The following is a 144179-nucleotide window of genomic DNA, read 5'->3' as shown; positions in this document are numbered from 1 at the left end:
TTCAAAAGCTGATGGTAAATTTCTTCAGACTCCAACTTCACTCTCCTTCAGGGAAGTCTATGGCCTGCTCTAGGGGAAGATAGTCTGTGTATCAGATATGTTCATATGTAGGCTTATGTGTTTGTATTGTTATGCAGATAACATTACAGGACATCAGCTAACAGTAATAGGAAAACTCTGGAGTATATACAAACAACCGTAGTATAGCCTAAGGACATAGACTCATAGCATATCAAATATAAGGCTTTATTGGGCTGAATTTACCAATTTGGAAATGGTTTTTCAAGATTAGGGATTTTTAAAAAATTGTTTGTGTAATTTGTGTGTGTGTGTGTGTATAAAATTTATTTATTTCAGGCTCCCATTTTTTATAAAAACAAATGTCACCAACAAGCAAACCCCTATATACATGTCTGCATCTGAATAAAAATGTAGCTGGATACCCACTATGATGTTAACATAGGATTAGGGATTTCATATTTTGGTTTGAGCACCTAAGAGTGTTGTTAATTTTCTAGGTTGTCTAATAAAAAACAGCTCATGGGGGCCTATAGTTACTGAAGTTGAAATTTCGGAAATACCTTGGTGTGGAAGATGGACTCTGAAATTGGCCTTGTGATCACTGACTTCTCTGGTTCATGCCCTTCTGTGATCTCCCACTCCTTGAATATAGGTGAAACCTGTGATGTATTAATCAATACAATGTGGCAAAAGGGACAGGATGTGCAAGATTATACGCATATGGTTTCATTATATTACATGGGAATTTAGTGTCGATATTGCTGGAGAGAGTCTCTCTCTCTCTCTCTCTCTGTCTTTCTCTCTCTTGCTGGTTTTGAATAAGCAAATGTCTATTGGGGGGAACCCCATGTGACAAAGAAATGTGGGCAACCTCTAGGAGCTGAGGGTAGCCTCTGACCAGCAGGAAGTAAGGAATTGAATCTCTGTCCTACAACTGCAAGGAGCTGAATTCTGCCAACCTCAGTGATCTTGGAAGTGGTTTCTTTTTCAGTGGAGCCTCAGTTTATGTTGCAGCCCTGACTGGAAGCTTGTGGAACCCTCAGCAGAGGAACAAATTAATCCATGGCAGGATTCCTGCCCCACAGAAACTGTGAAATAATGAATTTTATTGTATTAAGCCGCTAAGTTTGTAGCAATGTTGTTACACAGAATAGAATACTAATAACTTGACATTCTGTGTAAAAAATAAGTCTGAATGTTCAGGGAGATAGAAGTTTTGAAATAAATCTATTATAAGCAAATAATAGATTGCTCAGCCACCCTCTTACCGCAATGGCTGGGCCCCTAGGACATTCCTTTGACCAAGACATTGAGAGTTAATTAGTCGTAGGAACACTGTGATCCTTCAAAAGCTATGAAGGGGCTATACTTTTATAGTAGAGAAGATGGTGAGGATGCTGCAATGGAATTACTCTCTGATTTCATTGGGAAGAATTGGATTTTTAAGTTGTAATGGAAACTTAATTGTTAGAGATAAGATAGTCATTCCTATCATCTTTATTATCTCTATCAGTTGTTGATACAACCATTCACCCAGTCACTTGAACAAAAAGCACACTGGCAACTGCTTTCCTTACCACCACTCTCAATTTATTCACATTTTTCAAGTGTCTTCCATCTTCCCATCCATAATATTGCCCTATGTGACTGCTTTCTGCTCAATTTGCTAATAAGTAAGCTAAACTTTATTTCACAAAATTACGTTCACTGAATGTTTACAAGTAAGTTTTGCCTACAAGAGAAATTTCTGTGATATTTGGAAAGCAGAAATGGAAAACATCCTTTTCTTATGCTCTGAAGGTCAGCGTTATGCCAAATGCTTTTGACTTACGCATTATTACTGATCTGCTAGCTCTCCTTGTTGGCGGCAGAGCAGCAGCTGGTCTGCAGCTTCTCCAGAATGGCCAGACCTTCTACGTCAGCTCCTCTGAGTCCTGGGCCAGGCATGTGTGAAGCTCCATAATGAAGGGCACCAGCTTGTCCCTGCCAACAGACTCAGGGAATGCCTCTGGTTGTTCACTTGCCTGAAAGGCGAGATGGCCAGAGGTATAGATCTAGTGGTCTGGCCAGGACTTGGAGGAAACTTGGTAACAAAGAGGTCTGGCGAGAAGTATGTGCGTAGGCCATTTGGAAGGAGCAGAGAATATAAAGATATTTGCATTCCATATAAATGCTGAAGAAGGTTTAATAATTAAACAAGGTAAATCATCCTGTAGATAAAAGTCAGATTTTTTTCCAGCTATCCCTTTCTTGCCTTTAGGGCTCATATACAAAATGGCCCTGGTGGCAGGGATGTATATTATATGTGGACTAAGCAAAATGACTTCTAATCACCCAAGGCCTGCCCAGCTACAACCACTGCTCTGTGTTCAACCTACCAATATTAGAACACAATGATAAGTTTCCACATCCCACTATTCCCTAGTAGAATCAGCCCGCTTCCTAATGGCAGCTTAATAATTGTCGATGAGTTTTATCATGGAAGGGCCATTACTTTGTTCTTCCTGGAATAGACACTTACTCTGGTTATAGATTTGCCTTCTCTGACCTAATCCTTCTGCTGAAACCAAAATCAGTGGACTTACAAAACACCATCAAAGTATAACACACAGTATAACTTCTGACCAAAATACCAACCTCCGAGCAAGTGAAACATGACAATGAGATTGATAATTATGGAGTTCACTGGTCTTATTATGTTCCCATGACCATGCAGTAGTTGTCCTGATAAAACAGTAGGACAGCTTTTCTAGTATTATACATCAGCTGGGTGGCAAAATCTGGCTGGCATGAGGTAATGTCCTCTCGGGTGTACCACTGTATGTGATGTCTTCCTTAGAGCCAGGATTCAATGTCCATGAGTCAAAGAGTAGAAACTGGAGTGCATCTTTTCACCACTATCTTTATTGATGACGTCATCTGAAGTCTGTTGGTCTAAAGATCTTAGTTCCCAAAAGGAAAATGATTTCATCAGGGGATCCAGCAAGAGTTCCGTTAAACTTGAAGACAAGATACCATCTGGCCAATTTGGCCTTCTCTTGACAGGGAATCAGCAGGCAAAATGTTGACTACTGTACTGGGCAGAGTGACTTATCCCAACTAAATGGAAATGGTTGCTATTACACATCAGAGATGAGAAGAAGTATGTCTGGAATTCAGAAGATCCATAGAATGTCGCTAAAAGAATACCATGCCCTGTGATTAGAGAAAATGGAAAACTACAACAAACCAATACCAGGAGTACAGATAATGGCCCAGACTCTTCAGGAATGAAGCTTTGGGTCAGCCCACCAAGCAAGTATTCATGACCACTGAGTTCCTTGCTGTGAACAGAAGGAATATATAGAGTAGTAAAAGAAGAATGTCATAAATATCAGATATGATCATATGTCCAGTTGCAGAAATCAGGACAGTAATTGTTATGAATATTTCCTTTCATTGTGATTTGAATATATTTATATATATTCTAACCACCCCCCTTTTTTCTTTTCTTTCCATTGACCAGTTAATTTAAAACTGTAAATGTTAGGTAATTTTATATCAAGCATTGAAGTTATAGGCTATTAAAAGGGAAAATGTAACTCAGCAGAGAAATGAACATCTGAGTATCACCTAAAGAAAAGAATAGGAATTTGTATTTTTTGTGAGGAGTGGGTTACTACGTTTTGGTTATGTGTAGCCAAACTGTGTAATATTAAGCAGAAGCATAATTCTCCTATTTTCTTTATTTGAACATTAAGTTATATTTAAAACTGGTGGGTATTGGTGCCAGGTTGACAGGTATGGACTTTGCTGGCTTTGTACTTTGTCAAGTTAGCCAAGCTGGAAACACACTTTCCAGAATTTTCCCCTCACAAGGTTCAATATTAGACTGGCCAAAAAGAAGCTTGCATGAGATTTAGAATGTATACCTGAAGTAGCAGCATGTTTGCATTCTAAAAATTGGTGAAGGCCAGATCCTACATTGGTTCCCATGCATTGTCATACATCTGCTGGCTAAACTTTTGTTATGGGGTACCTGCCATACTCACAAATCCATAGATCCCACCAGATCTCTTTCTTTGGCTTCTCCAAAATCCTGGCCAACCACATGGGCAACGCAGTGGTGAAGGTTACCAATTTAGTTTATGGGTCACCTGTACCACTTCAGTTGAAGATGATGAGTGACAGATGCATATTTCAGCCTATTCTTTTTGTTTCCAGATTGTCATTGTGAGTTCTGGTGTGTCTTTACTCTTCTGGTTTTTACTTCCATCTTCCCTTTTCACCTGCTGGCTCTGTTTGGTTCAAGCCCAACACCAGATACAGAAGCAACATCCTTGCATAGATTACTTAATCAACTCCTATAATTATATAAAGCATATTATGTGAAATACATTCTTTATTCCCTATCACTCTAAGTGGTTCTAATTCTCTGATCAAACACCAACCAATACCCCCAAATTCAACTTCTCTGTCACCAGTTTTCTGTGGCATCTCATCTCTGAATTTCATAGTCATGTGTCTTTGCAGTGGGTAGAAAAGAGGAGGATGTATACAGATTAATTCTGCTCTACCTTTTATGAAAAAGAATAAGTTTCCAGGATGAGTCTACTTCATGCTGTAATCATGAATATTATGATACTACTATTAAAATGATATTGCAGCACTATTTACAATAGGCAGGACATGGAAGCAACCTAAGTGTCCATTGACAGATGAATGGATAAAGAAGATGTGGCACATATATACAATGGAATATTACTCAGCCATAAAAAGAAATGAAATTGAGTTATTTATAGTGAGGTGCATGGACCTAGAGTCTGTCATAAAGAGTGAAGTAAGTCAGAAAGAGAAAAACAAATACTGTATGCTAACACCTATATATGGAATCAAAAAAAAAAAGGAAAAAATGGCTCTGATGAACGTAGGAACAGGACAGGAATAAAGATGCAGACGTAGAGAATGGACGTGAGAACATGGGGAGGGGGAAGGGTAAGCTGGGACAAAGTGAGAGAGTAGCATTGACATATATACTACCAAATGTAAAATAGATAGCTAGTGGGAAGCAGCTGCATCGCACGGGGAGATCAGCTCAGTGTTTGTGACCACCTAGAGGGGTGGGATAGGGAGGGTAGGTGGGAGGGAGATGCAAGAGGGAAGAGATATGGGGATATATGTATACATATAGCTGATTCACTTTGTTATACAGCAGAAACTAACACAACATTGTAAAGCAATTATACTCCCATAAAGATATTAAAAAAATATATATATTAAATGTCCCTCTGGCTCCTGCATGCCAGGATTTTACTGCTTAATCATTCTGTATCCCTGTTATTTAGACAATCCTTAAAATTTTACCTTCAAATATGATTTGGTATACCAGTGGCTATATTTCAAACAAGAAATAAGCATAATAAAATCTGGGGAATTGTAACTTTTTTAGTTAGTTTAGTATGTTGAAATCTGTTTTCAGTGAAAATATTTTTGAATTGCTTAATCTTGAAATCACAAAACTTACTTCAATATGTTTTTCCACTAAAAACGTGTTTGATTAGAATAAACTACAGTTTATTAAAATCTGGGCTTGTACCAAATGCTTACTATTCTCATACTATCCAATACTAACTTTCCCTAGCACAAAAGGTGTCAAACTTAGTATTAAAAAAATCATCTTGGGACCTTAAGAAACATTTATTTCTTGGCCCTATCTCCTGAGAATTTGATTCAGTAGATCTTCTGGGGGCCCAGGATTCTATATTATAGCGAACACCCAGGTGATAACAATGCACACTTTCTGTGGAGACTGCTAAATCAAATCAATCGAAATGAGTAAAATTTCTATTCCCTTTTCTCTACTGCAATATGCAAAACTTCTGTAAATACCTCTGAAACTGGAAATAAAGGAGCCCATTGATTGTGTCTGTTTTTCTAGAACTTGCTCTCAATCCAGTGTACATTTTCAAAGATGAATTGAAATCAGAGGTTGTGAGAATACAATTTGGAGTAATAACTTTTCAAGGATGAAGGGAAAAATAATGCCTTATATTTTCACAGTGCTTTCTAGTTTTCAAAGCACTTTCAAATATCATTTCATTTGATTCTCACAATTGAATAAGGTTACAAATGGGATTTGTATTGCTCTTCTAAGCCGCATGGGTGAAAAACTGAAGTAACAACACAAATGTACTTCATGTCACCTTTTGGTTAGGTACCAAGTTGATCAGATGCTGCAGAGAACCTCTAGGGACATATGTACAGAAACAGAGAGATGTAACATTTTTTTGTGGCAGATAAAAAACTTTGAAAGTCACTGGCAGTCAGTTAGAATGTTACCTCCTTTAGAGAAAGGTTCTGAAAACAGTAAAATAATCCATCAATTTATAGAGAACAGAGCAGGAAAATTTATTTTAAACTCTAGGTTTTTTTAAAATTAATTAATTTACTTATTTATTTTTGGCTGCGTTGGGTCTTCACTGCTGCAGGCGGGCCCTGTCCAGTTGCGGCAAGCGGGGGTCACACCCTGCCGTGGTGCACGGGCCTCCCATCGCAGTGGCCTTTCCCGTTGCGGAGCACAGGCTCCAGGCGCGGCAGGCCTCAGCAGTTGTGGCACGTGGGCTCAGCAGCTGTGGCTCGCGGGCTCCAAAGTGCAGGCTCAGCAGCTGTGGTGCACAGCCCAGCTGCTCTGCAGCATGTGGGATCCTCCTGGACCAGGGCTCGAACCCATGCCCCCTGCATTGGCAGGAGGATTCTTAACCACTGCACCACAAGGGAAGCCCGAAAATTTATGTTTTAACAATAAAGAAGATAACTAGAAAAGAAATCCATTTTGATACCAGTTTTATAATTAATAATTATGTTACTAAATAAACATTAGATTGAAAATAGATTACATTTTGCATAAGTTGGTGATTTATGATATAGTTCTAATTATGACTTTTTGCGTGTCTACATATTCTGAGACTATATAGGTCACTTTGTTCTTCTGCTTTTTTTTTTTTTATTAAATGGTTTTTTTTTTTAACATCTTTATTGGAGTATAATTGCTTTACAATGGTGTGTTAGTTTCTGCTTTATAACAAAGTGAATCAGTTATACATACACACATGTTCCCATATCTCTCCCCTCTTGCGTCTCCCTCCCTCCCATCCTCCCTATCCCACCCCTCTAGGTGGTCACAAAGCACCCAGAGATCTCCCTGTTCTATGCGGCTGCTTTCCACTAGCTATCTATTCTACGTTTGGTAGTGTTTATAGGTCCATGCCACTCTCTCACTTTGCCACAGCCTACCCTTCCCCTCCCCACATCCTTCTTTCTTTCTTTATTTTTTTTAACATCTTTATTGGGATATAATTGCTTTACAATGGTGTGTTAGTTTCTGCTTTATAACAAAGTGAATCAGTTATACATATACATATGTTCCCATATGTCTTCCCTCTTGCGTCTCCCTCCCTCCCACCCTCCCTATCCCACCCTTCCAGGCTGTCACAAAGCACCGAGCCAATATCCCTGTGCCATGCGGCTGCTTCCCACTAGCTATCTACCTTGCTATGTTTGTTAGTGTGTATATGTCCATGCCTCTCTCTCGCCCTGTCACATCTCACCCTTCCCCCTCCCCATAACCTCAAGTCCGTTCTCCAGTAGGTCTGCGTCTTTATTCCTGCCTTACCCCTAGGTTCTTCATGACATTTTTTTTTCTTAAATTCCATATATATGTGTTAGCATACGGTATTTATCTTTTTCTTTCTGACTTACTTCACTCTGTATGACAGACTCTAGGTCTATCCACCTCATTACAAATAGCTCAATTTCGTTTCTTTTTATGGCTGAGTAATATTCCATTGTATATATGTGCCACATCTTCTTTATCCATTCATCCGATGATGGGCACTTAGGTTGTTTCCATCTCCAGGCTATTGTAAATAGAGCTGCAATGAACATTTTGGTACATGACTCTTTGTGAATTTTGGTTTTCTCAGGGTATATGCCCAGTAGTGGGATTGCTTGGTCATATGGTAGTTGTATTTGTAGTTTTTTAAGGAACCTCCATACTGTTCTCCATAGTGGCTGAACCAATTCACATTCCCACCAGCAGTGCAAGAGTGTTCCCTTTTCTCAACACCCTCTCCAGCATTTATTGTTTCTAGATTTTTTCATTATGGCCATTCTGACTGGTGTGAGATGATATCTCATTGTACTTTTGATTTGCATTTCTCTAATGATTAATGATGTTGAGCATTCTTTCATGTGTTTGTTGGCAGTCTGTATATCTTCTTTGGAGAAATATCTATTTAGGTCTTCTGCCCATTTTGGGATTGGGTTGTTTGTTTTTTTGTTATTGAGCTGCATGAGCTGCTTGTAAATTTTGGAGATTAATCCTTTGTCGGTTGCTTCATTTGCAAATATTTTCTCCCATTCTGAGGGTTGTCTTTTGGTCTTGTTTATGGTTTCCTTTGCTGTGCAAAAGCTTTGAAGTTTCATTAGGTCCCATTTGTTTATTTTTGTTTTTATTTCCATTACTCTAGGAGGTGGGTCAGAAAGGATCTTGCTGTGATTTATGTCATAGAGTGTTCTGCCTATGTTTTCCTCTAAGAGTTTGATAGTTTCTGGCCTTACATTTAGGTCTTTAATCCATTTTGAGCTTACTTTTGTGTATGGTGTTAGGGAGTGATCTAATCTCATACTTTTACATGTACCTGTCCAGTTTTCCCAGCACCACTTATTGAAGAGGCTGTCCTTTCTCCACTGTACATTCCTGCCACCTTTATCAAAGATAAGGTGTCCATATGTGCGTGGGTTTATCTCTGGGCTTTCTATCCTGTTCCATTGATCTGTCTTTCTGTTTTTGTGCCAGTACCATACTGTCTTGATTACTGTAGCTTTGTAGTATAGTCTGAAGTCAGGGAGCCTGATTCCTCCAGCTCCTTTTTTTGTTCTCAAGATTGCTTTGGCTATTCGGGGTCTTTTGTGTTTCCATACAAATTGCGAAATTTTTTGTTCTAGTTCTGTGAAAAATGCCAGTGGTAGTTTGATAGGGATTGCATTGAATCTATAGATTGCTTTGGGTAGTAGAGTCATTTTCACAATGTTGATTCTTCCAATCCAAGAACATGGTATATCTCTCCATCTATTTGTATCATCTTTAATTTCTTTCATCAGTGTCTTATAATTTTCTGCATACAGGTCTTTTGTCTCCTTAGGTAGGTTTATTCCTAGATATTTTATTCTTTTTGTTGCAGTGGTAAATGGGAGTGTTTTCTTGATTTCACTTTCAGGTTATTCATCATTAGTATATAGGAATGCCAGAGATTTCTGTGCATTAATTTTGTATCCTGCCACTTTACCAAATTCGTTGATTAGCTCTAGTAGTTTTCTGGTAGCATCTTTAGGATTCTCTATGTATAGGATCATGTCATCTGCAAACAGTGACAGCTTTACTTCTTCTTTTCCGATTTGGATTCCTTTTATTTCCTTTTCTTCTCTGATTGCTGTGGCTAAAACTTCCAAAACTATGTTGAATAAGAGTGGTGAGAGTGGGCAACCTTGTCTTGTTCCTGATCTTACTGGAAATGCTTTCAGTTTTTCACCATTGAGGATGATGTTTGCTGTGGGCTTGTCATATATGGCCTTTATTATGTTGAGGAAAGTTCCCTCTATGTCTACTTTCTGCAGGGTTTTTATCATAAATGGGTGCTGAATTTTATCAAAAGCTTTCTCTGCATCTATTGAGATGATCATATGGTTTTTCTCCTTCAATTTGTTAATATGGTTTATCACATTGATTGATTTGTGTACATTGAAGAATCCTTGCATTCCTGGAATAAACCCCACTTGATCATGGTGTATGATCCTTTTAATGTGCTGTTGGATTCTGTTTGCTAGTATTTTATTGAGGATTTTTGCATCTATGTTCATCAGTGATATTGGCCTGTAGTTTTCTTTCTTTGTGACATCCTTGTCTGGTTTTGGTATCAAGGTGATGGTGGCCTCATAGAAGGAATTTGGGAGTGTTCCTCCCTCTGCTATATCTTGGAAGAGTTTGAGAAGGATAGGTGTTAGCTCTTCTCTAAATGTTTGATAGAATCCTGTGAAGCCATCTGGTCCTGGGCTTTTGTTTGTTGGAAGATTTTTAATCTCAGTTTCAATTTCAGTGCTTGTGATTGGTCTGTTCATATTTTCTATTTCTTCCTAATTCAGTCTTGGCACGTTGTGCATTTCTAAGAATTTGTCCATTTCTTCCAGATTGTCCATTTTATTGGCATAGAGTTGCTTGTAGTAATCTATCATGATCTTTTTTATTTCTGCAGTGTCAGTTGTTACCTCTCCTTTTTCATTTCTAATTCTATTGATTTGGGTCTTCTCCCTTTTTTTCTTGATGAGTCTGGCTAGTGGTTTATCTATTTTGTTTATTTTCTCAAAGAACCAGGTTTTATTTTTATTGATCTTTGCTATTGTTTCCTTCATTTCTTTTTCATTTATTTCTGATCTGATTTTTATGATTTCTTTCCTTCTGCTAGCTTTGGGGTTTTTTTGTTCTTCTTTCTCTAATTGCTTGAGGTGCAAGGTTAGGTTGTTTATTCGAGATGTTTCCTGCTTCTTAAGGTGGACTTGTATTGCTATAAACTTCCCCCTTAGAACTGCTTTTGCTGCATCCCATAGGTTTTGGGTCGTTGTGTCTCCATTGTCATTTGTTTCTAGGTATTTTTTTATTTCCTCTTTGATTTCTTCAGTGATCACTTCATTATTAAGCAGTGTATTGTTTAGCCTCCATGTGTTTGTATTTTTTACAGATCTTTTCCTGTAATTGATATCTAGTCTCATGGCATTGTGGTCAGAAAAGATACTTGATACAATTTCAATTTTCTTAAATTTACCAAGGCTTGATTTGTGACCCAAGATATGATCTATCCTGGAGAATGTTCCATGAGCACTTGAGAAAAATGTGTATTCTGTTGTTTTTGGATGGAGTGTCCTATAAATATCAATTAAGTCCATCTTGTTTAATGTATCATTTAAAGCTTGTGTTTCCTTATTTATTTTCATTTTGGATGATCTGTCCATTGGTGAAAGTGGGGTGTTTAAGTCCCCTACTATGAATGTGTTACTATTTCCCCTTTTATGGCTGTTAGTATTTGCCTTATGTATTGAGGTGCTCCTATGTTTGATGCATCAATATTTACCATTGTTATATCCTCTTCTTGGATCTATCCCTTGATCATTATGTAGTGTCCTTCTTTGTCTCTTTAATAGTCCCTATTTTAAAGTCTATTTTGTCTGTAATGAGAATTGCTACTCCAGCTTTCTTTTGGTTTCCATTTGCATGGAATATCTTTTTCCATCCCCTTACTTTCAGTCTGTATGTGTCTCTAGGTCTGAAGTGGGTCTCTTGTAGACAGCATATATAAGGGTCTTGTTTTTGTATCCATTCAGCCAATCTGTGTCTTTTGGTGGGAGCATTTAGTCCATTTACATTTAAGGTAATTATCGATATGTATGTTCCTATTCCCATTTTCTAAATTGTTTTGGGTTCGTTATTATAGGTCTTTTCCTTCTCTTGTGTTTCTTGTCTACAGAAGTTCCTTTAGCATTTGTTGTAAAGCTGGTTTGATGGTGCTGAACTCTCTCAACTTTTGCTTGTCTGTAAAGGTTTTAATTTCTCCATCAAATCTGAATGATATCCTTGCTGGGTAGAGTAGTCTTGGCTGCAGGTTTTTCTCCTTCATCACTTTCAGTATGTCCTGCCACTCCCTTCTGGCTTGTAGGGTTTCTGCTGAGAGATCAGCTGTTAACCTTATGGGGATTCCCTTATGTGTTATTTGTTGTTTTTCCCTTGCTGCTTTTAATATGCTTTCTTTGTATTTAATTTTTGATAGTTTGATTAATATGTGTCTTGGCGTATTTCTCCTTGTATTTATCCTGTATGGGACTCTCTGTGCTTCCTGGACTTGATTAACTATTTCCTTTCCCATATTAGGGAAGTTTTCAACTATAATCTCTTCAAATATTTTCTCAGTCCCTTTCTTTTTCTCCTCTTCTTCTGGAACCCCTATAATTCGAATGTTGGTTCGTTTAATGTTGTCCCAGAGGTCTCTGAGACTGTCCTCAGTTCTTTTCATTCTTTTTTCTTTATTCTGCTCTGCAGTAGTTATTTCCACTATTTTATCTTCCAGGTCACTTCTCCGTTCTTCTGCCTCAGTTATTCTGCTATTGATCCCATCTAGAGTACTTTTAATTTCATTTATTGTGATTTTCATCGTTGCTTGTTTCATCTTTATTTCTTCTAGGTCCTTGTTAACTGTTTCTTGCATTTTGTCCATTCTGTTTCCAAGATTTCGGATCATCCTTACTATCATTATTCTGAATTCTTTTTCAGGTAGACTGCCTATTTCCTCTTCATTTGTTAGGTCTGGTGCATTTTTATCTTGCTCCTTTATCTGCTGTGTGTTTTTCTGTCTTCTCATTTTGCTTATCTTACTGTGTTTGGGGTCTCCTTTTTGCAGACTGCAGGTTCGTAGTTCCCGCTATTTTTGATGTCTGTCTCCAGTGGCTAAGGTTGGTTCAGTGGGTTGTGTAGGCTTCCTGTTGGAGGGGACTAGTGCCTGTGTTGTGGTGGATGAGGCTGGATCTTGTCTCTCTAGTGGGCAGGTTCACATCTGGTGGTGTGTTTTGGGGTGTCTGTGGCCTTATTATGATTTTAGGCAGCCTCTCTGCTAATGGGTGGGCTTGTGTTCCTGTTTTGCTAGTTGTTTGGCATAGGTTGTCCAGCACTGTGGCTTGCTGGTCGTTGAGTGAAGCTGGGTGCTTGTGTTAAGATGGAGGTCTCTGGGAGATTTTAGCCATTTGATATTATGTGGAGCTGTGAGGTCTCTTGTTGACCAGTGTCCTGAAGTTGGCTCTCCTACCTCAGAGGCAGAGCCCTGACTCCTGGCTGGAGCACCAAGAGCCTTTCATCCACACGGCTCAGAATAAAAGGGAGAAAAAGTAGAGAGAATTAGTAGAAGTATGAGGAAAGAAAGAAGGAAAGGAGGGAAGGAAGGAAGGAACGAAGAAAGAAAGAACGAAGCAAAGAAGGAAAGAAGGCAAGAAGGAAAGAAAGGAGGGAGGCAGGAAGGAAGGAAGGAGGGAAAGAAGGAAAAAAGAAAGAAAGAAGATACAGTAAAAATAAAATAAAGTGTAATAAAGTTATTGAATTAAAAAATTCTTATTTAGAAAAAAGAAATGGACGGATAGAACCTTAGGACAAATGTTGGAAGCAAAGCTATACAGACAAAATCTTACACAGAAGCATACACATACACCCTCACTAAAAGAGGTAAAGGGGGAAAAATCATAAATCTTGCTCTCAGAGACCACCTCCTCAATTTGGGATGATTCGTTGTCTAAAGGAGGGAAGGAAGGAAGGAAAGAAAGAACGAACAAAGGTAAAGTATAATAACATTATTAAAATTAAAATTAATTATTAAGAAAATTTTTTAAAAAACCATGGACGGATAGAACCCTAGGACAAATGGTGGAAGCAAGACTATACAGACAAGATCTCACACAGAAGCATACACATACATTCACAAAAAGAGGAAAAGGAAAAAAAAAATCATAGATCTTGCTCCTAAAGTCCACTTCCTTAATTTGGGATGATTGGTTGTCTATTCAGGTATTCCACAGATGCAGGGTATATCAAGTTAATTGTGGAGCTTTAATCCGCTGCTTCTGAGGCTGCTGGGAGAGATTTCCCTTTCTCTTCTTTGTTCTCACAGCTCACCGGGGCTCAGCTTTGGGTTTGGTCCTGCCTCTGCGTGTAGGTCGCTGGAGGGCGTCTGTTTTTTGCTCAGACAGTACGGGCTTAAAGGAGCCGCTGATTCGGGGGCTCTGGCGCACTCAGGCCGGCGGGGAGGGAGGGGCACAGAGTGCGGGGCGGGCCTGCGGCGGCAAAGTCCGCTGTGACTTTGCACCAACCTGAGGCCCGCCGTGCATTCTCCCAGGGAAGTTGTCCCTGGATCCCGGGAACCTGGCAGTGGCGGGCTGCACAGGCTCTGCGGAAGAGGGGTGTGGAGAGTGAGCTGTGCTCGCACACAGGCCCCTTGGTGGCGGCAGCAGCAGCCTTAGCGTCTCCCGCCCGTCTCTGGGGTCCGCGCTTTTAGCCGCGGCTCGTGCCCGTCTCTGGGGTCCGAGCTTTTAACCGCGGCTCGCGCCCGTCTCTGTGGTTCGCGCTTTTAGCCGCGGCTCGCGCCAGTCTCTGGAGTTCCTTTAAGCAGCGTTCTTAAACCCCTCTTCTCACGCACCAGGAAACAAAGAGGGAAGAAAAAGTCTCTTGCCTCTTCGGCAGGTGCAGACTTTTCCCCGGACTCCCTCCCGGCTAGCCGTGGTGCACTAACCCCTTCAGGCTATGTTGAAGCCGCCAACCCCAGTCCTCTCCCTGCGCTCCATCCGAAACCGAAACCCGAGCCTCAGAGCCTCAGCTCGCAGCCCCGCCCGCCCCGGCGGGTGAACAGACAAGCCTCTCGGGCTGGTGAGTGCCGGTCGGCACCGATCCTCTGTGCGGGAATCTTCCCGCTTTGCCCTCCGCACCCGTTGCTGTCCTCTCCTCCGCGGCTTCGGAGTTCCCCCCTCCGCCTCCCGCACTCTCCGCCCGCGAAGGGGCTTCCTAATGTGTGGAAACTTTTCCTCCTTCACAGCTCCCTCCCACCGGTGCAGGTGCCGTCCCTATTCTTTTGTCTCTGTTTTTTCTTTTTTTTTTTCTTTTGCCCTACCCAGGTACGTGGGGAGTTTCTTGCCTTTTGGGAGGTCTGAGGTCTTCTGCCAGCCTTCAGTAGGTGTTCTGTAGGAGTTGTTCCACGTGTAGATGTATTTCTGGTGTATCTGTGGGGAGGAAGGTGATCTCCGCGTCTTACTCTTCCGCCATCTTCAAGGTCCCCCTGCTTATTTATTTTATAGTCAGTGTTAATGACTTGTTCTAAAGTGTAGTGGGAAAATAACTAGCACAAATTGGAATGATGAGGATTAAAATCTAAAATATAAATATAAAATATAATATAATTTAATATAATATAATAAAAGTGATGGCAAAAAAATCATTTTTACTCTATAGGTTTTTAAACATAAAAATATATAATTTTTAATATAACCACTTGTTCTTAAATAAAATATATATTTCATAGGCTCATAATAGATCTAAAGGTGGAAAGAATTTTAACACAAAATGACTCCATACAATAGTATTTCTAGGACATACTTTTGAAATACAAAATTAACTGAGGAATATTAGACTTCAATTATTTTATAGAATATTATTCAATAGTTTTTAAAATTTTGTTTGTATTAATATTTGAACTCTTAGATAAAAAAATAAAAATATAATGGCATTGGACATGAAAATAAAAGTGCTTTTTTAAAACTATTAATCAATATTAAAAGATTTCTGAAATAGCCCTAAAATTCAATGTCTGCAAAATTTGAACTGTCATAAAAATAACTCTGTTGATTTTCTCACACAATTTAAAACTATACAGATTAAAATTAAGACTCTGTAAAATATTTGAAACCATAAATGTCACATGTGATATAATTAAAGATAGCACACATATCTGGATGATATTTGCTATGCCATCAGGATTTCTGCGAATGCGTTAAATATGCCTAGGTTGCCATATTAACAAAATATGGCTTTGTTAACCACAGGGCCCTAATACTCCAATTGCTGATTTATTAAAACAGAAATTGTTCTTGGATCTGTTCACGTCTCAGTCAATTCAGTAGGCTGAATTGATTTAACTAATGAATAAACAAGCTAGTATCTGAACTCTAGATTTATAAATTCCAGTTCAGTGTCCTTTCCAGTATACTCCTGTGGTTCAACTTCAGAACCAAAAATCAGGATGTGTTTTCCAATGCCACCCTCCCTATTCTTTTAATCCAGATACCATTTTAACTTGCAATACTGTTATTGCATGGGAATTATCACAGATCAATAAATTGTTAATGAGTCATTTTTTCCTACTAATTTCTGTTTCTTTGTGATAAATTATATCTTCTTTACCTTTTTCATCTCAGACTGTACTGCCCTTTCTGGAATATAATAAATCAATAAATGCTTGTGGAATTAGTGAGTGAATAGAATTATGGAAATGAAACAGTATATTTGCGAGAGGAATTAAAACTTGACAGTTCACATGATTCAATTAGTGGCAGAATTGGACTCTCTGCTCCCTGAGGACCCTTGCTTGACCTCTCCCCTGTGACATCAATCACATGACTCCACATACCAGTCTGATTGCCTCTCCTCTCTCATCCACTCGTTTCTTGTTTATCAAAATCAAATCAACAGGATCAATCTCAAATTATTTTTCTTTTATGAAGCTTCTTCTAAATTTCTCTACCACCTGCTGTAATCTTTTCCTCCATGAAGACCCAAAGTGATTATCACCATAAGAACTTGTTTATAGTCTTGCTTAGAAGAATTAACAAATATAATATATACCTTTGTGCGCTCACCGTGTGTGTGCTCACACACACACACACACACACACCTTATGGTTTATTAAGTCTCCTTTATAGCAATTGTCTCATTCATTTCCACATTCTTCACACATCTAGCATTCTAATCGGACCTGTATTATTGGGTACTGAACAAAAAATGATAAAAAATTATAATAGTTTTGCATGAGACTAAACGGTTAAACATTTACTTTTATTTAAACAAGATAAATGCAATAGATTTTATTTTAAAATAGGTTTTAGAAATCTCTGAGTAAAACTGTATGGCTATTACATACAAGGAAAAATAATTGTTATCAATTACATATGATTATGTGGTTAAATATGATGATTTAATATGCTTTGTAAACAGCTACACAAACAACTATGGAGTTTTTATTTTAAATTACTGGTGCTGTGTTTTAATTTTTTTTCTGTATTTATACATATTTGCCAAATACCACTGTCCTTTTCCTATGCAGTACCTACAGTCTTTTAGGAGATATTTAATCCTTCTTTAATCCAGCTTTTTTCTTGGAATATCTACACACTTTCCAATGACTAAAGTTTTGTATATTTAAGGTGTCACAAAATCAATTTGGGGTTCTTTTATGTCTCTACTTACACTATGAATGATCTAGTTAAAATGAATTTAATTGTAAAATACTCACTTTGAGGGAATATAAAGGCATTCCCTTGTGAGTTACATTCATCTTCCCTTAGTTATTTACCTTCTCCTACACTCATTCTTCAAAATTTAGGCTAATCATCACTTAGATGTCTACTTTCATCTTATTTAGTGTAGTATATACATAAATCTGCCCTGGGATCCCTTAGAATTCTGTATGTGCCCCCATGACAGCCCCCAAAACATTCCACGGTAGAACTAATTGGACTGTAAGCCCTATGGCAGTAGTGACTGGGGAGGCTTTGACAGTTAAGTTCACTCAAATGTATAGTTACTAAGCATAGTATCTATAAATAGGAGGTTTATTTTAGAAAATAATAAAATGGTTCTTCAATAATGAAACATTTTGAAAGCTACTCTTACTTTGCTGCTTGACATGATAAAGCTATTCATTAGAATTCTAGCTCATCATGTTATTTAATCATGCTGCTTCCATTTATTTAAAAAGTATATTCCTGCCTAATTTAACTTATTAAAAATAAAATATATACACACAGGAGATTTTTAAAAGTAAAAGGAGAACATGGTATTAGGAGAAGAATATATAGTTGCCTATAAAAATTTCTCTTTTTGAGAATAAGAATTTACAAGGAAAAGGGGAACAAATTTTTCAAAGGAAACATTTCTTCTACAATAAATCCTGAGATAAGTATCTTATTTGCAGTTGCATATAGAAAAGATTGAAACACAGCATAATCAATGACCTCAGCAGAAACAGAAATTTGTTTTTATGTTTATTTTATTTTATTATTTATTTTGGCTGTGTCAGGTCTTAGTTGCCACATGCGGGATCTTCGTTGCGGCGCACGGGCTTCTCTCTAGTTGTGGCATGCGGGTTTTCTCTCTCTAGTTGTGACGCACAGGCTCCAGGGCACATGGGCTCTGTAGTTTGCGGCATGCAGGCTCTCCTATTGAGGCTGGCGAGCTCAGTAATTGTGGTGTGCGGGCTTAGTTGCCATGTGGCACGTGGGATATTTGTTCCTGACCCAGGATCGAACCCCTGTCCCCTGCATTGGAAGGCGGATTCTTCACCACTGGACCACGAGGAAGTCCCAGAAATAGAAATTATAGAGATATGTTTGTGGTCCCTTTTGGTTGAATTTAGCGTAGAATATCAAACATAGCTCAGTTAATACAGAATTTAGGGATGAGTTGAATACTATGTCAACTTGACATTTTAATAACCCCATTTCCATCTACTCTTCAGCACTCAGGGACATCAAACCAACAATTGCCCCCCTTCTGTCACTAATCTTACAATTTTCCCTCCATACTGACTCATTGATATACAAATACAGATATGTAAAGTAAAGCGAATCACAACAAAGCTTTTATTATTTTCAGATCTTCCTTCAGATATATCATCGTTTATCTCCTTATCTTTACAGCAAAGCTCCTCAAAGGATTTCTTTACTAATTACTTCAGTTTCTCCATTTCAAACATCTCAACTGAAATCTAATTATATTTTCTGTTCTATTTCCCATAACTAGACTTCAACAATTTTCTTCAAAATTACTGCTGACCAGGATGCTCCCAGTTCCTAGGTCAATTCAGACCTCATCTACATGAGCCTTTCAGCAGCACCTGGCAATTTCTTTCCTTGACTTTGAGGTCTCCATCCTCCTTTGGGTTTTCCCTATCATACTGGCAATTCTTTTTATAGTTCCTCCTCCTTTCATTGAACTTTACATGTCATCTTATTAAGGATGTGTCCTTAAATTTCTTCTTTCCTTTAATAGTGGTGTGTGAATGGAGTGTCCTGCCTTTAAATACCATAAATGCCTACAAATCCCAAATAGTCCCAATTTCAAATACTGATGCTCACACCAAGTCTGAACTTGAGACTTATATATCCAATTTCCTACTTGCCACCTCCCCTTGGATGAGTAATAAGAGTACTTGACCTAACAAGCCCCCAAACAGACTTCTCACCTACTCCTACCCTAAAATATATGTTTTAAACATATTCATTTTCACACTCTTCACTGTTATAAGAAATGGCAATTATATGCTCCAAGTGGGTCAGGCAAGTACAGTATAAGAAAGAATAATTATAGGCTGATCTCATAAACTCACATGCAAATATCTTAAAACAGTTAACAAATTAAATCAAGCATTAAGGACGATATCTCATGAACAAATGATGTTTTCTTTTAATTTGTTTTAGCATTTTATAACCATAAAGTACAATTCACCCCATTAGAAGAATGAGGTAGAAATATCATGTGATCTTATCACTGTAATAAGTATCTGAAAAACTCAACGCTCATTTAGAAGAGAATGGAACTTAATTAAGATTTTCTGCCAATCTCTACAGAATTGTGAAATATTGATATTAGAAACAAGAAAGGTCACTATCACTGTTTCCATTCATCATTGTACTTGAGGATCTAGCTCACAAAATTAGTCTAGAAAAAGAAAGAAAATGAATAATGATTAGAAAGAAAAAAATAAGTGCCCTTATTTTAGTTTGAGATGATTGTGTATATAGAAAATACAGAGAAACCTGCAGGAAAATTATTAACATAAATAGGTGAATTTGGTAAGTTTATGGCTACATGTTCAATATTAAAAAACTGTATTTTAGTATCGAACAATTAGAAAATGTCTTAAAAGGACAAATGACATTTACAATAGCATCAAAAATATACATTATTTATGACTAAATATTTGAAAAGATGTGCAAGAATCTAACAGAGATTGTATAGTCATTGTTTAGAGAAGTCAATGGTGGTGAAAAGTCCATAGCCTATTATCATTGATTAAAAAAACTAAATAACTTAAATACGATAATTTCTCACAAATTTATCCTAATTTTCTTGCAATCTCAAATAAAAATCCTATAAGAGTTCTTCATCAAACTGATTTAAAATGTTTCATAGAAAATAATCAACCAACAAGAGCAGAAAAAAATCAGGAAAATAAAGCAGGGGAGATTATATCTCCATATAGTAGGACTTATTTTATAAACTTTCCTTAATAAGTACATTGTCACATTGCCAAAAGAGCAAGAAGAGAAAAATAACAACATGTAAGAGCTAAAACTGTATGACTTCAGAGAATACAGGCAGAACTCAGAGACATTGCAGGTTTGGTTTCAGACCACCACAACAAAGCAGATACTGCAATAAAGTATATCACACACAATTTTTGGTTTCCCAGTGCATATAATAGTTATGTTTACACTATAGTCTATTAAGTGTACAATAGGGTTATGTCTGAAAAAACAATGTACTTACCTTTATTAAAAATAAGCTGTTGGAAAAATGGTGCCTGTAGACTTGCTTGACACAGGGTAGCCACAAACCTGCAATTTGTAGAAAACACTGTGTCTGCAAAAGGCAATAAAATGAAGTATGCCTGTATATCAGAGTATCTCTTCCTGGACTTCACTAGAAAAAGGCCTTTTATGTGTGACGCCAACAACAGATGAATGGATAAAGAAGATGTGGTATATATATACAATGGAATATTAGCCATAAAAAGGAAAGAAATCGGGTCATTTGTAGTGATGTGGATGGACCTAGAGTCTGTCATACAGAGTGAACTAAGTCAGAAAGAGAAAAACAAATATCATATATTAACACATATATGTGGAATCTAGAAAAATGGTACAGACGAACCTATTTCCAGGGCAGGAATAGAGACACAGATGTAGAGAACAGACATGTGGACACAGTGCAGGGGGGCAGGAAGGGGAGGGTAGGTTGAGTTTGGAGATTAGGATAGACATATACACTACCATGGATAAGATAGATAGCTAGTGGGAACCTGCTATAAAGCACAGGAAGCTCAGCTCGGTGCTCTGTGATGACCTAGGTGGGGGGGCATGGGGGGCATGGGAAGGAGGTCCAAGAGGGAGGGAATATATGTATACATATAGATGATTCACTTCATTGTACAGCAGAAACTAACACAACTTTGTAAAGTGATTATACTTAAAAAAAAAAACAAACGCACAAGCTGCAAAAAACAAAAAGTGATATATTGGACTTCACCAAAAAAAACAAAACAACTTTGTTCTTCAAATGACATCACCAAGACATTGAAAAGCAGCTCAGAGCATGGGTGAAACAATTTTCAAGTCATGTATCTAAAGAGGAACCTGTGTCCAAATTGCATAAAAACTCTTACAACTCAATAATAAAAGACAACCCAAATAAAACATCAGCAAAATATCTTAGTAAAGATTTCTATAAGATGTGGAAATGACCAATAGAAACATGAAAAGATATTCAATTAAACATCACTATCCCATAGGGAAATGCAGATCAAAACCATACCAAAATACCACTTTACAGTCAGTAGGATGGTCAACCAAGTGGAGAAACGTGAACCTTCATACAATGCTGATGGATTGTAAAATGAGGCAACAGCTTTGACAGTCTGACAGTTTCTCCAAAGGTTAAACATAGAGTTGCCACATGATCCAGCAGTTCCATTCCCAGGTATATACCTAAGAGAAATAAAAACATATGCCCACACAAAATCTTGTATAGACTAATATTTATAGCAGCATTATTTTTAATAGAAAAAATGTTCAAAGAACTCAAATGTCCATCAACTATTGAAAGGACCAACAAACAATGGAATACTATTGGGCAGTAATGAAACATGATACATGCAATAACATGGATGGACTTGTAACCTAACCTCAGAACCAGCTCCAAACTGGCCCTCTCCTCTTTCTAACAAGATAATGAGTCGTTTTCCAGAGACAACAGAACAAAACCTCAAGTCCTGCAGCTGAAGCATGAGCAAAGGAGGCAATTTTACATTTAAGGACACCTGGAACCAAAGTTTCTCTCCGCGCCACCCCACCCCCACCCGCCGCAGAACCAAAGGCTTGGGGCATGACCAGAACCTAAACAACAGGGTTGTAAGCCATAGCCACAATAATACTTCATAATAAGACTCTGTAGCCAAAAACAAACAAAAAAATCCACTTTTGTCTGTCTTGCTCACGTATCTCGTTTGGCTTGTGTTTGGGAGATGTAGGTTAGTTTTGGATTCAAGTTTGGTTCTTATGATTCTTGTTCTTCTTGAAGTGACCTTTATATTCTTATAGAAAGAACAGAAACCTAAAAGAGAAAGTCTACCGAACAAACATGCTTGTGTTACGTGTGCTAATATCCTGGTGGATAAAGCAAGTCAGAGGAGTGAGTTGAAAGTCAAGAAGTGGGAAGTAAACCCAATCTCTAGTGGAAGGTATAGGACATCTCGTGCTATAGGACATGGAAACAGAAAGAGGTGAATTAGGACAATACTACCAATGCTATTTACTGTAATCTCTCTCTTTCTCTTTCACACACACACACACACACACACACATTTCCTGTTTAAAAAAGTAATGCATATAACAACCTTCAAAGGAGTAACAATATTTAAATGATTTAAAGAGAGTTTGGGGCTTTTAACAATGTGTCTTCATATATTCATCTGTATTGGTGATCAACATAGGACTTAATTTACACAGCGATCAGCAGACACAAACAAAAATGACATTCAGTTGCCATAAAATACTACACCTCTGGATGGTGTTTTTGTCAATTAATTACTTATTATCAGAAAGACAAAATTTTTTCCTCCTCATTTTTTTTGAAAGGCTGTGAGAATTGCTAATCTCAGCTGTGTTTCCTTTTCTTTCTCTCAATTACAAAATATGTCCCCATTATGTCTGTTCAGATTTTATATGAGTAATATTTGACAAAAAGGTTTATTCTTAAAAATCTGTTAATGAATTAAATTGTTATGCCTGTTTAAATGCCAATTCCAGGAATATATGTAAATGTACTGCCTAGCAAACCTTTAAGATAATTCTAAACATTAATATATAATTGTAATTAATTTTAACTACCTAGTAATGAAATAGCCATTTGAAATATTACATGTATGTTATGAATCAAATTTCATTAAATATTGGCTTGTTTATACTTAACCCCCATTGAATCTACCAGTTTATTACAGCAGGTTGTATAAAAAAGATTATTACCTGCTAGGTATAAGTCTATAAACTGTGTTCCCAAAACCTTAACAACTATTGCTGGGTAGTTTGTTTTATTATCACAAACAAAACCATATTTTATTGTAAGTTAAGATTGAAGAAATGTACTATTTCACATTCTAGAGCCAAAATCCCGGTCACAGAAATAGATTACGTTATGCCATTTTCCTCTGTTTCCGAAGAGGTTCTTGTCATTGGAATATAATAATTTAAATGCCACCTGTAAGAGAAAATGGTAGTTGCACCACATGACCTGTTAGGGGTTACGTTCTTTGACCCTCTGGTCATTTTGAAGGCTCTTAGTTTGCAAAGGCTCTTGTTTATTGGGATTTTTTTTTTTTTAAAAAAGCCTCCAGACAAAATGACATATATATATTACTTGAAGTAGAAAAGAATGCTCATGAGTTTCACAGGTGATTAATGGTACCTAGTAATGGTACATAAGCACAGAAACACACATCAACTAAATGCACTAATCTCTCTCTTTTCATTTGTGTTTACCAGCATTAATAGGATACAGGAATTTATTTACATGGTTAAAGTCACTAAATGTCATGGGCAAAATTTAACAGATATAAATTTTTTTTTTTCTTTTTTGTGGTACGCGGGCCTCTCACTGTTGTGGCCTCTCCCATTGCGGAGCACAGGCTCCGGACACGCAGGCCCAGCGGCCATGGCTCACAGGTCCAGCCGCTGCACAGCATGTGGGATCTTCCCGGACCGGGGCACGAACCCGCGTCCCCTGCATTGGCAGGCGTACTCTCAACCACTGTGCCACCAGGGAAGCCCCAGATATAAATATTTTTGAAGCAAGAGTATTTTGTTTGTTTTTCTGTGGATTTGTAATATAAATCACATTGATGTATGTATATTATGAAATGTAGGATTTTATAAGTCCATAAAGGACATTATGTTGAATACGTCTAGAACTATCATATTGTCCCTGGTCATATTAAAAAGTTTAGTTGTTACCATTCCAAACCAAATATGATTTGCTCATCTTTTAAGATCTGGTTAAATGCTCAGATTCTAGGACCCAATTCATCTAATCTCTTCTTCATGATCTCTTAGTCATTTGCTTATTTCTATATTTCAATCTCTCTAATTATATTACTCTATCATAATGAGTTAGAATACTATCTTAATAATGATAAATTTTACGTATGAATGAAAACAAACAAAAACAGGTTTTTAAATGTCATGACTCCATTTTTCTCGAAATTGTAACATAAATTCCTCTCATCAATTGAGCATCTACAGTGCACTATCAATATCGCATTAATATGACACCACATTAATACCCTGTTCAGGAGACATCAATAACCCTATTTTACAAATTAGTAGGGTAGTCTCAAAAATTTACTGCAGTCGACTAGGAACACAAATTGTCAAGTGAAGATGCTGAAGTTTGCTACCAGATCTGTCAGGAATCTAAGGCCCTGTATTTTCACTGATAAGGTAATGGTGCCTTTTAGAATATGTAGATCTTCACTGATATATACATATCAACTTAGGGGAGTGAAAACTTATTCTTTATTGCAACATACAAATCCTTTTCATGTTTACCTGAACCGATTTTCTGTTTCACTGCTTATCTTCACCAATGCTTATACAACTTTCTAAAGATACATACGGGTTAAAACACTTTAGGCATAGAAGTAAGTTACGTAGTCCCCTCTACAACTTGTAAACGGACAGCAGCTACACAAAAGAACTCGTCATGAAACTGGAAGGAAAAGAATCCATTCCTGACTGAATTTCCATCTACCATGAATCACTGACACATTTAAGAATGTTTTAAAACTTCCTTAATTATGTTTATGAAAATAGAAGAAAGATAATTTTAAATTTAAACTGTTCTGGAAAATGAGGTTGTATGAACCTCAAACTCAAATAGCCTCCTTCTTTGTCACCCAGGGTGAGAAAGCTCAAGAAAGAGAGACACAAGGTTGAATTAACATAATCAGAAGTTTATAGGCATCAAATTTTAAAGAACATCTCAGCTAACAATAAAGTTCTGTTATTTTTTTTTAAATTTTATTTAGTTTTGGCTGTGTTGGGTCTTCGTTTCTGTGCGAGGGCTTTCTCTAGTTGTGGTGAGCGGGGGCCACTCTTCATCCCAGTAAAGTTCTGTTATTAAATTAAACAATAATTTCCATTAAACTTCAATCAAAGATATCTACATTTTACGACCCTGCAATAATCTCACTTATTCTGAGGGGACCACCTTTGTCCTCTCAATCTTCATTAACCTTCACTGAGGCTTGCTCTTTTTTTTTTTTTTTTAAACATCTTTATTGGAGTATAATTGCTTTACAATGGTGTGTTAGTTTCTGCTTTATAACAAAGTGAATCAGTTATACATACACATATGTCCCCATATCTCTTCCCTCTTGCGTCTCCGTCCCTCCCACTCTCCCTATCCCACCCCTCTAGGTGGTCACAAAGCACCGAGCTGATCTCCCTGTGCTATGCGACTGCTTCCCACTAGCTAGCTATTTTACGTTTGGTAAAACGTATATGTGTATACGTTTGTGTATACGTATATTTGTATATATGTCCATGCCACTCTCTCACTTTAGCCCAGCTTACCCTTCCGCCTGCCCATATCCTCAAATCCATTCTCTAGTAGGTCTGTGTCTTTATTCCCATCGTGCCCCTAGGTTCTTCATGACCAATTTTTTTTTTCAATTCCATGTATATGTGTTAGCATACAGTATTTTTTTTCTCTTTCTGACTTACTTCACTCTGTATGACAGACTCTAGGTCCATCCACCTCACTACAAATAACTCAATTTCATTTCTTTTTAGGGCTGAGTAATATTCCATTGTATATATGTGCCGTATCTTCTTTATCCATTCATCTGACCTAAATAGACATTTCTCCAAAGAAGTTATACAGATTGCCAACAAACAGAAATGCTCAACATCATTAATCATTAGAGAAATGCAAATCAAAACTACAATGAGATATCATCACACCAGTCAGAATGGCCATCGTCAAAAAATCTGCAAACAATAAATGCTGAAGAGGGTGTGGAGAAAAGGTAACCCTCTTGCACTGTTGGTGGGAATGTAAATTGATATAGCCACTATGGAGAACAGTGTGGATTTTCCTTAAAAAACTAAAAATAGAACAACCATACGATCCAGCAATCCCACTACTGGGCATATACCCTGAGAAAACCATAATTCAAAAAGAGTCATGTACCGCAATGTTCATTGCAGCTCTATTTACAATAGCCAGGGCATGGAAGCAACCTAAGTGTCCATCAACAGAGCCTTGCTCTTTTAAAAGGAGTTCTTTGATCTTTGCTGAAATATGTCCTCATTTATACTTTCCTTCTTTTGATTTACCAATTACAGCTACCATTTCCTCTAATCCTGGTCTCTGCTGACAGATGATCTCACTGTGTTAACTTGCATCAAGGTGACAATAAACAAGAAATTAATGCAGAGATTTTTTTGTTTTGTTCTTTTCTTCTTTCTTTGGAAATACATCTTCATTTTGAGAGAGTTTTAAGAAGAAAATGTAAAGTTTCAGTCTTCTAATTCTTGCCACAGGTATACTCACATACACAGGTTAGATAAAGAACATAGTGGAGGATGAATCATAATCTGGTTACTACTTAGATTCTCTTATATAATACTAGAGGCCAGAGGTTGTTTGTGATAGTTTCTAGAGTTAGACTGATAAAGAGACAGGTAATACCAAGTAGATTAAAAGGGAATAACTGTATGTGAGTGTATAACAGGTCAGTTGTAGTTTAAAGGTTACTCTTGTTTGAGAAAAATGCCGATCAAGTAATTGTGACATTCACAAAGTAACTCACCTTATATTGTGATTATAATTTAACATAGGCTTTTCAAAGTCTTTAGAGATTATTTTCATTCTCAATCTCCATAAAAACCCCTTTAAATGAGAGATGATATTTTTATCATCAACATGTTTGAGAACTTATTTGAGCATAAGCTATTAAACATAAAGATATAAGTAATTGACTTAAGTGTGTTTCATGCTCATGATTTTTTATATACAGATAAAGGAATAATGCATAACAATACAATATTCTAAAAGTCAGTCATTTAGGGAAATAAATCAACAAAGTTATTGAATTAAAATCCTCGAGGCAATATTAAATTTGTATATATATATATATATATATATATATATATATATCTGTGATGGCATACTGAAAAGCTGCCATTTCAGTTAGATAGCAAACACATTTAAAATTAAGACTTCATAAGGAAATTAATGGCACATAAGTGATGCATAAGACAAATCTAGGCAGGGGAATGAAATCGAGAATTATTGTCAAAAAGAACTCAGTGATCAGATATGAAATAATAAAGTTGAAGAGGAGGACAAATTACTAAGAATACTCAAAACTGCAGGACATTTGCTCAAATAACTTTAGTGATTATGTCCTGAACCCATTTTCTGATCATTATGGCATCGTATTTTAGTGATAAATATCAAAGTCAAAAATGAAATTAGTGTTATTTGGTAAAAACTCATGTATCACCACAAAATGCTGCTATGAAGTCTGCTTAGCAACTGTAAGAAAGAAAATCCCTAATCTTCTACCTTATTTCAGACTTCCAGAGAAATTAAATATAGACAACAACCAATTGTGATAACAGAAAGAAAACTCAGTCAGGGAAACCCAGTTACCTAAGAGAGCTCTGAAGATGAAAGTTGTTTCTGTTTTTCTAAATGATGGAAAAAACTGTAAAGGAGATGACTAATGACAAGAAATTCTAAAATTAAAATGCTGTATAATTTAAAATTACCCTCTCCTTTTCTTTCTTTCTTTCTTTCTTTTTTTTTTTTTTTGCGGTACACAGGCCTCTAACTGTTGTGGCCTCTCCCGTTGCGGAGCACAGGCTCCGGACATGCAGGCTCAGCGGCCATTGCTCATGGGCCCAGCCACTCCGCGGCATGTGGGATCTTCCCAGACCGGGGCACAAACCCATGTCCCCTGCATCGGCAGGCAGACTGTCAACCACTGCACCACCAGGGAAGCCCGCCCTCTCCTTTTCTTAAGAGAAATATTTTTTTCAGATATATAAAAGTGTTAGTGTCCTTAAAATACCACGATTTTAATTAAAATATTTTAAAATTGAAAACAATATTTATCTAAAAATAAAAAGGGTTTATCATAATTCAAAATTAGAATTATATGTAAGAAAATACACATAACAAAAAAGTTCAAGCTTTCTATTAAAAACTACATACTAAAATACGTACTGTTTCAATATTTTCTAGTAGTAGTAAAATCACTGTACTGAATATAGTTGAGGATATTTTGAAATAAAATTTATACCTTGTCAGTAACTTAGTTACTGTAAATTGGACAGCTCTTTTGAAGATCAACATGATGAATCATTTCAGTAACTGAAGTTTTCTTGAATTTTTGAATTTTTGACCTAGTAATTTTTTTCTAAGAAACTCTCATTATTGATAAGATTGTTTCAAGGTGGTGGAGTACAAGGATGTGTGCTCACTCCCTCTTGTGAGAGCACTAGAATCACAACTAACTGCTGAACAATCATCGACAGGAAAACATTGGAACTGGCCAAAAAAGGTACCCCACATCCAAAGACAAAGGGAAAGCCACAATGAGATGGTAGGAGGGGCACAATCACAATAAAATCAAATACCATAACCACTGGGTGTGTGGCTGGCAAACTGGAGAACAATTGTATCACACAAGTCCATCCACTGGAGTGAAGGTTCTGAGCCCCATGTCAGGCTTCCCAACCTGGGGGTCCAGCAATGGGAGGAGGAATTCCCAGAGAATCACACATTGAAGGCTAGCCAGATTTGATTGCAGGACTTTGACAGGACTGGGGGAAACAGAGACTCCACTCTTGGAGGGCACACACAAAGTAGTTTGCACATCAGGACCCAGGGTGAAGGAGCAGTGACCCCATAGGAGACTGAACCAGACCTACCTCCTAGTGTTGGAGGGTCTCCTGTAGAGGCAGGGGGTGGCTGTGGCTCACAGCGGGGACAAGGACACTGGCAGCATAAGTTCCAGGAAGTACTCTGTGGCATCAGCCCTCCCAGAGTCCACCATTAGCCCCACCAAAGAAATTGTAGCTTCCAGTGATGGGTCGCCTCAGGCCAAACAACCAACAGGGAGGAAACCCAGCCCCACCCATCAGCAGACAAGTAGATTAAAGTTTTATTGAGCTCTGCCCACCAGAGCAACACCCAGCTCTACCCACCACCAGTCCCTCCATCAGGAAGCTTGCACAAGCCTCTTAGATAGCCTCATGCACCAGAGGGCAGACAGCAGAAGCAAGAAGAACTACAGTCCTGCAGCATGTGGAACAAAAACCACATTCACAGAAATATAGACAAAATAAAAAGGAAGAGAACTATATACCAGCTGAAGGAACAAGATAAAAATCCCAGAAAAACAATTAATGAAGTGAAGATAGGCAACCTTCCAGAAAAATAATTCAAAATAATGATAGTGAAGATGACCCAGCACCTTGGAAAATGAATGGAGGCAAAGATTGAGAAGATGCAAGAAGTGTTTAACAAAGACCTAGAAGAATTAAAGAACAAACAGAGATGAACAATACAATAACTGAAATGAAAACTACACTAGAAGGAAGCAATAGCAGAATAAGTGAGGCAGAAAATGGATATGTGACCTGGAAGACAGAATGGTGGAATTCACTGCTGTGGAACAGAATAAAGAAAAAAGAATGAAAAGAAATGAAGACAGCCTAAGAGACCTCTGGGACATTAAAGGCACCAACATTCACATTATAGGGGTCCAAGAAGGAGAAGAGAGAGAGAAAGGACCCGAGAAAATATTTGAAGAGATTATAGTTGAAAACTTCCCTAACATGGGAAAGGAAAGAGCCACCCTATCTTTAAATGACAGGATAGACCAGACTTAATTGATATTTATAGGAGATTCCATCCGAAAAGAGCAGATTACACTTTCTTCTCAAGTGCACAGGGAACATTCTCCAGGATAGATCAAATCTTGGGTCACGAATGCAGCCTTGGTAAATTTAAGAAAATTTAAATCATATCAAGCATCTTTTCCAACCACGATGCTATGAGATTAGAAATAAATTACCGGGAAAACAATGTAAAAAACACAAACACATGGAGGCTAAACAATACGTTACTAAATAACCAAGAGATCATTGAATAAATCAAAGAGGAAATCAAAAAATACCTAGAGACAAATGACAATGAAAACACGATAATCCAAAACCTATGGGATGCAGCAAAAGCAGTTCTGAGGGAAGTTTATAGCAATAAAAACCTAACTCAAGAAAAAAGAAAAATCTCAAAGAAACAACCTAACCTTACACCTAAAGAAACTAGAGAAAGAAGAACAAAACCCAAACTTAGTAGAAGGAAAGAAATCATAAAGTTCAGAGGAGAAATAAATGAAATAGAAACAAAATAATAGCAAAGATCAATAAAACTAAAAGCAGATTCTTTGAGAAGATAGACAAAATTGATAAAGCTTTAGCAAGACTCATCAAGAAAAAGAGGGAGAGGACTCAAATCAATAAAATTAGAAATGAAAAAGGAGAAGTTACAACAGACACCACAGACATACAAAGCATCGTAAGAGACTACTACAAGCAACTCTGTCAATAAAATGGACAACCTGGAAGAAATGAACAAATTCTTAGAAATAGGAAATATAAACAGATATCACAAGTAATGAAACTGAAACTGTGATTAAAAATCTTCCAATGAACTAAAGTCCAGGACCAAGTGGCTTCCCAGGTGAATTCTATCAAAAATTTAGAGAAGAGATAACACCCATCCTTCTCAGACTCTTCCAAAAAATTGAGGAGGAAGGAACACTCCCAAATTCATTCTATGAAGCCACAATCACCCTGATACCAAAACCAGACAGAGATATCACAAAAAAGAAAATTACAGACCAATATCACTGATATAGATGTAAAAATCCTCAACATAATACTAGCAAACAGAATCCAACAACTCATTAAAATGATCATACACCACGATCAAGTGGGATTTATCCCAGGGATGCAAGTATTCTTCAATATATGGAAATCAATCAATGTGATACACCATATTAACAAATTGAAGGAGAAAAACCATATGATCATCTCAATAGATGCAGAAAAAGCTTTTGACAAAATTTGACACCCATTTCTCATAAAAACTCTCCAGAAAGTGCACATAGAGGGAACCCACCTCAACATAATACAGGCCATCTGTGAAGAACCCCAGCAAACATCATTCTCAATGGTGAAAATCTGAAAGCATTTCCTCCCAGATCAGGAACAAGACAAGGATGTTCACTCTCACCACGGTTATTCAACATAGTTTTGGAAGTCCTAGCCATGGCAATCAGAGAAGGAAAAGAAATAAAAGGAATACAAATTGGAAAAGAAGAAGTAACACTGTCATTGTTTGCAGATGACATGATACTACACATAGAGAATCCTAAAGATGCCACCAGCAAACCACTAGAGCTAATCAATGAATTCGGTAGAGCTGAGGATACAAAACTAATGCACAGAAATCTCTTGCATTCCTATACACTAATGATGAAAAATCTGATAAAGAAATTAAGTAAACACTCCCGTTTATGACTGCGACAAAAAGAATAAAATACCTAGGAATAAACCTACCTAGGGAGACAAAAGACCTGTATGCAGAAAACTATAAGACACCGATGAAAGAAATTAAAGATGATACAAACAGATGGAGAGATACACAATGTTCTTGGATTGGAAAAATCAATATTGTGCAAATAACTATACTACCCAAAGCAAACTACAGAGTAAATGAAATCTCTATCAAATTACCAATGGCAATTTTTACAGAACTAGAACAAAAAAATCTTAAAATTTGTATGGAGACACAGAAGACCCCAAATAGCCAAAGCAATCTTGAGGGGGAAAAAAACGGAGCTGGAGGAATCAGACTCCCTGACTTCAGACGTTACTACGAAGCTACAGTAATCAAGACAATATGGTACTGGCACAAACACAGAAATAGAGATCAATGGAACAGGATAGAAAGCCCAGAGATAAACCCACACGCCTATGGTCAACTAATCTATGACAGAGGAGGCAAGGATATACAATGGAGAAAAGACAGTCTCTTCAGTAAGTGGTGCTGGGAAAACTGGACAGCTACATGTAAAAGAATGAAATTAGAACACTTCCTAACACCATACACAAAAATAAACTCCTAATGGATTAAAGACCTAAATGTAAGACTGGACACTGTAAAACTCTTAAAGTAAAACATAAGAACACTCTTTTACATATATCACAGGGAGATCTTTTTTGACCCACCTCCTAGAGTAATGGAAATAAAAACAAAAATAAACAAATGGGATCTAATGAAACTTAAAACTTTTGCACAGCAAAGAAACTCTAAACAAGATAAAAAGACAAGCCTCAGGATGAGAGAAAATATTTGCAAACAAATCAATGGACAAAGGATTAAACTCCAAAACATATAAACAGCTCATGCAGCTCAATATTAAAAAACAACCCAGTCCAAAAATGGGCAGATGACCTAAATAGACATTTCTCCAAAGAAGACATACAGATGACCAAAAGGCACATGAAAAGCTGCTCAACATCACTAATCATTAGAGAAATGCAAATCAAAACCACAATGAGATATCACCTCACACTGGTCAGAATGGCCATCATCAAAAAATCCACAATAAATGCTGGAGAGGGTGTGGAGAAAAGGGAACCCTTTTGCACTGTTGGTGGGAATGTAAATTGATACAGCCACTATGGAGAACAGTATGGAGTTTCCTTTAAAAACTAAAAATATAGCAACCATTGACCCAGCAATACCACTACGGGGCATATACCCAGAGAAAACCATAATTCAAAATGTCACATGCACCTCAGTATTCAATGCAGCACTGTTTACAATAGCCAGGTCATGGAAGCAACCTAAATGTCCATTGACAGATGAATGGATAAAGATGTGGTACATATATACAATGGAATATTAGCCATAGAAAGGAACAAAATTGGGTCATTTGTAGAGACATGGATGGACGTAGAGACTATCATACAGAGTGAAGTAAGTCAGAAAGAGTAAAACATTGTATATTAATGTATATATGTGGAATCTAGAAAAATGGTACTGATGAACTGAGTTGCAAGGCAGAAATAGAGACTCAGATGTAGAGAACCAACATATGGACACCATGGGGGTAAAGCGGGGGTGGTGGGTGGTGGTGGGATGAATTGGGAAAACGGAGTTTACATATATACACTAATATGTATAAAATAGGTAACTAATAAGAACCTGCTATATAAAAAAATAAAATAAAATTCAAAAAATTTAAAAAAGGAAAACAGAAAAAAAATAGACTCATTATTTTAAAAGGATAGGCAATGCAATTCTAATGTGATTTCTGATAGTAAGAACAGGGAGATCTCCCTAAATTTTCAAAATATTAAACAGTATAAATAAATTATATTAGACCACAACTCAAATAATATATTTTTGGTTTAGAGACATAAAGCAGCATGGAAAACTACTTTTCATGTGTTGAATATACAAAATACTATATTTGCAAAAATTAAAATATAGTATTCTTGGAGGCTTCCCTGGTGGCACAGTGGTTGAGAGTCCGCCTGCTGATGCAGGGGACACAGGTTCGTGCCCTGGTCTGGGAAGATACCACATGACGCGGAGCGGCTAGGCCCGTGAGCCATGGCTGCTGAGCCTGCGCATCCAGAGCCTGTGCTCCGCAACGGGAGAGGCCACAACAGTGAGAGGCCCGCGCACCACCAAAAAAAAAAAAAAACAACAATAATATAGTATTCTTGGTAAGGTTTTTTCCACCATTCTATTTAAAATTCCAACTACCCACTCCAACACCACACACACATATACCTGCACATACATATATACATACACACACAGTGCACATACACACACTCTTTCTTATCTGCTTTATTCTTTTCCATAGTATTTACTGCCATGAATGATGTTGAATATTTTACTTATGAGTTTTGTGCATTCTGGACTTCACTCTCTGCCATGAGAGCGGTATCTTTCATTTCCTGCTGGATCTCTAGCCCCTACTTTAATGTCCATTTCAAAACTGTTGTTCAATAAATATCACTGATTTTGTATGCAAAGAAATAAAGAAAATGCATGTAAGAAAATTTCTTACAGGCTTAAGGCTAGGTCTACATTCACAGCTGAGTCTAAGATAGTTTTGCAAATAAAAGTCGTTAAAAACTTTAAAGATATACATATATTTTGCCATTATAAAAATTTCTCAAAATTTTAAGTGAATTTATTTAAAGCCAAAATAATTTGAAATGTGCTTTTTTTTCTTGATTAAGATTTTTTTGGAAATTGGTATGACTAATTGTTAATTCAGAAACCTGAGCAGTATATGTATATTTGCTAGATCCTACTATTTAATCTGATCATAAGTAGTAAAGTTTAATTAATATTAGCAAATAATTAATTAGCAGTCAGTTATTATTAATGCTAACAGTGTGTTTAATAACATCAAAGGCTTTAATGCCATTGCTAAGATAACATGTAGAGATCCTATTATATGTATTCTATTTTCTTTCAATGTCTGTTACTTTGATTTTGAGGAACATGGCACCATTCTGCAGTACTGAAAGGCAGTATAGCATAGCAAGTGACACTATAAAATGTTTGTCATACAAATACACTCTTAAGCATAACTTCTCTTGGGCAACTTAATCACTTATGCCTTATTGGGAAGAAGAGTACTGACTTCATAAATGTAAAAGTATAGTTAAGTTCTCAACAAACATTGACTATTTTTACTATGAAAGAAAAATATTGTCTTTGTGTGTGCATGATAGATTTTGAAAAAAAAATGTAGTATGTATGTAACATTCAGTCACTGATCATCAGTGCAAAATGCACTATGTTTATGTTTTCCCTTTGCCCAAGATAGCTATACTTGCTGTCCATTCATTTGTTTTAACTTTCCACCAGTTTGACACTCCTCCTTTCAGCAGATCTTTTTAAAAAGACTCGTGAGCTTTGTTATTTCACTTAAGAAATTTAACCATCTTTAACTCTGTGAAGGGGAGATTGTTTTCATTTTCTCATGTTCTCAAAATTTATTCAGGAGTCTGTGGAAAGAGTGAGCAGAATACAAATTAAATCATGGACTTTGAGTAAAAAAATTATAACTATACTTCCAGTGTGCTAGTAGGCAAATGACTCATTTTTCAACATATTATGGAGCAGAAAATTTCTCATATAAACACCAAATGTTTAACACTAGGTACTCTGCATGCCTACAAATTAATTACATCCAAAAGAACAAAAAAAAATGTCAAATAAACCAGTATAAAGAACATTTGAATTGGCTTAGAAAACAAATGTCACATAAAGAAAGACTTTTAGTTTTATTTTAACTTACCCCCCCACCAAAGTGCAAAATGTATCGGGATTATGGTTATATATTGGTAGGATTGATTTATTTTCTCACTATATAGACTGTTGTTTGCAATATCCAGTAAACTTTCCTGTTCTTTAACCTTGATATTTAAGACTTACTGTTTAATAACTCTAGTAACTCTAGCATTTACCTCTGTTACTATCATTAAAGAAAATTTAACTTTTGAATTAGGAAAGGCATAACAAGGAGCAATATTTCTAAATTATTACAATTATTTAATTTTTAAATTTAACAAATGTGGTCTTCATTAAGACATAAGCCAGAGATGATACTACATCAATTTTTAAGAAAACTTAAGAAAATAAAATGTGTTCAGTCTTTTCACTGTTACATTTTAAAATTTTGCTCTCGACAATAATTCAGTTCAAAGAAAATAATTATGCCTGGAAAAATACCAAAAATTCATTTTCTACTAATTGTATGTTATTCTACAAAATTCTCATAAGTCTTTATTCTTACATTATGTTACCCTTGCACAGCATCATGAAAATGTAGTTATTTTGTGTTTTCCTTACCATAAAACACCTGTGGCATAAAGAATTAAATAGTCATAGTTTACAGCTTACATAATTTCCCTAATTAGATGTTGAAAGGATTCAAAAGATCCAGATACAGTACTTTTACATCACGGAAGTTAGAGAAGATATGAAAGGGTCAGCTACTTGCACATCGGAAATATTTATATAGTTATTTTTATGAAGGGGTCTAAGCACATCAAGTATCTGAAGGATATTGCTAGCTCATAGAAAATCTTATGAAAATTAAAACAAATTTTTTAAAGAAAAAAAAAACAAGCAAAAAGAACCAATTCCTGAAGACATTTACTTACTCATTTGGAAAATTATCATTCTAAATAAAACAATCAGTAATGTCTCTGATGTGAATGGTGGCTGTTAAATGTGGTGCCTCGTGCAGTACATAACTGCACGACTATAGTTCTGACCCAGTGTGTCTTCATGGAGCCAATGTTATCAGTTCAAGCAAAATATACACATATTTTACCACTGACACACAGCTTAAACTTTAGCAGTAATAACCTAGGGGGACAATCAGTTCCATGTCTTTCTTTCTCTTGGATTTTGGTGTTGCCAGAAATCCTTGCTATTCCTTGACTTGTACAGACATCACTCCAAGCTCTGCCTCTGTTATTAGATGGACTCCTTCCCTGTGTTTTCCATTTCTTGATTTCTTCCCTTCTTACAAAGAAACCAGTCATATTGTATTAAGGATTCACCCTAGTCTGTATAAACTCATCTTAACTTACATCTCACTTATTTCTGCAGAGATCATTTTCAAATAGGTTACATTCATGACACAAACAAATGGAAAGATACTGTGTTCTTGGATTGAGAGAATCAATATTGTCAAAATGCCTATACTACCCAAGGCAATCCACAGATTCAATGAAATTCCTATCAAATTACCAATGGCATTTTTCACACAACTAGAACACAAAAAAAAATTTTAAGTTTCCAGGGAAACACAAAAGACCCCAAATAGCCAAAGCAATCTTGAGAAAGAAAAACAGAGCTGGAGGAATCAGACTCCCTGACTTCAAACTATACTACAAAGCTATTGTAATCCAAACAGTATGGTACTGGCACAAAATCAGAAATATAGATCAATGGAACAGGATAGAAAGCCAAGAAATAAACACACACACATATGGTCAATTAATCTGTGACAAAGGAGGCAAGACACAACAATGGAGAAAAGACAGTCTCTTCAATAAGTGGTGCCAGGAAAACTGGACAGCTACATGTAAAAGAATGAAATTAGAAAATTCTCTAATACCATACACAAAAATAAACTCAAAATGGATTAAAGACCTAAATGTAAAACCTGATACTATAAAACTCCTAGAAGAAAACACAGGCAGAACACTCTTTGACATAAATTTCAGCAAAATCTTTTTCAATCTGTCTCCTAGAGTAATGGAAATAAAAACAAAAATAATCAAATGGGACCTAATTTAACTTAAAATCTTTTACACAACAACAGCAACAACAAAAACACATAAACAAAATAAAACGACAACACACAGATGGGAAAAAAAATTTGCAAATGATGCGACTGTCAAGGGATTAGTCTCCAAAATTTACAGACAGTTCATGCAACTCAATATCAAAAAAACAACCCAATCAAAAAATGGACAGAAGATCTAAGAAGACATTTCTCCAAAGACATACAGGTGGCCAAAAGGCACATGAAAAGATGCTCAGCATTGCTAATTATTAGAGAAATGAAAATCAAAACTACCATGAGTTATCACCTCACACTGGTCTGAATAGCCATCATCAAGAAATCTACCAACATTCAATGCTGGAGAGTGTGTGGAGAAAAGGGAACCCTACTGCACTGTTGGTGGGAATGTAAATTGATACAGGCACTATGGAGAACAGTATGGAGGTTCCTTAAAAAGCTAAAAGCTATCATATGATCCTCCATATCCACTCCTGGGCATATATCCAGAGGAAACTATAATTCAAAGAGATACATGCAACCCAGTGTTCATTGCAGCGCTGTTTACAATAGCCAAGACAAGGAATAACCTAAATGTCCATCAACAGATGACTGGATAAGGAAGATGTGGTACATAGATACAGTGGAATATTACTCAGCCATAAGAAAGAATGAAATAATGCCATTTGTAGCAACATGGATGGACCTAGAGATAGTCATACCAAGTGAGATAAGCTACACAGGGAAAGACAAATATCATATGATATTGCTTATATGTGGACTTTTTAAAAAAATACATATAAATTAACATACTTACAAGACAGAAATGGACTCAGAAACATAGAAAACAAATTTATGCTTATCAAATGGGAAGGGTGGTAGGAGAGATAAGTTAGGAGTTTGAGATTAACATATACACACTACTATATATAAAATAGATAACCAACAAGGACAAAATGAAAAACAAAAAAACAATTAGGTACATTCACAGAACCAGGGGTTAGGATTCCCACATATCTCCTTAGAGGACACAATTTAACCCACAATAGAAGACATCTTTTCCACTGAGTGCACTGAACACTGGCAATAGGGAGAGAGATTGGCAATCAGTGAAATGTCAAAAGACTGTATACTATCCCTTCCACTCACAGACCACTTGTGGAACATCTTAAAATAGCCAAAAAGATTCTCCTTTTATCATCCCTTCAGGTTCACAAAGACAAATCCCTTAAGATCTGAGAAAGCTGGCATAAAACCCTAATGAAAATAGTATGTTACTTTGGAATATGCTGTTTTCCGTTCTTTATTATAATAAATATTTGTGAGAATTCTTTAAACAAATATGCAATTTTTTAAAAACAAATTTTTTGTTTTCTTTGTAAGACTTTTAAGTTTCCTCCATGAACTAGACCATGATTTTTTAAATTAAGTTTTTTTTAAAAAATCTATATAGCAGTAATTTATCTTTTTTATTTTTTTAAATATAAATAGCCAATATCATTGGTAGTAAAATGTTATGTGTGCGTTTGTGTGTGTACATGTGTGTTTTATTATTCTTCTTTTACTACCCGTTTATTAGTGGAAAACAGGGCCTTTGTTTGGAATTATTGGGAGGTTTTTACAGTAAAGGATAATTTAAGAATAAATAGGATAATTATGGTCACGAAGTAGCTGACTATCCAACAATTTCTTCCACTAGGCAACTTTACCTTGGCATATTTCAAAGAAAAAGAAGGTACTTTTACCCTTAAATTGATAGTCTTTTTAAAAATTCTTCATTTTTTGTTATGTATTACTCCTGCAGTTTCCATTTCAGTATAACAAATGCAGTCAATCATTTAGTGGGAAAATTGTTTCTTTAAGCATATGTGTATCTTGGGAATAACTATATGTAAACAGACAATTGCAAGCCTCTTTCCAATACTCAGTTTAGCTTGGTAAAATTAACATGATAATTAAAAACTTCATATCCTCCTAGTCTTATTTTCTGTCTAGCATACTTTTTTTTTAATCACTATATTCTTTTTATTTTTTACAACTCAATCTAGAAGCATTTTTGTGATTATCCTTATAACTGAGTAATTTCATTATTTTCCAATGAAAACAAGTTATCCTTTAATTCTGCTTGATATGTCTACACACTATGTACATGTTGATTTAATTCCTTTCTTGGATACCATCCCAGATGACAAAATTTTTCTGAAGTAGTATATCAGAGGTCAGGAACATATTCTCAAGGTCTACTCAGGCAAGAATATTAGGTACTGAATTAAAATATTATAAGTAAGTAAATTATCTAGTATGCTAGAAAGTGAAGGTGCTATGGGGAGAAAGGAAAAAAAGATAAAGTAAAGAGGATAAGGAGTGTTTTGACAAATATTGGGGATTTTTAAGTAGGGCAGCTGTTGAGAAGGCAAGATTTGTGCGAAAACTTCGAGAGATAGAGAAGAGATAAAAGTAGATTACAAGTAGATGAAATAAAGACCTTAACTCAGAAGAATGTCCAGAATCTTTGAGAAACAATGAGACCATTGTGACTGAAATAGAATAAACTAAGGAAAAAGTAAGAAAAAAAACTTCAGACACTGCGTGGGAGGCCAGATCATGTGAGGATTTTTGACATTTACAGTCAGTTCTGCAGGATTAGAGAAATGGAATGGCATCATGTTATTTGTTTTTTTTTTTTAAGAATGACTCCATCCTCAATATTAAGAGAAAATTTTAGGTACTAAAGCAGAAACTGCACTTTTCAGCTGTTTGAGTAGAGTATGGATCATGGTGTTAGCATGGATTTCCACCATGGATTGAATATGGGGTTTAAGATGTGGGGTAAGAATGAGACAAAGAATCCTGTAGGAATCTTATAGTTTTGGCTTGGTGGTATTATCATCAGCTGGGAAGAAAGAATGAGATTAAGAAAGATGAAGAGAATATCAGGAGTTTAATATTTAGCATATTACATCCAATATCTTAAGTATTCTGTTATATATAGATGTATGTACGGGTTTGGGAGAAAGAGGGTTAGAGACACACATTTTGGATTTGTTTGCATATATAGTAATTATTTAAAGCTCTTGGGCAGGAAGAGATTACCCAAAGAATAAGTATAAAGAGCAGATAAAGAAAAAGAACTGAGTTCTGAGGCAGGGGGTAAGAGGAGGGAGCAGCAAAGGAGCTACCAGTGAGATAAGATGTGAGATCCAGAAAAATCTACTGAAGGAAATACATCAAGAAGGAAGAAGTGATACATTGTTTCAAAGCTAAGAAATACTTAAATTACCTGGATTTGGATTAGGATGCTTTTCTGTCACCTTGGTAAGCTAAGTAGATGATGTCTGTGTAGGTGAAGTTAATCTAATACATGGAGAAGATGCAGCTGATGCATGTGAATTCCTAAATCTCAACTTCTTAGGGAAAATTTATACCCTCTAAAACCTATACATTTGTTTCTTCTTTGCAGTCTCAAAGAGATTTGAATGATTCTGCCTTTCTCCTGGGATAGCTAATGGCCTAGTTTGGAAATATGGATTTAAAACAAATAAGGAGAAACAGACAAACAGAGACAGAGGAAAAGAAAATGTCTTCCTGTAGTAGAAATGTTTTCTAATATTTTCAACCATAAAAAATTTGACTCATTTATAAATACTTGGTTAATTCAACAACAATTCTCTGTGGGACTAGAAAACGTCTTAGGTGCTGATGGTAAATTGATGAACAATTTAAGAATAGCTGACCTCAGGGAGTACACTAATGTAGGAGGTGATATTAAGCAAACAATTTCACAAAGATATTCTTAAATATGTAAAAGTTTGTAAATACTTGCAAAGATTGGCTTAAAGACAATATGGAGAGAAAATGTTTCTAATGTCAATATAATTCATCATAAAATACTGACTACAAAACAGTAACCGTCAAGATATGGGATAATTAGCCTTGAGATTATGGACAGGCTTCAAATGATCTAAGTCTCCGAAACTACATGCAAAATCTTGTGAGTGTGTGAACAAGCAGTTTCCCCGGTGAGTAGGCTGATAGCTATCATCTACTGCCAAGCAGTCCTTTGACCTCAGAAGTTTATGAACAGTACTCCACATGAATGATAAAATGCTATTTCAAACATCCTACAGTTTCTAAATAGCCAGATGTTTGGAAGCATGAGGATACATATATGGATGACTGACTAAATTTCAGATTCATATGGATGTTTAGACAGCAAGTACTCTGTGTAAAAAATGCAAATTAGCTCATTAGTTTGGAGATACAGCAATTAATGCTGGAATATGACCAAGCATTAAGATTCAAAGGGTGAACTGACGATAAAAATCCTCCTTTCTTGAAGGTTGATGGGCTTTGCTTAAGATTTTGTAAGGGACATAAGCCAAGAGAATAATAACTTCAGTAGGATTTAATTAAATATCCTCTTTCTTCAAACTTTATGTTAAATCTTAAGGTAGGCACATAGATACTAACAAATTGATAATCATACTTTATTTATAGCTATGGAAATTGTGTAATACACAATACTGAATTTTTAAGAATACAGAGCAGAAAAAAACCTTGAGGTTCCATTTAGTTCTGTTTCTCAACTCTACCCCCATTTTACCAATGGACAAACAGGGTATCTTCATTAATTTACTTATCCACAAATATTTATTACTTGCCTGCTCTATACAGGTCACTGTTCTAGGAGAGAGGGTAAAAGCAAAGAGTGGCAAAGTACAGATTCATGTTCCTTTCTAAATTTAGTAGCTGGAGATTCCTCCTTGACTACTAAACATTATAACTTAGAAGTTCTGGTTTTTGAGAGGGGTGGCAGAGATTATCTTGTCTGCTCAGTGTACCTTCTTGATTGAATGTTTCGAAGACATTCCTTAAACCCCAAAGTCTCCCATTCCTTCTTCAAAGATCTAAATATATTTCCCCTAAATAAAATGTTATAATATTTCCACTCTTCACCCAAACCTAACCTTTAAATATTTTTGAATTCGTTTTTCTCTATAGTTATTTGATTTTGTGTGTGTGTGTGTGTGTGTGTGTGTGTGTGTGTGTGTGTGGTTTGAATTCTTCAGCTTATTATGGTTCAGCATGAATCACAGCTGGCAGGTGGTCACAAAAGCTGGTGCAACAAAATTAATGGAGCTGGAAATTAGTACTTTATCTGAAGATCTGGCCTGTTAATCTTCCTCTGAAATTATTTATTTGCTCTGTATAAAAATCAGACTCTTCATTAGTTATATACATTTTTGAAAATATTTAATTATATTTTTATTGCTGTTGAATTATGGTCTTTACTCAGGATGTAAAAACAAAGCAGAACAAAATGCACGTGGAACATTGGCTTAGCAGGTTGGTTATGAGGGAGAAGCTCAGTTCTGTCATCTCATCACACTCCAGACATAGGACTTTCTTTTCTGGAGTCTCAGGATTACTTTTTAGTGAAACTTCCCATGTAGCAATGAGTTAATCCTCATGATTAAACTTAAATATAAACTTCACAACTATAGAAAACTCTGAGAAAACTGAGTGATGTATTTTCTCTTTTTTACTGAGAAGGCCACTTGGTATCATCTTGTGGGTGATTTTCAAGGACAACAAGCAAGAAAGTGATTAGATACAGTGCCTAATACTGTAGTAATAGTCTTTGTGTCTTAACACCGAAGATCTAGTCCTTCAGCCCATCCAGGCAAAAAATAATAATTTCTCAATATTTTTCCACATAAAACAGATCAAATAGTCTACCTTATGGTCTATATCTGATTGAATACATTTTTATTCAATTATCTGAAGTGAACATATATTTTAAAGTTTTTTTCAAACAGAATCTAATAAAATATTATTTATATGTCTTAGATATTTTAATCATTTTGTTAATGCATTTATAGAAATTTTACTATAGTTATGTTTAATATCTTAAGAATAACTTAAATCCTAAATACCTGTTTATGTACCACTGAGAGTTCCAGAAATTCAGACATAAACTCATCAGGGAAACAGATGAGAGCTTACAGGTTGAGGAACACATTTTCTAAAAGATTTATAGTGAACAGTCTGGCCTCTAGGCTGCTGACTTTTTTTTACATTAAATCTTTTAAAATTCTGAGTTTGCAATAGGACTCAGTTTGGTGGGGACAGAACTTGATTGGTGCTTTAATTATGAGTGATTTGAAAATACAATTTTTAAAAATATAAAGATAATCTACATTTTGGTAAATGACAATAGAAAGAGACATAAATTGCATTTTTTGTCACTGTATTTTGCAAATCAAATATTTTCCACCCTATAGTAAATTACTTGCAGCAGCATGTTATTCAGAATATATTATAGCCTTAATACAGAAAAAAAACATGCAGATCTCTGTTATGGGGTAAAGCTTCTAAAGAAATATCAGTACTGAGAACTCTTAGCTCTCTACATGAAGTTCTAAGCTTATAAATCACCTTCTTCATATGATATCCTTTATCTGTTCCACTTGTTCCTTAGGTTCTATTTGGCTACCATATTCTAAAGAGATAAACTCATGTGTATTTTTCCAGTAACAAAATTAAAGCCTAAAAATAATATCTGTGGAGGGGTTTTGAAAATTGTAAATCATCAACCATATAAATGTTTTAGTTTTAAATTATTAACTGATAAGAGTAAACATGTATCAACAGTCCAGATGTTTTCAGAGTAAAATGCTAATGCCTCTTTGAGGAAAAAAGACAAATATAGTAATATATGTAAGTTTGTATTGTGAACATGTTAAATTATAGGTGTTTTACTCCTGTTTACTTCCCAAGGGTTAAATGGAGGGAAAAAATAATAAGAGTTACAGAAAGTGTAATAAATAGACAATTTTCTTTTTAAGGTCAGGGAGAAAATTAGCCATAATTTTGCCTTAGAGTGGAGGTGGTAAAATGCATTCTTATTTTAAAAGTTTAGTAGTTCCTCTTTTATACTCTTTATGATAGGGAACTAAAGACATACCAAAAAAATGATACTAAATATCAACTAATAAAATTAAAATTTTCTTAACCTTTAAAGACTCATCCTTTACATCTGAGCAGTTCAATATTTGGGGGAGATTGTACAAATTGTAAAATATTTGTAAAATATTAGGTGGAATAACTCTGTCTCCTGATTCTTACATGACTCAGTGATTATATGTGTATGGATGAGTGATATTTTTACTTTTTTTTTTTTTTTTTTTTTTTGCGGTATGCGGGCCTCTCACTGTTTTGGCCTCTCCCACTGCGGAGCACAGGCTCCGGACACGCAGGCTTAGCGGCCATGGCTCACGGGCCCAGCCGCTCCGCGGCATGTGGGATCTTCCCGGACCGGGGCACAAACCCGTGTCCCCTGTGTCGGCAGGCGGACTCTCAACCACTGCGCCACCAGGGAAGCCCGGATGTGTGATATTTTTAAATTCCTGGAAATGAACCATTATGCATTGGGCCTAATACATGGGAAAAGGATGGCTTGACGTTCTATTTCCTCTTGGAAATGGAATCTTCTCTACAACAGGAAAGATGAAAATATTAAGTTCTCTTTGGGTGCATGAGAAAAAACTTCAGGAAGAAGTACCATGATAAAAATAGTATTTCGGGGCTTCCCTGGTGGTGCAGTGGTTGAGAGTCCGCCTGCCGATGCAGGGGACACGGGTTCGTGCCCCGGTCTGGGAAGATCCCACATGCCGCGGAGCGGCCGCGGAGCGGCTAGGCCTGTGAGCCATGGCCGCTGAGCCTGCACGTCTGGAGCCTGTGCTCTGCAACGGGAGAGGCCACAACAGTGAGAGGCCCACGTACCAAAAAAAAAAAAAAGTATTTCGTTTCCAGATATTTGAATGCTATATGAATAATAATTGGCAGAATTTTTCCTAATATTCGTTAAGATGTTTATTATTTAGTTTCAGAGAATATTTAAGGTGCTTAGCATTGCCCCTGAATCTTCTGACTTGCCTTTTTTTGGTGTATCCTATCAAAATGAAAAATGTTACTTTAAATAAGCCATGTTCATTTAAGTGTTTAACTTTTAAGTTGGGAAAATTGCAGTTAAAGATATACAGATTTCTTTATTTTCATGAGCAGTTAATTCTGTTATTGGAAGAAGATTGAAATCTATATTACTGAAAAATCAAAAACCAAACACAAAAATGAGACCAAACAAAAACAGCAATATAAACAAAATATAATAATTTTATATTCTTCTTTGGAGTTCCTTCTGTGAACTCCAAACAAGAAATTGATAATATTTTAGATTTAAAAGGAAAACAATATATGCAGTATTCATATTGACTTTCCTTTAATTACAAAGCTTAAATGATGACAGTTTCTTTAGTATATTTAGAAAAATCATAAAACAGATTTGTATTATTATTGTTGTGTTACATATCTTTTGTTAAATTTTTGTTATCTAATAGGTTTACATTGACAAAAATTAATTTATAATTGCAAAGCTGCCCATGATGTAACAATGGAACAAAATTATGAAGTGTTAGAACAAGCCTTGGGCAGAGCCAAATCACTGTGAAAAACCATCATTTTTGCCACTCAACTTCTAAAATGAATCTCAGAAATGAACCATTCTTTAACTCTGATAGATTCTTCCCCATCATGGTAATTGGAGAAGGATAAATAGCCTTCTGGTGATATCCTGCATAGAGTTTAGGTCAGTGCCTTTTCTCAGAACCATGAATTTCTAGGTCATTGTAACTCCTCTCTGAACACTATAGACTACATTCTTGGCAGCTGTAACAATCTTTTCTATGATATAAATTTAAAATGCAGGTTTGCATAAATTTTTTAGAGATGACAGAAATAGCACATAATAGTACTCTAGACATAATACAACAAATTTTATTTTCTAGTTAAGGGTACTGAGTCTAGGAAGCTGAATGCATTACATGAGAAAGGTTGAAAAAAATCCCTGTCTCTTATCCTAGGATATCTTGTTGGATCCTTCTCAATGTTTAAAGTAATTACTCTTTTAAATAGAAGATGCTTAGGATAAAAGTAAATATCAGATAAATAAGCAAGTAGTGAGTGTGTAATCCTTACTGTGACATCACCAAATAGGCAAAACAAAGGGCAGTGGGACAATGAGTTTCCCATTTATTCATTCATTTATTCATTCACCAAGAATGCCACTAGGGAAATGTTACTCTTATTAAGAACACTACATTGAAAGACTAAAATAAAAATGGCTAAATTTTATGTACTTAACAATGGATAACTTCAGGGAGCCTATGTAAGTTTCAATGGTTCTGTGAGGCAATATATATATATTTTTAATCCCTATATTGGTATTTCTACCTGGGTCATTTACAATGGTTTCAAATTTCCAAAAAAGTCAAAGCTTAATCCTGAGTTGACTCTTAATATTATTCAGATTGTTCTCATGTGATAAAGCTAAGGCATTGCACTCAACTTCACACACCCATTTAATATATGCATGAACAGCATATAAACACACACACATATACACACACTCAAACACTGGGTCATACTAGAATCAATAAAAAGGAGTATCATTCTACCTAATTTGCAAATGTTATTCACTATACCTATAATCCACAATCTCCCTAAATGTAGAGCTATCTAGATATATAGGATGAGGCTTTAAGCATAAAGAAGTAAATTTTAATTGTATTAAGTTTACATTTACTATCAGATTTATTATTGATACCATCTTTACCAGGTTTTCCATTGGCATGTATCAGTGGAGGTTTTTTGTTTGTTTGTTTCTTCCTCTCAGATTCTACAACTTACTTTTAACATTAAACATGTTTTCAGCAAAGTGGCTAAGTCTGCTGCCAGTTATTATGAATTTCTATAATAGTAGCAAACCATTATAAGGTCTATTTAAGCTGATGTTCCATTTCTATTTGCTATTTATTAATAAGACAGTGATATGCAGGAAAAAATATATCTTCAAGGGAAATTCAGTACATTGGGAAAAATAATTTTATATATTAAAACCAAACAAAAACCAACCTGATAACATAAAACTTTGTTCGAAAATTCATTTGCTTGAGTATAAAATTGATACAATATTAATACCTTAAATTCTTTGAGTTGCTCTTTTTTTTTTCAAAATAATCAAACTAGGCCCAAAGCCATTATGCCTAACTTTTTAAGCTATTTCAAACCCACATATCCAATTAGTTAGGATATTTTCTGACTTCATATTTTGTTTTTAAATTAAGTTTTAAAAGCTGGGAGAGAAGGGATGTTCATTTTTCTTTTTCATCCAATTTTTTTGTGTTAATTTCTTTCTTTCAGTGTGATCCACACAGATACTAAACTCAGAGGTCTGACAAGCAGTAAAGTTATAACTGTGGTATTATATATTTTTCATAGATGCATGTTACTTAAAATAGCAAAAGTGTTCTCTTTGAGTACTAACTGACCATTATTAATTATATATAAAATTATCATGTCAAAATGTCCTCTTCGAGTGACGTCAACATCATGGCAACATAAGACTTCCCTCCGTCTTATCCCTGCTTTTAGCAACTAAAATTTGGCATCCATCATGGATAAAAGAGTCTCTATGGAAGTTGTGGAATCTAGCACCGTACGCTAAGGGACCCCAGAGGAATCTCACCCACCTGTACATCAGGTAATATGCAGACAGACTTTAGTATGGGCCGTGGAACCAGCAAGAGCCTGTGAACTGGTCTCAGCCCCTCTCTACCACAATGGGGATACCTGGAGATCACTGACTTGGGAAGACACCCACAGACAAGAAAGCCTTTGTAGAATTCCAGGTTTCCTGAGGAGACATTCCAGAACTTCATTGGAGAAAGAAAAAAAAAAAATCCCCCCAAAACAGAGATTTTATACATTGGAGAGGGTAAGAGGAACTTTGCAAGCACTGCATCACCCCCAAGGTGATAGAATATGGGGCTGAACTAGCTGGCTGCCACCTCTTCCACAGGGGAAAGAGAGAGCACATGTTGCTAATTGCAGATGACGTGATATTTATGTAGAAAACCCTATAGACTCTGTCGAAAAACCACTAGAACTAATAAATTCAGTAGAGATGCAGGATACAATTCAATACACAAAATTACATTTCCATACAATAATAACAAACTGTCAGAAAGAGAAATTAAGAAAATAATTTGTTTATAATTGCATCAAAAAAATAAATACCTTGGAATAAATTTAACTCAGGAGGTAAAGGAACTGTGCATTGAAAACTATAAGATATTGATGAAAGAAATTGAAGATGACACAAATAAATGGAAAGATTTTTCCATGCTCATGGATTGGAAGAATTAATATTGTTTAAATGTCCATCCAATGCAGTTCTTACGAAAACCCCATAGACTTTTTTTTTTTTTTACAGAAATAGAGAAAACAATCCTAGAATTTATATGGAACCACAAAAGACCTTGAAAAGCCAAAGCCATCTTGAGAAAGAAGGGCAAAGCTGGAGGCATCACAATCCCTGAGTTTAAAGTATATTACAAAGCTACTATAATCAAAGCAGCATTGTATTGGCATAAAAGCAGAGACGTAGCTCAATGGAACAGAATACAGCCCAGAAATAAACTCATGCATATATGGTCAATTAATTTACAACAAAGGCTGCAAGAATATATAATGGGGAAGGAGTAGTCTCTTTATTAAGGAGCATTGGGAAAGGTGGATAACCACAGAAAATGCAGAAAAATGAAACTAGACCACCTTCTCACACTCACAAAAATCAAATTGAAATGAATTAAAGACTTGAAACTGTAAAACTCTTAGAAGAAAACAGGAAAAAAAATCTCTTTAATGGTGGTCTTGACAATGACTTTTTGCATATGACACCAAAGGCATAAGCAACAAAAGAAAACATATCAAGTGAGACTGCATCAAATTTAAAAGCTTCTGCACAGCAAAAGAAGCCATCAACAAAATGAACAAGCAACCTAAGATATAAGAGAAAATATTTGCAAATGATATATATGATAAGGAGTCAACATCCAAAATATACAAAGAACTCATACAACTCAATAGCAAAGAAATCAACCCAATTTAAAATTGGGCCAAAAAACTGAATATACATTAATTCCAAAGAAGCCATTCAAGTGGACAAGAAGTACATGAAAAGCATGTAGTCATCAGGGAAATGAAAATCAAAGCAACAGTAAGGTATCACCTCTGACTTATTAGAATGGCAATCATCAAGAAGACTTTTATAGAGAAGAGGAAACCCTTATGTATTGTTGGTGGGACTGTAAATTGCTTTAGCCACTATGGAAAACAGTATGGAGATTTCTCAAAAAAGTAAAAATAGAAATACACTATGACCCAGTAATTCCACTTCTGGGTATACATCCAAAGGAAGTGAAAACAGTTTATCAGTAAGATATTTGCACTCCCATATTTATGCATAAGTATTCACAATAACCAAGATACGGAAACAACCTAAGTGTCAACTGATGAATGGAGAAAGAAGACATGGAATATTATTCAGCCATAAAGAGAAGTAAATCCTGCCATTTGCAACAAAATGCATGGATCTTGATGGCATTATGCTAAGTGAAATAGGTCAGACATATACAGTGATGTATCTTTTATATATGAAATTTTAAAAAGCCAAATTCATTGTAAAAGAGAGTGGAATACTGGTTACCAGGGACTGAGGTATGGGGAATTGGAAAGGTGTTATTAAAATGGTACAAACTTGCAGCTAGAAGATGAATAAGTTCTGGGGATCTAATGATAACTTTGAGATTGTAGTCAACAATACTGTATTATATACTTCAACATTGCTAAGAGACTAGATCATAAATGTTCTTACTACAAAAAAGAAATGGTAATTACGTGATAGTATAGAAGTGTTAGCTAATGCTATGGTGATAATCATATTGTAATATATAAATATATCAAATCAACATATTGTACACCTTAAACTTACACAATGTAAAAGCTTTTATATCTCTATAAAAAATTACATAAAATATAAAGCTCTCTTTTCTCAAAAAAGAAATCTACCTACTGGATGTAAGGACAGCAAATGATTTCATCCAAACTGAAATGTGGGCAAAAATTAGTATAAAACACTGGTAGGAAAATGAAATGCAAAAGCCACATTTATGTTTAGCCACTAGTCCGCTCCCACTAACTTCTCTCGCGTCATCATTTTCCTCCGGAAATTCAGGGTTCACATCAACAACAGTACACCTATGAATTATTAGAAAAGTGAGGTAAAAATGTGGGACAAAGACCAGCCTGGGAAAAGCTACAAAACTATAAAAAGTTGTTTCTGGTGTCCTCCCTTCCTCCTTCTCTACCACCTCAGGTTTTCTACTGTACATCCTCTTTCCTTGAAAACAAAACAAAACAAAAACAAAGCCTCATTTTTATAACTTCTGTAGTTGAATAACAGGTGGTGTCATTTTTGCCTCCTGTTATCGACAGTGTGTTAGAAATCTGTCTACTCTTTTAGATTAGTAAAATACATGTAATGCAAAATGTCTATTAAAATTAACCTAGAGTCAGCATTCGGGATTTAGATGTTTAATTGAAGTTTCTTTTCATTTTCAAGCTATTCTGTCAAATATGGATGAGGCATTTTATTGTTGTAAATGCAAATGCTTGTCCTGTATGGTACATGAAAGGTAAAAGCAATTTATATCTGCTTCTTCAAAATATTTTACTTCAGAGAGATCCCTTGATTAATATTTTATTCAAATAGATTTATTTCATAAATTTTATTTTTTGGAACTTTGCCCCTTCAGGTTTACCTGGCTCTAAGAAATTACATTCTGCGACTTCTCCTGAAATAGCAAAATGTCAGGGGAGGGAGGTGGCTGTCAACGTGATCATAAAACCTGAAGAATTCTGATATATCTCAGATAAGCATCCAGGCTTACCTGTGATTATCAGCTTTGAATTAAACACCTGATCTTTTACCAATCCTTAGCACAAAACACACTGTATCATGCTTCTATTTAGGTATCTATTACATATTAGATATGCTTTTGAATTTTAAAGAGGTAGTAAATAACTTGATTTTGAATGAGCATACTTGATATGGTAAATTTTTAATAAAATGCAGAAATTTAAATACACACTTTTGATAGATTTACTATTTGTAAAATTCTAAGTAAATAGTTATAATGCTCCTGTTTCTTTGTGAAGTGATGTATGTTTGGACACAAAGTGCATTAATTGCTTAAGGAAATGAGTAATACAACCAGAAGAAGGAGTAAAAAATTAAATGGTCAGTGACACACTAAATTCCCAGTATAGTTGTATCACTATTCCTATTTTACAAATAAGTAAAATTGAGCCTCATGCAGGGTAAGTATTCTCAAAGGATAAAGTTTTCACTTAGTCAAAGTTTATTTACAATAATAATGATTATTAACACAATCATTATCAACATGAAAATGATGTTAGCTACTATTTATTGAGACATATTATATCTGAGGGAAAATACCAAGGGATTTATGCACATTATCTCATACTCCAATGAACCAAGAATGTAGGTATAATTATTTGTAGAGTGATTTTATAACCCACATTGTATGACCAGTTGCATGCACTGTTTTGAATTGACTCAAGATCCCAAGGTCTTAATCATTAAAATAAGTTTCTAGGTATTATACTGACAAACATGATACATAAAATGAGAAAGAGATACGTTTCTAAAAAGTGTCCTCATCTTTGAGAATATACAATGGTTTCAAGATTAATAAGTGTATGAGAACTGTTTGACAAGTAGTTGTTCTTCAGAATACAAAGGTGATTAAAACAAAATGACAATGAGATCAGGAAAACATTCAAATACAGTGTGGCTTCAACTTTCGTGTATGAAAACGTGGCTGGGTAGCAGCTTTATAATCTTATTTTTTAAACTTAATTTCACACCTAAGACAACTATGCAGAATGCATAAAACACAAAAAGAACAATTTAAAACATTGGAAATCACCTAATCAGCCATGACATAGTGTGTCAAGATCTCAGAGTAAAAGCAAGTGCAATGAAATGAGCCATGTTCTAAGACCCTGTTGTCTTATTTGTGGCAGGGGCATGGGAGACTGATAGAAAGCTGAATCTTAGAGCACATGGCTTTGTGATGTAATGGAATTATTACATCCCCTCTGTAGGAATATCCAGAGCCTGTGACAGCAGTCACACACAACGACAGGCTTGGAATTTTGACTAGGAAGCAGCATCAAATAACAAAACCAAATTGAAAAACAGTATAAACTGAATCATAATTGATACTGACAATGAAAGGTATCAAACATCGTTATGATAATAACTATGATTAATATATTAAGGAAAGGAGACCAAAAATAATTTCCCCACAGAACGTGAATATATTAGAAAAGGACATCCTAGAAGTGAAAAATAAAATAACTAAGCTTAAGTATTATAGAGATGGGATTAAAGAGCAGAGTATGTACAATGGAGAATTGGTAAAGTGGAAGTTATATCAGTACAAAATACCTGGATTAAAGCATAAATAGGGAAACATCTTTATAAATACAGAAAGATGTGTTAAACCATAATGGAGCATGATGAAAAAGTATAGTGTGTATGTAATTTGTTAGAAAAGAATATACCTGAGCAGAGAATTTTCTAAAACTGTTGAAAGAGATCAATCTACACATTCAAAAGGCTCTATGAAGCCCAAGCTTGATAAGTACAACAAAAACCACACTAAATATAACCTAGCAAACTGCTGAAAATCAAAGACAAAAAATATTAATAACTGCCATATGAAAAACATACACTTTCTTAGTAAAGAAACAGTTGAAACTAACTTTTGATTTCTCAAAAGAAACCATGTAAGCATGAAAACAAAAATAGACACCTTTTAGTGCTGAAATAAAATAATTGTCATCCTAGAATTCTGTAGACAATGAAATTGGTTTTTTTTTAATTTAGCAAATGAAAACTGACATTTTTCTGACAGAGTCCTGGATGAAAAGAAATGCTAAAGTAAAGCAAGGTAAATTATGTTAAATGAATTACACCAACACAAGAAGGAAAGAAAAGTAACAGAAAATATTATGTTAGTAAATATTAAGGAATATACAATTTTAAAACCATAACTTTAAGAGATTAAAATATATACATAATTAAAATATATCAAGACAATAGAAAAATATGGTATGTGGTAAATAGAGGTTAAATTGTATAAAATCTTGCATTTTCTTAGTAGTAGTAAAAGTGCATATTTAAGGTTGACTACAAGTAGGGTATCCATTCTAACCACTAAGGCAAGCACTGAGAAAATATTAATAAACATTAATAAGTTAAAAGTGAGTGTCTCAAAAAATACTTAAGACAATAAATAAGAAAGAACAAAACCAGAAGAGACACAAAGAAAACAAAGAGTAACTGGGCAGATAGAAGAAATTATATTAAACATAAATAAATGTCAGTCAAATAATTTTTTAAATGATGATCAAAAAATAAAAACAAAAAAGCAAATGAAGCTTGAATTAGAATGCACAAGAGCCATTCTCCAAATAGAATACCAAAAAGTAGAAAGTAAAATATACCAAAAAGTAGAAACTATACATATACAAACGCAAACACACAAACACACATGACTTAGACAAAAACACTAAATAAATGTGTGGCTTTATTAACATGAAAAAGTAAACTGTAAAGCAAGAAACAATACCACTGAAAGAGTGGCATGATTTTAGGTGCTACAGGCAAAAAGATTTGCATATAAACTGGATGAGAATGACAGATAAACAGAGAATCAAGGATGACTTCAAGGTGTTAGGTTAGAATAAATTAAAAAATGGAGTCTTCAACTAATGAGGAGCAATATGAATAGAGTAAATTCTGGGGAAAGATCAGATCAGATGAGTTTGTGATGCCTGTTAAACATACAAGAAGAGATATCGAGCAGGAAATTGGATATACGCTTTGGATTTCAGAGAAAAGGTTAGGGTTTGAGGTATATATTTGGGAGTGATCAGGTATTGCACATCATTCCTATGGGCTTCGTGGATGTCTGGAAAAGATGGCTCGGGTTGTGGTTGACACTCTTCAACAACTCAATGCACAGCTGAGAAGTGACTGTCATCCTCCATGTAGCCTGGTAACAGAAGTCCTTACACTACCAGATCCATCTGAGAAATCCCTTGACCCTTAGTGTCCATATTAATAGCCTTCCCTATACAAGATGTTACTTCTACCAATATACTCATCCCCTGATGACTATATACCTTTGAAAGCAGAGGTGTTTGTGACCATTGCCTTCAGGATGGCTACACAATGACCACAAATTGTCTCATTTGAGCAGTGAATTACACACACTAACAAAATCCTTTTAAACATTCCTATGGGTCAATGAGCAAAGAACCAACTAATCAACTAATGAACAAAAATATAAAAACAGAACAAAAAGTTAAGGACTGTCAGTGAGTGAGAATGTAGCATTTTGTATGTAACTGATGAGTATGCTTCAGTGGAAATGGAAAAACCAAGCATGGAGTAATTTTCACACCAGACTCTGAGTGCATTACTCTGCCACACAGTTACTCACCCTACTGACCCTGTAGATAGGTCTTTCACCCTGTGTGTTCTATTGCTGATGATCAAAGATTTGAAATTAATTTTAACAGCTATGTTTCTATTGTTAGTACATTTAAGTCTGTCATAAATTCCTTTGATGACTGTCAGAATAACTTGCATAATCATAGTTCAACATACATAATTTTATGTATAATTATAATAATTTCTCTTCCATTAAAATGTCTTACAAATGAAGAACAGAAATCTAGTTCATGATGTGTAAATGAGTATGTTTTCTTGTCTTCCTTCACCAAATCCAACTGAAACAACTGAAAGGATATAAAATAGAACTATTTACAGAGTATGATGCAAATCAGGAAATGTGTCATTAATGGAAGAAAACAATTAGAAATTAATCTAAGACACAAAGCAGGTGAAATCAGATCAATATAAAAGTATAAAAATATGGGCATCTTTTAAAGATATACAGGTGAAAATCAGGACAACAGAAAATCCAGATTCCACAGAAGAATGTTTGAATATACTATCAGGTGCTAACAAATTGGGAAAAAGGAATGGAATATAGGTCTTCAGTACAGTTATTAAATTATTCTGTCACAACTACTGTAGTTTCTAATCCTCAAGGTCGTTGACCCCAGTATTTGTTCTAAGATTGAAGCCCGAGGAGAGATGACTGAAGATTTTGCCAGAGGAAACTGCCAGAGTGCGGGGTCTTGTTGGAGAAATGAAGCAGTTCCCCTAGGTGATGTTTGATCTCTTCAGAAAATGAACTCAAACCCAGGAAGCAAGCCTCCCATATATTCAAAAGGAAATATAGATACTTCCTGGCCTCATACCCATCTCTGATTCCTTCTTTACAGTAGCAAAGAAACTATAATCAGTGTACATATATACATAGCCATTCACCTGTTACTCCCTAGAGAGTACGTGTATTTTTAAAAGCCCAAGACATTCACAAAAAAGGAAATGTGTAATAATACAAAGAAAAAACCCTCTAAAATTAAAAATACATATTAGAATGGCAACAAGAACACATAATCATTTTATGTAACGGTTTTCATCTATAAAATTTCAAAGCTGAAATTATAGGCTGTTTGAACTAATTTTTATTAAAAAAATCTAGGGATGCTACTGGCCCAAAAGCGCCTTTATGCAAAATAAGAAAAGGTGCTCGTTCCTGAAAGCAATGTTTTTGACATTATTATATGTCACACAATGTTAATATATTACTGAACTTGGGAAGAGCAAAACTGAAGGGGGTCTCCCCATTTCTGCAGTGTTAGGTGACCATGAACAGTGTCAGCCTGAAAAGGAAATGAGAGAAAAAGGACTATGGAAGGTGTCGGAGAGGCCCTGATTCTAGGATTCAATGAGTAGCTTCCTGCTTAAATTCACCCAAAGAGCTATTCTTTAAGAATAAAAACAATAAACAATATAAACTTTGAGAATCAGTGTCCTGAGCCCTGGTTGTGAACCTGGGGAAGTTGCTTCTGTATAGCACACTCCTCTGTTTGATCAGTCTCTTCGCAGGGGAGCCAAGGGTGAGAATCAAGGGCTCTGAGAAATAAGTTGACTGGGAAAGAAACCCCATGAGATACCCAGAAAGCAGTAAGGACAAGATGTGGCTGTAGGTAGGTCTGTGTGCCCATCACCAGCTATTTGTGTTCTTGTGGGTTTATTTAGGAGGAAGCTTTCCTCTTCTCCAGGACTCTGCTGGGAAACCAAAGCTGTGTTTCCTCACACACTCTCATATAAGTTACCATCTGAGATGTGAATAGCATGCACCCAGATGGTACATTACCCTGCAGAGCATAACTTGTACAACCAAAGGTGCCCTGTCAGAACCCAGTGAATGGGATCAAAGCAATGTTGGAGAATCCAAAGCTTTAAATATATTGAATAATAAGGAAACAGGTCTAAAAATTAATGAATTCAACTTCCAACTAAAGTATAACCATTCAAAGAAAGTGAATAGGGAAATTTAAGGATAAGTCCAGTAATCAGATGAAAAACGAATACAAATCTGTAGATGATAAAAGAAAGACTGTGTTTAAGTCTAATAAAATGCAAATATGATTAGGATGTATGCTAACAGATTGAGGTGATTAAACATAACTACATTTTATACATCACATTAATGTTTATCAGTAAATTTGAAAAAAAAATTGAATGATCAAGAAATTTCAAAGAAAAAAATGCTAATGTTAAGTCATGGGGATTATTTAACTTGAATAAGCTTTATTTTTCTTTTAATTTTTATTGGAGTATAGTTGATTTACAACGTTTTGTTACTTTCAGGTGTACAGCAAAGTGAATCAGCTATATGTATACATATATCCTCTCCCTCTTGGACCTCCCTCCCACCCCCACATCCCACCCATCTAGGTCACCACAGAGCACTGAGCTGAGCTCTCTGAGTTACACAGCAGGTTCCCACCAGCTATCTATTTTACACATGGTAGTGCACATACATCAATCCCAATCTCCCCAATCATCCCAGTCCTCCCTCCCCACCCCGTGTCCACACGTTCATTCTCTAGGTCTGTGTTTCTATTCCTGCCCTGCAAAGAGGTTCATCTGTATTATTTTTCTAGATTCCACATGTATGGGTTAATATACGATATTTGTTTTTCTCTTTCTGGCTTACTTCACTCTGTATGACAGACTCTAGGTCCATCCATGTATCTACAAATGACCTGATTTCATTCCTTTTAATGGCTGAGAATATTCCATGGTCTATATATGTACCACATCTTCTTTATCCATTCATCTGTCGATGGACATTTACATTGCTTCCATGTCCTGGCTATTGTAAATAGTGCTGCAGTGAACATTGGGGTGCATGTGTCTTTTTCAATTATGGTTTTCTCAGGGTATATTCCCAGTAGTGGGATTGCTGGGTCATATGATAGTTCTATTTTTAGTTTTTTAAGGACCTCCATACTGTTCTCTATAATGGTTGTACCAATTTACATTCCCACCAACAGTGCAAGAGGGTTCCTTTTTTCCCACACCCTCTTCAGCATTTATTGTTTGAGAATTTTTGATGTTGGCCATTCTGACTGGTGTGAGATGATATCTCATTGTAGTTTTTTGTTTGTTTGTTTGTTTTGCGGTACGTGGGCCTCTCACTGCTGTGGCCTCTCCCGTTGTGGAGCACAGGCTCCGGCCGCACAGGCTCAGCGGCCATGGCTCACGGGCCCAGCCGCGCCACGGCGTGTGGGATCCTCCCGGACCAGGGAACGAACCTGTGTCCCCTGCATCGGCAGGCGGACTCTCAACCACAGCGCCACCAAGGAAGCCCTCATTGTAGTTTTGATTTGCATTTCTCTAATGATTAATGATGTTGAGCATTCTTTCATGTGTTTGTTGGCAATCTTTATATCTTCTTTGGAGAAATGTCTATTTAGGTCTTCTGCCCATTTTTTGTTTGGGTTCTTTGTTTTGATATTGAGCTGCATGGGCAGTTTGTGTATTTTGGAGATTAATCCCTTGTCAGTTGCTTCATTTGCAAATATTTTCTCCCAATCTAAGAGTTGTCTTTTTGTTGTGTTTATGGTTTCCTTTGGTGTTCAAAAGCTTTTAAGTTTCATTAGGTCCCACTGGTTTATTTTTGTTTTTATCTTTATTACTCTAGGAGGTGGATCAAAGAGATATTGATGCTAATTATGTCAGAGAGTGTTCTGCCTATGTTGTCATCTAAGAGTTTTATAATGTCTGGTCTTACATGTAGGTCTTTAATAGATTTTGAGTTTATTTTTGTGTATGGTGTAAGGGAGTGTTCTAATTGCATTCTTTTACATGTAGCTGTCCTGTTTTCCCAGCACCACTTATTGAAGAGACTTTCTTCTCCACTGTATATTCTTACCTCCTTTGTCATAGATTAGGTGACCATAGGTGCATGGGTTTATCTCTGGGTTTTCTATCCTGTTCCATTGATCTATATTTCTGTTTTTGTGCCAGTGTCTTGATTACTGTAGCTTTGTAGTATAATTTGAAGTTGGGGAGCCTGATTCCTCCAGCTCCATTTTTCTTTCTCAATATTGCTTTGGCTATTCGAGCTCTTTTGTGTTTCCATACAAATTGTAAACATTTTTATTCTAATTCTGTGGAAAATGCCATTAGTAATTTGATAGGGATTGCACTGAATGTATAGATTGCCTTGGGTAGTATACTCATTTTGACAATATTGATTCTTCCAGTCCAAGAACATGGTATACTCTCCATCTGTTTGTTTCATCTTTGATTTCTTTCATCAGTGTCTTATAATTTTCTGCATACAGGTCTTTTGCCTCCTTAGGTAGGTTTATTCCTGGGTATTTTATTCTTTTTGTTTCAATGGTGAGTGGTATTATTTCCTTAATTTCTCTTTCTGATCTTTCATTGTTAGTGTAAAGGAATGCAAGTGATTTTGGTGCATTAATTTTGTATTCTGCAACTTTACCAAATTCATTGATTAGTTCTAGTAGTTTTCTGGTGGCATCATTGGGATTTTCTATATATAGTATCATGTCATCTGCAAACAGTGACAGTTTACTACTTCTTTTCCAATTTGTATTCCCTTTATTTTTCTTCTCTGATTGCCATGGCTAGAACTTCCAAAATTATGTTGAATAATAGTGGCGAGAGTGGACATCCTTGTCTTGTTCCTGATCTGAGAGGAAATGCTTTCAGGTTTTCACCACTGAGAATGATGTTTGCTGTGGCTTTGACATATATGGCGTTTATTATGTTGAGGTAGGTTCCCTCTATGCCCAGCTTCAGGAGAGTTTTTAACACAAATGCATGTTGAATTTTGTCAAAACCTTTTTCTGCATCTATTGAGATGATCATATGGTTTTTATTTTGCACTTTGTTAATATGGTGTATCACATTGATTGATTTGCACATATTGAAGACTCCTTGCATCCCTGGGATAAATCCCGCTTATTCATGTTGTATGATCCTTTTAATATGTTGTTGGGTTCTGTTTGCTAGTGTTTTGTTGAGGATTTTTGCGTCTATGTTTATCAGTGATATTGGTCTGTAATTTTCTTTATTTGTAGTACCTTTGTCTGGTTTTGGTGTCTGGGTGATGGTGGCCTCATAGAATGAGCTTGGGAGTATTCCTTCCTCTGCAATTTTTTAGAACAATTTGAGAAGGATGGGTGTTAACTCTTCTCTAAATGTTTGATAGAATTCTATTTTGAAGCCATCTGGTCCTGAACTTTTAGTTTGTTGGAAGATTTTTAATCACAATCTCAATTTCAGTGCTAGTGATTGGTCAGTTTATATTTTCTGTTTTTCCTGATTCAGTCTTGGAAGGTTGTACCTTTTTAAGAATTTGTCCATTTCTTCCAGATTGTCCATTTTATTGGCATATAGTTGCTTGTATTAATCTCTTATGATCCTCTCTTTTTCTGTGGTGTCAGTTGTAATTTCTCCTTTTTCATTTCTAAGTTTATTGGTTTGAATCCTCTCCCTTTTTTTTTCTTGATGAGTCTGGCTAAAGGTTTATCAATTTTGTTTATCTTCTCAAAGAACCAGGTTTTAGTTTCATTGATTGTTGCTCTTGTTTTCTTTGTTTCTATTTCATCTCTGACTTTTATGATTTCTTTCCTTCTGCTAACTTTGGGTTTTGTTTGTTCTTTTTTCTCTAGTTGCTTTAGGTATAAGATTAAGTTGTTTATTTGAGCTTTTTCTTGTTTCTTGAGGTAGGATTGAATTGCTATAAACTTCTCTCTTAGAACTGCTTTTGCTGCATCCCATAGGTTTTGGGTTGTGTTTTTTTGTCATTTTTTTCTGGGTTTTTTTTTTAATTTCCTCTTTGATTTCTTCAGTGATCTCTTGGTTTTAGTAGCATATTGTTTAGCCTCCACGTGTTTGTGTTTTGTACAGTTTTTTTCCTGTAATTTATTTCTGATCTCATAGCATTGTGATTGGAAAAGATGCTCTATAGGATTTCAAGTTTCTTAAATTTCCAGAGGCTTGATTTTTGACCCAAGATATGATCTATCTTGGAGAATGTTCTGTGTGCACTTGAAAGAAAGTGTATTCTGCTGCTTTCAGTTGGAATGTCCTCTAAATATCCATTAAGTCTATCTGGTCTATTGTATCATTTAAACCCTATCTTTCCTTACTTATTTTCTGTCTGGTTGATGTGTCCATTGGTGTAAGTGGGGTGTTAAAATCCTCCACTATTATTGTGTTACTTTCAATTTCCCTTTATGGCTGTTAGCATTTGCCTTACATATAGATGTACTCCTATGTTGAGTTCATAAATATTTATTATTGTTATGTCTTCTTCTGGGATTGATCCCTTGAAAATTCTGTAATGTTCTTCCTTGTCTCTTGTAACCATCTTTATTTTAAAGTCTAGTTTATCTGATATGAGTATTGCTACTCAAGCTTCTTTAGATTTCAATTTGCATGGAATATCTTTTACTATTCCCTCACTTTCAGTCTGTATGTGTCTCTTGGTCTGAAGTGGGTCTCTTGTAGACAGCATATATACAGGTCTTGGTTTTGTATCCAGCCCATGACTTTTGGTTGGAGCACTTAATCTATTTACACACCCACAAGGCCTCTTCTGGCCATGTGGGTCCTGGGCCTGAGCCCCTGCCACACACCATCAAGGCTTCTTCCACTCACGTGGGTCATGGACCTGAGCCCCTCCTCCCCAGGCCTCTTCCAGACATGTGTGCCAGGGCCAAGCCCCAACTCTGTCTAAGCCACCTCTGGCGGCCCAGGTCCTGGCAGCCTGAGCTCCGCTCCCCTCCAAGGCCACCTCCGGCTGCACTGGCCTCTGTAGGCACACCTGTGGAGGTCTGCACCCCATCTGGCCTGCACGGGAATGTGTCCTCCGTGCCAGCTTCAGGAACAGATGCTGGGAAGAGGAACACACGTAGAGGTGGGACTGACACAGTGGGTCTAGAGACCTACCTAGAGATCTTGGAGGCCTACTGGAGAGGCAGGAGTAAGCTGTAGCTCACCATGGGATAAGGACACTGATAGGAGGCAACAGCGAATTTAAAAATTTTTTTACATTGTTTCAATTTTTAATTTTCTTAATTTTTTCCCACTATCATGGTTCTTTTTTGTTTTGTTGCTGTTGTTTTATTTTTATTGATGTTTTCTAATATATTTTTCATTTTTCTAATTTCATTTTCTTTTTTATTCTTTGTTATTGTTTGTTATTGTTCTGCTCTTTTCTGTTTGTTGCTTTTTTTTTTTTTTTTTTTTTTTTGCCATGTGTGTTGCTTGCAGGGTCTTGTTTCCCAGGCCAGGGGTCAGGCCTGAGCTCCTGTTGTGGGAGAACAAAGTCCAAGCAACTGACATCTGGACTAACAGAGAACTTCATGTCCCAGGGAGTATTAATCAGTGTGAGGTCTCCCAGAGGTCCTCATCTGGGCACCAAGGCCCGGCTCCACCCAGCTGCCTGCAAATTCCAGTGCTGGATGTCTCACGCCAAACAACAAGCAAGACAGGAACACAGCCCCACCCATCAAAAAATAAGATGACAAGAAAATATATTACAAAGAAGCAAGGTAAAAACTTACAAGACCAAATAAGAGTCTATACCTACCTGAAAGAGAATTCAGAGTAATGATAGTAAAGATGATCCAAAATCTCGGATATAGAATGAAAACATGGATTGAGAAAATACAAGAAGTGTTTAACAAGGACCTAGAAGAACTAAAGAACAAACAAACAGTGATGAACAACACAATAACTGAAATGAAAAATACACTAGAAGGAATCAATAGCAGAATAACTGAGACAGAAGAATGAAAAAGTGAGCTGGAAGATAGAATGGTGGAAATAACTGCCAAGGAGCAGAGTAAAGAAAAAAGAATGAAAAGAAATGAGGAAAGTCTCAGAGACCTCTGGGACAACATTAAATGCACCAACATTCGACTTATAGGGGTCACAGAAGAAGAAAAGAAAGAGAAAAGGTCTGAGAAAATATTTAAAGAGATTATAGTCTAATACTTCCTTAATATGGGAAAGGAAATAGTCACCCAAGTCCAGGAAGTGCAGAGAATCCCATATAGGATAAACCCAAGGAGAAACATTCCAAGACACAAGTTAATCAAAAATTAAATTCAAAGAAAAAATATTAAAAGCAGCAAGGGAAAAACAAAAAATAACATACAAGGGAATCCCCATAAGGTCAACAGTTGATTTTTCAGCAGAAACTCTGCAGGCCAGAAGCAGGTAGCAGGATATATTTAAAGTAATGAAATAAAAAAACCTACAACCAAGATTACTCTACCCAGCAAGGATCTCATTCAGATTCAATGGAGAAATCAAAAGCTTTTCAGACAAGCAAAAGTAATAGAAATCAGCACCAACAAACCAGCTTTACAACAAGTGCTAAAGGAAGTTCTCTAGGTGAGAAACACAAGATAAGAAAATGACCTACAAAAACAAACCCAAAACTATTAAAAAAAAATGGTAATACATTATTACCATTTGAGCATACATATCCATTCCTCTGTTGATGGACATTTAGGTTGTTTGCATGTCCTGGAGAAATCAAGGAGGAAATTAAAAAATACCTAGAGACAAATGACAATGAAAACAAGGATCCAAAACCTATGGGTTTCAGCAAAAGCAATTCTAAGGGAGAAGTTTATAGCAATACAGTCTTACCTTACAAAACAAGAAAAATCTCAAATAAACAGTCTAACCTTACAGCTAAAGCAACTAAAGAAAGAAGAACAAACAACCCAAAGTTAGTAGAAGGAAAGAAATCACAAAGATCGGAGCAGAAATAAAGGAAATAGAGATGGAGAAAACAGTGGCAAAGATCAATGAAATTAAAAGCTAGTTCTTTGAGAAGGTAAACAAAATTGATAAACCTTTAGCCTGACTCATCAAGAAAAAAATGGAAGAACTCAAATCAATAAAATTATAAACGAAAAAGAAGTTACAACAGACATTACAGAAATACAAACGTTCATAAGAGACTACTACAAGCAATGGTATACCAATAAATTGGACAATGTCGAAGAAATGGACAAATTCTTGGAAAGGTACAATCTCCCAAGACTGAACCATGAAGAAATAGAAAATATGAACATACCAATCACAAGTAATGAAATTGAAACTGTGATTAAATTTTTCCAACAAGCAAATTTCTAGGACCAGATGGCTTCACAGTCAAATTCTATTTAACTTTAATAGGCTTTAAATGAAAAGAAGCTTATAATATATTAAAACCGGAAGAGAAAAAATTCTACTTTCAGGTGTTCCAAAACAGAAAAATAGAAACTTCTGTATAACTCCTTTTATAAATACAGTGTGAAATTTACACCTATATCAAACATTACTGTTCTCAGAAGAAAAACAGCAGATATATTTCATTTATGCAAATAGAGTTGCACAAATAATAAAATATTAAGTGTGCCAAATACAATGGCAGAGTTAAAAATAATATAATAATGTTTTTTTATTAAACACAAAGGTGTTTCAACCTTAGAAAAATCATGAACATAATTCACTTCAATAACTAAAAGAACATAATTTGAATATTTCAGTAGATACTAAAGGTATTTGATAATCTTTAATAAGTCTTTGTGATTAAATTCTTGATAAGTAGAAAAAAACTAGCATGATTTGACAAAGTACATCTCTCAATATCAATTCTTAACAATGTGATGAAGTGATAGAATTGCTATTATTGTCAGGAAAAATATACTGAAATCAATCATCATTGCTAATTTTTAGTATTGTTCTGCAGTTAGTAAGCAGTAAATAAGACATTGAAAATGCAGTATAGATGTTGAAAAGTCATAATCAGTATCCACAAGTGGAAATACAAGAGAATCTACTTAAAAAACAATTACTGGAATCAATTAAAAAAGCTAGTAACTGTTCTGTGTTTTCTTACTTATTCTAGAAATAACCACTAAGGTAAAGTGAGTATTTATTATCAGTGTTCTACTGCTGCCATAACACATTACCATAAATGTAGTGTGTGAAACAACATTCATTTACTATTTCACAGTTCTGTAGGTCAGAAGTCTGGGATTGCATGGTGAGGTTCTCTGTTCAGCATATCATAAGACTGAAAATGAGATGTAGGCTGAAGCTGCAGTTCTCATGTGGGGCTTGGGGTTCTTCCAACTTTACTGGTTGTTGTCCAAATCCAGTATTTTGCAGCTCTAGGTAGAAGGTCCCCATTTCCTTATTAACTGTCAGCCAGGTCACTCTCTGCCCCTAAGGGATGTCCACATTCCTCTCACCTGACCTCCTCTATTATCAAAGCTGCATCAGTATGTGAACGCTTATCAAGCTCCTAATTTCTTTGGCTTTTTCTCCTGTTGCCAGCCAGAGAGATCTCTGCTGTTAAAAAGATTTCTGCAATTAGATTTGGTCCACCTGGATAATCTATCTTAAGGTCAACTGTGATGCAAGAAGATTCATATCGATATAATTAGAAATGAAAAAGGAGAAGGAACAACTGACATCACAGTAATACAAAGTATCGTGAGAGATTACTACAAGCAACTATATGCCAATACAATGGACAACCTTGAAGAAATGGACAAATGCTTAGAAATGCACAACCTTCTGAGACTGAACCAGGAAGAAATAGAAAGTATAAACAGACCAATCACAAGTAATGAAATTGAAACTGTGATAAAAAATCTTCCACCAAACAAAAGGCCAGGACCAGATGGCTCCAGAGGTGAATTATATCAAACAATTAGAGAAGAGCTAACACCTATCCTTCTCAAACTCTTCCAAAATATAGCACAGGGAGGACACTTCCAAACTCGTTCTAGAAGACCATCATCACCCTGCTACCAAAATCAGACAAAGATTTCACAAAGAAAGAAAACTACAGGCCAATATCACTAATGAGCATAGAGGCAAAAATCCTCAATAAAATACTAGCAAACAGAAACCAACAGCACATTAAAAGGATCATACACCATGATCAAGTGGGGTTTATACCAGGCATGCGAGGATTCCTCAATATAGCAAATCAATCAACGTGATACACCATATTAACAAGTTGAAGGAGAAAAACCACATGATCACCTCAATAGATGCAGAAAAAGCTTTTGACAAAATTCAACACCCATTTATGATAAAAACTCTGCAGAAAGTAGGCATAGAGGGAACTTATCTCAAGGTAATAAAGGTCATATATGACAAACCCATAGCCAACATCGTCCTCAATGGTGAAAAACTGAAAGCACTTCCACTAAGATCAGAAAGAAGACAAGGTTGCCCACTCTCACCACTGTTATTCAACATAGTTTTGGAAGTTTTAGCCACAGCAATCAGAGAAGAAAAAGAAATAAAAGGAATCCAAATTGGAAAAGAAGAAGTAAAGCTGTCAGTGTTTGCAGATGACATGATACTATACATAAAGAATCCTAAAGATGCTACTAGCAAACTATTAGAGCTAATCAATGAATTCGATAAAGTAGCAGGATACAAAATTAATGTACAGAAATCTCTTGCATTCATATAAACTAATGGTGAAAAATCTCAAAGTGAAATTAAGAAAACACTCCCATTTACCATTGCAACACAAATAATAAAATACCTAGGAATAAACCTCCCTAAGGAAACAAAAGACCTGTATGCAGAAAATTATAAGACACTAATGAAAGAAATTAAAGATGTTACAAATAGATGGAGAGATATACCATGTTCTTGGATTGCAAGAATCAGCATTGTGAAAATGACTCTACTACCCAAAGCAATCTACAGATAGAATTCAATCCCTATCAAACTACCACTGGCATTTTTCACAGAACTGGAACAAAACATTTCACAATTTGTATGGAAACGCAAAAGACCCTGACTAGCTAAAGCAATCTTGAGAAAATAATACGGAGCTGGAGGAATCAGGCACCCTGTCTTCAGACTATACTACAAATCTACAGTAATCACGACAGTATGGTACTGGTGAAAAAACAGAAATATAGATCAATGGGGCAGGATAGAAAGCCCAGAGATAAACGCACGCACATATGGTCACCTTATCTTTCATAAAGGAGGCAATAATATACACTGTCTTCAATAAGTGGTGCTGGGAATACTGGACAGCTACATGTAAAAGAATGAAATTAGAACACTCCCTAACACCATACACAAAAATAAACTTAAAATGGATGAAAGACCTTAATGTAAGGCCAGACACTATCAAACTCCTAGAGGAGAACTTATGCAGAACACTCTATGACATAAATCACAGCAACATCCTTTATGACCCACCTCCTGGAGAAATGGAAATAAAAACAAACAAAAAAAATGGGACCTAATAAATCTTAAAACCTTTTTCACAGGAAAGGAAAACAGAAACAAGACTAAAAGACAACCCTCCAAATGGGAGAAAATATTTGCAAATGAAGCAACTGACAAAGGATTAATCTCCAGAATTGACAAGCAGTTCATGCAGCTCATTATCAAAAAACAAAAAACCCAATCCAAAAATGGGCAGAAGACCTAAATAGACATTTGTCCAATGAAGATATACACATTGCCAACAAATACCTGAAAGAACGCTCAACATCATCAATCATTAGAGAAATGAAAATCAAAACTACAGTGAGATATCATCTCATAATGGTCAGGATGGCCATCATCAAAAAATCTCCAAACAATAAATGCTGGAAAGGGTGTGGAGAAAAGGAAACCCTCTTGCACTGTTGGTGGAAATGTAAAGTGATACAGCCACTATGGAGAACAGTATGGAGTTTCCTTACAGCCACTATGGAAAACAGTATGGAGTTCCTGAAAGTAGAACTACCACATGACCCAGCAATCCCACTACTGGGCATATACCCTGAACAAACCATAATTCAAAAAGTGTCATGAACCACAATGTTCATTGCAGCTCTATTTACCGTAGCCTGGACATGGAAGCAAACTATGTGTCCATCAACAGATGAATGGATAAAGAAGATGATGTGGCACATATATACAATGGAATATTACTTGGCCATAAAAAGAAACGAAATTGAGTTATTTGTAGTGAGGTGGATGGACATAGGGTCTGTTATACAGAGTTAAGTAAGTTAGAAAGAGAAAAACAAATACCGTATGCTAACATATATATATGGAATCTAAAAAAAAGAAAAAACATTCTGACGAACCTCGGGGCAGGATAGGAATAAAGATGCAGATGTTGAAAATGGACTTGATTACACAGGGAGGGGGAAGGGTAAGCTGGGACGAAGTGAGGGAGTAGCATTGACATATATACATTAACAAAAGTAAGATAGCTAGTGGGAAATAGCTGCATCAGACAGGGAGATCACCTAGGTTCTTGTGACCACCTAGAGTGGTGGGATAGGGAGGGTGGGGAAGGAGACGCAGGAGAGAAGGGATATAGGGATATATGTATACATAAAGCTGATTCTCTTTGCGCTACAGCAGAAACTATGACAACATTGTAAAGCAATTACACTCCAATAAAGGTGTTTAAAATATAGATATATAAAAATGAACTAAGGAAGATATTCAGCTGTCTTGGCATTTTGGGCTAGTGTTTGGGGAGCAGCACCACCTTTCTTCCAATTAATTTATGACATAACTTCTTGTTTTATTTTAACCACCACCAAATGAATAAGAATAAATTGAGAATTTTGTTTTTACATAACTGGAAATCTCTCTCTCTCTTTTGAAATTATCCTTTATGTCTGTTCTGAATGGTGGTTTATTCACAGCCCAAGAAAAAGGTGCACTGAATTTGAGCCATCAAATATAAAAAGCAAATCTTCTGGAGTCAAGTGAACTACTCATGATGTCAGTAGTTTGTGCTGTTATTATTTATGATATATTTACCACTTTTCCTTTTAAGAGTTCAGTAAGCCATTAAAAATACCCATCAATCAACACATTTCCTAGAAATGAGCATTTAATATAAACTTGATTTCCCTTGTACCTTTTGAGCAATTTTGGACTCAATATGTTTTTCTGATGAAAATACCAAAGTATCTTATTTTAAATAATTTTTAATGAATATTAAAAATATCATTCCTCTATGGAATAATGAAATATATGTCTTATCTTTATGAAACAGGTTAAAACACAAAATGCCTCATACAGCTAACACTCAAACCCAACTATTTTATATAAAATTCATCCGGATTCTCAAAAAATGTCCATTTTAATCCATCTAATTTTATTTATTTATTTTTAATTTTTGAATTTATTTTTTTATACAGCAGTTTCATATTTTTCATCAGTTTTATACACATGAGTGTATACGTGTCAATCCCAATCGCCCAATTCATCACACCCCCACCCCCACCCCCCTGCGACTTCCCCCCTTAGTGTCCATACGTTAGTTCTCTACATCTGTCTCAACTTCTGCCCTGCAAACCAGTTCATCTGTACAATTTTTCTAGGTTCCACATACATGCGTTAGTATACGATATTTGTTTTTCTCTTTCTGACTTCACTCTGTATGACAGTCTCGAGATCCATCCACGTATCAACAAATGACCCAATTTCTTTCCTTTTTATGGCTGAGTAATATTCCATTCTATATATGTACCACATCTTCTTTATCCATTCTTCTGTTGATGGGCATTTAGGTTGCTTCCATGACCTGGCTATTGTAAATAGTGGTGCAATGAACATTGGGGTGCAAGTGTCTTTTTTAATTATGGTTTTCTCTGGGTATATACCCAGTAGTGGGATTGCTAGATCATATGGTAATTCTATTTTTAGGTTTTGAAGGAACCTTCATACTGTTCTCCATAGTGGCTGTATCAATTTACATTCCCACCAACAGTGCAAGAGGATTCCCTTTTCTCCACACCCTCTCCAGCATTTGTTGTTTGTAGATTTTCTGATGATGCCCATTCTAACTGTTAAGAGGTGATACCTCATTGTAGTTTTGATTTGCATTTCTCTAATAATTAGTGATTTTGAGCAGCTTTTTATGTGCTTCTTGGCCATCTGTATGTCTTCTTTGGGGAAATGACAGTTTAGGTCTTCTGCCCATTTTTGGATTGGGTAGTTTGTTTTTTTAATATTGAGCTGCATGAGCTGTTTATATGTTTTGGAGATTAATCCTTTGTCCATTGATTCATTTGCAAATATTTTCTCCCATTCTAAATGTTGTCTTTTCGTTTTGTTTATGGTTTCCTTTGCTGTGCAAAAGCTTTTAAGTTTCATTAGGTCACATTTTTTTTTTTTACTTCCATTACTCTAGGAGGTGGATCAAAAAAGATCTTGCTGTGATTTATGTCAAAGAGTGTTCTGCCTATGTTTTCCTCTAAGAGTTTTATAGTGTCCAGTCTTACATTTAGGTCTCTAATCCATTTTGAGTTTATTTTTGTGTATGGTGTTAGAGAGTGTTCTAATTTCATTCTTTTACTTGTAGCTGTCCAGTTTCCCCCGCACCTCTTATTGAAGAGACTGTCTTTTCTTCATTGTATATCCTTGCCTCCTTTGTCATAGATTAGTTGACCATAGGTGTGTGGGTTTATCTCTGGGCTTTCTGTCTTGTTCCATTTATCTATGTTTCTGTTTCTGTGCCAGTACCATACTGTCTTGATTACTGTAGCTTTGTAGTATAGTCTGAAGTCAGGGAGTCTGATTCCTCCAGCTCCATGTTTTTCCCTCAAGACTGCTTTGGCTATTCGGGATCTTTTGTGTCTTCATACAAATTTTAAGATTTTTGGTTCTAGTTCCGTATAAAATGCCATTGGTAATTTGATAGGGATTGCATTGAATCTGTAGATTGCTTTGGGTAGTATAGTGTCATTTTCACAATATTGATTCTTCCAATCCAAGAACCTGGTATATGTCTCCATCTTTTGGTATCATCTTTAATTTCTTTCATCAGTGTCTTATAGTTTTCTGCATACAGGTCTTTTTTCTCCCTAAGTAGGTTTATTCCTAGGTATTTTATTCTTTTTGTTGCAATGGTAAATGAGAGTGTTTCCTTAATTTCTCTTTCAGATTTTTCATCATTAGTGTACAGGAATGAAAGAGATTTCTATGCATTAATTTTGTATCCTGCAACTTTACCAAATTCATTGATTAGCTCTAGTAGTTTGCTGGTGGCATCTTTAGGATTCTCTATGTATAGTATTATGTCATCTGCAAACAGTGACAGTTTTACTTCCTCTTTTCCAATTTGTAATCCTTTTATTTCTTTTTCTTCTCTGATTGCTGTGGCTAGGATTTCCAAAACTATGTTGAATAATAGTGGTGAGAGTGGGCATCCTTGTCTTGTTCCTGGTCTTAGAAGAAATGCTTTCAGTTTTTCACCATTGAGAATGATGTTTGCTGTGGGTTTGTCATATATGGCCTTTATTATGTTGAGGTAGGTTCCTCTATGCCCACTTTCTGGAGAATTTTTATCATAAATGGGTTTTGGATTTTGTCAAAAGCTTTTTCTGCATCTATTGAGATGATCATATGTTTTTTATTCTTCAATTTGTTAATATGGTGTATCACATTGATTCATTTGCATATATTGAAGAATTCTTGCATCCCTGGGGTAAATCCCACTTGATCATGGTGTATGAAATCCATATAATTTTAAAAATTGAATGATGAGAAGCACATATGTAATCAACTTCCCCATGAGAAATAAATTCTTGAAATATTACTTCTCTAAAACTAGCTTCTTTACATTTTGATGTCTACCAGCAGTTTATTTTTCCTTTAAGAGGATAAAATACTAGAAGTTTATGTCCCTACAGCATAAAGCAGGTCAATTACTGGCTTGGGTTTTTTTAGATTGTATTATTAGATACTTTTGAGTGACAGTGTTGTGACCTAATGATGTAAATTAAGACATCTCAAATTTAAAATGTTGAGCCTCCTAAAATACATTATTGGAATCCAAGTTAAGGTTAAGTAAATTTAAGGTGATGTGCAATTGTAAAGAAAAATATATTAGGAATTTAGGAACTTCCAAATAGCATTATCTATTTTGCATCACAAAAGAAGCCTTTTAAGACTGGAGGGTCTTTCTTATGTTTTATCAGATTCAAGTAAGCCCAGATGACTGAAGGTCAGAATAAAACAACACAACAAAATAGCCTTCTCAAGATAAATGACCTGTTGACAGTCTTAGAGAAACTAAATATGATGCTTGAAAGCTATCAGTGCTTACTAAAATCTTTACTTTCATCATAAACGCAATCATTGTATCACTGTTGATAGAATTATTCTGAGGGAATTGCATATGCCCCTTTCACACATGAAATGTCTCAGTCACTGAATGTTACTGATATTCACTAGTCAGTGGCAGGGTATTTCACTTGTGACTATGAGAAATAAAATAAGAAGTGGGGACCACACTAAAATGCTATGATCCATCAAATCAGTAATAAACCATGACTTGACTCAAGTTAGTAGTGTTTTTGAAATAGAATATTTGATTAAGGGAGGTATGCTTCCCAGTATTTGGTCTGTACATGAACAATATCTTGGGGTGTTTATGAAACATTAATTTTAATTGGGAGAACTTGATGTTTCTTATTGTTTTTCATTCATAATATTGCTCTAGAAATGTGTAGAGAAAAAAAATGTTGCCTTCCATTCCAGTTCTACAAGTATCAATCCATTAACCACTGCAGTTGCCCAGGGAGAGTGCACCCTGAGGGGAATTCATAATGGAGAAAAAAAAAAGGAAGCATTCTGTACATTGTATATACTGGCCCCTGGATAGTTGAATATGCATATCTAGTGAAAAATATTCAAACGACCCCAGATTCTTGCATCTTCCCGTAAACAGAAAAACATTGAAATCTTTAACTTGAGATGTCTGTTCTTTAAGATTAGAAGTAAACTTTTGAGGTTTGACTACATGGTTTTTCTAACAAAAAAAATAAAGTCATGTATGTCTTAGCTCCTCCTTTACCTCTGCAGAGCATATCGTGAGAGCTACCTGAGAGTCTTCCAGGTATAGTGTTCAGTAAGGTCACCAAATATAATTCAACTCACAAATTTTTCTTTGAGCATTTTTATTTCAGTCAGCAAATACGTTCCCAATATCTTTGGTGAGATTTGTGGATGAATCTCAGTTTACTAACACATAACTTTCTGTGTTAAAATGTACATGTCATGGGGAATTATTATTCACTTAGAACTAATTTTTTTTAAAGGAAATTAAAGAGAAAATGAGAACTTGACTTTTAGTTTGTGAAAACTAAAATACAAGATTATACTTGAGTGACTGTAATCCAAACCTAGGCATCATAATAACACACACACACACACACACACACACCCCTACATTCTGACAACACACAAGAAAGAGGCTTGATGTGGATTAAAGTTACTGTATTGAAAACATATATTGACAACCTTATAGAAGAAAAATATTTCTCCTCAGAAGTAGCTATCACTTTAAACAATTAGTTGATTAATTAATTTATTTATTAAACAGATGTCTCCCTTTCATATTAATGAAGTTAAAATTTGATCACTTGAGAACATTTCGGCACCTTAGTTCTCCCTCCGCATCTTTTTTTAAAAACTTTTATTTTGAAATAATGTTACATTTGCAAGAAGTTGCAAAATAGTACAGATTTCCCATGTGTCTTCCATCCAGCTTTCCCTGTTGAAAAGTGCTGGTGTGAAGATTCAAATGAATGATTTTGTTCTTATCCTTTTAGCGAATTATGCATGAACTGCTGGGATAGTAACAAAGTTCGTTTTCAAATGACTCCAAGAAGAACTCTCTGTGTCAGATTATATCAGAGCAAAGCAAAATAATCAGTTGAAAATTTTAATTCCGGTGCCAGGCGCTTCTGTACGATGCTTATCCAGTTACTTTGATCTCCTCTCAATGGGAATAGTTTTGGCGCAGTTATATACACTAACTGTCTTTTTTTGTCTAAAATTTTCCCAATGTAGTTCTTTGGTGAACTGTGTAGTAGGTTGCTACCTAAAATGACTGTCTAGTATCCCCTTTCCCATTAAGGAGTCTAGCCAAAGACCCTCTAGAATAGATAAGAAAAATCCAATACAGAAATGTGTCAAATTGTATTAAATATATATTGTTAAGTACCAAGTCTTACAAAACTAACTCAAAAGAAAAAATTAACTTTTCCTTTGTGGGACATAAAGAGTTTCTCTGTACACTTTAGTGAAGAATTAATTCTGAAGAGTTATATTTTTCACTCACTTTAATGTTATTTTTTCTTATTTTAACTTCTGTTTGAAAACATTTATGGACCATGATTTACTTTGCAGATACTATGCTACACTTGGTAGTGTAAAGCTAAATGACAATAATTTTACCTAATAGGAACTCATAATTAAATGAAGTGATTTGGCCTCCAAGGATGTATGTTTTGTCATTACTGGGAACGACATGAGAATGACCTAAATAATAGTAAAATGGTAGAAATTATACTGCTTTCTTACAGTTAAAATTATAAAATCAACACATTAGTAATAAGAATATAGATGTTGCAAAGTCACCCTACATGACTGCCTTTGGATTAAACTTATTAACACAGATAAAAATGAAGTGCAAGAATCCAATCAAGGATTATGAAACTTGACAACACAGGGAAAACAAAAAAAGATTTTCACTGTGCAAACTTTGTAAGTGCTCATCCTGGGGCTACTTAGAGGCCAGTGTAACACAATCTAAGAATCAATTAGCCCAGTTTCACAGTCAGCTGCTCTCCTATAATGGAGGTAGGTGCATATAACTGTTCCATTTTTTATATCATCCAGTCTAATCAACACTCTGATTATAATAATTTTAATATATCACATATTGAAAGAAAAACTAGTTTCTAAACTGACAATATAAGCTTGTAGGCTTTCAACAGCTATGCTACGCTTGGCAAATTAAATGTGTAAGTTTTTAAAGTTAATAGATGATACTTTTTAGAGTTTTATATTTCCAAAGAGTTGTCATACAGTGCTTCCCTTGTCACAGTTTTCCCTTTTTTAGCACTTTTCATTAATGATACATTTGTTAGATTCAATGAACCAATACTGATGCATTATCATTAACGAAGTCCATAGTTTACACCATGGTTCACTCTTAGTGTTTTAAATTTCAATGGATTTTGACAAATGGATAATGCTGTGAATTCACCAGTATGATATCACACAGAATAGATTCACTCACTGCCATAAAAATGCCCTGTGCTTTACCTATTCCTCCTTCCCTGCCCTGATTTTACATTATCTCTATAGTTTTGCTTTTCCAAAAGTATCATATAGTTGGAATCATATAGAATGTAGCATTTTCAGACTGGCTTCTTTTGATTAGCAATAATCATTTAAGATTCCTCCTGTGACTGAATCAAATTCAGGTCCAGTCACTTGATCCACAGCAAAGCCAATTTACAGATGCCAGGTTTTAGTGAAGGAAAGTATAACATTTATTGCAGGGCACAAAGCAAGGTTATGGGCAGCTCATGCTCAGAAGAGCCAAACTCCCCAATGGCTTTCAGGCAAGGGTTTTTAAAGACAGTGTTGGGGTAAGTGTGGTAGGATGCATTATCAGCCTGTGGACAATTTTCTGATTGGTTGGTGGTGAGGTAATAGAGTGATATTGCAGAGATCTAAGTCATCAGTCTTCTGGCACCAACCAGTTTAGAGTCTATGTGCTTGTGGTCAGAAGTTTCCAATTGGTGGGGCCCTGATTCCTGTAAAAATAACTCAAGAATGTGAGAGGGATTGTTATCTATATCCATCAAGGAGAAACAAAGGGTCCTGTGAGTCTGTTTTATGGTTGATATTGTTTTAGTTATTATTCCTTTTCTTGCTTGACTGCTTTTTCTTTGTTTCTGGTTTTTTCTCTTCTCTAATCATTAAATGCTTCAGTTTGTGCTTTAGAACACAGGGAAGGAAGGCCTAAGAGACTCAGGTATTTTTCTACAAACAAGAGGTAGGGGACACAGAGGGGCTTGTGTCCAAGAGGCCCAGAAGGTCCTGGTCAGTTTTACTCCATGTCTTTTTGTGGCTTGACACCTTATTCTGTTTTTTTTTATAACCAAATAATATTCTAATGTATAGATTTATCACAGTTTTCTTATCTTTCAGTTTTCAGCAATTATGAATCAAGCTACTACTAACATTTTAATGCAGGTTTCTATGTGAATATAAATTTCAATTCATTCAGATTTGCTGAACCATATGATAAGACTATATTTAGCCTTGTCAGAAACTACCAAACTGTCTTCCAAAGCAGCTGTACCATTTGCATTCCTTCCAGTAATGAATGACAGTCCTGTGGTTTAATTGTCATCAGAATTTGGTATTGCCAGTTTTGAATTTTAGTCATTTTAATAGGTGTATAGTGATACTCATTGTTTTGATTTGTAATTTCCTAATGATATATTATGGGGAGCATCTTTTCAAATGCTTATTTGCTATCTTTACATCTTCTTTGATGAGGTTCTTTGGTCCATTTTTTAATTGGATTGATTCTTTTCTCATTGCTGAGTTTAAAAAATTTTTTGTATATTGAGAATACAAGGACAACAAATAAGAATATTTTTAAATTCTACTTTTTTCTACCTCTTTTGGTTTTGTGTGTTTTCATGTTTCTACTTTCTCTTCTTAGTATATCAATTATATATTTTTTTTAAGTTAGCAGTTGCTCCAGTGTTTGTAGTATAGATTTACAACTAATTTAAGTCCACTTTTAATTAACACGATACTGCTTTATGGGTAGTGCAGATACCATAAAACAGAGTGTTTCCACTTCCTCGCTCCCATCCCTTATAAAATTGTCATTCATTTCACTTATCCATAAACTATGAAAATACAATATATTGTTGTTATTCTTAATTTGAATAAACCGTTCTCTGTTTATCAAATAAGAATAGGAAAAGAAAATATTGTATTTGTTTTCTAACACTCTCATTTTGTTTATGTAAATCCAAGGCTCTAGATTTTATCACTTCTTTCTCTCTGATTTCTTTTTATCATTTCTTGCAAGACAGGTCTAGTGGTGACAAATTCATGCATTATTTATTTGTCCAATGAAGTCTTTATTTCTTCTTTATTTTGAAGGATAGTTTTGCCAGATATGCAATATGCAATTCTAGTTATTTTTTCTTTCAGTACTTTCAATACTTCACTATTTTGCTTGCGTGATTTTTGAAGAGAAGTCTGATGCAATTTTTATACTTATTCCTCTGTTGGTAGAGTATCTTTCCCCCCTCTGGGCTCTTTCATTATTTTTTTTGTTCACTTTTGATTTTCTGCAGTTTGACTATGAAATTTCTAGGTAAAGGACTCCAAACTGTGCTAGGGTTGTTGAGTATTATTTCATGCTATTTCTGTGATGGTATATGATATGGCTCTTGACTTCAAAATAATGTGATGTAGAAGAAAGTTCATGGAATTATGAATCAATGCTCTAGTTATTAGCCTCAGCTATACCATTATTCATCCTGTGAGCTTAGATAAACTTTTTAATATATGCCTACTTTTTCATAGGCCTATGTAAAATCAATAGATTGACTTTGATACATCAGATTATTTCCAAATCTAAAATTACATAATTATGCATATCTCCTTGAACACTTCTAATTAGGAAATCTTCAATTTATTTGTGCCAGTATAACATTCTGCTCTATTTTTTTTAGCATGCACAGACAAGTTTCATTTATATTTTAACTACATATAGATATTTCTCAGCATATGGCAGTCCGACAGCTGAATGTCATTATCAAGTAAGGCTTAAATCAGGGATGGATTTAATCCATGCTCTTTATAAAATAAGATTAAATTTTTTTGAGTGTGGTCCTACTTCTGATCCCAACCTAACCCCTAGCCTGACTATATAAACTGACTGGGAGCAGTTCTGCTCCTGGTTAAAAACCTCTGTGTGATTTTTCAGGCTAGATCATAGGTCATTACAAAGTCTTTACCTGCCAGCTGCATGGGGGAAATTTGCCCTTCCCACAGCAAATTGGTGTGCAGCCAGTGCATGGCAGTCTCTAAAGGGAGTTGCAGTCGAGGACTCAGGCCCCCCTAGTGGTCATGCTCTTGGCATACTCGTGGTCTTAGGTTCTTTGTCTGTGGCCAACTTAGAAGTCTTATTCTGGCTCCTCCCCCAAGCCTCTTTATGCAGCCTGGGGAGGCTGTGGGAAGGGGAAGCCTTGAGGACACCTTTCCCCACTCTGATTCAGTACCCAGCACTTCTCCTCTCCTAGCCTTCACTCTACTCCCTCCTCTGGCCTCAGTGCTGGAGCCTTTGTTGGGGCTTCCTCAATACTGAGAGACCCCCAGGTCTGTGCTGATCCACCTGACTCTGAACAATGTTCCTTCCACGGAGGAAAGTGGAACAGGGGGAGTTGGCGCTGTCTCCAGTTTAGAACTTGATTTACCATCACCATAAGAGATCAAAGGCTTAATTCTTTCATGTTTGGCTTGTTGCTTTCATGGGCTACCCAGGCGCCTGATGGCTGAACACTCTTTGTCTCTCTGCTGTCTCTCAACAATTCAGCTGAGCTTTGACAACCTGGGAAGATGGGATGAATCCATGATGTGTACCCATCCTGCATTTCCTATTTAGGCAAGTGTGAGTAGGAAGGCTCCTATGATGCTTAGAAAAATCTCTTGTCATTGTTTTGCGTTCTATCAGATTAAACACACTTTTTATTCCTTATTCTCTAATGTTTAAGGTTGGAACACCACGGTGGAAAGGGATAGAAGTAAAATCAAAGTCTCGTTTGTTCTAATAACATGAAATACATATTTAAGAGGAAGAAAGTTCTTGGGAACACGAACAGTAAATCTGTAATGATTGAAAAGCAGTGGAGGAAACATGTTTCAAGTGGTGGTGCAATTTCAAATATTTTCATAGTATAGTAATTACAAAATTTTGAATTCATATAATATAACCATAAAAGAAATTAAACAGACTTTCTCTTCCATTCTGAATAAATGGTCATTTTCTCTACTGAAACATTTCCAATGAATGCACTTATTTATAAGACTGTCATCCTGAAATATCTTCCTTTATATTCAAACAATATTTACCTTTATGTAATATCTGTATTTAAAACTGTACTTTTATGCCTCTAAAATTTGTAGAGTGAATCTAAATCTATCTGTTAAGGAAGACTTTCACAGATATTTTATGTGGTCCTGAGTCTTCTCCTTGTTAAATATGTGTACAATCTTCAATATTTTAAAGGCTCTGAACTTATACTGTACATTCTGACATACACCTAGTATTGCAGGCTCACATGAAATTGGATTCACTGTAGAACATATAACTGTTGTAGTAATCATTCTTTAAAAGACATATGTATATATATATCTCAGTATTTTTGTAATCTTTGGTAGTATGTTTCATGTTAGACTACATCTTTTCTGGTTTAGTATATAAATAAACACTGAATTTCTTTTATCTGTACCTTTGGCTGGGTTAGAATTAGTTTCCTTCTATTTTTCAATAAGGACTTTTCTTAATTGCAAAATTTTTATATATACAAAGAATAGATGTAATCTATATGTAGGTTTCTTTTTTACATATTTATTGGAGTATAATTGCTTTACAATGGTGTGTTAGTTTCTGCTTTATAAAAAAGTGAATCAGTTGTACATATACATATGTTCCCATATCTCTTCCCTCTTGCTTCTCCCTCCTTCCCACCCTCCCTATCTCACCCCTCTAGGTGGTCACAAAGCACCGAGCTGATCTCCCTGTGCTATGCGGCTGCTTCCCACTAGCTATCTATTTTACGTTTGGTAGTGTATATATGTCTATGCCACTCTCTCGCTTTGTCACAGCTTACCCTTCCCCCTCCCCATATCCTCAAGTCCATTCTCTAGTAGGTCTGTGTCTTTATTCGTGTCTTACCCCTAGGTTCTTCATGACAGTTTTTTTTCTTAAGTTCCATATATATGTGTTAGCATACGGTATTTGTCTTTCTCTTTCTGACTTACTTCACTCTGTATGACAGAAGCTAGGTGCACCCACCTCATTACAAATAGCTCAAATTCATTTCTTTTTATGGCTGAGTAATATTCCATTGTATACATGTGCCACATCTTCTTTATCCATTCATCCAATAATGAACACTTAGGTTGTTTCCATCTCCAGGCTATTGTAAATAGAGCTGCAATGAACATTTTGGTACATGACTCTTTTTGAATTATAGTTTGCTCAGGGTATATGCCCAGTAATAGGATTGCTGGGTCATATGGTAGTTCTATTTGTAGTTTTTTAAGGAACCTCCATACTGTTCTCCATAGTGGCTGAACCAGTTCACATTCCCACCAGCAGTGCAAGAGTGTTCCCTTTTCTGCACACCCTCTCCAGCATTTATTGTTTCTAGATTTTTTCATTATGGCCATTCTGACTGGTGTGAGATGATATCTCATTGTACTTTTGATTTGCATTTCTCTAATGATTAATGATGTTGAGCATTCTTTCATGTGTTTGTTGGCAATCTGTATATCTTCTTTGGAGAAATGTCTACTTAGATCTGTCCATTTTTGGATTGGGTTGTTTGTTTTTTTGTTATCGAGCTGCATTAGCTGCTTATAAATTTTGTAGATTAATCCTTTGTCAATTGCTTCATTTGCAAATATTTTCTCCCATTCTGAGGGTTGTCTTTTCATCTTGTTTATGGTTTCCTTTGCTGTGCAAAAGCTTTGAAATTTCATTAGGTCCCATTTGTTTATTTTTGTTTTTATTTCCATTTCTCTAGGAGGTGGGTCAAAAAGGATCTTGCTGTGATTTATGTCATAGAGTGTTCTGCCTATGTTTTCCTCTTAAGAGTTTGATAGTTTCTGGCCTTACATTTAGGTCTTTAATCAATTTTGAGTATATTTTTGTATATGGTGTTAGGGAGTGATCTAATCTCATACTTTTACATGTACCTGTCCAGTTTTCCCAGCACCACTTATTGAAGAGGCTTTCCTTTCTCCACTGTACATTCCTGCCTCCTATATCAAAGATAAGGTGACCATATGTGCATGGGTTTATCTCTGGGATTTCTATCCTGTTCCATTGATCTATATTTCTGTTTTTGTGCCAGTACCATACTGTCTTGATTACTGTAGCTTTGTAGTATAGTCTGAAGTCAGGGAGCCTGATTCTTCCAGCTCCGTTTTTCATTCTCAGGATGGCTTTGGCTATTCAGGGTTTTTGTGTTTCCATACAAATTGTGAAATTTTTGTTCTAGTTCTGTGAAAAATGCCAGTGGTAGTTTGATAGGGATTGCATTGAATCTGTAGATTGCTTTGGGTGGTAGTGTGATTTTCACAGTGTTGATTCTTCCAATCCAAGAACATGGTATATCTCTCCACCTGTTTGTATCATCTTAAATTTCGTTCATCAGTGTCTTATAATTTTCTGCATACAGGTCTTTTGTCTCCTTAGGTAGGTTTATTCCTAGATATTTTATTCTTTTTGTTGCACTGGTAAATGGGAGTGTTTTCTTGATTTCACTTTCAGATGTTTCATCATTAGTGTATAGGAATGCCAGAGATTTCTGTACATTAATTTTGTGTCCTGCTACTTTACGAAATTCATTGATTAGCTCTATTTTCTGGTAGCATCTTTAGGATTCTCTAGGTATAGTATCATGTCATCTGCAAACAGTGACAGCTTTACTTCTTCTTTTCTGATTTGGATTCCTTTTATTTCCTTTTCTTCTCTGATTGCTGTGGATAAAACTTCCAAAACTATGGTGAATAACAGTGGTGAGAGTGGGCAACCTTGTCTTCTTCCTCATCTTAGTGGAAATGGTTTCAGTTTTTCAGCATTGAGGACGATGTTGGCTGTGGGTTTGTCATATATGGCCTTTATTATGTTGAGGAAAGTTCCCTCTATGCCTACTTTCTGCAGTGTTTTTATCATAAATGGGTATTGAATTTTGTCAAAAGCTTTCTCTGCATCTATTGAGATGATCATATGGTTCTTCTTCAATTTGTTACTATGGTGTATCACGTTGATTGATTTGCATATATTGAAGAATCCTTGCATTCCTTGAATAAACCCCACTTGATCATGGTGTATGATCCTTTTAATGTGCTGTTGGATTCTGTTTGCTAGTATTTTATTGAGGATTTTTGCATCTATGTTCATCAGTGATATTGGCCTGTAGTTTTCTTTCTTTGTGACATCTTTGTCTGGTTTTGGTATCAGGGTAATGGTGCCCTCGTAGAATCAGTTTGGGAGTGTTCCTCGCTCTGCTATATTTTGGAAGAGTTTGAGAAGGATATGTGTTAGCTCTTCTCTAAATGTTTGATAGAATTTGCTTGTGAAGCCATCTGGTGCTGGGCTTTTGTTTGTTGGAAGATTTTTAATCACAGTTTCAATTACAGTGCTTGTGATTGGTCTGTTCATATTTTCTATTTCTTCCTGATTCAGTCTTGGCAGTTGTGCATTTCTACAAATTTGTCCATTTCTTCCAGGTTGTCCATTTTATTGGCATAGAGTTGCTTTTAGTAATCTTTCATGATCTTTTGTATTTCTGCAGTGTCAGTTGTTACTTCATTTTTATTTCTAATTCTATTGATTTGAGTCTTCTCACTGTTTTTCTTGATGAGTCTGGCTAATGGTTTATCAATTTTGTTTATCTTCTGAAAGAACCAGCTTTCAGTTTTATTGATCTTTGCTATCGTTTCCTTCATTTCTTTTTCATTTATTTCTGATCTGATTTTTATGATTTCTTTCCTTCTGCTAACTTTGGGGTTTTTTTGTTCTTCTTTCTCTAATTGCTTTAGGTGCAATGTTAGGTTGTTTATTCGACATGTTTCCTGTTTCTTCAGGTAGGATTGTATTGCTATAGACGTCACTCTTAGAACTGCATCCCATAGGTTTTGGGTCATCATGTCTCCTATGTCATTTGATTCTAGCTATTTTTTTATTTCCTCTTTGATTTATTCAGTGATCTCTTCGTTTTTAAGTAGTGTATTGTTTAGCCTCCATGTGTTTGTATTTTTTACAGATCTTTTCCTGTAATTGATATCTAGTCTCATAGTGTTGTGGTCAGAAAAGATACTAGATACAATTTCAATTTTCTTCAGTTTACCACGGGTTTTCTTATGACCTAAGATATGATCTATCCTGGAGAATGTTCTATGAGCACTTGAGAAAAATGTGTATTCTGTTGTTTTTGGATGGAATGTCCTATAAATATCAATTAAGTCCATCTTGTTTAATGTATCATTTAAAGCTTGTGTTTCCTTATTTATTTTCATTTTGGATGATCTGTCCATTGGTGAAAATGGGGTGTTAAAGTCCCCTACTATGAATGTGTTACTGTCAATTACCCCTTTTATGGCTGTTAGTGTTTGCCTTATGTATTGAGGTGGTCCTATTTTGGGTGCATAAATATTTACAATTTTATATCTTATTCTTGGATTGATCCCTTGATCATTATGTAGTGTCCTTCTTTGTCTCTTCTAATAGTCTTTATTTTAAAATCTATTTTGTCTGATATGAGAATTGCTACTCCAGCTTTCTTTTGGTTTCCATTTGCGTGGAATACCTTTTTCCAACCCCTAACTTTCAGTCTGTATGTGTCTCTAGGTCTGAAGTGGGTCTCTTGTAGACAGCATATATAAGGGTCTTTTTTTTTGGTATCCATTCAGCCTATCTGTATCTTTTGGTGGGAGCATTTAGTCCATTTACATTTAAGGTAATTATGGATATGTATGTTCCTATTCCCATTTTCTTAATTGTTTTGGTTTCGTTATTGTAGGTCTTTTACTTCTTTTGTGTTTCTTGCCTAGAGAAGTTCCTTTAGCATTTGTTGTAAAGCTGGTTTGGTGGTGCTGAACTCTCTCAGCTTTTGCTTGTCTGTAAAAGTTTTAATTTCTCCATCAAATCTGAATGTGATCCTTGCTGGGTAGAGTAATCTTGGTTGCAGGTTTTTCTCCTTCATCACTTTGAATATGTCCCATCAGTCCCTTCTGGCCTCCAGAGTTTCTGCTGAAAGATCAGCTGTTAACTTTATGGGGATTCCCTTGTGTGATATTTGTTTTTTTTTCCCTTGCTGCTTTTAATATATTTTCTTTGTATTTAATTTTTGACAGTTTGATTAATATGTGTCTTTGCATGTTCCTCCTTGGATTTATCCTCTATGGGACTCTCTGTGCTTCCCAGACTTGATTAACTATTTCCTTTCCCATATTAGGGAAGTCTTCAACTATAATCTCTTCAAATATTTTCTCAGTCCCTTTCTTTTTCTCTTCTTCTTCTGGAACCCCTATAATTCGAATGTTGGTGCGTTTAATATTGTCCCAGAGGTCTCTGAGACTGTCCACAGTTCTTTCCATTCTTTTTTCTTTATTCTGCTCTGCAGTAGTTATTTTCACTATTTTATCTTCCAGGTCACTTCTCTGTTCATCTGCCTCAGTTATTCTGCTATTGATCCCATCTAGAGTATTTTTAATTTCATTTATTGTGTTCATCATTGCTTGATTCATCTTTAGTTCTTCTAGGTCCTTGTTAAATGTTTCTTGCATTTTGTCTATTCTGTTTCCAAGATTTTGGATCATCTTTACTATCATTATTCTGAATTCTTTTTCAGGTAGACTGCCTATTTCCTCTTCGTTTGTTAGGTGTGGTGGGTTTTTATCTTGTCTTTCACCTGCTGTGTGTTTTTCTGTCTTCTTATTTTCTTATCTTACTGTGTTTGGGGTCTCCTTTTTGCAGGCTGCAGGTTATAGTTCCCGTTATTTTCGGCGTCTTTCCTTGGTGGCTAAAGTTGGTTCAGTGGGTCGTGTAGGCTTCCTGGTGGAGGAGACTAGTGCCTGTGTTCTGGTGGATGGGGCTGGATCTTGTCTTTCTGGTGGGCAGGTCCACATCTGGTGGTGTGTTTTGGGGTGTCTGTGGACTTATTATGATTTTAGGCAGCCTCTCTGCTAATGGGTGGGCTTGTGTTCCTGTCTTGCTAGTTCTTTGGCATAGGGTGTCCAGCACTGTAGCTTGCTGGTCGTTGAGTTAAGCTAGGTGCTGGTGTTGAGATGGAGATCTCTGGGAGATTTTTGCCATTTGATATTATGTGCAGCTGGGAGATCTGTTGTTGACCAGTGTCCTGAAGTTGGCTCTCCCACCTCAGAGGCATAGCACTGACTCCTGGCTGCAGTATCAAGAGCCTTTATCCACATGGCTCAGAATAAAAGGGAGAAAAAGTAGAAAGAAAGAAAAGGGGAGGGATGGAGGGAGGGAGGAAGGAAAGAAAGAGATAATGTAAGATAAAATAGTTATTAAAATAAAAAATAATTATTAAGAAAAAAATATTTTAAGAAAACAACACCACCAAAAAAACGGAGAGATAGAACCCTAGCTCAAATGGTGGAAGCAAAGCTATACAGACAAAATCTCACACAGAAGCATACACATACGCACAAAAAGAGGATGAGGGGAAAAAATCATAAATCTTGCTCTCAAAGTCCACCTCCTCAATTTGGGATGATTCGTTGTCTATTCATGTATTCCACAGATGCAGGGTACATCAAGTTGGTTGTGGAGCTTTAATCCGCTGCTTCTGAAGCTTCTGGGAGAGATTTCCCTTTCTCTTCTTTGTTCTCACAGCTCCCAAGGGCTCAGCTTTGGATTTGGCCCCGCCTCGGCATGTAGGTCACCGAAGGGCGTCTGTTTTTCGCTCAGACAGGACGGGGTTAAAGGAGCCGCTGATTCGGGGGCTCTGGCTCACTAAGGCTCGGGGAGGGAGGTGCACAGAGTGCGGGGTGAGCCTGCGGCGGCAGAGGCTGGTGTGACGTTGCACCAGTCTGAGGCGTGCCGAGCATTCTCCCGGGGAAGTTATCCCTGGATCCTGGGACCCTGGCAGTGGCGGGCTGCACAGGCTCCCCAGAAGGGGGGTGTGGATAGTGACCTGTGCTCGCACATAGGCTTCTTGTTGGTGGCAGCAGCAGCCTTAGCGTCTGATGCCCGTGTCTGGGGTCCTCTGGGTAGCTGCGGCTCGCGCCCGTCTCTGGAGCTCCTTTAAGCAGTGGTCTTAATCCTCTCTCCTCACGCACCAGGAAATAAAGAGGGAAGAAAAATTCTCTTGCTTCTTCGGCAGATCCAGACTTTTCTCCCGGACTCCCTCCCGACTAGCCGTGGTGCACCAACCCCCTGCAGGCTGTGTCAATGCCGCCAACCCCAGTCCTCTCCCTGCACTCTGACCGAAGCCCGAGCCTCAGCTCCCAGCCCTGCCCGCCCCGGCGGGTGAGCAGACAAGCCTCTCGGGCTGCTGAGTGCCGGTCGGCACTGATCCTCTGTGCTGGAATCTCTCCGCTTTGCCCTCTGCACCCCTGTTGCTGTGCTCTCCCCCGTGGCTCCGAAGCTTTCCCCCTCCGCCACCCGCAGTCTCCGCCCTCGAAGGGGCTTCCTAGTATGTGGAAACCTTTCCTCCTTCATGGCTCCCTCCCACTGGTGCAGGTCCCATCCCTATCCTTTTGTCTCTGTTTATTCTTTTTCTTTTGCCCTACCCATGTATGTGGGGATTTTCTTGCCTTTTTGGAGGTCAGGTCTTCTGCCAGCATTCAGTAGGTGTTCTGTAGGAGTTGTTCCACGTGTAAATGTATTTCTGGTATATCTGTGAGGAGGAAGGTGATCTCCACGTCTTACTCTTCCGCCATCTTCCCCTCATCCTATATGTAGGTTTTGAAATAGATAATAACATGATGTATGGATATAGATGTAGATATAGATCTCTATTTTTAAATTTTTTTGGTGAAAGAGGCTTTATGAGTATTTTTAAAATATAATATACATTATATTAATTAAATATACAACATTTAGGTGTGTACTTCTGTTTGTATAATCTGGTGTGTTGAGAACACACCAAAATGCAATTTCCAAAAAGATGAGTAGTTTAATACTTGAGAAAGTGCAGAATTTTGTCATAGCATGTAGGAAAAATGTATAGTCCAGATGATAGGGAAATGGGAGGTGCATATCTCTCTTATCTCCATTTGAAATGATACATATTTGGCATCTTATTTATTTTATTTTTAAAATTTTCATCCTGTTTTATTGAGATATGATTGACATATAACACTGTATAAGTTTAAAGTGTGCAGCGTAATGATTTGACTTAAATACATCATGAAATGATTATCACAGTAGGTTTAGTGGACATCCATTATCTTCTATAGATATCAAATTAAAGAAATGGAGGAAAATTTTTCTTGTGATGAGAATTCTTAGAATTTACTTTCTTAACAACTTTGATCTGTAACATATAGCAGTGTTAATTATATTTATCATGTTGTACATTACATCCCTAGTACTTATTTATCTTATAACCGGAAAGTTGTAACTTTTGACTGCCTTCATCCAATTCGCCCTGCCCCTAACCACCTGCCTCTGATAACCACAAATCTGATCAGTATTTTTGGTGAGTTTGTTTGTTTTTGAAGTATAATTGACCTGTGACACTCTGTTAGTTCCTTTTACACTGCATAGTGATTTGGTATTTCTATACTTTTCAGAATGATCACCAGGATAAGTCTAGTTACTATATGTCACCACACAAAGGTACACCGTAGTTATTGACTATGTTATTCACACTGTACATGTCATCACTGTGACTCATTTATTTTGTAACTGGAAGTTTGCACCTCTTAATCTCCCTCCCCTATTTCTCCTTCATCTGCTCCCTCCACCCTAGCAACCACCTGTTTATTCTCTGTATCTATGACTCTGTTTATTTTGTTATGTTTGTTCATTTGTTTCAGACAGTATTTGTTTTTCTCTGTCTGACTTATTTCACTTAACATTACACCCTCTACATCATCCATGTTGTCACAAATAGCAAGATTTCATTGTTTTCCATGACTGAGTAACATTCCGTGTGTGTATATGTATCTTCTTTAACCATTCATCTATTGATGGGCACTTGAGTTGCTTCTATATCTTGGCTATTGTAAGTAATGCTGCACTGAATATACGGGTGCATATATCTTTTCTAATTAGTGTTTTTGTTTTCTTCAGAAAAGTGTCTGGAAGTCAAACTCCTGGATCATATTGTAGTTATATTTTCAATTTTTTGAGGAATCTTCATACTGTTTTCCATAGAGGCTGCACCAATTTACATTTCCACAAACAATGGCACAAGGGTTCCTTTTTCTCCACATCCTTGCCAACATTTTTTATTTGTTGTCTTTTTGATGATGGCCATTCTGACAAGTATGAGATGATATTTCAGGGTGGTTTTGATTTGCATTTCCCTGATGTTTAGTGATGTTGAGCATCTTTTCACATGCTATTCCTTATCTGTATGTCTTCTTTTGAAAATTGCCTATTCAGATCCTCAGCCCATTTTTTAATTGAGTTGCTATTTGATGTTGAGTTGTATGAGGTATTTGTATATTTTGAATATTAACTCCTTATCAGTTATATCAATTGCAAATGTTTTCTTCCATTTAGTAGGTGGGTTTTTCATTTTGTTGATAGTTTCCTACACTGTGAAAAAGCTTTTTAGTTTGATTTAGTCCCATTTGTTTATTTTTGCTTTTGTTTCCCTTACCTGAGGAGACATATCCAAAAAATTATTATTGAGACCCATGTCAAAAAGTGTACTACCTATGTTTTCCTTTAGAAGTTTTATGGCTTCAGGTCTTACATTTAAGTCTTTAATCCATTTAAAATTTACTTTTGTGCATGTTGTGAGAGTGTAGTCCAGTTTGATTCTTTTGTATGTAGCTCTCCAGTTTTTCTAATACCATTTATTGAAGAGGCTGTCTTTTCTCCATTGTATATTCTTGCCTCCTTTGTGGGAGAATAATTGCCCATATAATGACACCTTCTTTTAAATAATAATCATGTGAGTAATAACATAGACACCTCTGGTTTAGCAGACATTACAATATGTATTTCATTAAAGAAATTTCATTGAAAAGAGATATTGATATTTATATTGGTTACATTATCTGCTTGCATACTTATTCAAAATGCAGTAAGGAATTTTATCAAACCATTGCATACCCACTCAAGCTCTATCCAAAAATTTTCTTTCCTCGTTCTTTACTCCTTCATCACTTTGGATATTTTGTCTTTTCTTACTTCACTATTTTCATATTTTATATCAATTTCATCATCTTCACCAGTAGGAATCTACACATTTGTATAAAAACCAATAACATTCGGTCTTAGTACCTCTCACTTATTTCAGATTCTGTAAAACAAATGTCTAGAATCATGATGTCCAACATGGTAGCCATTTTAGCTTCATATGGCTATTTAAATTATTTAAAATTTTAAAATTAAAAATGTGGTTATTTATTCACAGTACTCATATTTTAAATGCTCAATAGCCACATATACTTCCTAGCTACCATATTGGACAGTGCAGATTATAGAACATTTACTCAATTTAGATAGAGCCGGACAGCACTTGTGGACAATGAATGGGCAAACCCAGGGTTCTGCCTATTAGGAGAGTATTGAATATAAATAGTGTCATGTGTTTTCCTCTCACACAAAACTTAGTTGATCGAATTATTAATTGCTTTTAAAATGCAAGTTACGGTGTAACTCAGTTATATCAAACAGTGATTTATATTTTAGACTTTAAATTTAATGAAATTTTTTCCATTAATGAAATAATTTTTATATATTATCAAATAAGTATAAAAGTTTAGAATAAATGAACTAGAAAGTGACTTTTCAATTATAACAATAACAAAAGCACATGATTACTCTTAAGAAGTAATGTGGGCCCACTATGTGGTACACCAGAACAAATATAACATTGTAAGTCAACTATACTTCAATAAAAAAAATAAAAAGTGTAAGTGATGGATTTCTTTTTTTAATTTTTTAATTATTTATATTTATTTATTTTCTTTATTTTTTTTTGGCTGTGTCAGTTCTTAGTTGCAGTACGCAGGATCTTTGTTGAGGCATGCAGGATCTTTCGTTGCGGTGTGCAGGCTTCTCTCTAGTTGTGGAATGCGGGTTTTCTCTCTCTAGTTTTGGGGCGTGGGCTCCAGAGCACATGGTCTCTGTAGTTGTGGTGTGTGGGCTCCAAAGCATGTGGGCTCTGTAGTGTGCAGCACGTGGGCTCTCTCATTGAGGCATGCAAGCTCAGTAGTTGTGGCGTGCGGGTTTTCTCTCTCTAGTTGTAGTGTGTGGGCTCCAGGGCACGTGGGCTCTGTAGTTTGCAGCATGCATACTCTCTCATTGAGGGATGTGAGCTCAGTAGTTGTGACATGTGGGTTTTCTCTCTCTAGTTGTGATGCGTGGACTCCAGGGCATGTGGGCTCTGTAGTTTGCAGCATGAAGGCTCTCTCATTGAGACGTGCAAGGTCAGTAGTTGTGGCACACAGGCTTAGTTGCCCCATGGCATGTGGGATCTTAGTTCCCCGACCAGGGATCAAACCCACATCCCTTTCATTGGAAGGCGGACTCTTTACCACTGGACTGCCAGGGAAGTCCCAGGTGGATTTCTAAACTTTCCAAGTTGTTTCATTGATCTAATTATTGCTATTTTTGCTCACACTACATTGTCTTGAATGCTCTAGCCTTATAGTAAGTCCTGAAATAAAATAGTTTTACTACTCCAACAATAACAAAAAAAGAAATAATGAGGTCCCATCACAAAACAATTAAGTCAGAATCTCGTAGGGAGGGAGCTGTATATCAATATAGCCTTATATTTAAAAATTTCCACAGATGATTAGAATATGTAGCCTTGGTTGAGAACAAGTAGAGAATCTTGTATAGTCACTGTAGGCCTCTTAGATTAAATTTGAACATCATCTTGATTCCTCAAAGTTCTGGAAGTCATTCATGGTCATTCATTCTACTCTTTCCATATATTTATATATGTATGTGTATATTTACATTTATACGTACATACATATGCGTATATATATGCATATACACTTGTAGGACACATTATGTTAGCATAATCTGTTTTTAAAACTACTTATGTGTTTTAAAAAATTTTTGTTTTTAGGTGGTTTTAGATTTATAGAAATGTAACAAAAATGATACAATTCCTGTACACCCTCTCTAGTTTCTCCTATTGTTAACATCTTACATTACTATGATATATTTGTCACAACTATTGAATCAACTTGATACATTTTTTCAAAAATTTTAATACTTTATATAAAAATTTTTATTTTATACATTGTCATTGTACAGAATATATGTATATGCATATGCATTTTTTATTGAATGAGAGATTCTTTAAATTCCATAGTGCTTTACATTTTTCAAAAGTTTCACACACATGATTTCATATAATCCCATAGTAACACTTTTTTCTTCCCCTACCCCTATATTGTCCCTCCCTCCTTCCCTCTCCCCAATAGTAACCACTAGTTTTTTCTCTATATCCTGTGAGTCTACTTCATTTTTTAATCCACTTGTTTGTTGTATTTTTTAGATTCCATATATAAGTGATATCGTACCATATTTGTCTTTCTTTAACTTATTTCACTTAGAATAATTCCCTCCAAATCCATCCATGTTGCTGTGAATGGCAAAATTTCTTTCTTTATCATGGCTGAGTAGTATTCCATTTTATATATATACACCACTTCATCTTAATCTATTTAGCTCTTGATGGACACTTAGGATACTTCCATAACTTTGCAATTGTAAATATTTTTTCCAAAGAGGAAGTGCAGATGGCTAACAGGCACATGGAAGGATGCTCAATATCACAAATCATCAGGGAAATGCAAATCAAGACCACGATGAGATACCACCTCACACCTGTCAGAATGGCTGTCATCAGAAAGAATGCAAATAACAAATGTTGGCGAGGATGTGGAGAAAAGGGAACCATTGTTCACTGTTGGTGAGACTGTAAATTGGTGCAGCCACTGTGGAAAATGTATGGAGGTTTCTTAAAAATCTAAGAATAGAACTACCATGTGATCCAGCAATTCCATTCCTGGGTATATATCTGAATAAAACCAAAAACACTAATTTGAAAAGATACATTATTATTAACTAAACTCCATACTTTATTCAGGTTTCATTAGTTTTTCCTGAATGTTCTCTTGCTGTTTCAGGATTTCAGCTAGAATATTCCATTACATTTATTTATCATGTCTCTTTTGGTTCCTCTAAGCTATAACAGTTGCTCAAATTTTTCCTGTTTTTCATGATCCTGACAGTTTTGAGAATTACTAGTTAGGTATTTTGTAGAATGTTCTTCCATTGGGATTTGTCTGATGTTGTTCTCATGGTTAGACTGGGTTTTTGAGATTGGAAAGGAAGACCACAGGGGTGAAGTACCATTTTCAACACAGCTTATCAAGAGTACATGCTGTCATTTAAACTTATTGCTTATGATGTGAACCTTGATCATTTGACTGAACTAGTATTTGTCAGGTTTCTCCACTGTGAAGTTATTCTTTAATACCCCCTTTCCAAACTGCACTCTGAGAGGAAGTCAGTATACACAAGCCACACTTAAGGAGAAGGGTGATATGCTCATCCTTCAGAGGGAAGAATCTACTCTGAAATTCGTTTGCATGGGAGATTTGTCTATTCTTTACCATCTATTTATTTGATTATGTATTTGTATTTGTTCAGTTCTGATGGCTATTCATTTTACATGTTTAATTATAATCCAACAGTAATTAACTTTGTTATTCAGATTGTTCCAGCTTTGGCCATTGAGAACTCTCAGTTGGACTCTGAGTCCCTTTATAGCATATTCCTGGGTAGTATATTCCTACTTTTGAGGATTTTTATTTGTTTGCTTGTTTTTAATGTTCTTTACTCTCTGGTACTACAAGATGCTCCAGGCTCATCTTACCTATTCCGTTCCATAGTCTAGAATCAACCATTTTTTTTTTAACAAGTGAGTTCCTTTTATTGGAAAATGGAATAGACCTGGATGATAGCTGTGCTCTTTGCTACTGGGGTGCCCTTACTTTTAGGCCCTCTCAGCTGACAGAACAAGGAAATACAAGTATGTATATGAACTGGTGTATATACACATATACGAATATTTCTGTATGTAATCATCTGTTTCCATATTAAGTGAAACGTGAATTCATACCGACTGTCTCCAATTCTAATCCATTTCAACATGGATCATTCTAATCTCCTCCCCTTGATTGTCTGTGACCTTCACTCCAACAGTGAGAAACCTGGACCTGACCATTCAGTATCCATTCACTTATTCAGTTTCATCAGACAAGTACCATATTTTCAGAATTGTTCACTGATAGCCGTGTGGAAAACAACTGTACCAACTAAAGTACAGTGCTTATGGACAGTTTTTTGTTTTTTAGTTTTTTTTTTAATTCCTGTCTTACAGACTCCACTCACTTCCAAAGTTTCTCAGGTCAGCACCTTTCCCCTGAAAGGTGAATTCCCTTCATTGATGTTGTTTCATACATTTGTAACACAGTTAGATTCTTTTGTCAGATTCTGCACTCCAGCTTCCTATTCCCAAGCCTCTTGAATCATTTTTTAATAGTTTGCATACATTACTAAGGTATTTCTGTTTTTCTATAAAGTTCTATGAATTTTGACAAATACTTAATAGTTTGTATTTCCCATTAGAGTACCCTGTATTTTACCCTTTCAACCCTTCCCCTTCTATCTGGCAACCACTAATCTATTCCATTTTTATTTCATTTCAGGAATTTTCTTCAAGTTCATTGATTTTTCTCCCTATCTTGTTGAGTCTACTGATGAATCAGTAAAAGGTATTTTCATTTCTTTTACATTTGTTTTTGATATCTAGGATTTCCTCCCCTCCCCTTTTACTTATTGTTTTATATCTCTGTTGACATGACCTATTTAGACTTGCATGTTGCCAACCTTTCCCATCAGAAATATTAATGCATTAATCATAGTTATTCTAAATTCTCTATTTGATAGCTCAAGATCTGTGTCATATCTAAATCTAGTTCTGGTAATTGCATTGTCTCTTCAGACATGTTTCTTTTTGCCTTCTGACATGGCTTATAAGTTTTGTCAAAAACCTGACATGTTCTATAGAGTAATATTTACTGAAAAAAGAGACCTTTAGAATGAGGTTTTATATTCATCTTTCAAGAAGTTGGGGTGTGTTTCATGCTTCTTGGAATTACAGGCACCAGAAACTTCAAATTGCATTAGTGGGCTTGTTTTTTTCCTCATCTTTGGCCTTGGAGTTTCTCTCCTTTTTTAAAAAAATTATAGTTGATTTACAGTGTTATATTAGTTTCAGGTGTACAGCAAAGTGATTCAATATTTTTGTAGATTATACTCCATTTAAAGTTATCATAAAATAATGGCTGGATTTCCTTGTGCTGTATGATATATCCCTGTTAATTAGTTATTTTTTATGTAGTAGTTTTTATCTCTTAATCTCATACCCTCATCTTGCCCTTCCTCCCTTCTCTCTCCCCACTGTTAACCAGTAATTTGTTCTCTATATCTGTGTCTGTTTCTGTTTTGCTGTATGCATTCATTCATGTTATCTTTTAGATTCCACATATAAGTGATAATATAGAGTGTGCATATATATATATATATATATATATATATATATATATTCCACATCTTCTTTATCCATTCGTCTCTTGATAGACACTTGCAGACACTTTTGTTGCTGCTGTATCTTGGCTATTGTAAACAAAGCTGCTATGAACATTGGGGTGCATGTATCTTTTCAAGTTACTGTTTTCAGTGTTTTATTGGATAAATACGCAGGAGTAAAATTGCTGGGTCATAGGTAGTTCTATTTTTAATTTTTTGAGGAACCTGAATCTGAGAAAAATTGTAACTCCATCATAATCAGAAAGATGTGACACTGTATGTCTTCTGAGACTAGGTCCAAACAGTAAAGAGACTTGAGCAATGGAACAGTGCGTGATTGAGGTTGTTAAAGAAGGTTTTATTTTTTTCTTTGTATTCTATAGCTCATCAAATACAATATGCAACCAAATTCCAACACTGACCCTAGATTTCAGAGTTAAATTGTTTGTACTGAGATCCCTTTCCCCTAGTTTCTGTATTATATCAATATCTGCACTAACTTGTTTTTTAAAAGCTCAGTAAAGTATCTTGGGATATATTGGGCATTCAGTACATGTTAATTCATTACTTTTTATCTTTCTCCTTGTACAATGTTTCTTCTGCTTTGGGGACTTTATATTTTTTCTCACCATTTGTCAATTTGGCAAATTGAGATGAAAAAATATTGAGTATATTCAAACTGAAAAAATGACTTTTATAATGCATCAAATTCATACTAGAAGCAAGCAGTCTAATTCTCTTATTTTAAACCAGTGTTTCAAACACTGTGGTGTAATGACCACCTGTGTCTGAATCATCTAGGTCATGTGTCATAAATGTGAGCTCCTGGGCTCCACCCAGTCTTACTTTATTACAAGATAGGTTGTAAGCATAAGATTTTTAACAAGCTCTCTGGACAGTTCTGGTGTACAATTATGGAGCTGTTACTTAAAATGTTCTACGTGGAGTTGAGCAGATATTGGATACAATGTATAGTGGAATGTTTATTTCTTAACATTTGCTAACCCTCATCATAGGACAATGTAATAAATAGATATTTCTAGTTTGCTTTTATTGTTTGTGGAAACAAAATGGAAATTTAAATGCTGATTCTTTGGTTTGGCTCTTTCTCAAATAGTAATAATCTTGTCATTGTTGTTCACAATTATATATTCAACACACACTTTTTTATTATACTTAAAAAATACTGTTAGGCATAATTGTGTTTGGTGGAAAAAGAGGTTTAAAAAGTTTACTGTTTTCAGCATATAGCAGCAGCACAGTAGACTGTAAATGCAAATATTATTACATGGCTCAAATTGTGTTGAGTGCAACATTTTCAGAAAACATTAATAGATTTGCAGAAATATAATAATCAAATGTTATGTAAGGCTATATATTTATGAAACATCAGATTTAAAATAATAGGATTATTATTATTTAATGGAAAACTTTTCCACATCTTTTATATGTTTATAAGCATTGTGAACTCCAAGAAGAATACAGAGTATCCAGCATTCCTCACACTTATTATGATAAAAGAGCACCCTGTCACCCCATAATTGTGCTCCTTTCCTTTAGCACCTTTCAGTTTTTACATGAAACAATTTTGGAGAACACTTGTCTATTGCCACTGTTCTATTCCATATTTTGCACATATTTTCTAATACCTGGTATATTTTTTTAAATTTATTTTATTGAAGTAAAGTTGATTTACAATTCGGTGTTAGTTTCTGGCATGCAGCAAAGTGATTCAGTTATACATATGTAATAGTTTACGTTTCCTAATCCTAAACTCCCAATCCCTCCCTCATCCCTCTCCCCTTTGGCATCCACCAGTGTGTTCTCTATATCTGTGAGTCTGTTTCTGTTTTGTAGACAAGTTCATTTGTGTCATATTTTAGATTCCACATGTAAGTGATATCGTATAGCATTTGTCCTTCTCTGTCTGACTTACTTCACTTAGTACAATGATATCTAGGTCCATCCATGTTGCTGCAAATGGCATTATTTCATTCTTTTTTATGGCTGAGTATTATTCCATTGTATATACGTACCACATATTCTTTATTCATTCATCTGTTGATGGACATTTAGGTTGTTTCCATGTCTTGGCTATTGTAAATACTGCAGCTATGAACATTGGGGTGCATGTATCTTTACGATTCATAGTTTTGTCGGGATATATACCCAGGATTGAGACTGCTGGATCAACTCTATTTTTAGTTTTTTGAGGAACCTCTATACTGTTTCCTATAGTGGCTGCACCAATTTACATTTCCACCAACAGGGTAGGAGGGTTCCTGTTTCTCCACACCCTCTCCAGCATTCATTATTTGTAGACTTTCTAATGATGACCATCCTGACTGGTTTGAGGTGGTACTATATTGTAGTTTTGATCTGCATTTGTCAAATAATTAATGATGCTGAGCATCTTTTCATGTGCCTATTGGCCATCTCTATGTCTTTTTTGGAGAAATGTCTATTTAGGTCTTTGCCCATTTTTTGATTGGGTTGTTTGTTTTTTTGTGATTGAGTTGTATGAGCTGTTTGTATATTTTGGAAATTAAGCACTTGTTTGTCACCTCATTGGAAGATATTTTCTCCCATTTCATAGTTTGTCTTCTTATATTATTTATGGTTTCCTTTGCTATTCAAGAGCTTATAGGTTTGATAAGGTCACATTTGTTTATTTTGCTTTTACTTCTATTGTCTTGGGAGACTGCCCTAAGAAAACTTTGGTATTATTTATGTCACAGAATGGTTTGTCTATGTTCTCTTCTATGAGTTTTCTGGTGTCATGTCTTATATTTAAGTTTGTAAGCCATTTTGAGTTTATTTTTGTGTATGGTGAGGGTGTGTTCTAACTTCATTGATTTATATGTAGCTGTCCAGCTTCTCCAACACCACTTGCTGAAAAGACTGTCATTTCCCCATTGTATATCCTTGCCTCTTTTGTCAAAGATTAATTGACTATAGGTGTGTGGGTTTATTTCTGGGCTCTCTATTCTGTTCTAATGATCCATATATCTGTTTTTGTGCCAATACCACACTGTTTTGATTACTATAGCTTTGTAGTATTGTCTGAAGTCTGTGAGGCTTATGCCTCCAGTTTTATTCTTTTTCCTCAGGATTGCTTTGACAATTCTGGATCTTTTACAGTTCCACATAAATGTTAGGATTGTTTGTTCTAGTTCTGTGAAAAATGTCATGGGTAATTTGATAGATATCACATTAAATCTGTAGATTGCTTTGGGTAGTATGGCCATTTTAACAATATTAATTCTTCCAATCCAAGAGCATGGGATAGCTTTCCATTTCTTTCAATCATCTTCAATTTCCTTTATTAGTGTTTTATATTTCTTAGCATACAGGTCTTTCATTCCTTGGTCAGGTTTATTCCTAAGTATTTTTTTTTTTTTGGTGCTATTTTCAAAGGTATTGTTTTTTCTTTACATTCCCTTTCTGATATTTCATTGTTCATGTAAAGAAATACAACTGATTTCTGTGTGTTAATCTTGTATCCTACTACCTTGCTGAATTCATTTATCAGTCCTTGTAGTTTTTGTGTGGATTCCTTGAGTTCTCTATATATAGTATCATGTCATCTGCACATAATGAAAATTTTACCTCTTTCCTTCCAATTTGGATACTTTTTATTTATTGGTATTTTAGTAACGTGTTGTTTTTTTTCATGTAATAGTTTTTTTTGTTGTTTTGTTTTTGTTTTTGCAGTACACGGGCCTCTCACTGTTGTGGCCTCTCCCGTTGCGGAGCACAGGCTCCGGATGCGCAGGCTCAGCAGCCATGGCTCACGGGCCCAGCCACTCTGCGGCATGTGGGATCTTCCCAGACCGGGGCACGAACCTGTGTCCCCTGCATCGGCAGGCAGACTCTCAACCACTGTGCCACCAGGGAAGCCCCATCTAATAGGTTTTTTTCTCATTTCTTTTTATATGATTGATATCTAGTTTCATGCCTTTATAATCAGAAAAGATGCTTGAAATGATTTCTATCCTCTTAAATTTGTTTAAGTTTGTTTTGTGTCCTATTATGTGTTTAATCTTAGGGAATGTTCCATGTGCACTTGAAAAGAACATTTATTCTCTTTGTTTGGGATGTAATGTGCTGAAAATATCAATTAAGTCTAACTGTTTTATTGTGTCATTTAGAATCTCCATTGCATTAGTGATTTTCTCTCAGGAAGATCTGTCCATTGATATCAGTGGGGTGTTAAAGTCTCCTAATATTATTGTATTCCCATCAATTTCTTCCTTTATATCTTATGTGTTTTATGTATTTGGGTGCTCCTATATTGGGTTCATATACATGAATGAATTTAATATTCTCTTCTCCTGTTGATCCTCTTATCATTATATAGTGTCATTTTTGTCTTTTGTTTTAAAGTCTATTTTGCCTGATAAGAGTATAGCTACCCCCACTTTCTTGTCATTTCTGTTTGTGTGAAATATCTTTTTCCATCCCTTCACTTTCAATCTATGTGTGTCCTTTGCCCTAAAGTGGGTCTCTTCTAAGGCAGCATATTGTAGGCTCTCTTTTTTTTTTAAATCCAATCTACCACTCTATGTCTTTTGATTGAATCATTTAGTTTCTTGACATTTAAGGTAATTATTGATAGATATCTATTTATTGCCAGTTTAAACCTTGTTTTCTGGTTGATTTTATATCTCTTCTTTGTTCCTTTCTTTTTCTTTTTGCTTTTCCTTTTGTGGATCAATGGTGTTCTTTTGTATTATGCTCGTGTTCTCTTCTTTTTGGTTTTTGTGAATCTATTGTATGTTTTGATTTGTGGTTACCCTGTTTTTCATGTATGTTAAGCCCTTCCTATATCTACTTGCTTTAGACTGATAGTCTATAGACTCAAACACATTTTTTTAAACAATCTGTATTTTCTTACTCTCCTTACTCACATTTTATGATTTTGATGTCCTCTTTTACATCTTCATGTTTATCATTTTGCTGTTCATTGTTGTTATCACTGCTTTCAGAAATTTTTGATTTTTTAAATCTATGTACTGGCTTATTTAAGTGGTTTACTTTCCAATTGCAATTTTCTCTTTCTTATAGACTCTTGCTTCTTTTCTATTTAGAGAAAACCTTTCAATGTTTATTTTAGGGTAGTTTTAGTATTGCTATATTCTTTTGGTTTTTGCTTGTCTGACAAATCCTTTATCTCTCCTTCTATTCTAAATGGATAGTCTTGCTGGGTAGAGTATCCTAGGTTGCAAGTTTTTCCCTTTTAGGACTTTCAATAAATCTTGCCACTCCCTTCTGGCCTGCAACGTTTCTGTAGAGAAATCAGCTGATAGACTTATGGGGGTTCCCTTGTCATGATCTCTGTTTTTCCCTTGCTGCCTTTAGAATCCTCTATCTTTAACTTTTGCCATTTTAATTATAATGTCTTGGTGTAGGTCTGTTTCAGTTCATCTTGTTTGGGACTTGCTGTGCTTCCTGTACCTGGACATCTGTTTCCTTCTTTAAGTTTAGGAAGTTTTCAGCCATATATTCTTCAAATACTTTTTCTACCCTCTTTTCTCTTTCTTCTTCTGGGATCCCTATTACACATAGATTGGCATGCTTGATATTATCCCATAGGTCTCTTATATTGCTTTATTTTTTAATGTTTTTTTTTTATTTGGCTTTCTGACTGCTGTTCTGATTGGCTGATTTCCATTATTCTATCTTCCAGATCCCAGTAATACACATTATTCAATTTGCTATTTATTGCCTTTAGCTCAGTTTTCATCTCAGCAAATGAGTTTTCTAATTTTCCTTGATTCCTCTTTATAGTTTCTAGTTCCTTTTTACAGTAATCTGCATTTCTATTGATAGCCTTTCTTAATTCCTTCAGTATTTTCATTACGTTCTTTTTGAACTTGGTGTCTATTAGACTGAAGAGGTCTGTTTCATTGTTTTTTCAGGGGACTTCTCTTGATCTTTTAACTGGGAGTGGTTCTTCTGCTTTTTCATTTTACTTACATTTCTCTTGCTCTGTGTGTTTAGAAGAAACCGTTATCTACTGTGGCCTTGGAGGGCTATTTTTATGTGGAAGCATCCCTGTGTTGCCTGCGTGAGTTTAGTATTTTTGGTGCAAGGGCTCTTTTTAGTATGTGTACCTGTTGCATCTTTCCTCAATGTGTGCTGGCTGTTATCCCCTTGATAGGGGGTGTGACTGGTGATGTGGTGACCAGAGCCTGCACTGGCTATCAAGCAGGGTCTCCTCTTTGCTTTGTGGTTATCACCACCCTGTTCCAGGCAGCATCTGCTCCCCAGTTGTTGGAGTAGAAGACCCCAGATCCATTTCTGAAGTGCAGTGTGAAGTAGGCGGAACTGGAGCACTCCCCCTGGAAGAGGAGCCATTAAGTATTCCTCTGCAGGAGCTGTCCACTGGGGAGTGCGCTCTGTGGTGTTACCTGAAACCCATTGTGCAGGCTCACAAAGTACACTGTTGTTGGCACTGTCCTTTGCCCTGCCTCAACTGGGAATGCAGGCAATAGGGCCTTGTGAACTTCAGGGGCTGCATTCACAAAGCCACCAGCACAGATCCATAGGCTTAGATCCACTGAAATTAGTTAACCAGGACTGCAGTAGTAGCACACCTGGCCCCACCATGGAAGCTATGGAAGCAGCCCAGACCCTGGCCCCGCTTCCATGTGCCTGCACTTGGTAAGCCCACAGCTGCTAACAGCTGCCCCAGCCACAGGAGCACCTGCTGTCCACTCTGATGTCCTGAAGGCACTGAGTTTACAATGCTGGCAGTGGTGGCGTGAATCTGCCAATCACACAGACATAGGAAGAGGGCTCATGTTTCAGCCCTGACTCCTAAGTCACACAGTTCCTGGGGATCAGCTTGGGTTTCAACCCCACCTCCACATGTGGGCAAATCACTGGCACTTGCGCACTCCCAGAACTCCTAGAAGCTGTACCACACCCACTGGGAGCACGTTGAGAAAGAGGTTGCTATGGCAGGGTCCACCCCTCCCTTCACATGCTGCTTTACTTTTATGGTGGGTTCAGGCTTCTTTAGCATACACCCCCGGTTGCGGCTCATACCACACTCCAGCCCCTTCAGGCTGTCTCCAATGCAGCCAACCCCAGTCCTCTCCCCAGATCTGTCCTCTGAAGCCCAAGTTTCAGCCCCCAGCCCCCACATGCACCAGCGGATATGACCCTCTGGCTGGGGAGTGCAGAGAGGTGACACCAACCATCTGTTCAGGTCTCTCTCTGTTCTGCCTACTGCAGACCATCAGCTGTGTTCTCCTCCAAGCCTCTGAAGCCTCTCGCTTTCTGTCCTGAATGATCTCCTCACTGGAAAAGGGGCTTCCCAGGGTGAGGGAACCTTTCCTCTTTCACAGCTCCCTCCCAGGGGTACAGGTCTCATCCCCATTTTTTTTTTCTTTTGTCCTACATAGTTACATGGAGATCTTTCTTGCAATTTTGGCTGGCTAAGATCTTCTGCCAGCATTCAGTAGGTATTCTGTGAAAACTGTTCCAAATGTAGATGTATTTTTGATGTATTTACGGGAGGAAGTGAGCTCGAAGACCTGCTATTTCAGCATCTTGATTGGACCCCCCATATTTTGTATTATGATCTGAATGTCTGTGTCCCTGAAAAATTCATATGTTGGGATCCTTATGTACAATGTGATGGTGTTAGAAAGAGGGGCTTTTAGGAGGTGCTTAGGTCATGAGGATGGAGCCCTCATGAGTGCTATAAAAGAGATTCCACAGAGCATACTAGACCTTCCATCAGGTGAGGATACAAGAAGTCTGCAATCCAGAAGAGGGCCCCCACCTGGTCTTGCTCACAGTCTGATCCCAGACATTCAGCATCCAGAACATGGAGCAATACATTTCTGCTGTTCTTTACCCAGTTTGTGGTATTTTGTTATAGCAGGACAGGCAGACTAAGATATTTTGATATCTGAAGTTTTAGTTTTATTCATAATTCATTGATATGTGTTATCAATATACTGTAAATGACACACTTTCTTTATACAGATATTTATTTTCATTTAGTAACAAGCTTAATTCTTGTTATTGCTATTACATTCTGATTTTATGCTCTTAAATTCAGTAAGTTTATCTATTTTATAAACTCATTAAGTGTAAGTACAATAATAATTACATTCATGGCAAGGCACATAGATTTTTAAATGTATCACAAGATATTCTCCACGACTTTAATTAATTTTAGACATTTCATTATGACCAGAGACTTTCTTGAATAGGATAATCTGCATTCTATTTTTTACAAAAAGATGTAGATTGAAATGCTGGTATCTGCTGATATCTAATTGACTGAATGATATTATTTACATTTAAAAGGTTATTTGATTTAAAATACAACATTTTTATTGCTAAATATTAAAGTCTGATTAAATGAATCAAAATTGATGATTATAAAGTAGCCTAAAATTGTATTCAGAAGTAAGATTTTCAGAATATAATACAAATAATAAGAAATGGAAATAAATATAATGTTACACATTTACCCTTGAGGTATTCAGAATATATGTGTACCCGAAGTTGTGATTTTGCTGCTAATCCATTGATGTAAGTTATCATTATTTATATTGTAAATCAATAATAGATTCTATTTGTCACACACGTACTTAACAAGATAACACTATACAAGATACAAATGTACTTAGGTAGCAAGGTACTTAAGAATATTTTTAAAGTTTATTTTGTATTTTTTTAATTCAAATGTGCTTAAACTTTGGATACATATGGATTTCATGATTTATCTGTTAACTGGTAATTTACATAGCTTGCAAAAATTATAGCAGTATTAACCCCTCCTGCAGCATTTTTCGTAGAAATAGAATAAACACTCCTAAAATATGTTGGAGCCACAAAAGATCCCAAATAGCCAAAGCAATCTTGAGAATGAAGAACAGAGCTGGAAGCATGACACTCCTCATTATATTTTAATGCTATGGTAAAAAACAAAACAGCAACAATAACAAAATAATAGTATTCTATTGGCATAAAAACAGATACAGAGTGCAATGAAACAGAATGACAGCCCAGAAATAAACCCATGCATAGCGTATATGGTACATAATTTATGACAAAGGAAGCAAAAATATACACTGGGGAAAGTATATGATGCTTGGAAATGATGCTTGGAAAACTGGACACCCACATGCAAAAGAATGGAACAACACCACTATCTGACACCATTCACAAAAACCAACTCAAAATGCTTTAAAGACTTGAATGTGAGATCAAAACCCATAAAACTTCTAGAAGAAAACATAGTGGATAAGCTCCTTGACATCACTCTTAGAGATATATTTTTGGATTGCATTCCAAAGCAATGGCAACAAAAGCAAAAATAAATAAGATTACATCAAACTAAAAACTTCTGCAAAACCAAAAAAACCTTCAAGAAAATAAAAAGGCAACCTCCTGAAAGGGATAAGGTACTTACAAATCATATATCCAATAAGTGGTTAACATAAAAAATGTATAAAGAACTCATACAACTCAATATCAAAAAGCAAACAACCTGATTGAAAAATGAGCAGAGGACCTGAAAAGGCATTTTTCCAAAGAAGGTACACAGATCGCCAACAGGCACATGAAAAGATGCTTGACATCACTAATCAGCAGAGCAATGCAAGTCAAAACCTCAATGAGTATCACCTGACACCTCCCAGAATGGCTATTATCAAAAAGACAAAAAATGATGTGTTGGCCAAGCTGTGTAGAAAAGGGAACCCTCCTACACTGTTGGTGGGAATGTAAATTGCTGCAGCCACTATGGCAAGCAGTATGGAGTTGTCTCACAAAAATTAAGAATAGAACTATAATATGACCCAGCAATTCCACTTCTGGATATTTATCTGGAGAAAATGAAAACACTAATTCAAAAGGATTGATGAACCCCTATGTTCATTGCAGCATTATTTACAATAGCCAAGATATGGAAACAGCATTAAGTGTCCATTGATGGAGGAATTGATAAATTGTGAGATATAGATATACACATATACATAGTGTAAATGTATACACTACTCAGTCATAAAAAAGAAGGATGAAATATTCCCATTTTCAGTAACATTGATGGGACTTGAGGGTATTATGCTAAGTGAAATAAGTCAGATAGAGGAAAACAAATACTGTATGATTTCACTTTTATGTAGAATCTAAAAACAAAACAAAGAAACAGATCAAAACAAAACTCATAGATACAGAGAACAGATTGGTATTTGCCAGAGGAGAGGAAGGTTGGGGGTTGGGCAAAATGGGTGAGGGGGGTTAATTGTATGGTGACAGATGGTAACTGGACTTAATATGTGATCATTTCCCAATGTATACAAATGTCAAATCATTTGTACACCTGAAACTAATAAAATGTTATATATCAATTATATTGTTTAAAAAGTGCAGCATATAAAATGTATATATATATGTGAGTGTGTATATATATATATATATATATATATATATATATATATATATATATATATACACACACACACTTTATGTTAACCTAGCTAGCATATCTAAAGACTGAGATAATAAAAAATTAAGAGGAAGCTTAAAAGAAGTTGTCAGTCTAATATTAAAATAAATACATTGTACATATAGCCACAGTTACCATATGAGAACGAGTAATAACAAGCAATAAGATAAAAATATTTTTGTACAATAGGAATTAATTCTAAAAAAATCCTTCAAAAAATCTTAAGGTAAATATTAGGGTAATTTTTTTAAAAAAATCAGCCCAATATATGATACATAATATTGCTCTGGATGTCAGATACAAAATTGTTAAAGATTATTTGTATTAAATACATTTCACAATTTTGTAAATTATAAATTGAATTTATTAAACACAATAATGGATTCAAGAGTATTATTACCATCAATATTTATAAATATTATAGCACAGTTTATTTAAATGATATAAAATTGATTTAATATTTTTCTAAGGTTTTAACATCTTTACATCTTCATCTATAGAAATAATAAAATCAGAAAATCAGAAACCAAGTAAAACTAAAATGAAATTAGAAACGTGAAAATTAATTCTCAGTTATTTCAAATATATGTGTATTATATGTACAAATATATGTATGTTTATACATATGTGTGTGTGTGTATATATATATATTCTACAGCACTTTGCTGGGTCCCTTTTTTTCTCTCATATCAACATTATTGATAACTTTGTCATAATATTTGGTTAAAGATTATTGCTATTTTCTACTTAGATATATAATCTTTGAGTTCCCTATGTATTATTCTGTTCTATTTTTATATTTTATAAAGCAGTAATGACTAGTTGTTGTCTGAAGTGCAGGAAACTTGATTATATTTCATCGTTTTCAGATAAGCCAAAGTTGTCCATTTCTCTAAGGTACAAAGATGGAATACTGAATTGGCTTCCTTCAAATGCATTTAGTGCTCCTTGTCTCTTAATGACAGTGATCATAAATAATGTCTAATATTGCACTGCTGAATTTTTTCTTTTTTGTTTGCCTTTATATAATATGTTAACAGAGCGTATTAGTCAGTGTTCTCCAAAGAAACTGAACCAACTGTGTGTGTGTGTGTGTGTGTGTGTGTGTGTGTGTGTGTGTAGAGTGAGAGAGCTTGAGAGCAGAGAGATTTATTACAAGGAACTGACTCATGGGATTATAGAGGTGGACAAGTGCCCAGATCTGCAGCGGGCCGTTGGAGACCCAGAAGAGCCCACGGTGTGATTCCAGTCCGAAAATCTGCTTGCTAGAGACCAGGAAGAGCGAACGTTTCAGTTTCAGTCTGAAGGCAGGAATAAAATGACATCAGAGCTTGGAGAAGTCAAGCAGAAGGAATTCCATCTTCCTCCCCTTACTTGTCCTCTTGTTCTATTCAACTGTGGGATGGGACCCACCCACATCAGGAAGGTCAGTCTGCTTTACTAGATCTCCTGATTCAAATGTCCATCTCATCCAGAATCACTCTCATGGACACACCCAGGGTAATGTTTGACCAAATGTCTGGGCACCCATGGCCAATTGACATGTAAAATTAACTATCACACAAAGTATACTATTGATACCAGAAAATCTTTATCAAAAGCCCAGGCTCTTTTGTTCAACTCTTTCAAAAGAATTTGGAACACAAAACACAAAGGAAAAATAAACACGCTGAAGCTGAGGAGCAAAGAGAACAAAGAAGCAGTGTATTAGGTCAGAAGGGAAAGTTACACAGTCAGAGGAGAAGTGTGCGGGCATCCTTGCGAGTGAGGGGTGCGTCGCAGCGTTCTTTGATCCCCTTTTACTTTTATCCCTTTAAATGGGTGGGGGTCTTTTTGATTAGGGGTGGAATATTCATTGAGGGGAGGGTTGAGGTGTGGTCAAAATCGCACCAGGTTGCATCAGCTCCCAGTCCTACACATTTTTCTTCTGAAGTCACTGTACACGCACTCTAAGAGTTGTTTTCCCTTAAATTTCTCCTTACTAGTCGACCACCACTCATGGAAGGTTGTACTATTGCAGGAAGGGGGAACCATTCCAGGACCAAGAGCGAGCTCTTGTCTAATACTTGGAAATGAATTGTCCCAGGAGACACACGTACTGACAAAGCAGAAGACTTTGTTGGAAAGGGGAGCCCAGGCAGAGAGCAGTAGAATAAGGGAACACAGGAGAGATGCTCTGCCACATGGCTTGCAGTCTCAGGTTTTATGGTAAATGGGATGAGTTTCCAGGTTGTCTCTAGCCAATCATCTTTTTTTTTTTTTAGATGTTGGGGGTAGGAGTTAATTAATTAATTTATTTATTTTTGCTGTGTTGGGTCTTCGTTTCTGTGCGAGGGCTTTCTCTAGTTGTGACAAGCGGGGGCCACTCTTCATCGCAGTGCGCGCGCCTCTCACTATCGCGGCCTCTCTTGTTGTGGAGCACAGGCTCTAGACGTGCAAGCTCAGTAGTTGTGGCTCACAAGCCTAGTTGCCCCGCAGCATGTGGGATCCTCCCAGACCGGGGCTCGAACCCGTGTCTCCTGCATTAGCAGGCAGATTCTCAACCACTGCACCACCAGGGAAGCCCTGGCCAATCATCTTGCTTGGCCCATATTTGATCTGACTCAGGATCCCTCCTGGTGGTGCACATCTCTCAGACAAGATGGATTCCAGCGCGAGGGATTCCGGGAGCTTGTAGGACAATATTATGGGCTGGTGTCTCCTCCCTCCTTTTGGCCCCTTCCAAATTCCCCCAGTTAGTTTTATAAGACATATTAGGGACTGGCGTCTCCTCCTTCTTTGGGCCCCTCCTGAATTCTCCCAATTAGTTTTCAGCAGCAGCACCATGCTCCTTATCTGGACCTCCTATTGTGATACAACTCAGACAAGTGGTCATCATGATGCCTGGTCAAGGTGGGCGGTTTCGGTCAATGGTTCCCTAATAGTACAGGGTCATCAGCAACCTATGCATTTTTATTGCGCATGCTCCACTGTTTTCATGGTCAGAGTTTCTTGCTCAGATGCCACAAAGTTTATGTTTTAGATGCCATTCGTCCATGTGTCATGGCCTCCTTTAGTGCAAAACAAGGAGGTGGCTTGGCCTTCTGCCTAATGCCTATATATGAGGAAGCTGTCCTTGGGCCCCGCCCTGTCTTTCCTGCCTCACTATTATAACATTTATAATTGAATAATAGAACAATATGGATTTGTCCTTTTAGTTCATCTTACCCTGAAAGTTCAATAAATGTGTTTGTCTGTGATTCTTTCTTCCTTTACTTTGCTGGTGTCAGTCAATGTGTGCATTCTCACCGGCCTCTGTCAGACAAAGAGAATAACTACAAAGCCTCAAAGCCTTAAGTAAACAACGTAATAACTCCTAAAGTGACCTTGTGATCTGGAGAAACTTGCTCTTTACTTGTTCCCCTGCTTTCTTCAGTATCATAATTTCCAGGCTCTAGCCCAGTTGGTCTTGTCACTAATTTTCCTCCCTGCCATTCTTTCCCTAACAGCTTCCCCATCCTTAGAGAGCCTTTTCTTCCTGTAAAACAAACCACATCCCTCACTAGTCTCTGAATAATGTGCACTGACACCAGGCATCCTTTACATGAGGCCTTAGTCACATAGCTCACGCTGGCAGGGTGTGGTGAAAAGAACATGAACTTTAGAAGTAGATAGGTCTAGGAGCCCTTCCCTGCTTTATAATTACTGGTTGTGTGATCTTTTGAAAGGGACTTAACTCTTTCAAATTTTACTTTTCTCATTTGCAAGGTGGAGACAAAAATGCTGCCTCATAACTTTATAATGAAGAAACATAGTATCAGGCATAGAGAAAAATCATTGTCTCCTTTTTCTTTTGTCCAGTATTTACTGACCATCTATGATATATGAGGCACTACAGCTGTCACCAGGGTTACTGGGTTAAAAGACATGTCTTTACCATCAAAGAACTCACAGGCTAGGGAGGAGATATCATAAAAATAAATAACTACCAACAATGTGGAAATGTCTATAAAATAAGTAAGCCTATTGCATTATGTTTATTCAGGAGATATGTGCCAGTACTGGTCTGAAAGGATCAGAGATGGTTTTTTGAAGTGAAAAAAATAAAGATTTGGAATGAGCAGAGTTTTCCAATAGAAAGCAGATCAGGAGGTTTTAGCATGTGCAACCTATGACATCCAAAGAGAGATGGTGACAACACATAGGATCTTAGAAGGACTGAACTTTATTTTATTCAGAATGGGGCTTGAGGAATCCAAAGAAAGCTTGTAGAATTAAGAGGGGGCCTGAGTATTCAAGGTCTAGGCACAGTAAATACATTAGTGTGTTTGAACTCTTATAGATATTTGTGTTATCACCATTGTAAAGATGAAACAGAAACAAAAATAAGCATTCCTTAAATCATAAAGCATTTAGGTTGCTGAGCCAAGGTTTATACCTTGGGAATCTAGCCCCATATCCAGTGCTTTAAACCAGCCTGCATTGCTCCTGTCCTCCAAGCTAATGCATTAAAGCATCCGCTTGGGGCTCTTCCAGTTCTTTCCCTTTATTCATATAAATGTCAGTCAGATATGAAATCCTTGGACCATGCTACTAATCCAAGTTACTGTATCATTGTTTTGCATGAGACAAATTAGCTATAAAAAATTCTAGGAGATGCAACACCAATTAATTAGAGTTTAAGAGAATAGTTCTCTAAGGTGGACAGATTTTGTATTGCCATACAAAAATCTATACTTTATCTCTGTGCCAGCTCTAAACTGAGGCGTCTAGGTCCTGGTTAAAATCTTATGTGCAATATTTCAAGGCTGATCACAGGCAGTTACAAAGGCTTTCCCCGGCAGGTTTCAAGTCTTTCCATAACAGACTTGGTGCACAGCTGATGCAATGCAGTCTCTGAACAGAGTTACAGTAAAGGATCCAGGCCTGCCTGGCTGGTCACACTCTCCACATACTTGTTTTCCTAGCCCTGGTGCCTTTGTTTCTAGATCTCTTTATTTGTGGTCTTTGCAAAAGGTCCTCCTCAGATGCTTCTGCTGAGAACTTACTTGGGTCTACTTGCCCACACGCAGTAAAGCCAATCTACTGATATTGGGTTGTGGTGAAGGAAAGGACAGCGTTTATTGTAGGTACCAGGCAAGGAGAACAGGGAGCTTTTTCTCATAAGACCAGAACTCTCTGATGGTTTTCAGAGAAGAGGTTTTAAAGGCAGTATGAGGGAGGGGGCTGCAGGGTACGTGATCAGCTCGTGCACAATTCTCGTATTGGTTGGCATCAAGGTGAAGTTTCAACCTTCATCAACCCTCTGGTTTCAACCAGTCTAGGGTCTATGTTATAGCACTCAGCAGTTTTCATCTGGTGGCAGGTCTACTTCCTGTAAAAACAACTTAAGAATGTGTGTCAGGCCCTTGTCTATATCTTTCAGGGAACTGTGAGTTCAGTGATTCTGCTGTGTGGAAGATTTAGAGTCTAAATTATTATCAGTTTCCTAGCCCAACAGCTATTCTTTGTTTCTACATCTTCACATTTCCTAATTATTAACTCTTGAACCAGCTTTTAGAGACCCAAGGGAGGCCAGGGAGACTAAAGCAAAAGCCTTTTACTGCAAAGAACAGGGACACAGGGGCTTGTATACGGTTTCAACCTCCTTACTGGAGCGTAGGAGGAACCCTTGGAGAAGATTTTCCCCACCTGACTCAGTCCTTTCCCACCCCAGTCCTTTCCCACTGTAGCCCTCACACCACTTCAGGTTTCATAAAATTTCCAGAGCCTTTTGTTTGGTTTCCTCAACACTGAGATGCCCCCCACATCTGCACTGATCCACCTGACCCTAGACCAGTGAGCTGTTCCAGGCTGAGTTGGTCTCATTTTAGACTCTTGCTTATACCATTATAGTTTGAAATTAACTCATTCATTTTTGACTTGTTGCTTTAATCAATTACTCCAACACCTGACAACTGAGCTTTATTTCTCCCAAATCAACTGAGCTCCTGACATAAACAGAAAATATACACTTGTCAGTGTAACAGAAATCTTTAATGCATGTAAGTAAGCACAGTTAAAGGAAGAAAAGTACAATTTATACTGAAGGCACTGGAATGAATGAATACCCAGATTCATTTACCAAATGGCACTATTATATTCTCAGTATTGGTAAAGGTAACAATTCTTTCTAAATGAACCTGTAATTTCAATGCAATCAATCAATACGCTAACTCTATCCAAAGTTCAGTTGAATAGGGAGGGCTCAAACAATGTTAAAGCAATTTCATGAAAAATATAATACTTTCCAAAATTCTAATTCTTAAAATTATCACTGATCCCCAGTTATGGATTATGATGATTTATTTTGTATATTTGTTACTAAATACCTTGTAAGTCCTAAATTCCAATGACAATGCATGGTTAATATTTTTACATAGGGATAAAAAGAAGTAAGAATACTTCCCTAGAGGGTCATGTATTTCGTATCTCTTTAATTCACTTTGATAAGACCTATAAATTAAAATGTTATATTATGATTAATAAAATATGTAAAAATAATGACTGCTTTACAGAATTGATTGATTATAGTAATTTAAAAAAACAAGTGACACAAATTTATGAGATGTTTAGTCAGAGTGTTGAAGAGAAAAAATTAGGGGAAGATGGAAGGCAAAGGGACACAGAGATGGATTAAGCAGAGAAAAGGGTTTATATTCTAGGATAATACAGAAACTACTGACCCTATAAGCAAAAATAGTAAAGAGACAGGGAGTTTAGACAATGGCCTTGTCTTTGGATAACTGTTTGAGTATTTAGTTTGAAATCACCAGGGACGCTTAGCTGAGTGAGTTAAAATGTAGTTACCATATTAGAGATAAAAGGCTTAATCTGCATACATTTAACATCACTTACTAATGATTCGGGGTGGTGTTATACTAAAACAGTTTCAAATAATCAATGGACAGTCAGGGATTATGGTTCATTGAAAAGGACACATGTTCTTTTTAAATACAGGAATGATAATTAGGAACTGCTGGAGATAGAAATTTTGTAATTGTATACATTTTGTATGCAAATTAGATTTTAATTATAGAATTCCTCAAATATTTAGTTGTCCTTGTTAATGCTAATTGGTTTGGTAAATAGTTTTAACAAGGGAATTATGTATTGTAAAACTGTGTTTTCCAAATTAAAAGCCAGCTTTGGGTTAAAAGCACTCATTCTGAAATTAGACGACTTGGGTTGAATGCCTGACTCTGCTGTTTGTCAACATTTGTGAACTTCGAGCAAGTTAATGAATTTGTGTGTGCCTATACGTGATCATCCTTATCACAGGATTAATATTAGTATCTATCTCATCAAGTAGTCATGAGGTTTAAATAGTCAACTGTGTTTAAAATTTCCTTGATATCTGGTCCATATATTTAAATAGTTTGGCAAAATTTTAATCATGAGGATGATTTAAAGATGTATTGGTAATTGCTACAGAATTCATATACCTGTCATTTCCTTACTATACATTTTTCTCCTGAGTTGTTATTTTGATTTTAAATCCAAACCTCTTACTTTTAGGATAGATTTATATTGCATATATTGATAATGATATAAATCGTAAATTTACCCTATTTCAATGTTTTCATAAAGTAAATATAAATAGTAATTTCTATTGCTAATATTTAAGGCTGAGATATTTGAACACATTTATGAGTGGTTTGATTATTTACTACATTCATATTAAAAATCATAGAATTTGATCAAAGCATGTGAATGTTTAGCACACTACTAGGTGTAATTACCTATAATGTTTATTTATTTTTATTTTTTATTTTTTGTCTTTGCCAATGGTTTTTATTGGAGTAAAATTGCTTTACAATGTTGCGTTAGTTTCTGCTGTACAATGAAGTGAATCAGCTATATGTATACCTACCCCTTTCTATTGGACCTCCCTCTCCCCCTTCCCCTCCCCATCTAGGTCATCACAGAGCACCAAGCTGAGCTCGCTGAGCTATACAGCAGGTTCCCACTAGCTATTTTACACATGGTAGTGTATTTATGTCAAGCCTAATCTCCTAATTCGTCCCACCCTCCCCTTCCCCCCTGTGTCCACATGTCTATTCTCTATGTCTACGTGTCTATTCCTGCCCTGCAAATAGGTTCATCTGTACCATTTTTTCTAGATTCCACATATATGTGTTAATATACGATATTTGTTTTTCTGTTTCTGGCTTACTTCACTCTGTATGACAGACTCTAGGTCCATCTACATCTCTAAAAATTACCCAATTTTGTTCCTTTTTATGGCTGAGTAATATTCCATTGTATAGGTGTACCACATCTTCTTTATCCATTCATCCATCGTTGGACATTTAGGTTGTTTCTATGTCCTGGCTATTGTAAATAGTGCTGCAATGAACATTGGGGTACATATGTCCTTTTGAATTATGGTTTTCTCAGGGTATATGCCCAGTAGTAGTATTGCTTGGTCATATTGTATTTCTATTTTTAGTTTTCTAAGGAACCTCCATACATACTGTTCTCTGTAGTGGCTGTATAAAGTTACATTCCCACCAACAGTGCAAAAGTGTTCCCTTTTCTCCACACCCTCTCCAGCATTTATTCTTTGTAGATTTTTTAATGATGGCCATTCTGACCCACCTCCTAAATAATGAAAATAAAACAAAAATAAACGAATGGGACCTAATTAAACTTAAAAGCTTTTGCATAGCAAAAGAAACTATAAACGAGACAAAAAGACAACTCTCAGAATGGGAGAAAATATTTGGAAATGAAGCAACGAACAAAGGATTGATCTCCAAAATATACAAACAGCTCATGTAGCTCAATATCAAAAAAACAAACAACCCAATTTAAAAATAGGCAGAAGACCTAAAATACATTTCATCAAAAAAGACATACAGATGGCCAAGAGACACGTGAAAAGATGCTCAACATCACTAATTATTAGAGGAATACAAATCAAAACTACCTATACTATTTAAATGACTATAATTTAGACCATGTGCCTCCTATGTCTGAATCTCTGCCTAAGAAATTAATCAGATGAATTAAATATTGTACAAATGTTACTATAAATGAGATTTATGCCTTCAATCTCAGTAGGTTTGTAGCTACAAATGTGTAGTTAGTTGGCATGCATTATCCTGACATTCAAGCACACCACACCTTTCCAGCTAGATATATTTATTACCGCTTTATCTCAAGGACCCAAGTTACTTATTTGATCTTCTCTGTACACTGTGTGTGCTAGGTACACTTCTATGATGGCCAACAATGACTGCCACCTCCTAGAACTGACAAACTATGTCATTGTATCCCCTTAAATTGAGGATGGAACTGATAGAAAAACATAGAAGTTATATGTCACTTCATGATTAAGTTACAAAGTTTGTGACATCTGTCTTGCAAGCAGACTCTATTAACTTCTCAGCTTACAGCTCTGATGAAGCAAATTGTCACATCAGAGAGAGCATGATACGAGAAACCCAGGGTGACCTCTGGCCAACACTCACAAGAAGGTGAATGCTGCCAACAACCACTAGGTGCACTTAGAAGGGGATCTTTCCCCATTAGAGCCTTTGGATGAGTCTGCAGATCCTGGGCTGACACTTAGATACCATCCTTGGGAGAGAGGGGGAAGCTGAGGACCTAGCTAAGCCATGGCGAACTTCCTGAATCACAGAAACTATGAACTGATAAATGTATGTTGTTTTAGGTCATTAATTCTTGAGCAATTTGTAACACAGCAATAGACAATAATACACTATGCCACACAGGAATAACAATAATAATAATAATATCTGTAAGAATAAGGATAAGGATAAAAATATCCCCCAGTGTTGTAAATCAAAGTATTTCCTTACTGTGCAATGGTACTTTGTAGTTTCATCAGTACAAATTCAATTCCAATCATAAAGCATCAAAATTGATTATGAAATATCTAGGAAAGTAAATACAAATATATTTTCTATACATTGTAAGTTGTGTATATGTTAAATATGAAGGACAGATCATAATTATATTTTTGGAAATTTTTTCACAGAATAGTTTGAATTAGGTTTCTTAAAACAATGAGTCAAAAGAAATTTTTACTCAAGACACATGGTAATCTTCCTGTTATTTTCCTTTGAATATGCATAAAGAATTATCAGGTTCCAAGGACTCTCCCAGTCACACTTCTCAATGTAATTATATAATCAAAATCACATGTGAATACTGCTGTACTACTGCATAATAACAAAGTCTTGACTTAGTCACACTAATTGAGAAGCAGAATAGCAGCATCACTTTGAAGTTTTCTGACTGCTCCTTGTTAGTGTATCTCTTTGCCTCCTCTAAAGAGGTAACAGCGATTGTAAATGTTACGGCTATCATCTTACTTTAAAAAGTGTTTGTCACATGAAGGTTAAACAATACACTACTAAATAACAAAGAGATCAGTGAAGAAATCAAAGAGGAAATCAAAAAATACCTAGAAACAAATGACAATGAAAATACGACAACCCAAAACCTATGGGATGAAGCAAAAGCAGTTCTAAGAGGGAAGTTTATAGCAATACAATCGTACCTCAGGAAACAAGAAACATCTCAAATAAACAACGTAACCTTACACCTAACTCGATTAGAAAAAGAAAAACAAAAACACCCCAAAGTTAGCAGAAGGAAAGAAATCATAAAAATCAGATCAGAAAGAAATGAAAAAGAAATGAAGAAAACAATACCTAAGAGCAATGAAACTAAAAGCTGGTTCTCTGAGTAGATAAACAAAATTGATAAACCTTTAGCCAGACTCATCAAGAAAAACGGAGAGAAGACTCAAATCAATAGAATGAGAAATAAAAATGAAGTAACAACTGACACTGCAGAAATACAAAAGATCATGAGAGATTACTACAAGCAACTCTATGCCAATAAAATGGACAACCTGGAAGAAATGGACAAATTCTTAGAAAAGCACACCCTTCTGAGACTGAACCAGGAAGAAATAGAAAATATAAACAGACCAATCACAAGCACTGTAATTGAAACTGTGATTAAAAATCTTCCAACAAACAAAAGCCCAGAACAAGATGGCATCACAGGCGAATTCTATCAAACATTTAGAGAAGAGCTAACACCTATCCTTCTCAAACTCTTCCAAAATGTAGCAGAGGGAGGAACGCTCCCAAACTCATTCTACGAGGCCACCATCACCTTGATACCAAACCCAGACAAAGATGTCACAAAGAAAGAAAACTACAGGCCAATATCACTGATGAATATGGATTCAAAAATCCTCAATAAAATACTAGCAAACAGAATCCAACAGCACATTAAAAGGATCATACACCATGATCAAGTGGGGTTTATCCCAGGAATGCAAGGATTCTTCAATATACTCAATTGATGTGATACAACATATTAACAAAATGAAGGAGAAAAAACATATGATCATCTCAATAGATGCAGAGAAAGCTTTCGACAAAATTCAACACCAATTTATGATAAAAACTCTCCAAAAAGTAGGCATAGAGAGAACTTACCTTTACAAAATAAAGGCCATCTATCACAAACCCACAGCCAAAATCGTTCTCAATGGTAAAAAACTGAAACCATTTCCACTAATATCAGGAACAAGGAAAGGTTCCCCACTCTCACCACTGTTATTCAAAATAGTTTTGGAAGTTTTAGCCACAGCAATCAGAGAAGAAAAAGACATAAAAGGAATCCAAATTGGAGAAAAAGTAACACTGTCACTGTCTGCAGATGACATGATACTATACATAGAGAATCCCAAAGATGCTACTAGGAAACTACTAGAGCTAATCAATAAATTTGGTAAAGTAGCGGGATGTAAAATTAATTCACAGATATCTCTTGCATTCCTATACAACAACAATAAAAATTCTGAAAAAGAAATTAAGGAAACACTCCCATTTACCATTGCAACAAAAAGAATAAACCTACCTAAGTAGACAAAAGACCTGTATGCAGAAAACTATAAGACACTGATGAAAGAAATTAAAGTTGATACAAACAGATGGATAGATATACCATGTTCTTGGATTGGAAGAATCAACATTGTGAAAATGACTATACTAACCGAAGCAATCTACAGATTCATGCCATCCCTATCAAACTACCAATGACATTTTTCACAAAACTAGGACACAAAATTTCACAATTTGTATGGAAACACAAAAGACCCTGAATAACCAAAGCAATCTTGAGAAAGAAAAATGGAGCTGGAAGAATCAGGCTCCCTGACTTCAGACTATAGTACAAAGCTACAGTAAACAAGACAGTATGGTACTGGCACAAAAACATAAATACAGATCAATGGAACAGGATAGAAAGCCCAGAGAAAAATCCACACACATATGGCCACCTAATTTTCATAAAGGAGGCAAGAATATACAATGGAGAAAAGACAACCCCTTCAATAAGTGGTGATGGGAAAATTGGACAGCTAAATGTAAAAGAATGAAGTTAGAACACTCCCTAACACCATACAAGAAAATAAACTCAAAATGGATTAAAGACGTAAATATAAGGCCAGACACTATAAAACTCTTAGAGGAAAACATAGGCAGAACACTCTATGACATACATCACAGCAAGATCCTTTTTGACCCACCTCCTAGAGAAATTGAAATAAAAATAAACAAGTGGGACCTAATGAAACTTCAAAGCTTTTGCACAGCAAAGCAAACCACAAACAAGACGAAAAGACTTCCCTCAGAATGGGAGAAAATATTTGGAAATGAAGCAACTGACAAAGGATTACTCTCCAAAATATACAGGTAGCTCATGCAGCTCAATATCTAAAAAACAAACCAATCCAAAAATGGGCAGTAGACCTAAATAGATATTTCTCCAATGAAGATATACAGATTGCCAACAAACATATGAAAGAATGCTCAACATCACTAATCTTCAGAGAAATGCAAATCAAAACTACAATGAAGTATTACCTCACACCAGTCAGAATGGCCATCATCAAAAACTCTACAAACAGTAAATGCTGGAGAGGGTGTGGAGAAATGGGAACCCTCTTGCACTGTTGGTGGGAATGTAAATTGATACAGCCACTATGGAGAACAGTATGGATGTTCCTTAAAAAACTAAAAGTAGAACTACCATACAACCCAGCAATCCCACTACTGGGCATATACCCTGAGAAAACCATAACTCAAAAGGGTCGTGTACCACAATGTTCATTGCAGCTCTATTTACAATAGCCATACATGGAAGCAACCTAAGTGTCCATCAACAGATGAATGGATATAGAAAATGTGGCACACATATACAATGGAATATTACTTAGCCATATAAAGAAACAAAATTGAGTTATTTTTAGTGAGGTGGATGGACCTAGAGACTGTCATACAGAGTGAAGTAAGTCGGAAAGAGAAAAACAAATACCGTATGCTAACACATACATATGGAATCTAAAAAAAAAAAAAAAATGGTTCTGAAGAACGTAGGGGCAGGACAGGAATAAAGGCGCAGACATAGAGAATGCACTTGAGGACATGGAGAGGGAGAAGTGTAAGCTGGGACGAAGTGAGAAAGTGGCATGGACATATATACACTACCAAATGTAAAACAGATAGCTAGTGGGAATCAGCCACATAGCACAGGGAGCTCAGCTTGGTGCTTTGTTTCCACCTAGAGGCTTGGGATACAGAGGGTGGGAGGGAGACATAAGAGAGAGGATATATGGGGATATATGTTTATGTATATCTTATTCACTTTGTTATACAGCAGAAACTAACACACCATTGTAAAGCAATTATTCTCCAATAAAGATGCTAAAAAAAAGAGTTTGTGACATAGGTCTATATTCTTCAAATGTATTTTCTTTGATGAATATGCTTAAAATAACAAAATGCTAGTTTATATGATTGGCCTACATAAAATGACTACATGGAAAATTGAAATATACTCTTCTGACATCACTGGTTAAAATAAACATCTATATAATATTTCTCATAATGTCAGCATAGACGTAATTCAATATTTTATGTCTGGAGAGAGATAAAGGACAACTGTAGCTGTTTGGTCTGCTTTATTATAATGAATTTCCCATGAAAATCTCCCAACCCTATAGCTACAGTATAACCATGAGGGGAAACACTTAGAGAATCATTTACAAATATTTATTAAACATTTTAATATGTGATATACCTTTAAAAGTATCAAGGTTTGCATTCTTTTGGATACATCATATTCTACTTGGTGACTATTATACTGGAAAACTTAGTGCAGAATTAGTGTAACTTGGAAAAATAGTTGTTTACAACTTGTAACAGGTCACATAAGAATAAAATTAAGCAGGGTCTTCCCAGGCAGTACAGTGTTTATGACTTCGCCTTACAACGCAGGGGGTGCTTGTTCAATCCCTGGTCGGGGATAAGATTCCACATGCCTCGTGGCGAAAAAACCAAAGCATAAAAGAGAAGCAATATTGTAATAAGTTCAATAAAGACTTAAAAAAAAAAAGAATACAGTTAAGCAGAGTTGGTTTGAATGACTGGTGGAGCTGGAACTAATAGAACATCACAAAAGTTACATGCCGTTTTCATGATTGAATAGAATTGTTTAAGTATCATTTGGGTTTTGCAGTTTTTAATATATTACAATTTTATATTAATAGCAATCAACTTTTTTTTCATGTATATTGGAGTATAATTTCTTTACAATGATATGTTAGTTTCTGCTTTGTAACAAAGTGAATCAGTTATACATATACATATGTTCCCATATCTCTTCCATCTTCCAACTCCATCCCTCCCACCCTCCCTATCTCACCCCTCAAGGTGGTCAAAAAGCACGAGCTGATCTCCCTGTGCTATGCAGCTGCTTCCCACTAGCTATCTATTTTACGTTTGGTAGTGTATATATGTCCATGCCACTCTCTCGCTTTGTCACAGCTTACCCTTCCCCCTCCCCATATCCTCAAGCCATTCTCTAGTACGTCTGTGTCTTTATTCCTGTCTTACCCCTAGGTTCTTCATGACATTTTTTTTTCTTAAATTCCATATATATGTGTTAGCATATGGTATTTGTCTTTATCTTTCGGACTTACTTCACTCTGTATGACAGACTCTAGTTCCATCCACCTCATTACAGATAGCTCAATTTCGTTTCTTTTTATGGCTGAGTAATATTCCATTGTATATATGTGCCACATCTTCTTTATCCATTCATCCAATGATGGACACTTAGGTTGTTTCCATCTCTGGGCTATTGTAAATAGGGCTGCAATGAACATTTTGGTACATGACTCTTTTTGAATTATGGTTTGCTCAGGGTATATGACCAGTAGTGGGATTGCTGAGTCATATGGTAGTTCTATTTGTAGTTTTTTAAGGAACCTCCATACTGTTCTCCATAGTGGCTGTATCAATTTACATTCCCACCAACAGTGCAAGAGGGTCCCCTTTTCTCCACACCCTCTCCATCATTTATTGTTTGTAGATATCTTGATGATGGCCATTCTGACTGGTGTGAGATGATATCTCATTGTACTTTTGATTTGCATTTCTCTAATGATTAATGATGTTGAGCATTCTTTCATGTGTTTGTTGGCAGTCTGTATATCTTCTTTGGAGAAATATCTATTTAGGTCTCCTGCCCATTTTGGGATTGGGTTGTTTGTTTTTTTGTTATTGAGCTGCATGAGCTGCTTATAAATTTTGGAGATTAATCCTTTGTCAGTTGCTTCATTTGCAAATATTTTCTCCCATTCTGAGGGTTGTCTTTTGGTCTTGTTTATGGTTTCCTTTGCTGTGCAAAAGCTTTGAAGTTTCATTAGGTCCTATTTGTTTCTTTTTGTTTTTATTTCCATTTCTCTAGGAGGTGGGTTAAAAAGGATCTTGCTGTGATGTATGTCATAGAGTGTTCTGCCTATGTTTTCCTCCAAGGGTTTGATAGTTTCTGGCCTTATATTTAGGTCTTTAATCCATTTTGAGCATATTTTTGTCTATGGTTTTAGGGAGTGATCTAATCTCATACTTTTACATGTACCTGTCCAGTTTTCCCAGCACCACTTATTGAAGAGGCTGTCCTTTCTCCACTGTACATTCCTGCCTCCTTTATCAAAGATAAGGTGACCATATGTGCGTGGGTTTATCTCTGAGCTTTCTATCCTGTTCCATTGATCTATATTTCTATTTTTGTGCCAATACCATACTGTCTTGATTACTGTAGCTTTGTAGTATAGTCTGAAATCCAGGAGCCTGATTCCTCCAGCTCTGTTTTTCTTTCTCAAGATGGTTTTGGCTATTCGAGGTCTTTTGTGTTTCCATACAAATTTTGAAAGTTTTTGTTCTAGTACTGTGAAAATTGCCAGTGGTAGTTTGATAGGGATTGCATTGAATCTGTAGATTGCTTTGGGTAGTAGTGTCGTTTTCACAATGTTGATTCTTCCAATCCAAGACCATGCTATATCTCTGCATCTATTTGTATCACCTTTAATTGCTTTCATCAGTGTCTTATAATTTTCTGCATACAGGTCTTTTGTCTACTTAGGTAGGTTTATTCCCAGATATTTTATTCTTTTTGTTGCACTGGTAAATGGGAGTGTTTTCTTGATTTCACTTTCAGATGTTTCATCATTAGTGTATAGGAATGCCAGAGATTTCTGTGCATTAATTTTGTATCCTGCTACTTTACCAAATTCATTTATTAGCTCTAGTCGTTTTCTGGTAGCATCTTTAGGATTCTCTATGTATAGTATCATGTCATCTGAGAACATCGACAGCTTTACTTCTTCTTTTCTGATTTGGGTTCCTTTTATTTCCTTTTCTTTTCAAATTGCTGTGGCTAAAACTTCCAAAACTATGTTGAATAAGAGTGGTGACAGTGGGCAAACTTGTCTTGTTCCTGATCTTAGTGGAAATGATTTCAGTTTTTCACCATTGAGGACGATGTTGGCTGTGGGTTTGTCATATATTGCCTTTATAATGTTGAGGAAAGTTCCCTCTGTGCCTACTTTCTTCAGGGTTTTTATCATAAATGCTGTTGAATTTTGTCAAAAGCTTTCTCTGCATCTATTGGGGTGATCATATGGTTTTTCTCCTTCAACTTGTTAATATGGTATATTACGTTGATTGATTTGCATATATTGAAGAATCCTTGCATGCCTGGCATAAACCACACTTGATCATGGTGTATGATCCTTTTAATGTACTGTTGGATTCTGTTTACTAGTATTTTGTTGAGGATTTTTGCATCTATGTTCATCAGTGATATTGGCCTGTAGTTTTCTTTCGTTGTGACATCCTTGTCTGCTTTCCATGTCAAGGTGATGGTGGCCTCGTAGTATGAGTTTGGGAGTGTTCCTCCCTCTGCTATATTTTGGAAGAGTTTGAGAAGGATAGGTGTTAGCTCTTCTCTAAATGTTTGATAGAATTCGCCTGTGATGCCATCTTGTCCTGGGCTTTTGTTTGTTGGAAGATTTTTAATCACAGTTTCAATTACAGTGCTTGTGATTGGTCTGTTCATATTTTCCATTTCTTCCTGGTTCAGTCTTGGCAAGTTGTGCATTTCTAAGAATTTGTCCATTTCTTCTAGGTTGTCCATTTTATTGGCAAAGAGTTTCTTGTAGTAATCTCTCATGATCTTTTGTATTTCTGCAGTGTCAGTTGTTACTTCTCCTTTTTCATTTCTAATTCTATTGATTTGAGTCTTCTCTCTTTTTTTCTTGATGACTCTGGCTAAAGGTTTATCTGTTTTGTTTATCATCTCAAAGAACCAGCTTTTAGTTTTATTGATCTTTGCTATCGTTTCCTTCATTTCTTTTTCATTTATTTCTGATCTGATTTTTATGATTTCTTTCCTTCTACTAACCTTGGGGTTTTTTTGCTCTTCTTCTGTAATTGCTTTAAGTGCAAGTTTAGGTTGTTTATTCGAGATGTTTCCTTTTTCTTAAGGTAGGATTGTATTGCTATAAACTTCCCTCTTAGAACTGCTTTTGCTGCATCCCATAGGTTTTCGGTCATTGTGTCTCCATTGTCATTTGTTTCTAGGTACTTTTTGATTTCCTCTTTGATTTCTTCAGTGATCACTTCGTTATTAAGTAGTGTATTGTTTAGCCTCCATGTGTTTGTATTTTTTACAGATCTTTTCCTGTAATTGATATGTAGTCTCATAGCGTTGTGGTCAGAAAAGATACTTGATACAATTTCAATTTTCTTAAATTTACCAAGGCTTGATTTGTGACCTAAGATATGATCTATCCTGGAGAATGTTCCATGAGCACTTGAGAAAAATGTGTATTCTGTTGTTTTTGGATGGAATGTCCTATAATTATCAATTAAGTCCATCTTGTTTAATGTATCATTTAAAGCTTGTGTTTCCTTATTTATTTTCATTTTGGATGATCTGTCCATTGGTGAAAGTGGGGTGTCAAATCCCCTACTGTCAATGTGTTACTGTCAATTTCCCCTTTTATGGCTGTTAGTATTTGCCTTATGTATTGAGGTACTCCTATGTTGGGTGCATCAATATTTACAATTGTTATATCCTCTTCTTGAATCGATCCCTTGATCATTATGTAGTGTCCTTCTTTGTCTCTTGTAATAGTCTTTATTTTAAAGTCTATTTCGTCTGATATGAGAATTGTTACTGCAGCTTTCTTTTGGTTTCCATTTGCATGGAATATCTTTTTCTACCCCCTTACTTTCAGTCTGTATGTGTCTCTAGGTCTGAAGTGGGTCTCTTGTAGACAGCATATATATGAGCCTTGTTTTTTTATCCATTCAGCCAGTCTGTGTCTTTTGGTGGGAGCATTTAGTCCATTTACATTTTACGTAATTATCAATATGTATGTTCTTATTCCCATTTTCTTAATTGTTTTGGGTTCGTTATTGTAGGTCTTTTACTTCTCTTGTGTTTTTTGCCTAGAGAAGTTCCTTTAGCATTTGTTGTAAAGCTGGTTTGGTGGTGCTGAACTCTCTCAGCTTTTGCTTGTCTGTAAAGGTTTTAATTTCTCCATCAAATCTGAATGTGATCCTTGCTGGGTAGAGTAATCTTGGTTGCAGGTTTTTCTCCTTCATCACTTTAAATATGTCCTGCCAGTCCCTTCTGGCTTGCAGAGTTTCTGCTGAAATATCAGCAGTTAACCTTATGGGGATTCCCATGTGTGATATTTGTTTTTTTTCCCTTGCTGCTTTTAATATGTTTCCTTTGTATTTAATTTTTGAGAGTTTGATTATTATGTGTCTTGGTGTGTTTCTCCTTGAATTTATCCTGTATGGGACTCTATGTGCTTCCTGGACTTGCTTAACTATTTCCTTTCCCATATTAGGGAAGTTTTCAACAATAAGCTCTTCAAATATTTTCTCAGTCCCTTTCTTTTTCTCTTCTTCTTCTGGAACCCCTATAATTAGAATGTTGGTGCATTTAACGTTGTCCCAGAGGTCTCTGAGACTGTCCTCAGTTCTTTTCATTCTTTTTTCTTTATTCTGCTCTGCAGTAGTTATTTCCACTATTTTATCTTCCAGGTCACTTATCCATTCTTCTGCTTCAGTTATTGTGCTATTGATCCCATCTAGAGTATTTTTACTTTCATTTATTTTGTTGGTCATTGTTGCTTGTTTCATCTTTAGTTCTTCTAGGTCTTTGTTAAATTTTCTTGCATTTTGTCTATTCTATTTCCAAGCTTTTGGATCATCTTTACTATCATTATTCTGAATTTTTTATCAGGTAGACTGCCTATTTCCTCTTCATTTATTAGGTCTGGTGGGTTTTTATCTTGCTCCTTAATCTGCTGTGTGTTTTTCTGTCTTCTCATTTTGCTTATCTTACTGTGTTTGGGGTCTCCTTTTTGCAGACTGCAGGTTCGTAGTTCCCATTGTTTTTGGTGTCTTTCCCCAGTGGCTAAAGTTGGTTCAGTGGGTTGTGTAGGCTTCCTGGTGGAGGGGACTAGTGGCTGTGTTGTGGTGGATGAGGCTGGATCTTGTCTTTCCGGTGGGCAGGTCCACGTCTGGTGGTGTGTTTTGGGGTGTCTGTGGACTTATTATGATTTTAGGCAGCCTCTCTGTAATGGGTGGGGTTGTGTTCCTGTCTTGCTAGTTGTTTGGCATAGGGTGTCCAGCACTGTAGCTTGCTGGTCGTGAGTGAAGCTGGGTGCTGGTGTTGAGATGGAGATCTCTGGGATATTTTTGCCATTTGATATTATGTGCAGCTGGGAGGTCTCTTGTGGACCAGTGTCCTGAAGTTGTGTCTCCCACCTCAGAGGCAGAGCACTGACTCCCGGCTGCAGCACCAACAGCCTTTTATCCACATGGCTCAGAATAAAAGGGAGAAAAAGTAGAAAGAAAGAAAGAAAAAGAAAGAAAGAAGGGAGAGAGAGAGGGAGGAAGGAAGGAAGGAGGGAAAGAAGGAAAGAAAGAAAGAAAGAAGATAAAATAAAATAAGATAAAATAAAGTTATTAAAATAAAAAATAATTACTAAGTAAAAAAAAAATTTTTTAAAGAAAACAAAAAGATGGATAGAACCCTAGGACAAATGGTGTAAGCAAAGCTATACAGACAAAATCTTACACAGAAGCATACACATACACACTCACAAAAAGAGGAAAAGGGGAGAAAATTATAAACCTTGCTCTCAAAGTCCACCTCCTCAATTTGGGATGATTCGTTGTGTATTCATGTATTCCACAGATGCAGGGTACATCAAGTTGATTGTGGAGCTTTAATCCGCTGCTTCTGAGGCTGCTGGGAGAGATTTCCCTTTCTCTTCTTTGTTCTCACAGCTCGCAGGGGCTCAGCTTTGGGTTTGGCCCCGCCTCTGCATGTAGGTCACCGGAGAGTGTCTGTTCTCCGCTCAGACAGGACAGGGTTAAAGGCGTAGCTGCTTCAGGGACTCTGGCTCACTCAGGCTGGGGGGAGGGAGGGGTACGTAGTGCGGGGCAAGCCTGCAGCGGCAGAGGCCAGCATGTCGTTGCACCAGCCTGTGGCGCGCCATATGTTCTCCCGGGGAGTTGTCCCTTTATCCCGGGACCCTGGCAGTGGCGGGCAGCACAGGCTTCCCGGAAGGGAGGTGTGGATAGTGACCTGTGCTCGCACACAGGCTTCTTGGTGGCGGCAGCAGCAGCCTTAGTGTCTCATGCCCGTCTCTGGGGTCTGCGCTTTTAGCTGCGGCTCGCACCCGTCTCTGGAGCTCCTTTAAGCAGCAATCTTAATCCCCTCTCCTCACGCACCAGGAAACAAAGAGGGAAGAAAAAGTCTCTTGCCTTTTCGGCAGGTCCAGAGTTTTCCCTGGACTCCCTCCCGGTTAGCCGTGGTGCACTAGACCCCTGCAGGCTGTGTTCACGCTGCCAACCCCAGTCTTCTCCCTGCGCTCCGACCGAAGCCCGAGCCTCAGCTCCCAGCCCTGCCCGCCCCAGCTGGTGAGCAGACAAGCCTCTCGGGCTGTTGAGTGCCAGTCGGCACCGGTCCTCTGTGCGGGAATCTCTCCGCTTTGCCCCTCGCACTCCTGTTGCTGTGCTCTCCTCCACGGCCGCGAAGCTTCCCCCTCCGCTACCTGCAGTCTCCGCCCGCGAAGGGGCTTCCTAATGTCTGGAAACATTTCCTCCTTCACAGCTCCTTCCCACTGGTGCAGGTCCCATCCCTATCCTTTTGTCTCTATTCTTTTTTCTTTTGCCCTACCCAGGTACGTGGGGACTTTCCTGCCTTTTGGGAGGTCTGAGGTCTTGTGCCAGCGTTCAGTAGGTGTTCTGTAGGAGTTGTTCCACGTGTAGATGTAATTCTGGTGTATCTGTGGGGAGGAAGGTGATCTCTGTGTCTTACTCTTCAGCCATCTTCCCTTCTCCCTTGCAATCAACTTTTTACTGAGAGCAGATTGACAGCTTCAGGGAAACAAGCCACATGCAGAAGCTTCAACAGACACCATGTTTACTTAGCGATAAGAAAGATACAAAGCAGGAAACCAAATAGCATACATAACAACAGGCTTGCAGATACCTTGTGGCTTCCAGACAGATTTCTGATGGCCTGAAGACAAGCATGGTTATGAAAGAGAGGTCTGAGTGCGTGTGGACAACCTCTGCTGATGGAAAACATCAGTATTGGGTTCTTTCAGCTTTAACATCTTATAAATCACATAGCCCCGAGGCACACTGGACTGAGCCCATGCTCTGGGTCAGCTGCCTCTCATCCATGCTGGATACCCATTACTGGATCTTCACAATAGGATACAGGTGCTTAATCCGGTAAGGAGACCTTAGCCAAATTCACTCTACTTGGACCTGGAAACTCCTAACAATTCCTTTGTTTATTACCTTAAGAAAGATTTGCCAAAGGTCATGTCCTAAGATGGTGTTGAAGTTAAAGGAATGGCCAAGGAACCAACTGTACAATCTTTTTTTCTGCATATATTATGAAGTTATTCTGTTACAAAACATTTTTAAAGACTAAAAAGGTTGGTTGTTTTCTTTATAAAGTGATTCAGGAATGAAATGACTGACTCTACTGGTTTCTAGCTCCAGGCTCCCACCCCTAGTTCTTACTGTGTATCTTTGGGCCATATTTTTTATTTTATTATTTTTTTAATTTTTTGGCCACACCGCACGGCATGCAGGATCTTAGTTCCCTGACCAGGGACCGAACCCATCTCCCCTCTGGTGGAAGCACGGAGTCTTACGCACTGGACTGCCAGGGAGTTACCCTATTTTATTTTCTTTAAGGCAGAAGGAAGGGCACATGATAAAAACCAAGTTGTAAAAGAGTTGTTAAAGATTGTTCAAGTACCTTAAAGTAGTCATGTTGCGTGGAAGTTCAGGAAATGAGGGCAGTGTAGGGTAGATAAAGTTAGAGAAGTAGGTAGTAGTAAAACATTCTTACATGCATGTAAGAATACTGGAATATTTTTGTGCTATAAAAAGCCATTAAAGGAGTTTAAATAGTATAATCAGAAAACTGAAGCAGTGAAGTTGTGGCTGGACTGCAGTAAATCTCTAAGGAAAATGATGAAGTGAAGGAAACTAAAAGAATGAAGATATTATCCAGGGAAGGAATTCATTGGATATCTCAATCTGCTTATTTATAACATACGTATAATCAACTTCATTGTAATTATGATCATAAAATAATATACTTCTTAACATGACACTTAAAATAATAAAGAAAACATTTAACCTTAATAGAATTGTAAGAAATAGCAAGGCATATAGTAAAAATGATCTGGTGAATGTTAAGAGAAGGTGGGAAGGAAAGTGTGATAATTTTAGTGTATTTCACAATGCATTGTTAATGGAAAATATTTAGAATTGCTAGTTAAGAAATAGACTATTGTCAGGATAACCAAGTAATCTACTGCAATTATATTTTGTTCCTGTTTTATTGTATCTTAAAGTACATTAAACTATATGCTGCTAGTGTGTCAAAATGCAATTAAGTTTTTATAAATTTAATTTGGTTAAATTTGAGGAATTAAAGAAGGGAGGGAAGGAGGAATAGAGGGGAGCTAGGAAAGAGATAGAAAGGGGGGGTGGGAAGAAAGAGAATTGTACAGCAATATGATCAGCATAACAGTGGCTTGATCATGATGCTACGTTAGATAGAGAAAACAATCACATAATTTTGTATGGATGATGACAGCAAACATTTTCTAGAATTAAATCATCAAAAATTAGAATACTTACTAAGATATTGAATGGAATTTGAGGGAAAAAAGTGCAAGAATTATAAGGCATAATAAAGGCATAAATAAAATCACTGCATTTTCAAGGACTTAATATTAAGTCAACGTAATAGTAAGAGGTAGAAGATAAACGAGGACCTGCAAACTGGTGCTGGGTAGCAAAGAGCTTATCTGTCATGCAAAGCAATGTGGTATTTGTAAATATTTGTTATTTTTGTTTCTCCAATATTTAAACCTCCTTCTCAGCTTGGAGGAATTCCATGACAGCTAAGATTTAATGAGAGGTAGGGATCCATCTTCACCTATAAAAACAGAGAGAACTTAGAAACTCCTTTCCCCCAGCTCCCTGACAACTATTAATTACTAGAGAGCATAACAGGGAACAGATTTCTGGGAAAATGTAGGTAATCTTGGATAGATTATGTGGTTAGCTAGGCCGCCAGCTTCCCATTAATATTCCCCAATGAGGATAATAAACCTTGCTCCATGGCAGCAAGAGAAAATGTAATTATCCTTAGTGATAATCTGGAATAAAGAACTCACTGGGATCTAGAATTTTAAGGACTGAATATTCAGTGCCATTCAACAATATGAACAATTGAGAAAATCAAGGACTATGAAGTGGAGTGCAGCCTCAAAAATCAGAAAACTTTAAAAAGAGAATAAAATTCAAGTATCAGTGCAAAGCATTAGTGGAGACGAAGAAACTTAGTATGATAAACAGATCTCTTATCTCACAAAGTTGCAAAATTGAGATGGCTGACAACCAAAATCAAACATTGATCTCCTGATCCTGCTAAGTTGCAGATTACAATGTCAGTTACATTTATAGTCCTGCCAGGTATCCTATGTGAAAACTAGGACATCTTTAGGATAAGATTGGGATCTTCAGAATTGGAATGGTTTAGGTAGTGTGAGTACTCATGAACAGCTTCCACTAAATCTCCCTTGCAATTTGCATCTCCTCCTCCTCTTTCTGATGGGGCAGAAGATGTTGCTTGTCAGTGGCAGTTTTCTGAAAAGGGGGGTAAATTGTCCTCATTTCTTATGACCCTCACTTCTCAGTGTTTAAAAGCCTTTTAATAGAGTTGGGTTACCTCATGGAGGCAAAGAAGAAGGGAAGACATGCCATCAAAAGTCACACTATAAAGGAAGGTCAAGATAAAGCATGTTAGAACTTTCTAATTTATGTAGGCAAAAATCTAAAGAATAGGTGTAGAAAATAATTCTACGTATGCTTAATCCACAAGAGAGGAGCCGTTATATACAGAACCGGAACAGATAAGTTCCTCAAACTCTGATCAGGTCCCCCCCTAACTCATACTGATCCTTCACTCTGCCAACACTTAGGGCCTTAGAAGGAACGTTTTTGTTCATTGGGCATAGTAGGATAAATTTCAAGCCTCCTTTACAACTGGCTGCACAGCACTTACTGGCAGAGATTCTAATAGCACTCTGTGCCCTTAGGTCATTGCACAGTGTACCCATGACTGGTTTCGGAAAGGGCAAATATTTTCAGTGAGAAAAATTGGTTATGTATCTCCTTATCTATGGTTTTTGGAAGAAGATATGGTTGAAGGTAAGAATAAGCAAGTGTACTTAGGGAAGGGGCACATATCTGTGTCATTTAAACTCACCAAAATAACCCAATGAATATCAGCCTTGATGGCTACTCTGAGCTCAAAACACAGCTATACCATGTCCAAGTTTCACATTTTCAAGAAGAAACAATAAAACTTGATTTGCAATATGATACTCAGTTACTAGAAGCAGATTGACAAAACTTGGCCTCATTTCACTATGACTATAACAAGGTTGATGATTCATTTTACTGAATTACAGTCATTTAGCCTTTTGATATGCTTTCTCCTCCTGTTGTGTTTTTAAGCACTTATTGAATAGTTTATAAATTATCATGTTATACTACAGAATATAGTACTGAATAGGGATTCACTTTACAATAAATAAATAAGTTAATGGACTACTGGCCATGTAATTTCTGATCATATAAAATAGCCCATCTTTCATAAACACCTTGATTTTTCTAATGATAGAATGGCCTATGGAAATTACAATTAAATAATTGCACGGGCAAAACTATCCTGAGCATTTGAGACACTAGTGTAAAGAGGTGGCATGTTCTCTGAATTGACGGACGGCACGTGACTTAAGGTAGTTCACATTGAATTGTCCTTTAACAGTCTCTAAAAAAAGGAGACAAGTTCAACTCAGTGGATAAGTGGAATCACAATTATGAAAGGTAACCTGAAGAGAATGCTGAAGATTGGAATAGCAGCTGGGTCAAAGAAAAATGCTATTACTATTGAGCATTGCTGAGGACCCAACCTAATTTTAAGACCATTTTACTAGTGTGTAATTTTGTTGCAAACAGCATTCCAGTCATAGAAAGTAAATGTATTTATTGCTGATAAAGTCACTTAAAAATGTTATTCTATCTTTTATTTAAATTCTAATTGGTGTTTTTTTTAGTATTTATCAAGTAAACCAAGAAGCACAGGATAAGCAAATAGCTCAGGGGGTTTTGTCCAAAGTTATTGAGTCCCTATTGTGGAATCTAGGTGTATGTTAAGTCAGTAAACTGAAGGGGGGATGTGTGTCATTGTACATGTTAAGGATGGTTGAACACAATAAAACTTTGTGTCTGAACTAGGCATCAAATTGCATTTCAAAAGCATTTTCATGAGCAAAATTTCCAGTGAAATTTTATAAGCACTTTAATGTGTCCCAATACCAGAGAAGGCAGGAAAGATTTATGCTGGCAAATTAAGGAAAGGTAATTAAAGTTTCATATAAAAATAGCACACACCACTAACAAAAGAGGACTCATAAAATAAATAAGCAGTAACATTATGATTTTGGTTTTTTGGTTTTTTTGCGGTACGTGGGCCTCTCACTGTTGGGGCCTCTCCCGTTGCGGAGCACAGGCTCTGGACGCGCAGGCTCAGCGGCCATGGCTCACGGGCTAGCAGCTCTGTGGCATGTGGGATCCTCCCGAACCGGGGCACGAACCCGTGTCCCCTGCACTGGCAGGCAGACTCTCAACCACTGCGCCACCAGGGAAGCCCACATTATGATTTTTGATGCTCTTCACATGTGATTTGCTCACAAAGTTATTTGATAGTGCTGTTCAATTTACAAAAACTTATTCTGCAGACCTTACACATGGGAAACTCCCACACATTAAAAAGTTGCCTGTTTACATTTAGGTGTTTAATCCATTTTGAATTCATTTTTTGTGTACGGTGTTAGAGAATGTTCTAATGTCATTCTTTTACATGTAGCTGCCCAGTTTTCCCAGCACCACTTATTGAAGAGACTGTCTTTTCTCCATTGTATACTCTTGCCTCCTTTGTCATAGGTTAATTGACCATAGGTGTGTGTGTTTATTGCAGGGCTTTCTATCCTGTTCCATTGATCTCTATTTTTGTTTTTGTGACAGTACCATACTCTTTTGATGACTGAAGCTTTGTAGTATAGTCTGAAGTCAGGGAGCCTAGTTCCTCCAGCTCCATTTTTCTTTCTTAAGATTGCTTTGGCTATTTGGGGTCTTCTGTGCTTCCATACAAATTTAAAATTTTTTGTTCTAGTTCTGTGAAAAACAGCATTGGGAATTTGATAGGGATTGAATTGAATCTGCAGATTGCCTTGGGTAGTATAGTCATTTTGACAATATAGATTCTTCCAATTCAAGAACATCGTATATAGACCTAAACATAAGACCAGGAACTGTAAAACCATTAGAGGAAAACACAGGCAGAGCACTCTCTGACATAAATCACAACAATATCTATTTGGATCCACCTCCTATATGGATTGCTGGATCATATGGTAGTTCTATTTTTAGTTCTTTTAAGGAACCTCCATACTGTTCTCCATAGTTACACAAATTTACATTCCCACCAACAGTGTAGGAAGGTTCCCTTCTCTCCACACCCTCTCCAGCATTTATTGTTTGTAGAGTTTTTGATGATGGCCATTATGACTGCTGTGAGGTGACACTTCATTGTAGTTTTGATTTGTGTTTCTCTAATAATTAGTGATGTTGAGCATCTTTTCATGTGCTTTCTGGCCATCTGTCTGTCTTCTTTGCAGAAATGTCTGTTTAGGTCTCCTGCCATTTTTTGATATGGTTGTTTTTTTTTTTCTGGTATTGAGCTGCATGAGCTGTTTTGGAGATTAATCCCTTGTCAGTAGCATTGTTTGCAAATATTTTCTCCCATTCTGTGGTTGTCTTTTCATTTTGTTTATGGTTTCCTTTGCTGTGCAAAAGTTTTAAGTTTAATTAGGTCCCATTTGTTTATTTTTGTTTTTATTTTCAATAATCTAGGAGGTCAATCCAAAAAGATATTGCTGCAATTTATGTTAAAGAGTCTTCTGCCTATGTTTTCCTCTAAGAGTATTATAGTATCCAGTCTTACATTTGGGTCGTTAATCTTTTTTTAATTTATTTTTGTGTATGGTGTTAGACAATGTTTTAATTTCATTCTTTTACATGTAGCAGGCCAGTTTTCCCGGCACCATTTATTAAACAGACTGTCTTGTCTCCATTGTATATTCTTGCCTCCTTTGTCGTAAATTAATTGACTATAGGTGTGTGGGTTTATTTCTGGGCTTTCTATCCTGTTCCATTGATCTGTATTTCTATTTTTGTGCCAGTACCGTACTGTTTTGATGACTATAGCTTTGTAGTATATTCTGAAGTGTGTGAGCCTGATTTCTCCAGCTCTGTTTTTCTTTCTCAGAGTTGCTTTGGGTTCTTTGGTGTTTCCATACAAATTGTAAAATTTTTTGGTTCTAGTTCTGTGAAAAATGCCATGTTAATTTTATAGGGATTACATTGAATCTAATGAATTTCCTTGGTAGTAGATTGCCTTGGGTGGTATAGTCATTTTGACAGTATTGATTCTTCCAATCTAAGAACATGGTATATCTTTCCATCTGTTTGTGTCATCTTTGATTTCTTTCATCAGTGTCTTATAGTTTTCAGAGTACAAGTGTTTTGTCTCCTTAGGTAAGGTAATTCCTAGATATTCTATTCTTTTTGATGTGATGGTAAGTGGGATTGTTTCCTTAATTTCTCTTTCTGATAATTTGTTGTTAGTGTATAGAAATGCAACAGATTTCTGTGAATTAATTTTGTATTTTGCAGCATTACCAAATTCATTGATAAGCTTTGGTAGTTTTCTGGCAGCATTTTTAGGATTTTCTATATATAGTATCATGTCATTTGCAAACAGTGACAGTTTTACCTCTCCTTTGCCAATTTAGATTCCTGTTTTTTGTTTTTCTTCTCTGATTGCTGTGGCCAAGACTTCCAAAACTATGTTGAGTAGAAGTGGTGAATGTGGACATCCTTGTCTTTTTCCTTATCTTAGAGGAAATGCTTTCAGCTTTTCACCATTGAGTATGATGGTACCTGTGAGTTTGTGCCTTTATTATGTTGAGGCAGATTCCCTCTATGCCCACTTTCTGGAAAGTTTTAATCATAAATGGATGTTGAATTTTGTCAAAACTTTTTTCTGCATCTATTAAGTTGATCACATGTTTTTATTCTTCGATTTGTTAATGTGATGTATCACACTGATTGATTTTGGATATTGAAAAAAATCCTTGCATCCCTGGGATAAATCCCACTTGATCATGGTGTGTGATCCTTTTAATGTATGTAATATTTTTCTTCACTTTGTCTCCTACAACTTAAAAAAAATCATAAATTACTTCAAATCAAACTCCAAAATAATTTTTCACTTCATACCTCACAGTCTTTACTGATACATTTTTATCCAAATCCCCATCATCTGTAACATGGAGTAATGCAAATTCTCTAATTTTATTTTTTTCTCTGCTTGTATTCATTCCTCCTCACTACAGTCATTGACAAGCACTAAATCAAATCACATCACTTATCTGGGATAGCCCACCACTTCTCATTTCGCTTGGAGGAAAAACACCTATACAGTTTGTTGACCTCACCCACCCAAATCTCCAACCTCACTCCAAATCACTCTTTTCCGTATACATAATGTTTCTTTCACATTGAACTTCTAGAACCTGCTCTTTTCTCCTGAAGTTAACTGTATTTGCTGTCCCCTCTCTTTGGAATATTCATCCTCATTTATTTTAATGGCTAGATTCTCTTCACCTCACAAGTGTTGGTACAAAGCTCACATTATTATGGAGAGGGACTCAATCTTTATATGTCCCTCACAAAGTTATTGTTTTTTATCTTCCCCTGATTATTTTATTCCTAACATCATATTCTGAAATATTATTTGTTTTCAGTACATCTCCTTCAAGTTAAACTGTAAAGTCCTTTCCTAGAGAAGCATGGCTTTCTTGAGCTCTTCTATATCCTTTTTTCATGACATTGCCTGCAGGCAGATAGATAAATAGATATATAGAAAGCTAGATAATCTGTAAGATATTAAACCCATATTTCCTCCTGTATTTTTCTCCACTATCCTCCAAGCATCTCAAAGTATAAATTTTAAAGTTGCATTCACTAAATAGATACTCAAATTTTACAGTCACAGACACTAATAAGTATTAATTTGGAAAACAGAATAAGCATGATTCCATTATCAAAATAATTTAATTTTGCTTATTGTGTGTTCTTAAGTGTTTTAAAAATGTAGCTATATTCTGAATATTTATTGTTAAATTTTAACAGTCATTTTCCACTTTAAATTATAAATATACCTCTAAATACATTATATCCAGCACTGAATATAGTTTTTCAAATGTAGTTTGATAAATACAGCTTAAACAGATACTAGGGCTCCCCTCTTTCTGGTCTTATACTTGTATTAATAGAGCTTAAGTTTATATCAGGTATTTTTCGAGAGCTCACTCAAACAGATGACAAACATTGAGGTAAACTGGAATCGCTTTATATATTTGTTCAAACTATCACTGCTTAATTCAACTCTTTGACAATTTATATATATATTCTATTTATATTGTAAAGAAATAAAGAGCAAATATAATTTAAGTACTTTGTTGTGTCACTATATCTGTTCCAAAAAAATTAAACTTTTATTTGCAGCTTTATTACACCATCATTTGTTTATCTGTAAGTTAAGTAAAAATGATATATGATTCTAAATTTAAATATTTGATAATGTGATGAACATAATTGGGCCATATTTAAAATATGTCACACTCAAAGAGAAGTGCTTCCAAATTATCTTTAGATAACTCCACCCATGAAAACATATTATGTGAGGAGAGGCTGCAAAGATGGTTTCATAGGAGGCTCCTGAACTTTTCTCCTCTCATGGACACATGGAAATGTACAGCTCTACATGGATCAATTCTCTCTGAAAGAAATCCAGAAAGGAGCTGAACAACTCCTACATATCAAATGAATGAGAAAATACCCATATTGAAATTAGTAAGAAAGGCTGAAACATACTCTTGCCAAAAACCCCACCCCCAGCAGCACCATAAAATCTTGTAGGAACTCTCAACTCCCAGCTTCTTCCTGAGGAGCAGAAGGGTTGAATCTCACATGTAGAGGCCCAACTTTGAACAGGTCCCCAAAACCCCAAACTCTAAAAGCCAATGGGGCTTGTATCTATGATACCCACACAAACAAAGAAGGAATTTTTAATTCCTGGGGGAATTTTTAATTAATGGGGGAATGAGCATTCACAGTGGCTAGTCTCCTAGGGCTCAGTGCAGAGGGAAATGACAAAAAAAAAAATCCCGTCTCAATCTTTTCCTGAATGGGATCTATTTGCACACTTGAGAAGCTGCTGCCTGAGGGTCAGACTTCTAATTTAGCATACCTCTAGGGGCTGACTGCAAGCATCCCCCAAGGCTGGGGAAGACAGAGGACCCTTCCCCTCCCCTCCTCCTCCTGCCTGACACAAGTCACCAGTATGTCCCTGGAGAGAGCTACACACACATCTGCCCCACAGCTTTTCAGCTGCCACCTGTGGGAGGGGTGCCCAGATTGCCTGACTCTGATAGCAAACTGGGCTTCCATTCAAAAGTCCCACAGAACTGTAGCAAACAAAGAGGAAATTCTTAACTGGCTATTCCCACTGTGGTTCAATAGCAGACTAGGTTAAGTAGAAGAAAGGATAGGCAAATTTGAATACAAGGCATGGTATTCTAATCAGAGGGTTAAATAGAAATAAAATAAAAAATGAAGTTAGCTTAAGAGGAGTATCATACAGTTCAATTTATGTATTGTAGGAGTCCCAGAAAGAGAAGAGAGTGAGAAAGGGGCAGAAAGTTTATTCAAAGAAATAATGGCTGAAAACATCCCTAACCTGAAGAAGAAAAGGACATCCAGATCCAAACAGTGCACAAGACACTAAATAAGAAAAATCTAAAAAGACCCACACTTAGACACATTGTAATTAAATTTTAAAATGTTAAAAGATAAGGAGAGAATCTTAAAAGCAGCAACGGAAAAACAACTTCTCTGTACAAGGAACCCCCATAAGAATATAAGCAGATTTTTTTTCAGCAGAAACACTACAGGCCAGAAGGAAGTAGGATGATATATTCAAAGTGCTGAAAGAAAAAAAAAAGAAAAAAACCTGCCAACTAAGGATACTGTACCCAGAAAAGTTGATCTTTCTTTTAGAAAAGTTGGTAACACATTATACCATAAATAAAATTTAATAAATTTATAACCATATTTAGCTAATATTTTACAGTAAAAAATTAATGCTAATGAAATATGTAACAAAGTTTTTAGTTAAAATCAATATATAAATATTTTAAAATAATTTATGTTTTAAATGTAGCTACATTTCTACGGGAATATGGCATCTATAGAAATTATTTTCAATTCACATAATATATTTAAATAATTTTTTCTTGGGCAAGAAATGTTTACTAGAAATAGAGTTAGGAAACAATAAAACTATGATAATGAAATACAGACAAAATCAAATGGAAAGATAAATAATTATAAATAGTTAAAAATTAATGATTTAGTAAGTAGTCCAACATTGAGCACAACTCTTTCAGCATAGATTAAAAAAGAAAGGGAGGGCTTCCCTGGTGGCTCAGTGGTTGAGAGTCCGCCTGCCAATGCAGGGGACACGGGTTCGTGCCCCGGTCCGGGAAGATCCCACATGCCGCGGAGCGGCTGGGCCCGTGAGCCATGGCTGCTGAGCCTGCGCGTCCGGAGCCTGTGCTCCGCAATGGGAGAGGCCCCAACAGTGAGAGGCCCGCGTACCGCAAAAAAAAAAATAAATAAAATAAATAAAATAAAATAAAAAAGAAAGGCAATAGTAAGATGTCTATATTGAATATGTTAGGAAAAAGAAAGTAACCTAGGAAATTATAAGGGATTACATGTGATTGTTTAAAAAATAATGATTTATTTATAAAATATAAATAACCTAAATGTTGTCTCCAAAAGAAGAAACCCAAGAAACCCAATAATAAACATAAAAAAATAGATTTCATCCCAAATAATCTACTGAAAGTAGGCCGTTTTGCAAGTAGTATATTCAAATCTACTGAAAGTAGGCCATTTTGCAAGTAGTATATTCTATGTTATATAAATTGTTCCAGATTAAAAATAAAGAAAAGCTCCCCATTTGTAACAAAATTTTATGATTTCTAACCAAAAACATAAAATAGGATTCCATTATTTATTAAAAACATACATGAGTTATTGGTTTTAAATTCTAGCAAACTAAAGCAAATGGTTTAGTAAAAGAAAAAAAATCCATGCATATTTGTGATTTTAGAGAAGTACATGTTTTTTTAAAAACTCATTAACTTAATAAGTCATATTACAAAAATAAAAACAGATTTATTATTATATAAATGTGGGATTAAATATACAATACCAAAAACAAAGCCTTTATATTTTACTATTGAGAACTATGAAGACAATAATATTATGTAAAAAGTTACCAATTAAAATGTATATAATTGATTCCTACTCTACTTCCCACACACACACAAAAAATGTAGACAATTACCTAAGTGTTTGAGAGAGATACATAATGTATAGCTAGGTATACATTTACCAAATACTGTAAAGAATTTATATAAAAATTTTCAAAAGATTAATGAGGGACATATATTAATACTTGAATATACAGAGCAGCATAAAAGTTTCTAATTTTGAAGACATATATTAAGAGAAGTTAATTTTTCCAGTAATCTGATATTTTAAAAATCAAAATTAGAGATCTAAAGAAAGTTTTTAATTTTGGCACCCACTGACATATGTCAAATGTTTAATAATATTACAGTAATAATAATATTATGGCACTGATGAGGTTGAAAATAAATAGAAAATAAAAATTTCAGAAATAAATATAAGAATACATTCAAATTGTATATAAACTAAAGGTTAAAAATTTGAATTAGGTAAAACAAAATGCAAAGTTCGATCAGAAAAGTACCAGACTTCAGAGCCATTTAGGAAAAAATGAATTAAAAATTTACTTATAATTTAAAGCTAACAACATGGGAAAAAAGGCTGATGGATAAACATAGTAATCATACATGAGGACTTAAATATCATATTTTTAATCTATAAATTTTTCTTACTATATTTTCAAGGAAAACTTGAAAAGAGTCTAATAGAAAAGTAGGGAAAGAGGGTGAAGTATCCATATAAAAAATAAACACCAAATAACATAAAAATATATCAACTATAATCAAAAACGACAAAATGAAATAGCAAACTTTAAAAATTTTTTGATTTATTTGTATTTAATAGATAAAATAATCTCTAGAATCTTTCTGAGTATACTAATTCATAATTTAAACTATAGTTGATATACAATATTATATTTGTTTCAGGTATACAACATAGTGATTCCACATTTGTATACATTACAAATTCATCACCACCATAAGTCTAGTAACTGTCTGTCACCATAGTTATTGCAGTGTTACTGATTATATTCCCCATGCTGTACATTACATCCACAGGACTTATGTATTTTACAACTAGAAGTTTGGACCTCTAGACCCCCTTTGTCTATTTCATGCCACCCCAAGCCCCTCCCCACTGGTGACTACTAGTTGTTCTCTGTATGTATGAGACTGTTTCTGTTTTGTTTGTTTTTGGTTTTGTTTTATAGATTCCACACATAAATAAAACCATACAGTAAATCTTCTCTCAGTATCTTCAGGGGGTTGGTTCCAAAACTTGTCACAGATTCAAAACCTGAGGATGCTTAAGTCCTATAGTTGGTAATGAATTAACATAGGAAATCAATAAAAAGAAAACAATCAGGAGGCTATTTAAAAGTATAGCAAAGTGATAGTGAAAATTATAATAAAGGAAATGGTCATAGAGAACTAAAATGTTTAGATCTGAAAGTAATTGTGATATTAATTCAGAACATACTGTAGTCTAAAACTTAAAGCATTATCAATTTATAATGAAAACTCAATATATAATGAAAACTTCCCTGGTGGTCCAGTGGTTAAGACTCCGTGCTTCCACTGCAGGGGGCACGGGTTCGATCCCTGGTCCAAGAATTAAGATCCTGCATGCTGCACGGCAAGGCCAAAAAAAAAAAAAATTATTTTTGTATTCCATATTTTAGAAGTTTTCTCACATTGAAACTAAGCAAAATATGTAAATCATGCACATGCTCAGGAAAATTACCAAACACACTCCTATTTTATGTGGGTAATTGACTGTATTCTGTATTCATGATATCATGCTTTAACTCCAATCACTTTTAGCAAGTGTCACAAACATGTACAGGCTCTTAAGGGTTTTTCCTGATGCAGGAGAAAGCAACAAAGTCTTTGATTTGCATGTGTATTCATATGCTATAAAGAACTATATTGTACTTGTTACTTAGCCAGGTAAAGAAAAAAATAACATATTACTTCATAGCTCACATATTTTGATTTTGTGTCAATTTAATCATTTTTCTATTAGTGGTACCAACAGACAAGATAGGTTTGGTCAATGAGCCAAAATATTAAGTTGGATAAAATGTAATTAATTCAAATACCTTTCTTAATCAAGAATTATTCTGATTTTTTAATTATTCATTCTTTGAGCAAGGTACATTTTATTTTACCTAGGATACCAAGCCCCATTGTCTATGACTGAAAATGAGCTTAATCAATTTGCTATGGATAACTACACCTGGGATCAATCACCCAGAGCACTCCTCAAGGAGCCTTAGAAAAACACAGCTAACATTAACTGGCATATGCCATAAAAAATTAGTCTTTGAATGGAGCATGACATCATAGGCTAGCTTATTCCTGAAACCCAGGTATTCATTGAATTTGGAAAATGTATATATATTCATGGACTGATTTAAATTGATTGAATTGGAATTAGCTGGTTGCTTTGACTAATGCAAAGGGAGAAAATTAACTGTTTCCTCTAGTTTTCTTTTTAAGTGGGTATTATTATTCTATGTAAATAGATATTTTAAAGTTACAAAATTAACATAATTATGCTAATTGATCAAAACCACATACTATTGAAATATACAGATAATTTTAGTGTTTGAAGAGATAGAAATATCTGGGTTTCAACAATATTACCATTTATTGGGCACAATGCTAGAAACGTTACAATTATTATCTTATTATCTCACTTGACCATCAAACAATCCTGTAATAAAGATCAACATCCTAAAGTATTTACTGAAGTCAAATGTTTTTGTTTCTAACCTCAGAATATAATGGGAATCTTCCCATATTCAATTAGATTGGTGTAATATTCTACTATTTGCTTTACCATATCTTTTCTTCTCCTGTATCTTTTTCTCACATAGCAGCCAGAGTCATCTTACAAGTTCAAATATGCATCTGAGGAATATTTAAATCTTTTATTATTTCAAATGTCAACATTAAAATTACTAGTTTGAGTTCAACCCAATCAGAATTATTGTTCATATCACATAAAAATGTGTTTTTCTTCTTAAAATTTCACCACGGGTTATGGAGTCCTTGCTTATTTGATTGTCAGTTAAGCCTATTCTTACTATATTAGACAAGAATTAAATATTGCAAAAAAAATGTAGCAGAAAATAGTTATAGATTAAAATGAAAAGCGTGGGTTTTTTAAATCAGTATGTTTGGTTAATATAAAAAGCCTGTCCAACTACATTTTTGTACGCTTTTCAAAACAACTGTTTTAAACAGTGAATAAAAAGAAAAGCCTCTAGAGATCAGATAAAATAGTGACTATGATTCCTTTTATCCTTTATACAATAACATTAATCATTAACTATCCAACCCCAAACACTAACCTCTCTATGCAGGGGAGAAGAAAAATCAGAACAAGAACAATCAAACTGAAAATGTGTTCCACAATTTCTCACTTGATTATACATTAATCTTTCTTTTGGGAATCTGTTCCTTAAATTTTAATTAATCTTATGCTAAAATTCATGGCATATTTGCCTCATTAGTCTTTCTGCGTTTTTTTTGTGTGTGTGTCTTTAATTTGTAATTTTCCCTTTTAACTGCATCCCAGTTCCATTCTCCACTGACACAAATTTCATCTATCTTTTAATACATATATATATTTTCAAAATATGTAGTATTATTACTATGTATATGCGTCAGGCACCAGCTTTTAAAAGCATGCAAATATATACTGTCTTATGGGAATACAAGTGTAAGCTCTGCTGGCCTCCAGAGCCAGGCAATCTGGGAAGCAGTTGCAAAAATCGGGGCTCCAGATGAGTGTATAAGCTCCTTTCTGAGAGATACAGCGAGCTGCAGGAAGGCGAGGAAAGGGCTCCAAGATGGTATCCGTGGTCTGTGTTCCTTAAGAGGAATTCTGTAGGCCCTGGATGCATGCCAAACCTGAAGTCCACCTCTCAGGCTCCACGACATGCAAATTTTAATTTAAATTTTAATCACATTTCAACTAATCCATTTCTTTAAATATGAACATTACATGTGTTTTGTAATTGTTGCCTAATACAAATTACATTGAAATAAATATTCTTGACTACATCCCCTTACAAATCTGTATCTATTTATCTCAAGTATGTACTCAGAATTAAGGATTCTGGGCATGAGCTATATACGCATTCGATTTCATGGAAAAGCATGCAGTTTTCTCACTTTCTCAAAACAGACAAAAATGTTGTCTTCATTACATTCTCTACCTTTGTCAATTCATTAAGCATCTGCAGTGGCGTGTCATCGTTGTGCCCCCAATACAGAGAATACTGCAAGTTGCAATGTTAGAGGATCACAGTGGCTATTCATGCCTCAGGTCAAGCACTGAGAGCTATTGGGGCGGGGGGCAACATATGGATCTTTATTGAAAAAGGAGTTAGAAGGACATCTTTTAAAGGAAGGCATATTTGTTTTCAATGCAACTGGTCTAATTTTAACAACATTCTATAGAAGATTATAAGAATTGCCAAGATTAATATAATCAAACTATATATGTAATATATGTTATATATAAACAATATATTTATATATAAACTATGCACATCATATATAACATGTGCATAGTTTATACCTACATATATAGGTATGTTTTGTTTTGTTATTTGTTCGTTTAATTAGGATAACATAGAATTTGCTTCTAGTGCCAAAGAATACACTTCTGTAAATTATATATATATATATAGTAACATCTATATAACATATTACTCTGATCTATATATTATTAAGATCTATAAACATATTATGAGCTAATTGTGTGTTATTATGTTGATTTATATTTGAAAACCATCCTTAGAAGTTTGGATGGTTTTTCAAGTAATTATTTTTCAAGTAATTGAAAGCTGTAAAATATTTTTAATGGGCCCATGAAATCATAAACCTATCCAATTGGATACGTTTGAGAATGGTAGTGTTTCCGTAAATCTGGAGAATACTTTTAATAGGTAAACATATAATACCTCCACAAGATTCTAAGAAACATGTATAAAAGAATCAAATTTTGTTTATCCTCTTTTGCTGAGCACTGTCTGCTGCTAAGAGTAAATCTTAATAATTTGTCCAAAAGGAAAATTCAAAGGAAACTATTAGGACTAGGGCTATGTCCTAGATTGGGAACTTGGTTGGGAACAGGAGTGACTTTGGGGGAAAAAGTAACATTTAGGGAAAACGATCAGGTGGCCATCACTTGCGAATGTATTGAGAACAAGAAGTAGTGAGACTTTTCAAGCTGCTTATTTAATGTAAATACATTTTTATTTACATTAAATAAATGTAATACATTTACATTACATTTATTTACATTAGTACATTTACATGTAATATTTACATGTAATATTTACATGTAAACATTTACATTTACATGTAAACATTAACATTTACATGTAAATTATTACATTTACATTAAATAAATGTAATGTATTTACATTAACATTTATCAGGAGGGTTTTTATCATTTAATGTAAAGTGTTATGGTCTTATCTTTCCAAAGCAGGTGTGTCAGGGGCTAGTTCTAGCTTGTTTTACAAATTACATTAATACTATTTAATTTAGTATTTTCAATTATGTAACAAAATGTCACCTGGTATGTTACTAAGGCTTGTTCAAGTAGAGAGCTTGACAATTTCATATCTCTTCTGATATTTAAATAAATACTTGTCTATCTACCTATCTGTCTATCTATCTATCCATTAACCTATCTATTGAAGTAAACCAGAACTAAGGCT

Source organism: Pseudorca crassidens, chromosome 2 (assembly GCF_039906515.1).
Source record: "Pseudorca crassidens isolate mPseCra1 chromosome 2, mPseCra1.hap1, whole genome shotgun sequence".
Taxonomy (NCBI): domain Eukaryota; kingdom Metazoa; phylum Chordata; class Mammalia; order Artiodactyla; family Delphinidae; genus Pseudorca; species Pseudorca crassidens.
Note: the sequence above shows the minus strand (reverse complement) of the source record.